Raw genomic sequence first — 126,556 nt, forward strand, 5'->3', positions numbered from 1 at the left:
CACAAGGTCCCCCCTGAGCCTCCTCTGCTCCAGGCTGAGCCCCTTTCCCAGCTCCCTCAGCCGCTCCTGGGGCTCCAGCCCCTTCCCAGCTCCCTTCCCTGCCCTGGACACGCTCCAGCCCCTCCAGGGCTCTCCTGCAGGAGCCAGAACTGGGCACAGCCCTCGAGGGGCCTCTCAGTGCCCAGCACAGAGGGACAATCCCTGCCCTGCTCCTGCTGGACACACAATTCCTGATCCAGCCCAGGTGCCAGTGGCCTCTTGCCCACCTGGGCACCCCTGGGCTCGTGTCCAGCCGCTGGCACAGCACCCCCAGGGCCTTTCCCAGCTTTCCAGCCCCTCTGCCCAGCCTGGAGCTCCATGGGGTTGGTGTGACCCAAGGGCAGGACCCAGGACTTGGCCTTGTTAAATCTGAAACTGTTGAATTTTCTCCCTTTCCCAAAAATGACTTAGGAAACAGCGAGGGAATTGGAAGAAAAAGATAAATTTAACCACAGCTGATACTTTTGGAAAGAACAAGAACCAACCTGAGATGATTTCTGCCCGACTGTGTGCCTGGGGATGGCTATCGTGGTCCTTCTGGGGCCTGGAAGTACAGGGCTATTCTCTTATCACTTTAAAGAGAAATGTGGAATAACTGAAGACTGTCAGACTGTTTTCCAAACACAAGCACTTATGAACTAAAAACCATAAAGGGAGAAGTTCTCCCTTACTGCCTTTATCTTTTATTTTCTCTTGCTTACATTTTTGATGTATTTTGCTTGGGTTTTTTTTTTGCAGCTGGACTTAAATCCATTAGTTCATGACAGAAATATATTCCCTGAAATATCTACAAATATTTTCACAGGACTTAGACATATGCAGCACATAGGAGATTGAGCCTGAAAAAAGCAGACTTGAATTTGCACATGTTCTGGCTGAGCAAATAGGGACTTTTTTCAAAGCCTGGTAATGCAGTGGATTTGAGGCTGTTCTTCTAAAGAGTTCACTTAAGTACATTTTCACTGCAAAATGTAATTGGACAACTTCAATGGCTGAGAAATAATGTTTGTCATGCTCAAAAATGCGTTATTTTTGCGGGGAAAAAGAAATAAATCCAAGCCCCTTCTTTCTCCAAGTGAACCGTGTACACAACATTCCTTGTGTTCAGCTACTGACCTAACCCGACCTCGTTTAATTTATGACTTTGGGTGCAGGGACACAGGCCTGTGATCATCTTGCTGCTCCTCAGGAGTCACAGTTACATTTGCAATTACACTCCACAAACCCCCGTGTACAGCTGGAGGCGCAGAATGTCATAAATTAGTGATGTGGTGTGATTTACACCTCCAGCTCGTGGATCTTCATGTTTAATTTAATTATTACTGCTGAAACAGCAGTTGTAAGTAAATGTTTGACTCGAGTACACAAAGGGACCTGCAGCTTTTACACGTGTTGCTGCTCGTAAAAGGTCAGTGGGGGAATTAAAGAGCAGAGAGAGCTGAGCCGAGAGCAGGAGCAGGACCTGGTGTGGGAGTGATGCTGCTGGGTCCTGACAGGGTGAGGAGGGAGTGGAGCAGCTCAGGGTGAGCGACTGTGGTGCACCTCAGCCCATTTTGGGGATGTCAGCCCCTTATCCTGAGGCCAAGCCCTGTGGGTGTGACTCTGGCAGGAGGTTTCCTGCTGGAAACTGAGCGATGCTGCTGTCAGCAACTTTGCTGAGCAAAGAGGAAGGGACTGGAAACTTTATCCTTTAAATATGTCAATCTTTACTGTATTCTTGAGATCTTTTAGTGCTCACCAGTTCCCTCAGCTTTTAGGAGATCTCATTTTGTGTACAAGTGCTGCAAAGGAAATGACCAAATAGAATCATGGAATCAGAGTGGCTGGGTTGAAAGAACCCTTTAAAAGTTGCCCAGTCCAACCCCCTCTGCCATGGGCAGCGACATTTTCAACTCAATCAGAACCCTGTCCAGCCTGGCCTTGAATTTTTCCAGGGATGGGGCATCCACCACCTCTCTGGGCAGCCTGTTGTGGTTTTCCTCACACTCACTGTAAAAAACTTCTCTCTCATATCTAGTCTAAACTGACCCTCCTTCAGTTTAAAGCCATTACCTCTTGTCCTATCACTACAAGGCCTTGTAAAAAATCCCTCTCCAGATCTCTCATAGCCCCTTCAGATAATGAAAAGGTGCAGTAAGGTCTCCCTGGAGATTTCTCTTCTCCGGTCTGAACAGCCCCAACTCTCTCAGCCTGAATATCAAAATAAAATTCACTGCTCCTCTACAGGAGAAAGCCAAAATACAGCAGTGATTCTGCTACACAAAGAGAAATTGAGTATCTGAAACCATCTCTGCCAGAGCCTTACGGTGTCTTACTGAAAAAGAGCAGCTTTCAGTCACAGACCTGGTATCACAAACAGTGCAGAGGAGACACTGATTTCAAAAAAAAAACCAAAAACCCTTGGCATTCCTACTTGGTGATCTTAACTGAATGCCCAAAGGGAGCAGCAAAATGTCAGTCACAAGGATGTATTTCATGAAAATGCAAAGGGGAAGCAGCTCTTCCAATATCACACCTACTCTTCTGGTGCCAATCTGCTCTCTCATCATGACAGTGCCACTCTGGATCATGCCTGTGGGTCACTTGGGGAATATTCATTAATATTCTATTTTCAGAGGTGTGAGTATGAATGTTTCTCATAACTGGCAGCCCTTGCAAAATCATCAGGAAAAAAAGAAAAGCTTGGGGGTGTGGGACAAGATGATCTTCAGAGATCCCTTCCAACCCTAACAATTCTGTGTGATTCTGTGTGAAAAGGGGTTTCATTCCATAGCCCCACAGTAAGTTTCCTGGGAAGTCCTGTGGGATTTGGAGCCCTGGACACAGTGTTTGTGTGTGCATACCTCTGACAAAGCTGCCCATTTGTTCATCTGATGTGTCCAGAGCTGGACTTACTGTGCTTGCCAGAGAGAGGTGTTGAGCACCAGTCTTAAAGGAGCTCTGGAGAGATTTGCACTTTGCCTGAACTCCTTGAAAAATCTAATTTTCCATGTAAGCCTCAGGAAGAATCTAAAAACCATGACCCTAAGCAATAATGAAAAATGTAATCATGATTATGAGCATAGAGAATGTTTCCATTTCCTTGGCACATTATCACGCATTGAAAAGTTCTTTAGAATAAACCAAAGGATAACCACAGCTATTAAAGCTGTTTGAACCAGAGACAAAGCATTTCTAAAGCTAAAGAAAATGTTGCCAGGGGAACTGATGTATTAAAGAGCACTAAAAATTTCCTTCTCAGATTTACACTCCCTCTGACAGCACCAAAGCTGCATCTTCTGTCACTCTGTGATAAACTTTCTTACTTCATCTTGCCTGAACTCTGTGATGAATGCCTTCATCTACCTTCCCTGGATGATGACATTTTCATTTTCCCAGCTACAAGTCACCAGTTTCAGTGCTGGAGAGGAGAAATGCACCTGGCAAAGGGTGGAATGGAACATGGAATGTGGTTCACAAGGAGTGCTGGCAGAGAAGGACTGGAGAACAACATTCCAGTTGTGCAGATTTACTCAGGCCAAATAAAAACTGCAAGGATATTCGTGCCAAAAAAAGAGTGTTTAATCCTGTGGCCTCCTGGGTGTGAAAGTCTGGAAGAAGATTATGTCCAAAGCTTTCTTCATTAAGGGTCCGCAGCAATTTTGCACAGAGCTATGGCTTAATTATAATCAGTGAGGAAAAAAGAAAGAAAAGAAAAAATCAGAAGAGTTAAATTGGTGTCACAAGGTTTTTGAGAATTTATCCAGGCCTAAATCCATAGTAGCATAATTTCATGAATCTTTACATCAAGGCAAAGATTACCTGACTTCTTTGGAAAGGGATAAAGCAGGATTCCTCAGATCAGTGGGAAGCATCCTGGTGGGATTGGTCTCAGCTACTCTTGCAGTCTAAACCAGGAAGTCCAGTCCAGCCCAGGCTTTCAGACTCCTCTGGAGTCAAAATAAGGAGGGAGACAATGGGGGAAAATGCATCTCAATGTTCACAATGGTAACATGAAAAGGAAATGGCCCAGCCCTGTTATTTCCAGAGCTTTTCCTCTAAGCTTCTGATTAAGGAAGAAATGTGGCTACATTAACAGATGAATTAAAAAGATTTTGAAAAACCTGTTAGAGACAGAGACGGGTCTGTGTGCCTCACTTAGACTTCTACAGCTAACACTAATAAAATCTGTTTTGAATGAGAAACATGACTTGCAGAGCACCAAATATTTTGGCAAACAGCAGAGAAAAGGAGTAAGAGCATAGAAAAAGGGGAAAAAAGCAGAGTTGGAAAAGTTATGGCTTAGCATCTCCTTGGGCTGAGTTGCTACTGGAGAGCAGCATGCTGTAGGCAGCAAGATAGAGACAGCTAATTCAGTCCCTAGGGCAGCTTTCCTCCTGCCTTTTCTAGGTGTTTCAACTCCCCTGCACTTCATGAGAGAAAAGAACATTTATTTCTTCAGTAGGGAGCCATTTCTCAAAATCCTTGTAATGGTCAAACCTCCTTTCAAGCCCATTTTCATGAAGAAATGAAGAAATGAAGAATTTTATTCCTGTTTCTAGCACTGACCTCAAATCAGCTTTAACCAGTAAGTGGCTGTTCTCTGCTGTTCTAGTGCTCACACCATCTGACCATATTTTCTTTGACTCAGCTAAGTAAGCCAAAATACAGCATGGAACTGTAGGGCCTGGTGATCTTACAGATGAAGGTGTCTAAATTTTCTAGGTGTGTTAATTTTCTATCACAGATTAACAGAATGGGTTGGGTTGGAAAAGACATTAAAGATCATCTGATTCCAACTCCTCTGACACGGGCAGGGACATCTTCCACTATCCCAGGTGGCTCCAAGCTCCATCCAGCCTGGCCTTGGACACTCCAGGGATCCAGGGGCAGCCCCAGCTGCTCTGGGCACCCTGTGCCAGGGCTTCCCCACCCTTCCAGGAAAGAATTTTTTCCTAATATCCAATCCAAACCAACTCTCTTTCAGTTTGAAACCATTCCCATCATGACAATTTGTCCCCCCAAAAAAGAAATCACACTTGTGGCCCCAATGGCAGTGACAGAAGGTTTCACCAAGCGAATCCCAGGAAGTCCATGTCCCTCAGAGCTCCTTGCGTGGGATTGCACAGCAAGCTGTGCAGACATATGTTCCAGCCTCACACACCCCAGAACAAAAAATGGGGGGGGTTGCTTAGGAGTTCACAGTGTACACACCATCCAGAAATGGGTTTGGAAGGGTTGGGGGGAAAAAAAGGGAGAAAATCATCCTACTCACCGGCAGAAAAAAAAGGAAAAATTGGAAAGAAGTGTCTAAGGGAACTGGAGTGGGAGGTAGGACTCTGCCTGGTGTGCAGGCTGGTGATTCACAAAGTGACCCAAATGCTTTTCCATTTAAATCAGGCTGGCAAACTTAGGACCTGGTCTTTTGAACATCATGAACAGGGGTAACCTTGTGTATGCACCTTGTTCTCAGAGGCTGGGGACTCGGACACTTCACCACACCTTATCCCACTGCATCCCAACCCAAGGTTTTACTCATCCCAACATTATGGTTCATTAGGAAAGCCAAAGGAAGGAACTAACAAAGGCAGTAATAAATAATTAATAAAATATCAACGCACATGCTGGTCTTTTCTAACACAAATGATTTTGTCCTCTCTACACTGAGGGGATGGGAATGAACCTCAGAGCAGCTTAAGCCTACCTGAAGAGCAATTAGAGAGATGACAGAGCCAATCTCTCCTCAGTAGTGCCAAATGATAGCTTTGTAAATGTTTTCAAAGCAGCTATTATCCTTTCCAAAGTGTGTCTGTGAAGAGTTATCTTGATTAATTCAAGCTGAAAATTCACTTTAACCTTCTGCTCTTTTCCTGCTTGGCCAACCAGAGATGGAACGTGCTCATTAGATGTTATTTATCCCTTTTCTTGCTCTAGCTTTATTCAGACACACCTGTATGGAAGGCATTTCAAGAATACTGTTATTTAAGTTGGTGGAACAAGAGTGTGAGATTTTTAGTCTTTAAAAAAGAAGGTGTTTGTAAAGTCAAGAAAATAGTAACAAAAAGCTATAACTGGTCAAAAAAACTCTGCCTGCAGGTTTCACAGCTATTTCTTTTAACAAGTCAGGGTGATATTTTTTTCTAATAAAGAAAAGCTTTTAAAATTTATTTTCAGAAATTTTTCACAATTCCCCAAACTGAATGATTCATTTCCCTTTGCTGAACTGAACCTTTCCAATTTGAGTCATTTTTGCACTAATTTCTACTTGCTACTGTTACTGTGCTTAGTAGGAAATACAGTGCAGAGAAGTTGTACATCCCTTTTTTACAATTTAAGCTTCCTGGCAGATGGACTCATCATAAAATCTCCTCATGAGTCACATCAGCTCACTGACCAACAATGGCATAAAATGCAGGATGCAGTTCTTGGAGGAAGACAAAGGCTGTCAGAACATCTCATGAGGCAGCAGGAAGCACACACAACCCCCTCAGTCTCCTGGGGCCATCAGGAGGAATTTCTTCACGGAAAGGGTGATTAAACACTGGAAAGCACTCCCAGGGAGGTGGAGTCACCATCCCAGAAGGTGTTCAAGGAAAGGCTGGACGTGGCACTCGGTGCTCTTGTCTGGTTGACAAGGTGATATTTGGTCAAAGGTTGGATTTGATGATCTCAGAGGTCTTTTCCAACCTAATTGATTCCGTGACTGTGATTCTCCCCAGTGACACCACAGCCTGATCCATCGCTGCCCTTGGCCTTGTGCCCTGGGTGGGCACCTTATTTTTACACACAGAAGATTTACCTGAAAAGTTTTACAAAACAAGTTTTACAAAGCCTGGTCTCCAGCCCTACCCTATCTCCTTCAGCTGCAAACTGGGCCCCCTGGAAGCTCCCAGCCCCTCATCCTGTCAAGGGTTGCTGATGGACCACGGCTGTGGGTGACAGTGACCACTGGCAAGGGCACAGCTGGCACAGGCACTTCTGCTCTCTGCCATGCTGCCTGATCCACTTTAGCAGCGGGATGTGCTCCAGGCACATCACACTCACCCCACCTGTGCCATTATAACAGGGGACATCCATTCCAGGCATCATCACACTCACCTGTGTCATTGTAATGGGGGATATCATTGCCAGGCAATGTTGCATTCACCTGTGTTATATAACAAAGGAAATTGGCACTATCACACTCATCTATGTTGTTATGACAGGGGGAATTGGGGCCAGGCAGCACTGCACTCATCTGTGTCACTTAACAGGGGACATCCATTCCAGGCACCACTGCACTCACCTGTGTCATTATAACAGGGAACATCATTGCCAGGCAATGTTGCACTCACCTGTGTTATATAACAGGGGGAAATTGGCAACATAACACTCACCTGTGTCAGTAAAATGGGGGAAATTGGTACAACTGATGCCTTTTCCTGGTCTTAAAATCAAGAGTCAAACACGGTTAGAAGGGGAAAAGGGATTTTACCTTGGTATTTATTTTAAGCATCCTTAGGTGCACACATCCAGGTCACGTGCATCGAGATGCACCCGGCTGAGTATATCTATGTCTCTCTTTGTCTCTCTTTGTTCCCCCCCAACATTGGGTATAACATTATAGGTTTTACTAATTAGTAGATCTATCAAAGATTCCCCAATGAGAGGCTCAAGTGAGCCCCCCTCCCCAAGGAACCTTCCCCTGGATGGTTCTATCTTGGTTTACAGAATGTGTTCTGGAGAGGACCTTGGGCTCTGGGGCACACTGATCCCTGGCTACGAAGCTTCTAAGATGTTGAGTCTCTCAGCTTGACAAACAAGTCCAAGAATGTAGGCAAAAAGCACTAGGAATACAGAAGTTGTAAAAAAGGTATAACAGGGGTATAAAAGGCAAAAAATCTTCATGGCATCACAATCACCCTCACCTGTGTCACTGTAACGGGGGCACGGGCACCATCTACCCACCCGTGTCATTATAACAGGGGGAAATTGACACCGTCGCGCTCCTCTGTGTCACTGTAAGAGGGGACACTCCTTCAGGCACCATCGCACTCCTCTGTGTCACTGTAAGAGGGGACACTCCTTCAGGCACCATCGCACTCCTCTGTCACTGTAAGAGGGGACGCTCCTTCAGGCACCATCGCACTCCTCTGTCACTGTAAGAGGGGACACTCCTTCAGGCACCATCGCGCTCCTCTGTGTCACTGTAAGAGGGGACGCTCCTTCAGGCACCATCGCACTCTGTCACTGTAAGAGGGGACGCTCCTTCAGGCACCATCGCACTCCTCTGTGTCACTGTAAGAGGGGACACTCCTTCAGGCACCATCGCACTCCTCTGTCACTGTAAGAGGGGACGCTCCTTCAGGCACCATCGCGCTCCTCTGTCACTGTAAGAGGGGACACTCCTTCAGGCACCATCGCACTCCTCTGTGTCACTGTAAGAGGGGATGCTCCTTCAGGCACCATCGCACTCCTCTGTGTCACTGTAACAGGGGACATTCCTTCAGGCACCATCGCACTCCTCTGTGTCACTGTAACAGGGGACATTCCTTCAGGCACCATCGCACTCCTCTGTGTCACTGTAACAGGGGACACTCCTTCAGGCACCATCGCACTCCTCTGTCACTGTAAGAGGGGACATTCCTTCAGGCACCATCGCACTCCTCTGTCACTGTAAGAGGGGACGCTCCTTCAGGCACCATCGCACTCCTCTGTCACTGTAACAGGGGACATTCCTTCAGGCACCATCGCACTCCTCTGTGTCACTGTAAGAGGGGACACTCCTTCAGGCACCATCGCACTCCTCTGTGTCACTGTAACAGGGGACATTCCTTCAGGCACCATCGCACTCCTCTGTGTCACTGTAAGAGGGGACACTCCTTCAGGCACCATCGCGCTCACCGGTGCTGCACACCGGCAGGCCCAGAGCCCTCTGCCGTCGCGGCCCTGCGGCCCTGCCGAGGATGAGGCGCGGGCATCGCGCAGCTGCCGGGCTGGGGCGGCCTGAAGCTCGCTCCGTGTGTCACCGGCCGTGCCTCACTTCCTCCCCGGGGCCCGGTTAAACATTGACGGGCGACGGGGCGGAGGGAGGAAAGGAGGGAGAGGCCATCCCTGCGTGTCACGGGACGGTGCCAGGCACGGCCTGCGGCGAGGGACAGCTCGGATCGGCCTCCCTGCTCTCAGGGACGGTGTCCCCAACACCTGAGGGACATTTCCTTGGGACAGCAGGTGAGGGCTGGCCCAGGATCCTCGCTTGGAACACCTCCAGCCTCCTGCGTGGGCAGTGAGCCGGACCTGTTGTCAGACAGAAAGCGGTGGGAGATCTCAGCACCAGGGATGTGAGCCAGGTAAACCCTCTGCAGCCTTTATTTGCTTCCCAGCAGACGGAGCTGGTGGCGGAAAGATAATTTAACCCTTGTCCCTGCTCCTGCCTCAGCAGGGAGCCTGGCCTGGGGTGGCAGGGGCGTTCTGTGCTCTATCTCTTATTCTGCTTCCTGGCATTTGGGGTCAGTGTCCTTTGTGGGGTGCCCAAAGCATCCAAGCCCCTCTCTGGATCCAGCTGCCATTCCTCTAGAGTGATATTATCCTTGTTACTATCCCCTACCTGTGTCGTGGATGAGGGAGGGAGCAGGCTCAGAGCAGCACTGGCAACATGAGTCACCCTGTGCACCTGCAGAGGAGGGTAAAAGCAGCCCCGAACAAACCCCAGGTATTTAATTCATCGTTGGCCAAAATATCCTGTTTCATCTGGGGATCGGATAGTATTTCCTTGCCCTTTAAAAGTCCATTTTGAAACAAAGTAAAATAAAATATTATAGATCCCTCCCTTTCCTGTCTTGCTCTACTTCACCCTAAGCTGTTTACTGATTTTTGTCCTGGGTTTGGCACAATATTCTAGCCAGTATTCTTCACCATACAAAACTTTGCCCAGCTCAGATTGCTTTGGTGCAGCTGGATTTGTAAGTGGAGGTGTGAAGGCTGCTGTGCTCTCTGGAAATCCTACTTGGTGTTACAGCTTCCTGGAAAAGGGACCCAGCCCTGTGTTTTGGATTTGTTTCCAGGTGTTGTACTCGGGCTGCTTCACTTCATAAGACAGATGATACCAGCTCATGTAATCCTGACTGGTTTATGCATATGCTGAGAGCTGTCACAGTGACAGAGCAAGGAGAAATCCCTCCAGGCTGTGCACAGTCACTCTCCCTCCCCACCCGCTTGCTGGGGACTCCTCCACACAAAAAACGTGGAGGTAAAAAACCCCCAAACCTTTCAAACTGCACTAGGAAAACCCAAACCAGCTTTTGAACGAGCAGGTGAAGAAATCATCCCGCAGGTTTGGCTTAAACCATTGATTAGTTGACAGGGCTGTCCTGTAGGTTCCCAAGGTAAACTGAGCGCTTGAAAAACAGGAAAATGTGGCCCAAGATGCTGGCTGAGCCTGCCAGATTCCGGGCAGGGAACGGAGCTCTGGCACAGCCTGGTGCTGCAGCTGAGCAGGAAACCCAGGGTGTCTCTGTGGTGACACTAATTTTTATGCACTGCACAGTGCCGCCACAAAGAACACCCCTGGAACCAAGAAACACTTTCCTGACAAGAAATATGGTCTGGCCACAAAACCCCATCTTCTGGCACGGGTCCCTTTCATAAAGGCAAGCTTCACTTGCCCAGATGAGGAGTTTGTAAACCAAGCGCAGTCAAAGCCTCTCCCACATATTTTGAGGGGGAGGAGAATGATATCCCACAGGTGAATCACAAACACTGAAAAAGCAGGAAATAAGGAAGTAAGGTGGTGTCTCACACCCAGTATATTATTTCTGACCACGGTGGAGAGCTGCTGGTGGTTTAATTTGGGGTATAGAAAACACTCTCACGTTCTGAGGAATAACTGTGGGGACCTTCTTTGCACTATCAGCCTTTCTGAGGGCTCAGTCGGGGGGGCTGGGAGGAGATTTTGATGTTTCTCAGCCTCACAAATGCAGCAGCTCAGAGGATTATTTTCCCAGTTGCTCACAAGTAACTTTAATGATGCAGCTGGAGCTGCCCTGGCCCTGTCAGTGCTGAAGCAGGAGTGTTGTAACAGCCAGGAGGGACTGAGGGATGTGAGATCTGCAGGAGTAATTTTCTCTGCTGAAGAAAGTTCCTCTGTGTCTTTTGAAACAGTTATTTGAGCAAAGATTCTGCTCTGCTTCCCAACCCTCCCTCATTCAGTCTTTTCCCCTTGTTGGCGATACAGGTCACACAAAGTCAGCCTTGTCACAGGACCCAAAGCAGCGGCTCATTCCTGAGTTTCTCGATAAGTTCTGTCCTTCAGCTTCTTCTCAAGCATGCAGTGACCACTGGTGGCTTCCTGTCTCAGGGACCAGGAGAGAATGCTCCAATGGAGAGCTTCCAGAAATCCATTTTACTTCCCCTAATCCTGACTGCCTCGCTGCCAGGTAGGACACGTTCATAACCTGTGACATGAGCCACTACGGACAAAATATGGGGACTAATTTTAATGTGGTGTAAATGGCCTTTGCTGATGAGTTCAGACTGAGCAGTGAGTCACAGAGTGGGATTATTTGAACTGTTGGAAAGGGGGATGTTTGCATTTCAAGCCTGAATGAGCTGATGATTAAAAGCGTGCTTCAGTGTGAAGGACTGAGCAGTGTGTGGGGTGGGGAGGAGATGGGGAGGCCGCCCTTTTTCACGTCCAGTTTCTCCCTCTCCTTGTTTTTCTCTTCCTCCTGTTTGGGACTGCTTTTGAGAGTGCATCTGTAGAGAACTCAATATCAGCAGCTGCTTTTTACTTCCAGAAGTAAGTGCAAATTATCACGTTGCCGGTTTACCACCAATGTGCACTCCACGTGCCTGAGTTTCAAAGTCAATTCAGATTAAAAGTGTCTTGGTGGCAAAGCTTTAGAGGAAAAGTGAATATTAAGTGACTAGGTGGGTAATGGAGATGAGGCTGATTTTTAATTTTAATTATAGTCTAGCTGGAATTTTAACAGGCTCTGACAGGAACGAGCTGCAGTGGGATGAGGGGAAAGGTATTGTCATGGATTAACAGTTAGTGAAAGGAAACACAATGCAGGAATAAACACTGAGTTTTCTGAGCTGTGCTGTTCCCAGTGGAGCTGCACAGGGATGTGTGGTATTCAACAACCTGGTGAAGAGGAGGGAGCTGTGAGGTGGCAGACTTTGCAAGTGGTGCAGAATTACTTAGGGCAGCCAAATCCAAAAAGAGACTTGGAAGATTTGCCAGAAAATGTCGTGATGCCAGATGAGTAAGTAATAAAGGCAGAGAAAGCATTCAATGCAAAGCATCTCTTAACTGCAGTGTCTAGCAGGGAAAAGAATAGATGTCTTGGAAAGAGAGAAAATTGCTGGAAAAGGGAGAAAATTTCACCATTTAATGTCTTCAGCAAGGCTGGTAAAATGAAATCTGGAATTATGTAAGTCCACAGAAAGGTTTTATCTTGGATATTGGCTGTCTTCTTAACCCTTCCACTACAGAAAGGACAGGTTAGGTTTGAGAAAGCTACAAAGTGTGACAGAGCTGATCAAAGGTAGAGAATCAAAGAATCATAGGAGGGTTTGCGTTGGAAATGACTTCAAAAATCTTCCAGTTCCAACCTTTCACTGGAACAGGTTCCTCGACGCTCCATCCAGCCTTGAACACTTCCAGGGATGGGGCATCCATGTGAGGCAAGGATGAGGAGGCTTCATTAGACTGGGATATTTTCCTGCTTGTGAAATAGAATAAATAGTAAAAATGTATTAAAATAATTAATTATATGGAAGTGAATGGTGAAATGATTATTCACAGTTTCTCATAACAAAAAGAATTCGTGGCAACCAGTAAAAGTATCTGGAGGTTTAAGGCGAGCCAAAGCCTGTTCTTTTCTCAGAGCTTGTAGTTAAATAGTAAAGCTCATGGTCACTGGGTGTGGGGGATCCCAAATTATAAGCAGGCTGAAAAAACCTGGAAACAAATATCATAAAGGGTAGATCCCTAGGTGCAGAAGGAATTATTGGCTCAGGAAGTCCCTGGATCTCTTCTTTTTGGGCTCTGGGAAGTTCTACCAGGGACCGCTGTCAAACAGTGAGTAAGAGAAGAGAGGAAGACTCGCCTGGGGGCTGTGGAGAGGTTTGTGTGCAGGTGGGAGGAAATCAGTGTTGCTGAGCATCAGGAGTCTGGTATTACTTGACAGAAACATCCTGTAAGCATTTAAAAAATCTTGTTAACATAAGCGAACAAGCCAGTCCCTCTCTGCAGGCTTTGACAAGCTCTAACCTACTTTGGTTTTCAAAAAGCTCAGCTGCAGGGCTGTTGGGTTTTGAAATAAACTTGAGCTGTTTATTTATTTATTGTTGTCTACTTAACAGTTCATAGCAGAGCTGTGGCTGGAGCAGTGGGCCACAGTGGTGGGGCAAGGAAGAGACTAAAGAAAAAGTGAAGAGAGAAAAGAATTTCAAAGAGACTGGAAGGAAAAAGATGTAGGAATTCAAACAGATCATAGAGGCAAGGGAGGAAGAGAGATATTAGATACAAAAACTGAAGGATGAAAAGCAGCGTTTGTGGAAGGGCAGTATGGGTATAGAGGGGGAGATTATTTTGAAATACGATAATGAGGCTGGAAAAAAAAAAGAGGAATCATTATGGCAAACGGATAAGCCCATCCTGTCCTTCTCTGTGCTGCATCCAAATAGGTCACTTACAAAAGAGGAAAGACAGAGCCAGCAGAGGACAGGAGGGAAGGAAGAGAAGGTAGCCACGTCTCAATGCCCTTGTTGTTGAAAACTCCGGCATGGGAGAGTGGTCCTTTGGAGTTAACTCAAGTGTGGAAGAAAAAACACTGTTGATGAAGGGCAAGGGCTGCTCTGTGGCAAATAAGCTTCCCTCAGTGCTGGCATCATCCTGCACAAGATGCATTTTCATTCCTTCACAACCTGCAGTGGTGTGACAGTGAATTCGCGTGGCAGAGGAGGGAAAACACCAGCTCATAAAGGAGTTGGTTTGTGCTCTGCATGCTGCTGGGAGGGACTGAGCATCTGGGACACCATAAGCATTTAATTTAAGCAAATTTTCACCTCTGGTGACTGCTCCATAGACATTAGTGATGTGCCTCAAAGAAGGTGTCCTCACTCTGTTCTTCAAAAGCCAAGGGGTGATCAGGGAGACAGCCAACATTTCCCTGCTGCAGGGATGGTGTTTGCCTGGGTGGGATGTCTCCCTGCTCGTGTGTGGGGAAGCAGATGTTAAAACAGCTGTTAAGAGCTGAACACGTAATTCCTGTAAAGTGCAATGAAAATCTAGCCCGAGGCCTTAATTTGCTTAAAAGCAACCATCTGCAAGGTATTTTTGAAGCAGGATGTAAATGAAACCAGTACTAACATTTTCTCCCCAGTGCATGAAGGAAGGTCCAGAAAAAGGACTTCCAGCACTGGCTTAAGGCATTGGTAGCTGAGTTTAGATCCCATTTCTGCCCTGAATGTCCTCTTTGACCTCACACAAGTGACTTTATCAGTGTTTGTGCATGGCTTGGACAATGGAACACGCTATTGGTTCAGGACTCCATGTGCAGGACAAACAATAAAAGCAAGAAGATAAAGAGGCAAAGGTGAACTCACCAAAACCATTCAGGCAACAGGTGGAGAAAGCTGATGAAACTCCTTTATTGGTTGTGCTGGGGCTGGGATCTAAATGGAGGCAAGGTTATGTGCCACTCCTTCTGCCTGCCAAAGGATCCCCAATGCAGGGCTCAGGGACCTGTTCCCTATGGGACAGCAATCAGGGAAAGACCATTTATTGCTCCAGCAGACATGGTTGGTGGAAGAAGATGTAGACCCTACCCTACCTAGGGACTGATAAAAGATAATTATCATAGATAACTAATGAACTCATACCTACCTGCCTGTACTGCCCTGAATGTCTGAAGAAAGCAAAAGCCACTCATTTTTAGAGCCAATGATCACTGATTATTCCTGTTTAGGGATAAATTTCAATGATTAATTAACAGCAAGCATTGTCCTGAAAGTTGCATCAGAGTCCTGGCAAACCACGGCTCCTTGAAAAAGTGAAGTGTTTGCACAGGCATGGAAATAAATTCCAAGTGCACAAAGAACAGTTTGCATGAAGAGGGGCAGAGTGGGTAAATTTTAATTGGAACAGAAATACGGTTTACTTAATCTTATCTGGCTTTAGTAATTATCAGAGTAGGTAAAGTTTGCTTTTCATTTAATGTTTTGTTGCTCACACACAGATATACTTTGCAGATTGAGGTGCATGGCAGAGGTAGCATAACCCAGGGAGGTGAAAAATTTTTGTGAAGATTTTTGTAAACATGAGAGGACTCAGAGTCAGCCATACAGAGAACCAGGGAGAGCGAGGTTTGTACAATCCTGCAAAACAAAGAAGTCTGTAAATGCTTGCAGCGGGTGGGAGGAAAGAGAAGAGCTATTTATATTAAAGAACAATTCCTGGCACAAACCTGGCTGGATATAGAGTGCCCAGGTTAAATGTGGGCTGGAACAGCAAAAGGGTCTGGACAATGGAGCAGTGAGATTCCAGACCCTATGTCCTGGGTGCAGTTCACTGAGGCACTGGTTGCAGTGTCATCGCTGAGACTGGGCTCTGGTTCCATTTCTACAACCATCAAACACCCCTGTTGTGTGAACAATACAGCATGTCCTTCCTTTCTCACATCAGCTGCTGACTGAAAGCAAAATATTCTTTTTCAGTAATTTATAGCTAATCCATTAATGAATAAACTACCTAAAAAACTTGGTGTGAATGAAACCTTTAAAAGTGACTTCATTGTCCTGAATACTCTTAGCAAGGGAGCGATGACCATTTCAGACTTCCTTTCTCTGGAACACAATTGAGCACTTATTCTCAGGCCAGATTTGCAGGCACAGGGTTTTAATTAGTCTGCTGTGGACTGTGGTGTCTAATTGCTGTCATCATGCAGAGTTCAGCTGGAAGCATTGGGGCAGTCCTGATGCTCTGTCCGCAGGAATGTTCCCCAGGAAGTCGTGACGAGCTCACTGGTGAGGCTGATCCTCCTGTCAGGACTGCTTGGTCTGCAGAGAGTGAAATGTCCATCCTTGGACTCAAAATATTCCTGGATGAGGCCCTGTGCAGTTGGTGGAGTTGGCAATGGGAGGCCCTGGGTCCAGGAGGAGGAAAAAAAACCAGAACGACTTTGTTAGGAGCTGTCAGCTCTGAAAAATATTAGCCAAAATTCACACTACCTTTCAAGGAATGAAAACTAACGAGTTACAGCACCTCTGGTTAACAGAAAGCCTGACAAAGGCTTTAGAAGAAATACATCACAATGTATGTGATGTATGATTGAGGAATAGGGGAAAGAGCACAGAAGGATAAATGATGGGGCTGTAAAAAATCAGTGGCAATCCAAGATATGGAAAAGGGACCAGTTACACACTCCTTTAATTATTTAAAGTCTAAGCAACTCCCGTATTTTCCTATTTAAAAGTGGAAATTTTTTCTGCCAGCAAAATGGTAGTCAGTGAATTACTGAAGAGAAACAGGTGATTTTGGAGTGGGAGAAGGAGAGATGAAATAATTAAAGGCATTTTTAAAGAAAAACCACTTGATCTAAGCAGGATCTGAAAGATGAGATTGCACATCTCCATCTCTGAACTGGTTAAGATGTTTTACACGACACAACCACCTCTGTTGGTGTTGTATATGTGTTTATGGACTGATTTTTGTTCCCTTGCAGGTCTGGGCTTTTGTTACTCCATCACAAAAGGCCCTGACAATGCCACAGTCCTGGCTGGCTCAGAGGCCCGGTTCAACTGCACGGTGTCTGCAGGGTGGAAAGTCCTCATCTGGCTGTCCAAGGGCAGCCCTGTCCTCACTGTCATCAACTCCCAGGGCTCTGTTGAAACCACTGACCGCTTCACCTCCCACAACTACACCACTGGCAGTGAGTTTACCTCAGAGCTGATCATCCACAACACCCAGCTGAGTGACTCTGGGAGGATTGAGTGCAGCATCCAGCAACCCAGCGAGAACAACTTTGCCTTTCTTTCTGTTCAAGGTGTGTATAGCCACCAACAAAAAGCTGTTTTATTGTGCTGCACTTAAAGGAATCCTCTGAGGAATTGCTCAAATTATCCCTGGGAAGGAATACATTCTCTCTTTTACCATGCTTTGCCTCCTCATCTTAGTTTTCCTGTCCAAGCAGATTTTAGAGTCACACTCAGAGTGCCAGTAACAAAGGTTATAACTGCCCCTGTTTTTTCCTGTTTCATCTCTTATTCCTTATCAGACTCCAGCCAGGTAAGCAGGATCTCACCACCAGGCACTACCCATTTGTCAAGGAGGTGCTTGGTGCAGTGATAACATCTCATCACCTACCTCATCTCTTATGACCTGAGCATATTTAAAACTTAGAGAGAAACACTGTTCTTTCATCATGTTCATATTTCATATTTCCTTCAGCTGGAAATATGTCAAGATGGCTAAAAAGTACAATTTCCTGCTTTTTATTGGAAAGGTACTGAAAGTTGAGACTTGTGCTTTAGACATATTGGGTAATGGGCCCATGCAGTTGAAATAACTGCACGCTTCCATCATGCATGTGGTATATCTGTGTTAATAATGGTTGTTTTCCACTCCATATCTCAAGGCATAGCTATTTCTGGGTAGCGAGATAAGATTTAAAGCTACCAGCAGGAAAGCAATGCCAAGAAACATTCTGAAGGAACAAAAACATCTTTTCCCTCCCACAGTTAATGGATCTTTACTCATCAAAAATAGCACCTTAACAGTAAAAGAGAACCAAACAATTGAGATTGTTTGCGAAGCCTTAGGATGGGCTCCGGCTCCAGACATTACCTGGATGACAAATGACTCTTTCCTTGATAAGTCGAGCTATGTTAACCAGCAAAGTCCAGGATCTAATGGCCTCCACAATGCCCTGAGCACCTTAACTCTGACTCCGACGGACACTGAGGTTTTGACTTGTTTAGCTGACATAGAAGCACTCCCCAGCCCTCAGAATGCAACTGTAACTCTTATTTTTGACAACTCTGCTGCGGGTAAGTGAATGTTTGTTGTACTTTTCCTGTACTGTACAACATGTACTCAGAGCTGTGCCTTTTGGTCCGGTTTGTTTTGTTTTAAAAAGTCTTTTATTTGCAAATGAAATCCTCTGGGGTGTGCACAGGTGGAATTCAGAGCCAGGAGTCACAGCCTGATGTATAGGTAGGGTTAAATGCACTGGTACCAGTCTAATGAACCATGAAGCCCAGTGGAGGACTGAGCAAGACAAATAAAGCCTCTGACAAATAATCTGCCTCTGACTCCTGGGGATTCCCTGCTAGGAAAACCAGCCTGTGCTCCTTGACCAAGAAAACACCTAAGGAATTTGGATCTTAAATATCCTTGATCAGACCATGCCTGCCATATTAACTTAATTTCGTACAAAGCCAAACCCTCATGTGAAATTGTTCTCCATAATATCCAATACCAGTTTTACCTTTTACCCTGACTTGGGAAAAAAACCCCTCAGTTCCTGCACACAGGAATAATTTCTGTACTAACAGATATGGAATTTTTTGGGCAGTGCATTAGGTTGCTTTTTACTGACTTTTACTTAAGGAAATTCAAAGTTGCTTCAATCCAAGCCTGGATTTCATGCAAATCTCTCCAGAGCAGTTAGCAAGGCCTTTGAGAACTCTAAATATTTTCACCAAGGTTGTAATCATGCTGACAGCTTCTCTTGATGAACTGATTCTCCTTCTGCAATGGGTGAACATGGCACAAACAAAACATCCTCACAGGGTATCAATGAGGGGTTTGGTAGACATTTTGACACATAAACAACTGAGAAGATTGAGTAGCTGTGCCCTTTGTTTTCAGTATGAATCATTATTAGCATGCCTTTTTCAGAACTGCTTGCTTGGAAATGCAGTTGGAAAAGGTCATTTTACCACTCCTAATATGGCCTTTTGTAGTCACATTGATCTTAATTACTGACTAAGCAAAATAGGACTATCCTGAGGAAATTAATAAATTCCCCTGCCTACTCATTTGTGGTGTTTCCATAGCTACTCACTGCAAATCAGAAGAGGAGAAAAACAGATGTCATGAAGCACTATTAGTGTATAATTAGTGATTGTATAGGACCATCATTCATTTCTCTTTGGAAATACCATTGTGCAGCAGCAGCAGGCACTCAAAATTTGGCAGGATAGCAGAATCTGAAGTCTTTAAATGATCAGAATGAAATAAAAGCATGGCATTCATGACAGAGGAAGGTATATAATGTATATATCACACTCAAAATCTCAGAGCTGTCCCCATTTTCATATACAGGCTCAGCCTCAGTTGGCTGTCGGGAAAGAACACAACCAGCTTCAAACATGGAAAAAAATCCTTCCCAAAACTACTGCAATGTCATTTTTCCCTTTCACTTAAAAGCTTGGGGAATCAGATTCCTCCTTGTTCCTCTCAAGCAACACAACAACTACCAAAAATCTGAGCCCTCTCGAAGCAGCCAGCTCCTGGTGAGGGAATGTCCGACCTTCCTGCACCTCTGGGTCAGTCTTTCCTTAAAAAGTGATGCATTTTTATGTCACTCGCTCTTCCTGCAGAGTTACCTCGCCCACAGTGGTATTTGGCTGAGTCTGAAATTTGGGAACTCCTGCAGAGTTATCCCAGGAGATGCACTCACAGAGCTGTGAGTGGGGAATGGGATCCATGGTGGAGTCCCTTAGCTGGGTCCAAGCTCTTTGGCTTTGGTGTTGAATTCCTGTGGCCTTTCACCTGCAGAAGATGAGGACGGAGAGTCTCCCACAAGCCTGGACTGCCTTTGCTTTTGAACTCGGCCAGAAAGCTCCAAAGTGTCCAAGAAGCCACATGCAGGTTTTTCCAGTCTCTCACTCCTCACTGGTCACCAGCACCTGCCAGGGAAAATCCCCTTTTCTGCAGACACTTTGTTAAAGCAAACGTTTAGACAACTTTGGGAGGAGCCAGAGGTCGGGATAGCAGCAGAGGATGGGCCCTGTGGAATGAGGAAGTGGCTCTGTCCACACTAAACACTTCATGTAACTTGGTTGGGATTTAGTGCCCCTCCTTTGCAGCCCTGCTTGTGTGTTCACCTGGCAGCTCCTCATCCACACCAGCTCCAGTTTCTTTCTGCATCCTCCAAAACTGCAGGCACTAAAAAGCTGAAGTGCTGGGAGATGTTTGTGTTGTACCCTGTCCTTCTGGCTTCAGCTCCATGAATCTCTTGGCACATAACCTGACCCTGACAGGGAGTGAAATACCTTGGTGTGGCAGCCAGCCTGCAGGAATGGGCCAGTGCAGGTGTGTTTAACTCCTCCCTTCTCACTAGGGTTAAGCTTTCTGCTCTAGCTATTTAGCTGTCTTTCATATTTTAGTCATCTTGAAATCCCTGTGGCATCTCAATGGAACAAAATACACTAAAATGTAGATACGTGTTGCAGTACTTCTAGATAGAAATACTAGGAACAAGTTTATCATCAGTTGATGCCAGCCTACAGGATTTTCTGCTTTTTTGGGTTACTGAGTGCTTTTTTTTCCCTAATAGAAGACATTCTAAACATGCTGATTGAGCATTAGGATTAGAGAAGACTGGAACAAATTCCTTAAGGATAATGACCTGAGCTTTGGAGCATGCAGATTCCTGGCAGAGGTTCAAGCTTTGTAGGAGGCTCTGGTACTGAATCTTTGCAGTCTGAAACCTCCAAACCCCAAACACACACCCAGGAAAATTTGTAGATAGAAAGGATTTAGTTTATTGCCTGCCATAGGTAAAGCTGGTTCCCACATCAGGGGAATTGCCCTGACCATGAGCAGCTCCCAGTCACCCTCCCTCCTGTTGTACCTTTCCCAGAGGCTGCCAGCCAAGTGTGGCCATGGAGTTGTTAATTGGGACCTCTAATGAGGAAAAGACATTCATGAGCCCATGGGACAGAGCTGTGCCAAATTTGGATGTGACTCACACCTGTAATTTGGGTTGGAAGACTGTTTCTAAACAACTGCCAAAAGTGTTTTGGGGCTGCTTTCCAAGGGGTAGCCAAAGTGGCAGTGCTTCTGGAATATTTGGTCAAACCAAGGGGCAGGATGACGTGGAAATCAGAACTGACATCTTCCTTGTACATCCAGCTGCCTGAGAAATATTGCCCATCCCTGGAAGTGCCAGGCTGGACAGGGTTTGGATCAACCTGGGATAGTGGGAGGTGTCCCTGCCCATGGCAGGGGCTGGAACTGAGTGATCTTTGAGGTCTCTTCCAACCCAAATCATTCCATGATTCTATAATTCTAAATGCAAGATATTTTTTAAATTCTGTGCACGTGGGAGCCCTGTTTGGTCATAGCAACCGATTTCAGTAAGACACTGAATCATCCTTAAATCCCCTCATTTAGCCCTGTAGACTACAGCAAAGATGAAGGAATAGGTTAAATGTGAGAATGCTGTAGAGAAGATGGGTCAGTAGCTCACAGTCAGCAAAACTCACAGGTTTTGCTCTTTGGGGCTCTTAAGTGGGGAACAGGTGTCCCCCCAAGCACATCCCAAAATCAAACACTTGTTGAAATCATTGAGAGAAATCCTAAGACAGAGTTGATTAGAAAATCATATTTCCAGGCTAGAGATCACCAAGTTTACTAATCACTTACAACTGTTGCTCTGGTTTGTGGGGAGAAATGGACATTTTTTCAGAGCAGTTCAGCTTATTGAAAGGGACAAATACACATTTGGTCAAATTAATTGTAGCCCAAAATACCTATTTTCTCTCCACTGACAAGAGCAGCCAGGCAAGACACTCAATATCTGCAGTATGGACACCTAAATTGAATCTTAACACCTCTCCCCAAGTGTCTCCAAAGGACTCTGGGAGGCCTGGCATAATTATAAAATAAAGTTAAGCTACAAGATTGCAACCCTGTGTTTTTCAAAGGAGAAGTAGCAGTGGGAAAAGTTACAACTGCAAGAAAGGATTTGAATTTGAGACTATTTTAAATTCTTGGGTGCCATCCATAAATACGGAGTCTGTCATTTGGAAAACACAGACTCCTTGTTAAATACTCACCAAGCACTTAATAGCATCTCACAGAAAACATAAATATTCTGGAAAGGGTGTTTTGAGGCTCTGATAGTCCAATGTTTCTCCATTTGATTTAACAGAAAATGATTACAGTGAAGACAACAGGAGCACCTGGGTTATTGTAGTTGCAGTTGTGCTTTCATTTCTTGGTATTGTCCTCCTGATCGTTATTATTGTGGTCGCTGTGCGCTGCTGCCTAAAGAGGAGAGGTGAGTGGACCTTCACAGTTGGTCTGTACATTAAAAATTATCTTTGATTAGATATAAATCTACTTGTGTCAGCTCTGGTGCTGTGCAAAGACCTGCAAGCAGAAGAGTGAACAGGCAGATCCTGCTCTTAACTGTGACCTGTTAAGATGCTTCTTAATTTCTCCATCCTGCTTCTCTCATAAATTGATTCCGGAGCAATCAGTGTCAGCCCTTCACATTAACCACCAGGAGATCATGTTTTTTGGGAGTACATTCACTTTTAAAGACATTTAAAGGCTCTTTATTAAAGAATATTTTCAGTGCTGTGTGTCTCATTCCAGTTTCCATGTAAGCTCCTCTGCAGGGCTGCCCAATTTTGTAAACGGGGTGGAGAGATGCTCCTGGGGTAGCTGGAACTCAGGGCATGCTCTTAGAGAACTTACAGAAGTTTTGTATTTCAGTTTCCTGCATTTTAAACACTTTTTTTGTTTTTTCTTTTTTCAGAATCTACTTACCAAAATGAAATTAGGTAAGTCAGATGATGTGGGAAAACTTTTTGTGTTCAGTGGACTTTTTGAGGCTGCTGCAGGGTGGCAAAAGGTTCGTGCCAGTGTCCTTGTCCTGGCATTCATCATCCCAGAACTCCCGGTGCTGCCGGGCTGTGTGAGCTTGTGGGGTCAGCAGAGGGATGGGGGACAGCATCCAGGGGAGGGGACTGGCCTTAGGGATGAAAGGCGAGCGCCAGAGCTCGCAGTAGCCTGCGAACTCTGATCCCGCAATGGTGAAAACCCCATCAAAACCCCATCAAAACCCCATCAAAACCCCAAAGCGCCGCCTCGCTGATGGATCCAGCGCAGAGGTGACAAACTGAGCAGACGCTCTGTTAAACCGGAAAGGCAGAGCGAATCTCTCGGAGTGTCCCGGGGAAGGCAGAGGAGGATGGCTGGCGACCGGAGCCCGCCGGGCGATTGCCGCCGCCGCCACAGGGTGTCACTGCCAGACCGGCAGCGCGGCTGGCTCTGGGAGCGGCGGAGCCCCGGAGCGGGGCAGGCAAATCCCACCGGCTCCCCGGCTCTTTAAGGCTGGAGAAACCGGTAAAAAGGGGGTTTAGAGTGCAGGTTTAGATTCGATATTAAGAAGAAATTCTTGACTGCGAGGCTGGTGAGGCACTGGCACAGGTTGCCCGGAGAGGTTGTGGACTGTCTGTCCAAGCCCCAGCCTGGACACTGAGGCTTGGAGCATCCTAGGGTAGTGGAAGGTGTCCCTGCCCACGGCAGGGGCTTGGAGCGAGGTGACCTTTAAGGTTTCTTCCAGCCCAAGCTATTATATAATTCTATAAAAAATAAATAAAGCTGCTCCGTTTATGGGTATCAGCACCTCATCCAGTGATTGTCGGATTTGTTTCAGTACAAAGCCATTGGACCATGATTGCACTGAGCTGGAAAACTTTAGAAATCAATAACTGGTGGCTCTTGGCATTAAGATCCTTTTTATCAGCACCTGTGTGGCTGTGACAGCCATGGCAGTGGGGTTATTTATATTATTATTTATACTTGGGCAGCATTGTAAATTCATCCTCTGCCTACGCTTGTGGGGCTTTTAACTCCCCGTCCCTTAATGAGTTTACAAAATGTTCCAGCCCGTTGCCTGGCACATCAGTAACTCCCAGTTTCATTAGCAGCCTCTTGTGGGGAAAGTTTGTGGAGGTCTGTTGACAGATTTCCATTTGTAGAGCACTTTATTGATAGGAAACAAAATAAGGAAATTAGATACCCTCTGTTTTCTCCCAAGGAAATGATGCTTATTATGCCATGCCATACATGTAAACTTCTGCATGATTTCTTACTTTGTGGGGCTAAAGTCATCATTTTGCCAAATGCAACTGTTTAAATAGGGCAGGACTAAATCAGCAGGGATTGCTTGGATTCTGACTTGGTTCAGAATCCTAAAAACTTTCTCAAAGATTAACCCTACTAAGGAAAAAACAGCTGAAATGCAGGGAAGGACCTGCCCAGCAGTGGGGTCTGGAACATTCAGGTCCATGTCCTTCCCAGACCCTGCCTTGCTGTTGTGGATCTGCAGTGCTTTCTTTCAGACAACCTGAATAGGTCGAGAATAGGGCATAACTTTACTTTCCCTCTATGTTTCTGCATCTGGTCTGGGCAGATAAAATTCTACCTTCATGGCAGAATGTGGGTTTTTAGCTCTCAGTACAATATAGTTACTATTTCTCCATTAACTTTAAACATGAGCTGTCTCACTGACTTTACAAACCTTGCTTGCACTTTAAGTTAAGAAAACTGGGATAAGGTCAGTCTCTGATGCTCAGTTTGGACTTGGAGACTCAGTGCTGACAGCTTTGCAAAGTTTTAGCATGTCTAAACAATGACCCTGAACTCACAAGGATTATGAAGAATCACAGATTTTGTAGGCTCAGTGTTTTTTTCTTTGGGGGGAACCTCCCTGCAGTAAAAAGAGCGATGCTTGTCCAGATTTTGGAAGCTGCATTGCTGTAGTAGCAAAGAAGTAGTGAGACCAAACATACACTGGTTTATTTCCCACCTTTATTTTTAACTTGGCTGGCTATCTTCCTATACCTCCCACACCTTTCTTTTTTTTGTAGCTGCTTTCTATTTGGCTATTCCACTGAGTTTGTTGGGATCTAAGGATCAGATAAAAGAGACTGCACAATGTCATGTAACATGTGGGGGTGGTAGCCCCAAACAATTGTTTTTGTCTTCTAGCAACCATGGCAGGTTTCTTAGTGGTATCTAACCTGTTTACCTCCTAAAAAAGCCCCATAGTTGATGGCTGGCTCACCAGATTTGTGTGTGCATTAGTAACGCCCCTCTGATGCTCTGTGGGCCTGCAAAGTGGTTCCTACTAAACATAAAAAAAGTAGAATTACAGAATCCCAGAATCCCTGAGGTTGGAAAAGCCCTCCCAGCCCAAGGAGGCCCAGCTGTGCCTGATGCCCACCTTGTCCCCAGCCCAGAGCACTGAGTGCCACCTCCAGCCCTTCCTGGGACACCTCCAGGGATGGGCACTCCAAACCTCCCTGGGCAGCCCCTGCCAAGGCCTGACCACCCTTTCCATGGGGAAATTCCTGCTGCTGTCCAACCTGAGCCTCCCCTGGCCCAGCCTGAGGCCGTTCCCTCTCCTCCTGTCCCTGTTCCCTGGCAGCAGAGCCCGACCCTCACTACAACGTTTGTACAAGGACACGCAGCATTTTCTACAAACATCACTAACACCCCTTCCCACTGAAAATTCCTGGTTTGCCACAGTCAATTGGTTCTTGCCACACCTCAAACCTAGGCAGAGGTAGACCTGGGACCTTCCTGGAGAGGGGCCCATGGTAGCAAGAGATCAAGAGTAGCATCTCTTCTAGCATCAGAGTTTTGGGTGAAAAAGCACCATTCTCTCCCTGTGCAGCTGTGAGGGCACCGCTCTGCAAATTCAGAGATGTGTAACTTTAACCAAGGAATTTCTCTCATGTGTAAAGTGAATTTCAGAGTGAAAGATGAACTCTGGAGTGTACAGACAAATCACTTGGGAGCTGGCTGGGGGGATGTGAGAGGACATGCTTTGTTTTTACAACTGAGCACCAAAATGATGAGCTGTCACAAGTGACCTGGCTGGTGTTCCATTATCGGGCCCCTAAATATCCTGCAATTCAGAATCAGAGATCAAAATTTATTTTCTACAAAACCTGTGATCTGGAAGAGACTCCTCACTCTTTGAAGGTTGCTTTATTTTTGTGCTTTCTGATACTGCAGCTGATGGAAACTTTCCAAACAGAATTCCATGGACAATACTTACATGGAACAGGATTTGTGCCAGCTAATTGCTTGGGAGGTCCAGATATGTTTTGCACCTATTATTTTGGGAAGTAAGACATGCACTTTTTTCTCTGTAGTCTGCTATGCAAGAGTTCTCCCATCATGGTGAACTTGTAATGACACCTTTATGTTTTCTAGAAAAGTTTCAGCTGAGAAGAAAAAAGATGGCGATGTGGAAAACGGGCAGAGGAGTGGCAGTGAAAATCTGGGATACATTCCAGAGGAATTGTGGAACACAGAACAAAGCCCAAGTGAGTCTAAGCTGGTGAATCACATGTTGTCAAATTGCTTCTCAACATGGGCCTTTTGGACAACAAGCAATTAAAATTATGAGGTTTCACAATATTTAGTGAAGGACTTGTGCTTGACCTGGACCTCTCCAAAACATTTTTGATTTTTTAGAGGAAGATCCCCCAAAAATATTGAAAAAACATCCAAGTTCCCTGCAATTGAATTTAGATTTAGTCCTGGGTTTGTTTTTTTAAATGTCTTTGTTTTTCCAATTGTCTTCTGGGGCCAGATGTAGGAGGACTGGATTTTCATACAAGCAGCAATTTAGGCAATATTTTGCAGTTGGTCTGTGAAAACAAAAGAAAATCACCACTACCAACAAAAAAAAGAAGCAACAAAAAAACCAAAACCCACCCAAAAAAAAACCCCCAAAAAACAACAAAAAAAGGAAAGAATAAAGGCAATTAGTGAACTATTATTTTACTGATAAATGACTAAGGCATTATAAATTCTTGTCCTTAAGCACAAAGACTCTTCAAAAGCAAATGTAAATCTCCACCAAATTGTTACTCCCCACTTGCATTTATACCCACATTATTCTCAAAACATTTAATCAAACACTTAATGACATCAAATTATTGTGCAGAGTCTATAATCCAGGCACACATACTTTCCTGTCTGACATACAAGTGGTGAAGAAATAAGCACAGGGGAAAGATTTCCAGAGTATGTGGCATTATAAAATGAAGGAGTTATAAAAAAATAAAAGGAAAATTAAGTGAACCTGGACAAATTGATTCTGCAGAGTCCTAGATTGGCTTGTTTCCTATTTGTTTGTGTTCTGGGTTAACCTTGGCTGGTCACCTCCCTTCTCTGCTGACCTGGGTGTCTCCAGGACTGTTTCCCTCATACTTTCTCACTCCTCTTTCCCAGGTCCTGCTGTGCTGGCTTTTTTACCTTTCCTTAAATACATTATGGCAGAGGAGCCACCACAGTCACAGCCCAGGCAGGACCCTCCTGGAGCCACCTGGAACTGCCTCTGTCTGAGAGGGGGGCAGCTTCTGGTGTCATCTCACAGAAGCCACCCCTGCAAACTCCCTCAATAAAAAAACCTGGCCATATTAGCCCAAAAAATTAGCCATGGTCTGGTTCACAATATTAAATCCTGTTTAGCCATTCCTGAATGCCTTGTGGTTCATGCCATGGTGGACACTGAATATCAGTAATCTTTTATATTCTTGTTGCAGGACTTGCCTCTCTTCCCCCAATGTTTTCAAAGTTTGCTGGCCCCGATGACAATTTGTACATCAGTTCTGTGCCAAAGGTAATGCTGAGATCTTGAATATCTTGACCTTTTTTGGTTTTTCACACAGTATGTATTGTGCTCTAGCCAAACATAGATTTTGGGTGGAAGTAGATAATTAGAAGTCAATTAGAGCTGTAATTAGGTAAGTGGAATGTCCCTTCAGCATTCTTGACTGTATTTTCCTTCAGACTGAAGGAGATGTGGATATAAGATGGAGGCATTGTGAAGGTTTGAGGTTCCTTTGCAAGGAAAATCTAGTGTAGAGAGAGTAAATAAATGTGCATTTTCTCTGGATCATTTTTTGACTGTATTTTCCAATATTGAAGAAGTTGCTTCAATCAGGAACTTTACATTGACCTTGAAACCTTTGGTATCTCAGCAGTAAGAGCTGGGAGGGAAAGCACACACCCAACACCTAGTGCCCCTTGAGCTTTGCCCCTTTTCCTTGTGGCTAAAATGTAAAAAGAAGAGCTCAGTGTTTATTCCTCCACTGGTTCCATTCTCAGTGGCCTCGTTCTGAAGGCTGGTGCTGCTCTCTCTTAGCTTCCAGCCCAAGAGGAATGTGAATCTTAATTTATGCCATATTTTTGTAAAACCCATTTAGCACCTCAGGAAGGTTTTTGCCAATATTCTCTTGAGAAAGTGGCAGTGATGTGGTACTGAGTTCACTCCTCAACACAGTGATAACTCATTTATTGCTGAAGAGCTGCTTCAACATGTACAGTGCAGAAATCTGTCTTGGGGATGACATTGCACATAAATCATAGCAGAGTGTGTCAACTTCTTTTGGCACACAATGAAATTTAGGGAGCACTCAATCAGCAATTAAAACAATGATCACATAATACCAGTAAAAAATAGCAGCAGTGACACTGATGCATTTGTGCCTGGTAGTTATGATGGTTGACATTAGTTACTTGTCAAACAAAATACAGTTCAAGCAAAGCTGAAAAGTCTGCACAAACCAGTGGGGGCTTCAGCGTGGATCTATAACCCCAAGACAGTGTTTGGAATGCTTGTGAACAGGATTGTGGGGCGCTGGCTGTGCTTCCATGCACAGGGCACGTGGCACATGCTGTCTGCTCCGACAATCAGGAGAGGTTGTGCTGGGCACCCTGGACACATTTCAGGGCAGGATATTGACTCCAGAAGGCATCTGCCTGTGGCACTTGGGGATGTGGTTTAGGGGTGATGATGGTGATGTTGGGGTGATGATGGGACTGGATGATCTTGAAGGTCTCTGCCAGCCTTGATGACTCTGGGATTCGGTGATTCTGGGATTTGGTGATTCTGGGATTCATTTGGCCATTTCCTGGTGACTGGGTGCTCATTGATGGTTCATGGGCACTGGTTGGGCACTGGGGTAGCATGAAGCTATTTAGTGACATCTGAAAGACATCAAATTTGGATGTTCTCAGGCAGCTCCATCCACTGTGAGAACAATAAAGTTTTGAGTGGGGACCATCAGGAGACTCTGCTGCCCTGATTCAAACTGAGACATGAAAGGTGCAGCCCTCCACATGAAACCCAGGGTTAGATGGCCTAGGAGTTCAAGTGGCCAGGGAAACACTGAATCCATCACAGGCACACAGCATAAAATTGAAATAATTATGTTTTTAAACCAGTTGTCCCTGGACAATATAAAAGCTCAGTTACAGTGGCTTCTACCTGCATCAATAGCTGCACACACATTCTTGGAAAATACAAAGAGAGAATCTAGAGGTAAAAATGATTTAGAACTATTCTCCCTATGTTAGAGTGTAGTGGTTTAGTTCACATTTCTCCTTAACTAAAAACCAAGCTATGCTAAACCACGACATGGAGGAATATTCAGCAATCTAAAAACGGCTTGGTGAAGACAAACTTCTGTTTGAACAGGGCTTCTCAGTGTATTGTGATGGCCACATCTTGTGTATGCAGGAACTGATCAAAGACTGCTGAAGGTTTACCTTAAATTGTGGATTTGCAGTCCATGATTTAATTTTATGGCAATATATTCAAACACAGTAAAAGATTTCCCAGACAAAAAGTGTTTTCCTTTTACATTCATAACCTTCCCTGTTAGCTGCATAATACAAGTTTTCTCACTAAAGGTGTTCCTGGATATATTCTAATAAAGTTTAATCACCACTGATGCCAATATATTGCCTAATAAGCATTGTAGTGCTCTCTCATTATATTTCTTGTCAAGTAGGAGAAATGAGATGTTAACTCCTTTAGATGTTTGCAGGTTAGTGCTGAATCAAACAATTTCCTCAGAAACCACCTGCCTTCCTGCCACTGCAGCTTCTAGGCCCAGGAAGTTGTGTTTCTCAGTTGGCTTTCCCTGCCTGAATATGGGCAACATTCCCAAAGACTTTTCATCTTTATTCTTCAGGACTTTATAGTGAGAAATAGGGGGTAAAAAAAAAACCCAGGAGGAAAAGAAGTTATCCTGAGAATTTTTTTCCATAGTGAAGGAGGGAGGTCAAGAAGGGGTAGACTCCAGAAAATTGCTTCTTTCTCCCTGGATAATCAGGAAATGTGAGCAAAAGTCCTTGCAGTGCTTTTTTAGAGGTCAAGAAGAAGGAAGGAAAATCCAAGTCCTCCCTGAAGTGCATCTACTGATAGAAAAACTGCAGATTGAAGACCTAAAACCTTATCTATTTCCGTGTCTCTGAGGGTAATGGCTTCAAATTTGATCCCTTCTGTCCCATTTATAAAAAAGTTACAAGTTTAAAGGATTTGGGAGATTGAGGGAGACTTCATATTGAGGGAGGCTTTGCTTCCTCAGGATTTGTTACCCATGGACCCAGCTGGGTACAAACCTGAAATCCCTGGTGTGTGTTGTTGTAAAGGGTGACAGCAGGAAAACACTGAGCTCAGCTTTTGGCCATTCAAACTCTTTGAATCAGAAACTAATGCAGAATGTCCACAGAAGATAAATGCTGCCCAGTAACTGCACTGATCAATTCACAACCTCAACAAAAGGTTTGGCAAAGAAGAAGGGAGGAAAATCAAAGGTGTGCACAAGACATTTAAAAAATGATAAGTAACGAAGTAAATTATTGAGCTGAGGGGAAAATTACCAGCTACTGGGAGATGAGGCCAGAAGCATCAGTCAGAGGTGCTGGAAGGTCTTCATTGTGATTATATTAACTGAGAAAAGGTCAATTGAGAGCAGAGGTGCAGGTTTCTGTTTAATTGCAAATGTGGTTCCTGTCAGAGATGGGAGAAGTGTGATCCTTGCTCCCAGTACTGGGGCTGAGCTGCCAGAAAAATGGGTTTTAGGGAGCAACATCCTACTCAGGGAACAGTTCCTCATTCCCTGACCCACAGTGCTCCTTCCAAAACCCAAGTGAGGGGGATCCCCTGCCCAAGATTTTGCAGATTTTGGGGCAGCCCTACAGACAGCTGTGCCTGAACAAGGGCCACAGGGCCAGTTCTGCCAGGTCCTGAGTGCCACCCACCTCCAAGGATCTCCGTTTTCCAAGCTCCCACAGAAGGAGCTCTAAGGACTCAGCAGCTTGCAGGATTGGACAATTTCCTAGACAAGCTTCATAATTAGCCCATTTAATATTCCATAAACATCTCTGATAATCAGGAGCCCATTCCATAAGAGGGTGTGAATGCTCATTTCCAATGGGCTGGATTCATCCCTTCTGTGACTCCAGCACAGCTCCAGGAAGCTTCCACAGCCTCACTCCTCCTTTCCAATCCAGGGTGAGTCATGGCTCCCTTAATGGGGAAGGATCTATTTTTCTTCTTAACTACTCCAAATGACACTCTATAAACTGGAAATATTATTTAGTTGTGGTTGTGGTTTTATACTGAGAAGGAAATGAATGATGAATTGCAGCTCCATTTATTGCCCCATATAGAACTGCTCCGACTCTGAGGGTTGTTGGAAAGAAAAATTAAGCAATCGAAATTGAATTAAAAGGTCAATAAATAGAAATATAAATCAATGAAAGCAAACAATTTTGCCCCTGCTGATGAAATGTGCTGCAGATATGTCATGTTATGATATCCATTGGTTAGCATATCTTGATTAAGAGAGCAATAAATATTGATGATACAGATAGAGAAAATGGCAGGTGCAGTTTGCAGGTTTTTTTCCAAATGTCTGTGGGAGAAGGGGAGGAGTGAAGGCATTTGGGTGGGATTAACCCATGAAGAAACAAGGGGGAATTTCCAGGCTGTATTGATGGGCAGGGAAATGTGGTGAGTGTCCAAAAAGTTGATGGGAGGGAACTGGTTTGCTACATAAAGTAATAGTGTATCCGAATTATTTTGAGGGTATCCAGAACTTACGGGGTGGGTGTTTTTCCTGTAAATGAAGTGAATTTGGAATGAAAATTAAAAACTAAGGGCAGGGGGGGAAATAACCTTCAGAACTAGAAAGCTGTGCCTCCCTGATTTTTTGTTCTGATTTTGTTAGCCTAGTGTGTGATGCACGCAGACACATTTGGGAGTACTCCTACCACATTAATGTCAGCAGTCTGTTCTAATGCAGTTAGACTTGACTTTCTTTTGGCTGGCTAATACCAAGCCTTCAGTTTATCACACGCTTCCACAGCATCAGTGTCTGAGGAGCTGCCATGTGTCAAGTCAGTGTTGAGATCAGAGTCCTGTTTCGTAGTGCCAGATGTGTGCTCATCATTCACATCACTGATATCACACGGGTTGCAGAACTGACTGAAACATGCTTGTAAGAGCAGAAATCCTTCTTTCATTGACTGAAGATCAGTATTCAAAGCACCACTGAAGGATTCAACCCTGAAACCAGCTGATACACACTCAGTTTACCTTCTGATTCATCCATGTGTTGCTAGCTCTCTTTTGGTCTGGCTGAAGAGCTGCAAGAGATGAAAAGATCTGTGCTGCATCTGTTTCCTCAACCAAACCAACAAACTCTGTGAAGCTTTTCCCAGTATAATAATCCTTTTATAGTAATCCCTGTGAAAAGGCACCCAGGGCAGGTGATAAATCAACAGGCAGGCTTTGAAGCGTGTGACTGTCAGATATCCCTGGTTAACTGGATGCCAAGCTGACAGTACAAAGAGAGGTAAAACTGCATCCTTCCTGATGGGGGGACCACCTCAGAAACTCGCCCCTATGATGTTGTGCTGGTGCAGCAAGCCACTGGAGATGGTTTCTTTTTCCCTTCAATCTGTAGGATGTAATGAATTATGAAGCCATTTTTCCTCACACTAGGACTGGCAGGACTAGCAGAGCACTGACTTAATCTAAAGAGGAAACAAGTTTGAAATTGAAACCAAGCAGGAGCTCCAGCAGATATATATATATAAAAATATATAAATATATATAAATACAAAATATATAAGTAGATATAAATACAAAATGGTTTTCGTGGTCCTGCTCCTCTGCATTATTATTTGTAATGTGTTGTATGAGATCTTCCATAGCATCACAAAATGAGTTTTAGGTCAGTGACCAGGAGCCAGCAGCCTCCATTTCAGTGAAGTGCAACCTCAGGAAGGCTCTGCTGCTTCAGAGAAAGCTTCCCAGAAAATGGGACAGCACACAGCATGAGTTGATTGAAATTCATGAAATTATTCATTAATTGATGCCAGAGCACAGTAAGCATGAAATAGAAGTAATTCTAAAGCAAATAACTATGAGAGATGCAGCAGGGCAAGGGTGAACCCTCATGGACATCATCCCCACTGTGGGAGCAAACTCTGCTCAGTTCCTGCTTTGGTGGTGAGGAGAAGTGCCATGACAGGACAGGGGTTGGATGGCTCATTCTTGAAAATGAGATTTTTAAAGAAAAAGAGGCCTGTTGGGGTTACCCTTTCACCAGTGCTCTCACAGGGCAGCCTGGATCCAGCTGGTGCTTGTCCTCTGGCTCCCTGCTGTTCAGAATCATGTGCAAACCTAAATCAGAGAATCTCAGAATGGTTTGGGGTGGAAGGGACCTCAAAGATCATCCAGTGCCAACCCCCTGCCATGGCAGGGACACCTTCCACTGTCCCAGGTTGCTCCAAGCCCCAATGTCCAGCCTGGCCTTGGGCACTGCCAGGGATCCAGGGGCAGCCCCAGCTGCTCTGGGCACCCTGTGCCAGGGCCTCATCATCCTCACAGTCAAAAATTTCATCCCAGTATCCCATCCAGCCCTGCCCTCTGGCAGTGTGAATCCACTCCTCCTGTCCCTCCAGCCCTTGGCAATTGTCTCTCTCCAGCTTTCCTGCAGCTCCTTCAGGCCCTGCAAGGCCACCCTGAGCTCACCCCAAAGCTTCTCCTCTCCAGGCTGAACAATCCCAGCTCTGGCAGCCTTTCCTCCCAGCAGAGCTGCTCCATCCCTCTGCTCATCCTGGAGCCTCCTCTGGCCTCTCTCCAGCAGCTCCACGTCCTCCCTGTGCTGGGCCCCAGGGCTGGGGCAGCTCTGCAGGTGGGCTCTCACCTGGGCACAGGGGCACCATCCCCTCCCTAAATTTCCTGTAGCATTGCCTCCAAATGGCCCCAAAACTGCCTCTTTCCTTTTCCAACACTGCTGGATTAACTTTGTGATTAATGTCTTTTTACCTTTAGCAAATCTGGTGCAATAGGGTATTTTTCTGCAGCAAGTTCTGGGAAATAATCTCACCTCAGTATTTCACTAAACATGGGATTCAAACCATGACCTATTTCAGGGAGTTTTAGAGACTGTGTGCTCTTGGGCCCCCTGTGAAACTTCCTGGTTACTCAGTATGCTACTGGTTCAGTATCCTTTATTCTCACAGACCACAATATCTGGGATTATTTGCTTTCCACAAACATAACATTTGCCTTTGACTTTTTTTCCCAGATTTTTTTTTCTATTCTATTTGTAAATTTGTTATTTTAGGGGGAGTGGTAGTAGAGAGCTCCCTGCTCAGCACCGAGCTCTTTGGGCTGAGATGCAAGAAGTTAAGTGCAGCAGAGGGATCTTAGAAAAGGTCCTTGAGCAGAGCCAGGCAATCCTGTTACTCCCCAAAGTACCTCTCCTCTCTGCAAAAATAAACAGTAAAGAAGGGTAAATTTAGAAAACAGCAGCATGTTCTAGCAACCAGAAGGGATGGGAGGGAGGAGAAAGAGAGTTGTGTTTAAAACAGAAGGCAGCTGTCTTGTGAAATGTTTCTAGGATAGTTAAATTTATCCCACAGTTTTCCTTGTGGTGCTGGGACTCATTAAATACCAGAGACATGTTGTCCACATTTGTTATCTAACATTTGCCTCCATGTGTTATTCAATAATGTATATGTACCAAATGCATTATTGAAGATGTTTAATACTGGAAGAATACCAGAGCAATACAGACTGTGCATGATTAATGCTCCAGAAACAAACCTCAGGAAGATTGCTCTGTAGTTAGAGAACCACGTTTGGCTTGATAAAAGATTTCACTGAGAAAAACAGTGGCATTTCCATTCATTTCCAAGGGCTTGAGACCAGGTGAGGAGTTGCAGAAGATGTTGCTACTGCATTTAAAAATCCAGAGTTTATGTTACTTGGATGCATTTGAGAGAGAATTTTTCCTTGTCTTTTCCTCTCCACTGATGTTTTGTAAAAGCACACAAGTAATTAGGACTGGAGATGCACTGCACTTGTTTCAGATGAGGAAAAGCTTTCCAAGACTGCTGAGCATTTGCCCTGCTCTGATCCCACCAGGGGCAGTTTGAGAACAGGCTGCAGTCAGTGGAAGTGGAATCCTGCCAGTCTTGGGAAGTTTAAAAAAAGCCTGCCTTGAATAAACACTGAGATGTTGAGAGTGATCTTCCAGCCACGGGAAATGCTGGTGTGCTGATTGCTGCGATTTCTAATGGATTTGGAAAGCAAGTGCTCAGATTTTTTACAGCTTAACAGGTATTTCCTTTAAGACAACCAGAGGAGAAACACCCAACATCACCTTTTGCTTAAAAGCACGCAGACTGCAGAGGCCACAAGAAGTTTTTAGGCAGCATAAGATCAGATCATGAATTCCCAGAGCTGCTAGCAGCGTGTTGCATGCGAAGCTTTTGTTTCATTCTGCTTCTCGTGCTTTCCTTCGTGCTTGGATTTTGAGTGGGTTGCTGATGATAGATTTCATTTTGCTGTAATGCTCTGGGGTGAGGGCTTGGCAGGTAACCTCCTGAGACCCGTTGTGGGACTGCTTTTCCAGGATCCCTTTTAGTTCTGTAACTGTTTCTGCTCTCCCCTAGGTGCGACCTCAAAGACGAACTGATTATCTGATCAGCCCAAAGAAAATCAGGAATGTGACACTCGTGTAGGATGTACTTCTCCAAGATAGAAAAGTTAAAACCAGTTCTCTCAGTTTAAGTTATAACTTATAAGTTATTTTTATTTTTTTTTTCCTCGTGCAATGAAATAAAATCGCAACCTTTATAATGCAGCGTGTGATATCTCAGCAAAATAATGGATGTGAATGACATAAATGAACAGCCTTAACTTCCAAGACAATGAGTTTGATGGGACTGTGGAAGAAGAATCCACATTTTGGGTCCCAAGGAAATCAGCAAAACTCCTGTCAGACAGGAATGTTATGTTACAGCAAGATCAAGGACTGGAAATGCAAGATATTTATTATTTCAGAAAAACTGGTGAATAATAATAATAATTATGGTTAATACAATATCTACGCTTTTTAATGTATTTTATGTACAGCTGATCATCTTGAGCTTTCAGATCAACATTTTTCCATTCCTATTCTGTAATAAAATCAAGGCAAGTTTTCCTGAGGGCTGCTTCAAAATTTCTAACAAAACTCTCTTTGGATCAGAAATGACATTTCTCCATTTCAATACATTATTTTATAAGAGCTATTTGCCTCAAATCTGATGTTCCATTTCAAAATAAAACCCAATCACCCATGTGCCAAAAAAAATCCTTTTTTAAAAAAATTGAAATTCAGAAATCTTAAGCTGAAAAATGTAGATTTGAAACTCTTGACTCTGAAGAGTTGCTTGAATGTTTTATGTCTCTGTTCTACTTGTGGGCCGAGTTGTGTCACAGCAGTGGTGGCTGCTGGAATTCAGTTTGAACAGTGTTTTTTCCTCAGGGATAGAGTTGATAACGACCATAGGAAATGCTTTAACAAAGCAGCTTCTCAGCAGAGCAGATCCAGCACATGAACCATATCTAAAATTAATGAAATATTTTGTCTGAAATTTTATATTTCATAATAAAAAAAGTTCAAGCTTATTTTTTTTTTCCTTTTACAAAAAGGCAAACTTCTTGCAGAAAAACAAGTTATTTTCAGTGTACTCTTCTTTCAACCCACTCAAAGAATTCTGAATTATTCAGTGTGTCTCGTGGTAATCTTTGGTATGAACCAATGCAGGTGCTCTTGAAAGAAGCTCCTGCTTAGAATCACTTCCAGTGACACTCTGTGCAACAAAACTGAGGAATTTGAAACCTGAACTCAGGAAGGGAAAGTTGTTTTGCACGTTTAGCATTTGGCACCTCCTTAAGTCGTGCCAGATTTTGCACTGCTGGTGGCATTTTCAGCCAGTCTGTCAGAACTGGCAGGGTCTGCCATGTGCTGTTTGTACACAAAGCTGTTTCGAGTTCTGACCATCTACAGCCTTTCTATCTTGTTTGCCTAAGGAGGAGCTTTGAAATGAATTTTGTAGTGTTATACAGACAAAAATATAAGCAATTTACATTGTGGCATATTGAAATTGTCCTTGAAAATATCCTTGTTTTGAATTAAACACTCATGGAGAAAAACATCTACCTCATTCTGATACAAGTATTCCTATTGCTGACATTGCCTTGTTACCCCTGTGGCTGAGTGCAACCTAAACACAAACAAAAATCCACTTCTTTAGAGGAATGTCCATTGCCTGGGAGAGGGAGGCCCAGGGTAACAGCAGCCTGTGACTTGAGGGGTAAAAACCACGGAGCTTTGGCTTTCTGTGCATGTGCATTGTTAACAAGGCCTCCTGGTTGTCAGAAAAATAAAACCTGTAAACTCTGTGGAGACAGAAAATGTTGATTCATTGGGATGTATTTTGCAAAGGGATCAAGCTGTACTCCTTTGTTTATCTCCAAGCCCTTGTTTCCAAGCTTAGCTTCGATACTATTTGGTGTCAGAGTAAAGCAGCCAACCTAGAAAAGAAAACCTTTTCTGCAGTTAATCTGTATCCTTCCACATTAATCAAACAAATTTCTGTGTTGATGCCATGGGCCAGAGGACACAAACTTGAGACCGTGTCAGTAACAAGGAGATTTCTGTGCTGGGGAGTCCCCACTAAGATTCCCAGGCTGTGCTGCCTGGTGCTCGAGGCTCTTCAGAGGATGCCAGCAGTGCTCCCAAAACTGGTTAGCAGGCTGTGGCTGGGCAAAAGCACTTCCTGGCACTCCTGATGAATGAACAATCTGAGAAGAGAAGGTTGGAGACCTCATAGCAGCCTTCCAGTATCTGAAGAGAGGCTACAGGGAATCTGGGAAGGGATGCTTCATCAGGAACTGTAATGAGAGGACAAGGGGAATGGCTTTAAACTGACAGAGAGTAGGGTTAGAAGGGATATTGGGAAGGAATTCTTGCCTGTGAGGATGGTGAGGCACTTGGAACTGGTTGCCCAGAGAAGCTGTGGCTGCCCCTGGATCCCTGGAAGTGTCCAAGGCCAAGTTGGACAGGGCTTGGAGCCACTTGGGATAGTGGAAGCCCATGGCAGGGACTGGAAGTGGATGATCTTTAAAGTCCCTTCAAACTCAAACTGTTTAAGGATTTTAAGTGAGGCTCAAACCTGGGAGCCACGTGGGAGCCCCTTCCCTGCTGACAGCTCCAAGCTGTCTCAGTCAGACATCCCAGGGACACCCCAGACAGGTCACCCTCCAGCTGTGCATCCTGCCTGGCAGCTGGAAAAGTGCTCCAAGGTGCCATTCTCACCTCAGGGACCACCAGCCAGCAGGAAAATGCCCGTGAACATCCCACAGCAGCAGGAGGAATTAACACCTCCCTGACTGCACCTCTCACCTACTCAAACAAAGATTTTTGCACTAACAGGTACCGACCACAGCCACGGAAACGTGCACATTACCCAGAGCCTGGAGCTCTTTTCCCTTCCTGCCAGCTACAAGAATGCATCCCACACAGCTGTGGAACACTCCTAACAGCGTTGGCATGAGGTTAAAAAATTCTCATCGTGTCCTTGGAATTTATGGTTGGGGGCATTTATTTCCTTCCAGATTTGTTTTCTTCGGGCATGTTGTACAGCCTGTATATCATCTCCAGTACTAGCTGTTACTTATGTTTGCAAATAGAGCTCCACAAATAACAATACATAAAATACAGAGACAATTTTCAGCTCACAGGGAATATAAAATATGCAGGCACATTCAGAAGGCACAGTAGACTAAAAATATTGAATTTCAGGCACTTTATGGAGACACCAATCTTTTGTACACATGCATATTGATTTATAATTATGACTTGAGGGACATTTCAGTAATCTAGAAGTATCCAGCTTTTTACAGCTCACAGACTGTGCACAGTTTGATAATATAAAACCCTTCCACGTTCCCTTACAAAATGTTCTAATTTGAATTCTGTGCTTGTATATGCAGGGAAAAAATGCATTGAAGATAAACAGTTTTTCATGCCACAGTAAGGTTTCCTAAACTTATCTCACCAGTTTTGTATTTCACAGAAAATTCAGGCTACCTTTAATACAAAGCCACTTAAAAATAACACTTGGCTCCATGTGGAGGTTTCTTGTTTCAACAAAATGCACCTCAGGTTTGTGTGGGCTGAGTGGAATCAACAGATGAACTCTTACTGAAGAGTACTCACAATATTGACTGAACAGTTGGTTTCTTACTGATCTGATTGAACAGAGCTTCTATTTGCAATATCTATTTGGTAGAATGTACGATGTGGGGTGCTGCTAACCTAAAATGCAGCATTTTTGAGGATTTGGGCCTCCCAGTGACAAAGATGGGAATAGCTCTTTGGTTGCAGGGCTCACCATCCCTTTCCTCAAAAGGATCCTGCATGAGGCAGGAAAGACACAGCTTGCTACCAAATTCCCCAGCAGAAGCTCATGGAAAACCAGAATATGGTCTCCTTAAAGTGTCAGGGATAACTCATCCTCTCAATCTCCACGCAAGCAGATCTTCCCCATCTAAAGTGAGGACATGGGGCCCACCCCAACTCTCCCTCTCTCTGAGTTTCTCTAAATCCCACACCCACATTCCCAACAATATCATGGAATTAATCCACTGGCCTCATGGTAACTGTGTAAGTAAAACTGAACAATCAGGATAGACCAAAGTGGGCTCATATTTTCAAGCTATAATAACCCCCAACAACCTCAGCTGCCAAGGGGAGAACACTGCTCCGCAAACACCTTTGGCATCTCAGTACTTTCATCCCAACAGCCTCCAAAAGCCCTCCTAAAGATGAGGCTGAGCATTGAAATTCATAAAGCCACTTGATCTGGAGGAGCATGCTCTCGGCAGATGTGACTTTTATGATTACTCTCCTCCCACTCACCACGATTGACTCTTGTTCCCCAGGCTATAAACTACCTGCCTCTTCCTCCCCCCAGGTGACAAGCAGCTTCATTTAACTTGAACTTTCTCTGTCTCTCATTTTCCGCCCTCTTCCCCGTCCTTTCTTCTCTGCAGCTCCCAAATTCATTTCCTTTAAACAAAGGCCTAATTGATACATACCTAATTAACATCTGAGCGTTTGTTCTCACCTTGTATTCAGCTCTGAAAATTGCTGCTTCTATTTCAGACCTGAATAAGGGCTTGCATACCTGAAAGTTTGCCTGATATTTCCAGCAATGCCTGTTGATCCAATAAAACACACACTGGTGGCTGTGTATTCCCATCATCCCATACACCAGGACTTCAGGAGGACGCTGTGCACACCTCAGCTGACTGTTCTGAACTGCTGGTGGGAAAAAAAAAGAGAAAGAAATGGAAGCCAAATCAGTTCTGCATTAATGTGTCTGCACCAAAACTCCTCAGCCAGCAGGAAAGTTCTCCATGTTGTTGGAAAGGTGGGATTTGACAGGAATGTTCATTACTGCAGTTTGTAGCTCTGTGTGAGAGTTCTGCCCTTCTGCCCTGAGGAATTCAGTTTTCTCTTACCCATTCCTCACCCTGCTCTCTCTTCTTTGGAAGGTGCAGGTTGCTGTCGACTCCTTCCCATTATCCTGGAAATTGTGGATTATTTATGCTAGATTAGCACAGATAGTTATTTAAATGATGCATCTTTGCAGGCTCAGAGGAATATTGCAATGGGCTACTCCTTTCCAGCTCAGAGAATCAATGCCTGGGAGTTCCCAGCATCATTTGGCATTAGCTCTGATAGCAGAGTTCATGTCACACAGATGTTATTTATATTGTTTATTTTCTCCTGTGCTATGATCACTCCCTCAAATGAGGCTTACACCAAGTGCTTTTTAAAAAAACCTCATGTTCCAGCGAAACGCTCTGCTTGGTTTTGTTTTGGGGGAGGAATGCCAAAATCTAGGGAAAACAATACTGGGAGGTTTTTATTAGAGAAGTCAACCAGATCCATCTCAGCCCTGCCACCCACTCATTAGCTTCCCATCAAAAGAGCCCAGGGACTGCTCCAACCTTGGATCAGCTCCTCTGTGCTATTGATTCCCTTAATCCCAGTGACCTTCCCATCAGATACTGATGCTGTGGGCTCAGGTCTTACTTGAGCTGTGTTTTCCTGCACCCTGGCTCTCTCCACTGCAAACAGCACCCGTTTCACACCTCCTGTGGAAGGATGAAGGAGACTCGTGGCTCAGCCCTGCTGCCCCGCAGCTGACACTCTTCCAGAAATGCTGCCAGGATGGATTTTCCTTTCCCAGCAGAGCAAGGATTCGCATGGGGCTACAATCTGCCAGATGCTGGGACTATTCCATGCCACAGGGTTTCATTTAGGTGTCACCCTACTGACAGACAGTGAATCCCCCTTGATGAACACTAATCCCTTTAGGTTTGCCTCTTGCATGTTGCAGCACCTATGCAGAAGCCTGATCTTCCTGACAACAGCTGATCCACGCTGGAATTGTGTTGGGGAAACAATCCCTGCTTGAAAATCAGCATTATGTTGTGGTATTTTTCAGTATAAAGCAGTTACACACATTCAAACCATGCAAAGCACTGGCACAGGGTGCCCAGAGCAGCTGGGGCTGCCCCTGGATCCCTGGCAGTGCCCAAGGCCAGGCTGGACATTGGGGCTTGGAGCAACCTGGGATAGTGGAAGGTGTCCCTGCCCATGGCAGGGGGTTGGGTTGGAACTGGTTGATCTTTAAGGTCCCTTTCAACCCAAACCATTCTGTGATCCTATGATTCTAAAACAGACACTCTTCTGTTAAAATGCCAGCAAATTTAGCAACATTTTTTGTGGAGTTCTTAATCTTGGAAATTTGCAAGTCTGTTCCTTGATACTCTAAAAACATCCTCATGAAGACTTAAGCTTGTCAGCCAAGCCCTCTGATGCTGCCTGAGCTCAGAAAACACTTTAAATTTGATCACTGCTTCCCCATCTCCATTTGCAAAATGAAAACGAAAAGGTAGCAAACAGGGAAGCAGTGCCTGTGCCGAGCCATCAAAATTCACTGGAGAGGCATCTGAGCTGGCAGAGGAACAGTTAGTTTCCCCTACTCCTTTTATCCATTGCCAGAGCACAGGACAAACACAGAGTGACTGGGATGGGGCTGCTGCTCACCAGGAGTGCTCACACTGCTGTGCTGGGTGGAGGGGAGCAAGGACTTGGGAGAAGAGCTGAAACTGCTGCACAGTTTAAAAGAAAATCAACCATTTCCCCCATAAGTTATATATGATGGTTACGTCATGGATTCTGTCATACTGCTTGCTACTAATATTAATTGTTGATTATTTACCCTTCTCTATGAGGGTGGGCAGGCCCTGGCACAGGGTGCCCAGAGCAGCTGAGGCTGCCCCTGGATCCCTGGCAGTGCCCAAGGCCAGGCTGGACATTGGGGCTTGGAGCAGCCTGGGACAGTGGAAGGTGTCCCTGCCCATGGCAGGGGGTGGAAAAATGTGATCTTTAAGGTCCCTTCCAAACTGTTCTATGATTCCATGATTACCTTTCCCTAGAGATCCTGAAAAGAATTGTGGCATTCTACATTTTGTTGTGAAACCAAATTTAAAGACATTTTATAACTTCGTATTAAATGACAAGTCAAAATCCTGTTCCCTTTGCTCATGCAAAACCTTTGCTGATCTCAGTGGGTTGAGTCTATTTTAACACTAAAATACCTCTCTTATGCAATAGGACCATCCAGAGTTACAAATAAATGTATTCTTTCCAAGGCTTTCATATTTTACTTTTTTCCATTACGTCTAAAGTTTAGCTGAATGTATTAAATGTGTTTACAAGAGGCAGGTACTAAAGAGGATGGAACACTGGGAAGTGCATGGGCTGGAAAGTACAAGGTAAGGGAGGAGGTGGCTGTGGTACATACACATATTTCCACTGCTCTGAGCTGATACCTGAGAGCTGAGGTCTTGGGGGACCTGATGAAATGACTTAGCTGCTGTAACTGCAATTTTGAGAGCATTCAGTGCAGCTTCTCAGGGCCCTGGGAATGCCAGCAGCCACTGGAGCCACCTTCCCTGTAATCGTCCTCTGCAGGGAATTCCGCCCTGCACGGGTTTGCTGCTGGTGTTTGAGGTGATGCTTCCCTCACCCTGCTGTGAGAGCAGCTGAGCTGTGAGACTGAGCAGTGAGAATCTTCAGCCAGGAACTCTGGTCAGTCCCTGGCAGGGAGCTTGGAGTCCTCCTGGGCTGCCTGGACCTTGCTCCTGCCTGTTCCTCTGGACCTGTGTGGTCACCTGGGCTTCTGGTGCCGGGCCTGGACCCCGTGTGCTGCTGCCAGACCCTTTGGGAAGAGCAGAGAAGCTCTATTTCCTGGCAAAGGGATTCCTCAGATTGTAAAACAGATTATTTTGGGGACAGATTTAAAAGTTGTTTTTACAGACAACACACACTAAGTGGTTAATGCACCTTCTGTAGCTTCCACTGGTTGCATGTTATGATGATTAGCCCCCATCCATTCTGGGACAGAGTTAGTTCCAGATTTAAGTGCAATCCTTCCACCAGGCAGTGAGGCACAGCATCACCCTCTACAACTCCCTGACAGGAGGTTGCAGCAAGGTGGGGCTTGGTCCCTTCTCCCAGGCAACAGGACAACAGGGAATGACCTCAGGTTGTGCCAGGGGAGGTTCAGGCTGGACATCAGGAAGAATTTCTTCATAGAAAGGGTGCTCAAGCATTGGAACGGGCTGCCCAAGAAAGGAAAATCACTGTCCCTGAAACGTGTTCTAGAAATGACTGGATGTGGCACTCAGTGCTGTGGTCTGGTTGAGATGATGGTGTTCAGTCAAAGGATGGACTCAGTCATCTTAGAGGCTTTGTCCAACCTAAATGATGCTCTGTGGGATTCTGTCTGTGGTCCTTGGTGTCCCTGCTACAGGGGCTCCTTTGGAAACAACCTCAGCATCACTCGCAGGGCACAGGAGGGAGCATCCTTTTCCCAGAGGGACAGGCTGGGCTTTTTTTTTGAGGGGGCAGAGCTCCCTTTGCCACGTAACAGTGGACCCCGTGGTCACACAGGGAAGAGGGGGGTGAGCTGTTTGTCTTCATCACTGTGTGTTTGCTGGGCCACCTGTGTGCATCAATGCAGAGATCACTCAGCCCTGTCACCCCACGCTGCTGCCCCTAAGCAGAGGCCCAAAGAAAATTGCTTCAGTGTTCAGAAACCTTTTCACTGCAACTCCTTTCCTGCTGCAACAAAGCCACTGCTGACCTATGCAGCACCACTGCCAATGATGTTTTATTTCCCTCTAGAGAAGTTTTCTTCCTCACCTTTCTTTGCAGATGCTTTTTTTCTCTCCCTCTGCCTTCAGTTTGTTGTTGACTCTCAGAGCTTTACTTGTTTAATCAGGACCCCAAATGCCTCAGAGTAGGTGCCTTGACTCCTCAGCTGGCTGTCAAGCTCTGTGAGCAGCCACATGGCACTGCCGAAGAAATAAGGAAGGAACTCTATATCCCTTTCCCTCACTGGCCAGGCTGCTGACAAAGTCTGCCCTGCATTGCAGATGCGATTCAATTATTTCAATGAACTCAATCAGAAATAATTAATGAAGACTTTCTAATGCATATTGGGAAGATCATCCACCAAAACAGGGAGCTTTTCTTTCTTTTGCTGTATTGCTACACTCAGCAGCTTACAGCTAATAAGTTACAAAGCCTTGGTTTCCTTGATTCCAACTGCTAATCCCTTTTGGTAGGGCAGAGGTGGATACAATTAATGTCAGACGATTATGAAGGCACTGATGGTGCTTTGAAATGGAAACTGTAAGAAGAGCCACAAGCTATGGTTACCCCCATTACAACACTTAAATCACTCCTTGGCTTGTGTTTGTTTATTTTGCCACCGAGCAGGATTTGCCAAGCAGCACCTGTGTCCTTTGTGCCCTTTTGTAGCTGCTTAATGATGAAAGTTCACCGTGGGCAAGTGAGTGACAGGGCACAGAATCTCTCATGTTCTGTGTGTTTTCCTTTCAGGGATGCACTGCCTTCAGCCACACTTGTAGGTCAGCAACCAAGGCAATTAAAAACGTCAGCTAAACAGCCTTTAATTGCAACAATTTCCATGGAAGTGCCAGGCTGTGGCTGGTTTTCCTGCCACAGGTGCAGGGTGCTGAGTGTTCAGTTCACACTGCCTGAGTTGATGCTATGCTGGAGACTCCATAGGTTAGACCTCACTGAACTCAGTTTGCTCCATTTGTTGTTTTCTGCTTCTCAGCCACAGTTGTCAAGTGAACAGATTTGCTGGCACAGGGTTGCTGCTTTTTTTTTCCTATCAGGGAGCAAGAGGGTTTTATGAAGGCCTAAAGTTCAATTAGCAAAAGGTCAACTGGCATAATTAACAGTTTAAGTAATAAATCTATTATCATGCTTTCAATTTCATTAGCCAATTAATGATTCCAGCCCCTGGGTTAGAAGTGGCATTTCAGTGTGCAGGGAATGGTGATTCTCAGAGAATCCCAGAATCCCAGAATGGTTTGGGTTGGAAGGGACCTTAAAGATCAACCAGTTCCAATCTCCTGCCATGGGCAGGGACACCTTCCACTGTCCCAGGTTGCTCCAAGCCCCATCCAACCTGGCCTTGGACACTTCCAGGGATCCAGGGGCAGCCCCAGCTGCTTTGGGCAGCCCTGCACCAGGACCTCCCCACTCTCACAGTAAGGATTTTTTCCCTACTATCCAATCTAAACCTGCTCTCTGTCAGTTTGAAGCCATTCCCTCTTGTCCTGTCACTCCAGGGCCTTGTAAATAATCTCTCTCCATCTTTCTTGTAAGCTCCCTTCAGGTCCTGGAACAGTACCATTTTAATTTACTTTAAGGCTAAGATAATTTATAACACAAAACCTCAAAAGGACACAGTGGTTACTTTGTTCTCCAGGCATCAGTCATGTCCTCCTTTAAATTAGAAATGTGTGTAACAGAACAGGGGGAATAAACATCTGCTATGGAAATGGACGTTTGTTGGGGTGTTTATGTACTTGCACATTTCTTTGTTTGACATTAATAGAAAGTAGCAAGAAACATTCTGGCAATACTCTTGGTCACAGTCCAGAACTCAGCAGCAGTGAGGGAGGAAGGAGAACACGGGCAGGGAGGGAAGGACACATTTCAGCAGCAGCAAGAAGCTGCCTCTCGTGCCAGCTCTGCTGTTATAGACCAAACCTCATTCATTTGAAACTGTTTTCTTGAAAGACACTACACTGGAGAAGACTGAGACCAGATACCGGCCTGTTCTGCCAACAGCTCTCCTGAGAGCCAAGTCACTCAGTTTTACACTAATCACGAGCCTTTTCCCACCAAGCACCACCCATTGCACAGGTTAGTGACAGCACTTGTCACTGCTTTTTCATCCTGCGTTTAAATGTGGCCTAAGCAGATAAGAAACAAACTGTTTACAGATGTGGCACTGAGAGTGTAATTAACCATCCTGCTTAATGAGGTATTAGTGAGGATGTGTATACAGTGGGCATTCACCTCCTTCTCAGTCTTTGCCCTGATCAGTGCTCATCAAATTGAGCTCTCCAGAACAAACAACAACAGAAAATCCCATTAGGAAGTAAAGCTTCAGATATCACTAAATATCCCGAGTCACTTGCACAGGCTACAGCAGGACTGGCAGAGTTTTCCTCCTGCACCAGGGTAAGACAGGTCCAGCACTGGGCAGCCCTTGTCCTGGCCCTGGATTCAAAGATTTTCTGCCTCCCAAAATGTTGGCCATACTTCAAAGGAACTCCATAGGCTGGTTCTCTAACCAAGGAACAGCTCCTGACCAGACGGCAGCAGGAACCCTGTGAGTGTGTGTTAGGGCTGCTGAAATCTCCTGCTAGAGTTTGGAACTACACTGAGTTCGCAAAGAAGCCCTCTTTACTCATCTGAAATTTGTATAAAAATGCAGTCCCGTACTGAATGCCACCTGGCAGCATAACAATGTGTTACTGACAAAATTAATACACACACAAACAAAAGCAATCCAGGCTGTAGGTCAGGGTCACCCTTTTATGTCACCCTTGCACATGGTGTCCAGGAATTTGTGTTAAACAGTTGAACTATGTTTTCTTACTAGCATTCAGCATTTAATTGTTGTTCCACTGAGCTGGGCAACCTGATGACCTCCAGAAATCCCTGTTTGACCTAATTTTTTCTTTGATTCTATGAACTGTTTTGAATTCCATTGAATTGCTTTGAAACGTGAAACAAGGCAGATACACGCTCAGAAAAATGGCAATGCACTCTGTAAAATAAGCCAGCAGGTTTTTGGTCTTTCCTGGGTAAGAGCTATGTTATTTAACACCTTTCCCTTCCTCAATATCAGGTGAACTCATCTGTGTACAGTTGCATAACATTAGTAAAGTTTCAGCTTCTGAAACTTTAAATACAAAGAGATGATAAACTAAATATTTAAGAGAACCTGGGATTAGATTCCTCTGAGCTTCACAAACTCCTTCGAGTAATTCATATAAATGAACCTACTTATTATTCACACAAATAAAATGCATGTAAAGAATGTAAATGCAAGACTACTCCTGGTTTTTACAGCTGAGACCAGAGCTAGTTTGTCCACTAGGCTCATAGCCAGTGCTGCATCACACTGCCAAGGCCACTGTAGGGCCTGAACTGCTTCTAATTGAGTCAAAATCATTTTATTTCAGATCATTTGAGAGAGCACTGACGAGACTTTGGTTCTGGCCAGATCCTGGTGTAAATGTTGGACTCCTTTGTGCTTCAGGGCACCTGAGGTGCACAGGGACAAACCAACTACCCAAGAATGCATTAAACCCAGCTGTGCTTTTTTCTTAGTCCCAGGTAACATGGTGCAGCTATTTTTAATTTCTGTGCAGCAGCAAGTGTTAAACAAGCTCCACGTGCATTTTAAAGAGGTAACATCAGTAGAAAAAAGCTGTAGAAGCAGCACAGTGCCAGACATGCAGCCTGGGAGGTTGGAGTCGGGGGATCCCACAGCTTGGCCTTGTTCTCACCTTCCTCCACTGCCATCCATAGAAGGCTTGCATCTGTTAGGAGAAAGGTTTCTGTGTCAGCCCTTAGGGGTGTATCCACAATGGCCAAAAAATAGCTTTGGGTTCTTTTGTTTCCCTCACCTGAGTGGAAAGTTAAAGGAGAGGGAGAGGGAGGGAGTGGGAGATGCTCTTGGCAGGGCATAAATCAGGATGGTCAGTTATGTCCTGAAATAACCTTAGGGGAAACTTTCCTTTCATGGTCTACAGAGAGATCCCTGAGAGCCCAGACCTTCCAAGCTCACTTTCTGATGGTGCTTTGGAAACACCACCATGGAAAACTCTGAATAAAATGGCACCACGGTGAACCAGGACAGAGAACCACTTCTCTTTTGTGAACATGAATCTATTTTAGAGTTATGCTGACCTTTGCAAGAACCTTCACTTAATAATACCTCAAATAAAGAGACTGGCTCAGAGAGAGCACTTTCTAGCAAGGATAGGTGGGCAAGTGCCTCAGAAAAGTCATCAACCATTGAACTGAAATGTCACCATAAGCCCATAGGAAATAGCTAAATGAGGTGTTATTATTGGTAACACAGACATTGTAGAAGAAAGATGAAGGAAAGGGAACTAAGCATTTATTTCTGTCAAAAGTGAGGGGTCATCCTTTTCCATCACTCAGCAGGGAGCTGCTGTCATTTCCACCTCCATTTTATCATTTTTAACATAAAAAATTACAAAGACTATCATTAAAAAAGATTCAGCCAAATTAGCTGCAGCTATTCATCATCTTAGGTCTTTGGATGCTGAACAGGATCATTTTTTTTTGTAGCATACTTTATGTCTCCTTTCCTTTCCATGCCTCACACTCCTCTCAGCAAACCAACCATTGCTAAAAGGAGAGATTTAACTCAGTGGGACAGAACAGGCAGTGCTAAAGTGCCTGGTTTTGGGTCTCTGACTATGCCCATTGCTAAATGGGTATTTCTACAAGGCAGCCCAATCTGGCTCAGTCTGTTGTTGCACTTCACAGCTCAGAAATTAAAAAGTGCTGAGCTCACCTTTCCCTTGACTGGCTCAATTTCTGAATGTTGAGTAAATATCTTTACCTTGCTAAGTGGAAGAGATTCCACTTTGTGAATAAACTGAATGTAGAAAATAAGCCTAGATATGGCCTCTTGGAGCATCAAGCCCATTTCATGCTTCCTACCTCCGGCCAACATCGTTTGTAACATTAATTCTAACTGGCTCCTTTCAAAAACCAGGTATGTAAGGGGAAAAAAGGCTCCAGCAGCTGAGGTTGAGAACTTCAAATTTCACTTATCAGTCCATAAATAGATTTTAAAGAAGGTATTTAGCAAGAGAGGCTTTTCCTATGTGTGACCTTCCTATGTGTGTGTCCTTACATCGATAAGGGTTTTCCCTCTCCAGCAAACTGCTCTGTTGTGATCCATGCCCTATCCCTGCCCATCCTGCACAGCAGAGACAATTTTGTGCCCTCTGAGAATGTGAGGACCTCCAATGTGCATTTGCATGAGGGGAGAGCAGAGATGAAGTGAGCTCACACTTGTTTCCTCCTTTGGCAGCCACTAACTATACATCACTTGACCTGGTGACTTTAGCTTCCTTTTACTGGAATATGTTATGGGTCATTAATGTCAACACAGCAATAAAAAGGTTTCTGGGGTAAGTGGAAAGAAGGGGTTTGGATGTCTCGACTCAATATTTTTTTCCTGTAAAATGTCTGGCAAAATTTGGGACTGCTATGACACAAAGATCAGAGGTGGTTTGGGGGACTCTGCTCTGTCTAAAAGATGAAAGGCAAATAGGAGAGAAGCTCTTCTGAACCTCAGCTTTTTGCTGTTACAGAAAATAGAAAAATAATAATCCAGTGGCTCCCCCAGCTGCAGCAGCACTGCTCAGTGCTGCTTGGTGGAAGGGGTCTCATTTTTGGCCAAACCAGCTCTCTGCAGCGGGGGTAGGAGAAAATGACGAGATCCCTGAGGTTCTCCCAGAGGTTGACACTGGCAGGGATGTTATCTCAGCCCTTTTGAAGCTGGGAGCCTTCTAAATCTATTATCTGAACAAGGATTTAGGGAAGAGGCTCCCTGTGAATTTGCCCTTAACCTCCCCAAACTCACTGAAGTAAGGGAACCAATATACTTTAAACTTCCTTATCTCTCCATGTCACAAGTTATAATTGTGGATCTTCTAAATCACATCAATTCCTTTGCCTGTACAGAGATTGAAAATTGTTAACTGGTAATTATTATGTCTTTTTACCTTCTAATTAAGAGGGGAACTGCCACGGGTAAGCACCAGGTAACATCTGAATGCTCCACATCTTCACATCCTCTGGTTTCTGCAGAGCTGAGCCTGTCAAGGAGTCAAACCCCAGAAGATTCTTGAAAGTTTACAGAGTTTGGCTTAAACTGAGGATGGCTTTCTTTACACCCAAGTTAAGGACACATCTCTGAATTAAATCCATCAAAACTCTTTGGCCAGACAGAAGAACTGACACATATATTTGGGTGATTGGTTTTCGGGCTGTATTTTTTTAGGATGGAAGATGACTCACACTGTGCAGTAAGTCATGTCTTGTAACTCTCCTGAGAAAAGACTCAAATTTTCAAATTATATTTGATATCTCTGTGACACCGACAGTGATCAGATTTTGTTGGAACCATTGACTCATTCCTCTTGCATGGGAAAAAAAGATTAGGTTGTAACAAAGGCGCTCAGGCCCAGATCTTTAAAGGTATTTTGTTGATTAACTACCCACAGCCATTAGCTTCTTAATTTAAAGGTAAGAAAGCATACTAATGAGAGTTCAGCTGTGGAAACTGTCTCTTTTGATTTTTTCTTGGGCAAATTAGCTGATATGTCTGAGATGACCAGTCATCCATCATCCAACATCTGAGGCTGTGCTTGTTAAATCTATTGCTGCCAAGGAACAAACCAAAGCCTATAATCACAGCATATTCTCATATGTGTTCCAGACCTTCTCCTATTTTCTACGATTCAAAGGCACACATCTTTCTGAAACAAAAGCTTTCCATTTGAAATCAACATCCTTGATTTCAGCTTCAACATGGACGTTTTTCTCTTGTAGAAAGTTTGTGTGAAATCATTCCTTCTCTTTAAAAATTCATGGAGTGTAAAACTAGCAAGAGGCAGAGGTTTCACTTCACTGTACCAATTTCAAGCGCTGGGAGACTTCAGTTTTTGCAGTCACAGTCAAAATTCAAATATATTCTACCAAACAGAGCAGTTCTGCTCTGATGGAATGTGGAATGCCGTTCAAGGCACAGCCGGATTTTCATTTTGATCTTTTTGGATTTGATTTGAATCAAATTTTGACTGAAAAATACAGCAGCCTAAGGAGTTATCCTCCCCTGCACTCCGTGGTACCTCCTGAAAGGAGTTTGGAGCCAGGTGGGGGTCAGGCTCTGCTCCCAGGTGACAAGTGACAGGATGAGAGGACATGGCCTTGAGCTGTGCCAGGGGAGGCTCAGGTTGGCCATCAGGAAGAATTTCTTCATGGAAAGGGTGGCAAGGTCTTGGAAAGGGCTGCCCAGGGAGGTTTGGAGTCCCCATCCCTGGAGGTGTCCCAGGAAGGGCTGGAGGTGGCACTCAGTGCCCTGGGCTGGGGACAAGGTGGGCACTGGGCACAGCTGGGACTCGATGGGCTGGGAGGGCTTTTCCAACCGCAAGGATTCTGTGATTCTGTCTCTTCTGGAGCAATTCTGCAGCTCATTGTGCTTCTGATCAAACCACTTCACTTTGCAGACACCTTCAGAGGTGGGGTCTAAAGCAGAGCAAGACTGTGCAGTTGTGTGTCAGTGTCACTGACAAAGATTGAGCACACCATCAGCTCTCTCCTTTCACAAACACAACACCAGAAGAGCACCTTTCCTGTGAGGAAAGATTGAGAAATTTGGGGTTGTTCATCCTGGAGAAGAGACTTTAGAGTCCCTTCCAGTGCCTAAAGGGGCTCCAAGAGAGCTGGAGAGGGATTTTTCACATGTAATGACAGGAGGAGGGGGAATGGTCTCAAGCTGGAGGAGGGCAGGTTTAGATTAGATATTCTGAAGAAATTCTTCCCTGTGAAGGTGATGAGACCCTGGCACAGGTTGCCCAAGAGGTTATGGACTCCCCGCCCCTGGAACTGAAAGCTCTATGGGTCTCTGAGTAACCTGATCTAGTGGAAGATTCCCTGCCCATGGCAGGGGTTTGGCACAAGATGATCTTTAAGGTCCCTTCCAACCCAAATCATTGCAGGACTTTAACACACGGTTCTCCAATTATGGATTGCTCAGTCTGGCAGAGAAGAGCCATCTTCAGTTCCCTTAAACAGGTGAAGCTCCTTGGAAGCCTGAGAGCCTTTCTGTTCCAACATCCAGCTCAGATTCTCTTCTCTCTGCTGAATCTTGCAGGTAAGTGGGAGTAAAAGGCAGTAAAATTGCAGTCATATGCCAGCAGACAAGATTGAACACACACTGAGTGCAGACTTGATGAATAAGAAGGTGGTATTTTAATAGTCAATTTTCAGAATATATGGCTCTTGAAAATAGATTGCTTAGAATATTTTCTCTACTTAGAAGTGCCACTACTTAGCTGTGCACTTAAGTAAAAGCAGAACTTTGGGACACCTTTAAGTTGAGGGATTGCCATGGGTTAGAAAGGCTGACAGAGAAAGGGGTACCTCAAAACTAAAATGTGATGCCATCAGACAGCATAAATGGCAGGGTATAAATAAAACAACTACTAGAGTTAACTTTATTGTAAGATCCTTTTGAAAAGCACAAGTTGCTGCTGCATTTCCAGAATTCAGGATTTGTCCATTTAAGATGGCTTAGACCCAGGATTTGGAGGTGTCTGTGTGTGTGCATTCAGGAGCTGTTGAGCAGGTCCCCACTGAGAGGCAGGAGAGGCACAGAGCATTTCAGCCCACAGTTCATATTTGGCTTGCTTTGGTTGGCTATGGAAATTTGCTGCAATGCTCCCTGGGAGGCAGGGAACAAGATTCAGAAGGAGAGAGAGAGAGAACAGATGCATCTCTGCAGGTCAAAGGCTTTCCCTGGGGAGAGGGGAGTTGTGCGCTCACTCAGGAACCTGTCTGAGGGCAGATAATGGATTTTATACTGTGACTGCATGCTACCAAATGTGCAAGCTGTCCTCAGAGCAGTCACAGCGTGGAGGGCACTGTCACCACCATCAGCATCGTTCCTCTAGAAGAGACACCAGGCTGGGAACTGTGTTTCCAAAGAGTGCCACCTCCCAGACACAGCTCAGCGTGCCCTCCAGGGTGCCTCTCTTGGAAACTGTGAACTCCTCCAAGCAGGTCAGGAAACAAGAATTTTGTATGTTCTCCTGCAGCATTTAGTGCAAAGAGCCTTCTTTGCTAACCTGCTTCTCCAGGGCACACAGCCTGAATTATCACCAGGAGATTTTCTGCTTGGATTTGACACCTTTATTTTGATGCTGAAGAGCGAGACCGATATGACTCCTCTCAGAGTCAAAGGGACCTGAAAAGATTTCCTCTCAGCGGTCTGTGTCTCTTCCCATGTGATTGGGAGCCCTTTGATCAGGAATACTCTGTTAATAATTCATGTGAGCATTGTGCCTTGTATCCATAAGCTGACAGACCCATGGCACTCCTGTCAGAATAGGAATAGTAATGCAATGCACCCGCAATTGCTCTTCACTGGAAAATGGTGTCACATGAAACACAGCTTCTTCAGGGGCTAAACTGCATCATCTTTATTTTGGGTCCTTGCAGGGGAGCTCCCGAAGCTGCCCATGCAATGAACTCTTACCATGTTTGTTGCCTGCTTGGGCCACTCACAACAAAAACGGGGACAAATTATGTCAATTTTTAAAAATTCCAGATGCTGGTAGAGGTCCTGGGAATAATGGTACAGTGAAAGAGGCAAAATTTCTCTTCAGTACCTCAAATTTACTGTTTTGTTTCCTAGGAGGGTAAATTTTCTTTTCTCCTCCTTTTCTGGCCGGCACACCTGTGGAAACCCTTATTATTTTTCACATCCCTTGCCAAACTCAGCTCCAATTCTGCCTCAGCTTTCCTGATCCCATCCCTACATATTTGGCCAGCATCCCCAAAATATTCCCAGGATACACATCCCTGGTTCCACTGCCTGTGGAGCCTCCTCACCCTCAGGTGAAGGAGCCCAGCTCCTCCTGCCTCTGCAGCTCAAAGAGAAAATGTGGTTTCTCATGAAATTTATTTCCCTGCCTCTATTAATACTGGCCCTGAAGACAGATGTTGGCGTAGAAAAGAGGCTGCTGCAAGGTAGTCCCTGGAAGTGGGAGGGCTTGTCAAGCTTCTTGGGCTCTCCAATATAATATTTTAACTTTTTTATTGATTTGAGAAAAATTTGAGGGAGTTAAGTGCATTCCCAAAGCTAATTGAACCTATATTTCTTCACAGATACGTGAGTCAGAGCATCTGAGTGCATATTGCCAAATATAGCAATTGTGCTCCATCAAAAGACGGATGCTGGAGCACAACAGCACACATCCCAAAGTTTTGCTTTAATTAACCATTCAGGGAAATGATCGAAAGGGCTGTTTTCCATGTATCTGTGGAAGAAATGCCATGTATTTTAACAGGAATGGCAGCAAGACTGATGAGACAGAGAGAAGAGCCAGGGGTGAGCAGAGCAGTGATTCTCTGCCTGGTTTATAGGATTGCAGAATGTTAAAGAGTTAGAAGGGATCTTAAAGACCATCCTGTCCCCCCACCCCTGCCACGGGACACCTTCCACCAGACCGGGCTGCTCAAGGCTCTGACCTGGCTTTGAACACTGCCAGGGCTGAGGCACCCTCAGCCTCCCCGGCCAACCTGTTCCAGTACCTCGCCATCCTCACAGTAAAAGAAAAAAACGTTCTCCATATCATTTATTCATCCCATCTGCCGCAATAATTCCCCATTCCCAGGCCGTCTCCAGCACACCTGGAGTTCGTGTCTCCACCCCTGCAAGGATGCCCGAAGCCGCCCCAAAGGGAAGCGCATGGTGCCGGGCATTCGGGGAAGTGCGGGGGGGTGGAGGAGGAGAAGGAGGCGGAAGAAGAAGATTAAAAGGAGGAAGACAAGGAGGAGGAGGAGGATGATGAGGAGGATGAGGAGGACGCGAGAAGCGCTCCCGGCCGTGAGGGCCATGAGGGCCGAGGGCCGCCAGGGGGCGCCGCGCGCTCTCGGGATGCGGGGAGCGCGGGGATTGGGTGGGGCCCGCGCGCGCGCGGCGCTGATTGGCTGGCGCGGGCCGGGCCGGGCGCGCGGCGCCGCTTCTTAACGCGCGTCGCGGGGCAGCGGGAGCGCTGAGCGCCGGTGGGGCCGCTGCCACTGTCACTGTCGCGACATGAGCGAGGTGAGCTGGGGCTGAGCGGGGCGGGGGCACCGGACACGGGGCAGCAGCAGCAGCAGCACCCTCGGAGGGTGAATGTCACCTTCGCCTCTCCGCGGGCGGCTGAGGAGGGAGCGGCGCATCCCGGGCTGGGGACGCGCGGAGGCTCCGGAGGTCCCGGGAGGGGGGGGTCTCAGCATCTCCTCTTAAACGCTGATAAACACATCCCCGGAGGTGTGTGTGTGCCTGCAGAGCATAAAGCAAGGTGGTATTTTTTCCCTTTGGAGGACTAGGCACGCCGCTGGAGAGTCTTAATTAAAAAAACCCAATAATTTCTTGTTCTAGCCAACGCTTTCCTATGCAGAAAAGAGGATTTAGTAAGTTGTGGGAAAGCTGCCTGCTAGAGCTCATGGAAAAAAACGCCGTGTTTGTGTTTGGGTGTTGATGTAAACTTTATAAGTAGTGTCCTGAGAAGGATTACAGTCGAGGGGAAAAAATGTAAATAGTGCCAAACATGTAAGGATCACTTGTACCCTTGTAAATAACTAAGCTGAAATTTTGCACTTGCGGGGTTTTTTGCTTGCCTTTTTTTTTTTTTTCTTTTCTCTCTTCTGGAAAAGTTCAAACTAGAATTTTTTTTAGTTAAAAGTACTGTTAGACAGAACGGCTCCTTGTTGGTGTAGACTGTCAAATGTTGGGAGGCTCAGCTGAGAGATCCCACGTTCTCTAGTGCAGCTCATTCTGTGGGAATCAGCTGAGGTACCTGTAACTACGCCTTACCCAGCACCTATTTTTGGAGGCTGTTTGTTATAAAACACCTGCTACTCCATTGACAAATGGGATTTTCCTTTTTTAGAAGCAAAATTGAGTGACACCGGATAAGTTGTGACTACTTGCTGTGCAGGTGTTACACTCAGCTGTGGTGTTCCACGAGGTGTAAACCCGAGATGAAGAGCAGGAGCAGCCTGGTCTGTGGTGTGGGGATTTTTGAGGAGCAGCTCACATTTTGGCTTTCAGGTCATGCCAAGTGGGGAGAGGAGAGGAAATCCTCATCACTGCTGCCTGCAGGGATCAGGCAGCCCAGGTGTGATGCACCAGGCTCTCTCTGACCTCTCCTCTGCTGGTGCCTGTATTTGTGTGAACACCTGCCTGGAGTTCGTGCAGTGTGGGTTTGGTTTTTTGTTGCTTTTGTTCCCAGCCACTGTGACTTTCCACCCAGGCTGGCTGAGGTGTGCTGTGAGATGGCAGCAGCACTATTCCACCTTGTAAATTTATCATTTGGGGAAAAATCTTATGGAGAGGAATAATGTTTGGGTGTTGCTGCTGTACCTACTATAACTACACGAGGTATTCTTGTCACAGCTTTGTGCTGGGTTCTATTTGCTCAGTAATTACTGTTCATAATTTGATTAGACTGATCGCCTTTTGGATTTAAAGAGACCCAGTGAACATAAAGATCATCCCTGCTACCAGCACAGCGGTTCATTATTCACAGTGCATTTATTTGTGCCTGACAGAGCTGTATTCCTGGCAAACTCCTGGAGCTGGGAGATGTTCCTCTGGCGCAGAGCTGTGTCCTGTGCCACTGAGCACTGCACTCGGTGTCTTCAGTGCTACTGCCATTCCCCTGACAAAACTGGGGAGTTTATCACTTACAGCTCCAGTGAAGTAAAGCCTCCGTGCTGTTCCCTGCTGTCGGCTCTTCCCCCAAAAGGCAGATGAAAGCAACTACACCACCCCAAACCACCTCACTTCAAAAGATTGTTGTTAAAAAATGAGGCAAAAAACCCTGAGCAGAAGGGAAGCTCTTAAATAACTGTTTGCTGTTGGGAGGGTCTTGGTGGTTTTTACTTGCAATGCTTTAATTGAAAGATATTTATATTTTTGGCTTAATCTGCTGAAAAAATCTGTGGACAGGGTGATTGAAAAGAGGCTCAATTTGAGCCATCAAAAGATTATCCCACATACGACAGTGTTGGGAGGGTGGGAAGGGTTTTTTTTGTTCGGTTACCATTTGCCTGGATTTGAGCAGCACTGGAAATGTGGTCACAGAAATCTCTGAGAAGAGCTTTCATCTCCCTGAGTTATTTACTGAGACTTTGCATGAATTCTCATTTTACTGCTTCAAGCAGAATTAATTTCTTCCCTGTTCATGGGCAGTGATAAGGGTGATTTATGAGTGTGAGAGTGGTGAGGCACTTCAACAGGTTGCCCAGAGAACCTGTGGCTGCCCCATCCCTGGAAGCGTTCAAGGAGAGGTTGGATGTGGCTCTGAGCAACCTGGAATGGTGGGAGGTGTCCCTGCCCATGGCAGGGGGTGGAACAAGATGATCTTCAAGGTCCCTTCTAACCCAAACCATTCTGTGTTTCTGTGATCACCAGTCTCTGGTAGAAAAAGCTGAAAAGGAAGCAGTCATTCATCGGACTGTAGTACCTTTCTATTTTCTAGCAGCTAGCTTATATTTTTTTCAGGAGGGATGAGGACCTTTTCTACAGAAGAACACTACACTCCTTTCTCTGCAATATTTGTCTGAAAATGTGTTTAATGAGTTCTGTCTGCTGGGCAGAAGCCTGGCCCCATAAGTAGTCAGTGGGAGTGTGAGGTGTAAGAGTTGACCTGATGACTTTGCAAATTGTGATTTGTGCTTCCTGCTGCCTGGTTTAGTGGCAGACAGGTCCCTTAGCTGTATGGGAACTCCTTGAGAATGTCAATGTACATTGAAATAGATTTTTAGCTCTGAAAGTCTGTCCTCAGATAACTGAGGAGCCTTTTCTTTAGGTCTGTAGGTGTTCTCTGTTGTTTTTAATGAGCCTGGAGAGGAGAGCCGTGCTGAAAAATCAGCTCCTGTCAATGAGCAGCCATGAGATGCAGCCTGTCTTCCATTAAAGATCTCCAGTCACACAGGATGAACTGGGGGAAGAGATCTTGGGTAATGAGCCCACAGAGCAATGCCAAATCTCTATTCAGAATCAGTAGTTGTACCAGTGAGCCTCTAGACTCACATCTGGCATAAACTCGATTCACCACAGGGAATCCTGTCATCTGATCAGCCATTTAACTATCCTGACATGTTGCAGATGATGTTAGGTCGTGGCATTCCCCTGCCATGAGGGTTCACAAGAAGCATTCAATCACACAGACATTTTTATGACGTTCACTCTTGCCTTCTGTGTGGAATGTTCCTGGATGTCATCAGGAATCAGGTCTGCGCTTGGGAAGGAGAGCACTGAAACAATATGGTCCTGCAGCCCTGGGTGCTGTTCCAGTGGCTCAGGGATGAGGAGTCTCTAGCAGAGATTGCCTTGGATGCATTTATTTCCTTTTGATTTTATAGGATCAGGGTGGTGTTGCTGGTGTAGGGGACAAGCTCAGCTTTAATAGGTGTTATTTAGGTGTCTGATTTTGGGGGAGCCATTTGGGAAATCTTTTTGATTGCCTGAGGCACCTGTGATTGACGAACTTGCATTGCAAGAGCCTCGTGCAATGTGAGTGAAGTGCAGCGCTGATTGCCAGGGTGCTGATGTGCCCCCCTTAAGTGGTGTGTGCTTTGAGCCAGCAGCTTTTTATGTTTGAGAATCAGCCTAATTACCAGACAGCAGCAAGAATATTCTGGCTTTCCTTTGGAAACAGGTGTCAAGTGATCAGGCACATGAAATTCAAAGAGCTGTTAGGGGTCTGACTTGCTTTGTTGGGAAGGTGAAGAGCTGGGGACTTATGTCTGCATAAATGCAGAGTTTTTGGTCAGGCTTTGAAAGCAAAGAACACCAAATCTTGCTTCTGTGAGCTACAACAAGCTGTTCCCTTTGCCTTAGGTTGGCTTTGGAATCCTGCAGCCACTGCTGTGCTGTGTCCACCTTCAAAGGGATCATGGAGAGTGTTTGTGTGTCCCATAACTGGGAGGTGCAGGGCATTCCTGGGGAGATGAGCTGTCCTGATGGGTCTGCTCATGCAGACAGCTCTGCTCTGCAGCCTGGGGAGCTGAATCTTTGCTTTTTTACTCAGACCACCCTCACTGGGAGGTGTCCAGGCAGCCAACTCAGCAAAGGTGGATGCTGACATGGGATAACTCTGGGGTCAAAGGTGCTCTCCTGAAAATGGAGCTTCCCCAGTGCTTGAGGTGTGTCTGTGAGACACCCATCACCAGGGCAGCCTTTGCTTTCCCAACAGGTGATACCCCATGGTGGTTTGGGCATGTCCCACAGCAGGCAGACTTCTAGAGGGTGTCCTTGTCCCTCAGGGTTGAGGGAGAACCTGGAACATGTCCCTATCCCTCTGGGCAGGTGTGTTCAGCAGGAGGACAGAGAATGTGTGAAATGTTAGGTGTAAGTGGAGGCTTTTGGCTGAAACTGTGGCTGCTTCAGGTAGTTAAATGATAAAACAGGGGTTCTTTCCTGGGTTGTTCTCCTGAATTCCCTTGAAACCATTCCATTGAAATGATATTTAGCATCTTGGAACCACATAAACACAAGTGAGGATTATACAACCGTAATCCTGATGGCACTAAATCAAAGAACTGGTGTTTCTAAGGGAAGAACACACCATATTTGTTTAGAGGAGCTCCTGTTCTCTGCTCTGGTGTTTCCAGTCCTGGGGGGTGTCTGAACCAGCCCCTCACCGTAGGGGGGACCTTCTGGTTGCATTTTTCAGATATTTCCATGACCCCAAGTGTTAATTATTTGCCTTGATGAGGTTCTACCCACAGTAGGCACAAAAACTGTGCAGCTCTAAAAACCACAGCGAGAACATGGCAGAGTGGAGGAGGAAATTCTGCAGCTGTTACAGGATGGGGGTGGGATCGATAAGCACATGAACATCAGTTTTTAATTTTAACTCACATCTATTTATTAGCTGAGTGGTAAATTGCAGCTCAAAAGAGGAGGAAGAAGAGAGAACAATAAGTTTTACATCTGTCACTTTGCCTACTCTTTCCATCAGTGTGGTTTCAGTGGGATCAAGCATCTTCTAAAATAGCACTTAGAAGTGATGTTGGAAATTGATCTTAATTTGATGACACTGGCAGAAGCTCGCGGGTTTTCTTCCCATGTATAGAATGCCAACATATTCAGGCAACACACTAAAAAAGGACATTTAGCTTTAACAGTATGCTTCAGATATCATGTTTCCTTGTAAAAGATGAACTTGCTCCAACCTTTGTGCTGCAGGACTTGACAATACAATATAATTTCAGGTTGCAAAGGAATATTAGTTTCTAGTCCAATATCTCTAAATTTGTAATGAATTGGCAGGCTTATAGGAGTTGTCATCCAGCAGTTATTACATTATCTAGATCATACTAATGATGAAATGTGGTGTAAAGTAGCAGTTAACTTCAGCAGGAACAGCAGTGGCATTTCTATCAAAGGTTTCTTTTTTTTTTTTTTTAATTTGAATAAAATATTTGATTTCCAAACTGCCATTTGCTATTGTCTGTCTCAGTTTTTTTGTAGGGAGAGCTTGAAAAATGTGTTTACATGTTTTGCCTCTTTAACTCTGCTGTGGAAGAGCTTGTAACAGAGTGGGCTTAACATGGGGTATGCAAATCCTGAGACACCCCCTTGGCTGAAGAGGATGGGAGAAAGCAGCAGGGGAAAGAAATACCTTCCTTCAGCCTCTTAGTTGCAACAGAGCCCTAAATTCCCTGAGCCATGTACCACATTCTCTGCAAGGCACGGGATCTTCTCATGAAGATGAAAAACATACATTCCCCCTCTTTCTAAAGAAAGATGTTCTGTTTCTTTAGTTGTTTGGATATTGGGTTTCTAAATAAATAAAAAAAGTATGGTAGATATCTGTAAACTAGGTCAAATCATAAATAATCCTTTTAAAACTTTGGTTTATTGAATTAAAACTGGAGGACAATCTTTTCTACAGAAAGAGGTAGAAGACAGACTATATGCATTTGTCTTATTAGGAAAATAAATGACAAGCAACTGCAAAGGAAATCAATTGTGAAACATTATAAATTACAGGATTTGGGCTGACAGTTTATCCCCACTCTCCATGTCTGCCTCCTCAGAGACCACACTAAGGCTACTTAGAGGTAAATTGGGCAAGTGTCACACAGACCGGGTCTTGGGCTGGTGCTGTCTCATCTCATCAATTCATAACGAGGGATAAAGCCTTATAGATGCACTAGCATGAAGTTTGGAGGGAGAAGCACAAGTTTAGTCAGAGACAAAATGAAAATTGTCTGCCTACATGACTTGAATATTAGTTTCAGCTGAACTGTCTTTCCTCTTAAAGAGAAAAGTATTGCTTTACAGACACTGAATGTTCTTGCATTATCACCTTAGTCTAGAGTGCATGAAATACGACCTTAACCAGTGGTGTAGCTGACACTGTGAGTGCTGTAACAGTAGACAGAATGATGTTAGGGAGCTCTTTTGTGAAAGATGAAAGTAAGAAACAAAAGGAGAAAGAAGAAAGGAAAAAAACCTGCAAAATCTGGTGTCCTTCTGTCTGACCTTGGAGACCTCAGAGATCCCTGGACTGAGACAAGGAGCTGGTGAGAAGGGTGGCACCAGGTAGGAGGGCATCATATCTTGGAAACACAGACTAACACTGCCAGGAAGTCTGCAGGTGTGTATTTAATGTCTTTAACATTTGAGTTTTAGTGTCCAAATGCCTGACAGAAAGGACTGAGCTGCTTTGTCACCAGCCTTAAGTGGTGTTCCTTGGCTGGCAGTTGTATTCTTCGTGGGTTGTGGGGCCACAGCTGCTGGATGGTGCCAGCAGACCTGGAAAGCTGCAGCAGCAGAACCAGAGAAACCTGAAGTGTGGTCAGGTTATGATGATTTAAACTTGGAAAGGGCGTGCAGGGCTGTGGGAGGTCATGTTGGATTGCTGCACAACAGGAATCTCCTGAAAGTAAAGGAGCGAGATCCTTGTGGGGATCCTGGCTGGCTGCACACCCTGGTGGGGATGTATCTGTAGGGATTTGGGGTACACTTGTTCTGGGAACGATGGAGCACTGGTCAGCAATGCCCAAGCTGTCACTTACTAGGGCTATCCTTGGAAATGGGACAAATCCCTGTCATGCTAAATCAGCTTGAGAAGAGTTCACAGGCTCTTCTGGAGTGAATCAGGGGGTGGAAGAGGTCTTAAAAGAAAAGTTGGGATGTGCACAGCTTCAAAATCCCTGGGTAGTGTTGGGAAGCAGACAGCACCCATTGCTAGTATCTGGGCATGATTTGCATCTCCATGTGTCCACTGTGGCCAACAAAATAAGCCTTGTTACCCAGCAGGTGCCATGATCTCAACAGCCTTTTCCTCAAAATGCAAGTGTGTAACTAAGCAGATGAAGCAAAACTTAATAGATCTGGGGACATACTTGATTTCTTGGGATTTTGATGTTATTAGACCTTTTCCTAGTGACACTCAGGACATGAAGGAAGACCAGTGATTTGTGAGAGTGGTTTTCACAGACATCATAGCATTTCCCCACGAAATGTTTGCCTCACCAGGCAGTAGGGTGAGGTTGGGTTGATCAGGTGAGTATCAGGCTGTAATGCCTAGAGAAATAGGAAAACAAGTTTTAAAAGGCTAAAGTCCAAGTTTAGGTGAGAGGTAAAGAGGCAGAAAAATAATCCTCATAAAAATCTCAAGTGTGTTCTTCATCTGAATTTTAGTGATTTTCATTGTCTAGCCTTAATATGTCAAGAAATTGGGTTCTTTTTTTCTCTTGGGAATTTTTCTTTCCCTTTTTTCCCTTGGAGGAAATAGGCTTCTCTTTGCAATAACCAGCACTAAATTATTCTTGTATTAAAATACTGAGTACTCTGCACGTTAACTCTTAAGCACGTAATTTTAACTCTAATGGAAATGCTCTGAAGAATGACTTTTATTTGAACTTTTTCTTGTGGTGTTCCATGAGGAAATCTGAATGACATGGAAATCTGTTTCTTGGAATTCCAAAAGAGTACTTATAAAATGTGAGGTCGAGAGACGCAGAAGATAAACTGCCAAAAATTAGAAGCATTAAGTTGATGGGAAGGAAGGAGGAGGAAGGATGGCTGGGTGGGCAGATGACATGGGGGGGGAAATGAGCCATGTGGCTTCATGGCTGCTTCACACATATCACTGCTCCAGTCAGAGCTGTCAGATCCACACCCCTGGAAGAGAGCAAACATATTGTTGGCTTGGCACGCTTCAGAGTGCATGTGCCAGCACACATGTGCTGCAGTTTAAGCAGGGCAGCCAAATGCCTAAGGCAGGCCAGCTTGATGCCAATTTTAATTTGCCAGTCAGACTTGGCTAGTTATCACTTCTTTCCTTCAGCATATTTTGCAAGCTACTGGAGAGCACTAACACCCAAACCAAGCTGAATGAACCTCTCAGGATAGATTACAGGAGATCCTCTCTTTCTCACAGGGCTTTTGTTCTGAGCACCACTTCCATTCCTTGTGTGGATCAAAAGCTTCGTGCGCTTCCATCCTGAAATTGGACTTAGGGGATGGATCTGCAGGTGTGGGAACATTGGTACCACAGGATCAACCTTAATATTATGAATTGGAGAGAACCCAAGCTGCAAATACCTGAATTCTAGTAACAGCTTTTGCAGTCACGCCATATCAGTCTTTAATAGATGTTTTTGTCTGACTGCAGTGTGTCAGGTAGCACAGCTGGATCTAAATCTGTTTTCTGCATGACACTTCTAAGGGAACTATTTTCTCTGTAATCACGGGATAAATAGGTGAGACTGTTACCAAATGCATGACTCTTCTTGTAGGAGCACCTAAGGTCCATTTTTAATGGCATTGCAGGATGTTTTGCCATGTTCATTTGTGAATAAGCTGGAAATGTTTAGATGGGTAATGTTTTTTCTTTTGCTCCATCTGCAAGGCACAAAGTGCAGAATGGAGCCTGGCTCATAATGTGAGGCTGAACACAGAGGTAATGGAAGAGGACTACTTGGAGAAACTTGAAAGTTTTCATTGAACATGAATTGGAAAACACAGTTCATAGAATCACAGAATGGTTTGGGGTGGAAAGTCATTAAAGATCTTCTTGTTCCACCCCCTGCCATGGGCAGGGACACCTTCCACTGTGCCAGGCTGCTCCAAGCCCCAATGTCCAGCCTGGCCTTGGACACTGCCAGGGATGGGGCAGCCCCAGCTGCTCTGGGCACCCTGTGCCAGGGCCTGCCCACCCTCCCAGGGAAGGATTTAGTCTTGGGACAGGTAGCCTGGTGTGTCTCTGCTGGGGCCAGGGAACCTGGCAACTCTTACAGCTTTTCTGTGAAAATTGCTTTCTTATCTTCCCTTCTGCTGTTAGCAATGAAATGGATCGCAGCAACAATTTCCCCGAGCAGCTGCAGGGTCCTGGGAGTTTCTGATTTGTGGAAATCCCGATTTTCTGTCCATCTCTTGGACAGAGGTAATGACCTGACTTGTCTTCTGCTTGCTACGTGTGAGCTTATTTGATTGCTGTCCCCGATTCCTGGTGATCAAGGTGACCTTGTGCCTCACCCTGCCCATTTTCCTTTCACTGTGGCAGGGCTGTTTTTAATCCCTTGGCTGTGGTTTTTCCTCCCAGTGCCAAGAGCTCTGCTCTGAACCACATCCCCCCCCCCAACAAAGCAGCTCCCCTAAAGCCCTCAGCGGGTCATTCCTGATCCAGACTGGAACAATGCAGGACAAATCCTCTGTTGAGCGATGCCCCGTGTCGAGGGCCGATTCTGGGTACCCCTGGCAGGGATGTGCCCGTGGCACGGAGCCAGGGATGCCAGGTTTGCATCGCCTGGCTGTGCAGCCCCTGGGCAAGGCTGTGCTGCCAAGGCTGTGGCACACTCGCAGTCCAGTGATTCCCTGCCGCTGGAATGACCCTGGAGAAGTTCATGTCATCCCTGCAGATAGATGGCTGTGGGGCTGCTCCGGGTCACTCCCTGCGACCAGACGGGCTGCCTGGGGTGGGTGGAGCAGCGGAGTAAGCGATGCAGAAACATCCCTGCCACTTGGTCTTGCTCTTGTCTTGAAAATGAAAGGCTTTGCCCGAGGCTGAAGGCAGAAAGTTCCTTTGCATGGTGGCTTGAAACTGCCATAATTAATATTTTTGGAAAATCCTGGCTTGCCCAGTTACTAGAGCAACTACCTAACTGACTGTGATAATACCTGTTTACCTCTGAAATATGTAGGGAAACAGCAGGGAAATAAGAACAGATTATTTTTAATTGCACAACTGGAAATAAAAACATGCCAACGCAAAAAAAAAAAACAACCACCAGAATTTTTGCAGTCTGGGAAGAAGCAGCCTGTTTTAATAATGATAGCCAATATGATCAGAGATGAAGCAATTTGTCAGCGCAGATTTTCGCTGTGAATAATCCAAGCTGTCCCTTGAAGACAACCTCTAACTCAATTATGGCTGGGTTTAGAGCTCAGCAAATTGCATTACCCAAAACTTCACAAGGGCTTGGAAGAATGAAATACAAAGTAAATTTTTTGCTACAACACCACCATCCATAATCTGTTATATTATGTATAGGCAGGGACCCTGTAACTGGCTTAGAACACTCTTCCTATTGGGGATGCTGATATTAAAGGATACCCAGGATATTGCCTGAATCCAAATGCTGTTTCCAGATCCCTAAGGTTCTCTTGCTCCTAATCCTGTGCCCTGCCTGTATTTCCCATACAGGGGACCAAGGTTTAGAATTTAGGTTGTCCTGGTACAACTGTTTGTGGATCAGAGACATCAACAAGACTGAAATGATCAACAGAAATAGTTGAAATAAGTATTTTTTTTTTTTTTTAGCTGTATCATTTCAATGATTGTTTTCAACACAGCTCTGCTGAAGGGTTATTTTTAACTTGAATAATTTTAGTGCTCCTATTTTCCGTGTGACCTTGCAAACAATTGTTTCCAAAGAAATGAGGCCTTGGGGATGGGAAGGTGTGGCTGCATTGGGCTCTAATGGGAAGTAGGAGTTTTTAAGGCAGGTTTCCTGCCCAAAAATGCCCTTTCTGGATCTGTAATGCCAGGTCTGGTGCTACCAATAGATAAGAAATAATAGGAGAAAAAAAAGGCTGAGTCCACCATAAGAACCACAGTTACTTTTTGTTTATGCCATCTAGCTTAATCAATTTTTATGTAATTGAATATTCTTCTTAGGTCACCTTGGAAATGGATAAAGAGGAAACCTCAGTGTCACTGGGATATGGGCTGGATCACCCATGTCCAAATGAGAATTGAGGTCATTTTTTGGCAAGTGGTGTGAGAAGGTTTTTTCTGTAGCTGATTTTACTCTCTTTGCCCTTTGCTAAACAAATCCCAACACGCAGTTTAGGGAAATTCCACCGTGCCACACTGAGGTTCCAGTTCCACTCTTAAAAGTAATTCTGCTGACTTGAAGACAATTACTTGTCCATGTCTGAGTTAGCCCTGTAAATAAACCATGCTGGATCAAATCTTCCATTTCCTGCAGGAAAAAAAAAGGGATTACTTCTTATGGCTGGCATGGTAATTAACAGGATTTGGGAAACACATTTTTGCAGCTGCTTTCAAAATTAACTTCAAAGATTCCATTAATCCCTGCCTCTGAAAAAAAAAAAAAAGTGATTACAATGTCTTTGGAGAAATAATGTTTTAATTCAAAATATGCTAATAACCTAAATATTAAGCAAGCTACTGTTTGTGCTAATTACGTTGATTACATTTGGTGTTGGTGTAAATATTCCGTTTAGAACATTATATGGAATCTGAATACAAAATCAGCAGGTTCTCACTGTGCTGATTTATAAATTACAGCCCAGCATCAGCAAAAGTGGGGCACAGCTAAAGTTCTTTTCTATGCTATTAGAATATTTAAAATCGGCACTGTAAGTAGGTTCCTGTATCCCAGACAGTGATTCCCTCAGTCCATTTTCATCAGATGCCTCCTGATTTATCCTGGGAGCTGCCTCCAGCCCTGGGGTCCCAGCACAGGGAGGACGTGGAGCTGCTGGAGAGAGGCCAGAGGAGGCTCCAGGATGAGCAGAGGGATGGAGCAGCTCTGCTGGGAGGAAAGGCTGCCAGAGCTGGGATTGTTCAGCCTGGAGAGGAGAAGCTTTGGGGTGAGCTCAGGGTGGCCTTGCAGGGCCTGAAGGAGCTGCAGGAAAGCTGGAGAGAGACAATTGCCAAGGGCTGGAGGGCCAGGAGCCAGGGAATGGCTTCCCAGTGCCAGAGGGCAGGGCTGGATGGGAGATTGGGCAGGAATTGTTCCCTGGCAGGGTGGGCAGGCCCTGGCACAGGGTGCCCAGAGCAGCTGGGGCTGCCCCTGGATCCCTGGCAGTGCCCAAGGCCAGGCTGGACATTGGGGCTGGGAGCAGCCTGGCACAGTGGAAGGTGTCCCTGCCCATGGCAGGGGGTGGAGCTGGGTTTAAGCTCCCTTCCAACCCAAGCCATTCCATGGTTCTAAGTATGCTCCGTGCTGAAGGGCCTCCTGCTGTCTGTGTGCGCTCAGAAATTCTGTTCTGAGGATTTACCTCAAGCCAGAAGTTCTGTCTGGAGAAAAGTGAACAAATCACATGTCTTAAACTGTAGCAAATGCCCTAAGCCTGTGAGCAACCCTTTGATTAAGGCACTCTGTGTGCATTTTGTGTAGACATGTACATAAAAATGTGTGTTTCACGTGGGCAGTGACCACACTGCAAACAACACCATTTGTAGTTATCAGAAACGTGTCAGTTTTGGACAGATAATTCTGTGGTTTCCAGGATGACAATGTGCATTCGTGTGCATGACCATGTGCCTTCAGTGACTAAAAAAGTCACAAAAACCCATTGTCCCTCTGTCAGCTTTTAGCCACTGCAGTTTGAGTCCCATTGGCTCATCTCAGCCCACCTGTGTAGTTCTAATTTATTAAAATAGCTATAGGAAAGCCTTAATAAAATTAGGGACAATCCGGAGCCAGTCAAGTAGAAAACTGTCTGACCCACGAGGATAATTACAGGAATTGTCGAAGTGCCAGGGATCATTTAGCTTTGACAGCCAGAATGGAAAGATGGATTCTGGTGCTCTTACTCTGGCAACATTGTGCTGCCCTGGCAATGCAGAACGGACAGAAAACTGGCTGTGGAAAACTCCCTCGGAGTAGAGGAGCATGCAGGGAGGAGGGGATACGTAGGTGAAGAAGTACAAGTTGATAAATAATTTTTGTTTCTGTCAGGTTGCTCAAGAAATGCAGTCTGCGATTTCTCACAAAGTAAGACAGCAGTAACAGACACGTTATCAGATTTATCCGTCATTCCGACAAACTCCTGGCTAGATCTTCTGTACCTGGTGCAATTCCCTTAAATGTGGCCTTTGAAGGACACTTTCATCTCATAAATATTCAGTACCATGTCTATAAAGATGTGGTGGAAGAGTGGAGGAACTTGTAAAGGAGGCACAAGTAGACGAGTGAGGAAGGTTTATTTGTGTCGTTTCTTGTGCAATTTTCATTCCTTTATCCAAGCTTCTGTCTGGGGTTCTTCAGCTCTGTCTGCAGATGTTCTTTAGGTGACTGATGTGAGAGAACCTGTACGTCACAAAGTTGGTTTGGGATTTGCCATCTGTCTGTGCTGCAGACCAGTTTGGAGAAGAAATAATTAGAAGGTAATGAGTGAAATGATAGAAGTTGTGGCTGGCTCTCCAGCAGTGCACTTTATCTCTCCCAGCTGTTCATTTCCATGCTTTCTGATATATAATTCCAAAAAATACAGTGGTGCTAAAATTCCAGTCCCATTACTTGGAGGCCCTTGCAGCTTCAGCAAACAAAAAGCTTTTTATCACAGCAACATTGCTTTTCCTGCCTTTAACTTTTTATTTTAAGCATTGTCATTTATTTTGTCCATTTTTTTAAACCAAATTATTACTGTGTTGTGGCTAAGAGAAATGTTTTTCACACATCAATGTATGAAATGCTGAGTGCCATAGTTTCAAGTCAGTACATGACGTCAGAAAGAGGTAGTGACACAGAAATCTCCAGTAAAGGAGAACTTAACCTAAATAATCCTATTGAAATCCCAAGTTCTGCAGAGTGGACCCACTCATCCCAGGTCATAGCTGCTTGGTTCTTGCCCCTGCTTAAATTCTGGATCTTCATTTAGATTCTGATGTATCTCCTGATCATTCTGCTGTGATTAGGAAGCTTTCCTTGCTCGGAAAACATCACAAGTCCCTAAGCAGATACTTTTCAGCGACATTTTTATTTGCAGAAAGATCATAAACTTCATAAATCTTTGAAATGTATTTTTTCAGTATTTTTTTTTCCACATTAAGGCTGAGACAGCTGAGTATTTTTTTAATTAAAGCAAAAGACTATAAAAAAATAAGGTCCTTATGAAATAGTTCTGTTGAATTCAATTTCTTAAAGGGAAATCTTTGTATGGAGAACGTGTGGCGGTGCAGAGGGAAGGCTTGCTTGGCACCATGCTGGCAGAGCCACAGCTTTTTTTGTGTTGCTTAGTACCAATGTGTGTTTCCTCCTGTCACATCTTAGCATAGCAAAACAAAGCTTAGAATATGCAAAAATTCCCTGCTGTCCTTTTTGCCAATACAGAACATCCTAATAACATTTCATATGTGTCACCCCTGTCAGTCTACGCTGACTTTTGCTGCTGCTCACTTTACAGAAACTTTCCACCTGTTTCTGTTCTTTTAATTCCGCTCTTGGATCTTTTTCTTCCCCATTCTTTTATGTAGAAACATATCCTGTTGAAAATCTGCAGCCACTGCTTTCCTGGGATACAGCTCTGTGTACCTTCTTGACCCTGCACTGAGGCAAAGCATCAGGATGATGTTATTATCTGTAAGAGCCCATTTTTCAGAACGTTCTGGCAGTTTCATGTCCCTGATCTTGGACTTTCTGTGGCTCACTATAAAACAAACAACCCTTCTGACCCCAAAAATTCTGTAATCAACACCTGGCTGCAATCCCTAACACTGAGGTGCTAATTAAAAGCGTAGCTGAAAAGGTCAGGCTATTTCAAGACACGAACAGAATGTAAGATTAAAGGCAAAAATTAGGCTTGGGGGTGCAACAGGGCCTAGAAGAATGAGTAGAAAAGCTGCTGCAGTAATTTAACATTCTTCTTGAAATGTCCTCCTGGCTGCAAGTTCACTTTTAACCTTAGTTTGCTCGCCTTGGGGACTAATTTAGTACAGATTTTCATACCACGTTAACTGGCCTCTGCGTATAGCTCTGAGAATTTAACAGGAAGGCAAACCTGTTCTGTTCTTACTGGGATTTTGAGCATATGGCAGAAGTCTTTTTTACTTCCTCTGCTGACAAATTGGGAGTCACTTTGATTTTCGGAGACATTTTTAATTATATGCCTTTGGTGTTTTGTAAAACCACTGAGTTAAAAATTAATATAGCCCGAAGTAGTCATAAACTCTGTTTCCTCCTACACAACATAGCAACAAAACTGTTTATCATGTTTTACTGTATAATCGTTATGGGTCTGCACTCATGTTCATTTTAGCTCTGATGTTTCTTTGATGCCTGGTGGAAAGTTTATTCAATGCTTCTGTCCTGGTGCTTGCCTTTATAAACGCTGTGGAATTTCAGAAGCAATCTCTGAATGAAGGGAGCTGGCTGCCAAGTTATAGGGAATGGGAATCTTCTCATGAGGAAAGGCTGAGGGAGCTGGGGCTCTTCAGCCTATCAGATCCCAGAAATTAATACTACTTTTCCTGTATTTCAGTGATGTTAATTTCATCTGTTTTATCTATGGACAATATCTGCTATACCAGCATTTCATCCATTGCTTCTTGAAAATACCCCCAGCAACTCCTCCTCGTGTTTAGTCCCCTTTTTCTCTGAACCACGTTAAAAAACTCAGCTTTGTTCTGCAACCTGCAGTAGCATCATGAAAGGTGATGAAAGAAGAAAGAAATTCCAGCTGCTAATAATCCCAACACCTTGAAAATGTTTTGAAAAGTAGGTCCACTGAATGTACTGAAATAAAAGACTAAAGGCTTTGCAGGAGGATGATCCCATTGTATCTGGCTTTTTTCTGAGTTTCAGTATCTTGTTGATGAGAAGCTGATTCTCACTTTCAAATCCATTGCAGTCACTTGGAAGACAGCACAGGACTTATAGATCAAAATACGTCTATAACTAAAGGAAAAACTCTCAGAAGCTGGTTTGGCAGACTTTCAGGTTTCGTCTGTTTAAGTCCAGTGGTCACCAATCAAAAAAATGGCTGCAGAATATTGCAACTGATTTCAGACTTAAAGAAAAATACCGTGACCTCATGAATAGAAAAACCTTCATTTACCAAACCCAAGTTTTTATTCTTTTTCTTTGACAACATTCTGCTCTCCCCGAGGGGAAATCTCGAGACACAAAATAAATGTGTGAATCCATATTCCAGCACTCCATCATAAGCAGACTGAACCTGACAGGTATAGCCTAGGGAGGAAAGAGAAGCTTTCATAAAGCCTAAGTATCATAGCCTGAAATGCTCAGGAAATAAGACAACTTGAAAAAGCATTTAAAAATATGCAGGGGAGGAAAAAGGAATATAGGTACCTTTTTATTGATAGAAAAAAATAAGGTATTTTGTAAATGAACACAATATAATCTTCTTTAAAGTGCTGTTTAGAATTGAAACATGGAAGTATTAACCAAACTTTAAATAAAGGCACAAAGCAAAACTGCTTGTTGGGTGGATTTTTTGATTTCTGGCTGTTGGTAACTTACGCTTTTGTCAAAGGTGTTTATTATCCCTTTAGAATCCCATTCTCTGTTATTGGCCAGGTTTCTCTCTTGGCTCTGAGGCTCCAGGGAGAAAAAAAATGTATTTTCATTTTCCATGTCAGAGCTAAGAGCACACATGAAGATTTTGTACTTACCTCATCATTAGCTCTATATACAAAAGAGACCTTGGAAATACCACTGCTTGGGAAGGCAAAAGACAGAAGCCAAAGCAGAGAAGGTTTTAACCAGAAATTTTAAAGAAATTCCTTCAGACAAGTGTATGGCTGTATGCATTTTCATAGGAGAGTCCACATGACTGTCCAGATGTTGGTAAAACCCATTTGGTTTGCAGTGCTCCTGTACCTGTTCACTTCCCTGGTGCTTGAGGATGTGCTGCCTCTGATGGCTGAGTGCAGCTGGATTTATTCTCCGAGTTTAGTACTCCCAGATTTTTATGTGGACAACCCTAGAGGACGATTTCTTCAGTTCTATTTCAGTAACACACAAGTATGAATAATTTTGCATAAGGAATGTAAATTTTGCCATAGGCTGAAGTACCTTAATCCTTGAGATGCTTTCTCTGGGGAATGCAGAATAATTTTCATAGAGTGACCATTCCTAAGCTGGAAAGTTCCCTACTATTGAGACCACTCCAGTACTCTGCCACTGTGACTATTTCGACTGCCCTGGTGTTCTGCCACCTGTTAGTTGGCGGAGTGATTTAAATCAGTTCTTTTTCATGGAAATTCAGGAGGCTATTCCTTGGACAGAGTAAAGTGGGAAGGTCCATCTTCTCTCATGGCCAAAGCAGAAAATGGATCTTCTAGTCAAAGTCAAGTCAGGATGGAGATTCTCCCTAGCCCTCCTTTTGTTGCTAATGTATTTCTAGGAACATTGTTATTGTGTCTTTTTTATGGCATTGGCCACATTTATTTCAGGCTGGGCTTTGACCCTTATAATTTTGTTCCTTCAAAACCTCATGACTTCCCTGTAGTCCTCCTGCGTCATGGAAGGGGAGGCACAGCAGGGAGCTGCAGAAATGAAATGCTGCATTGTAGCTCTCGTTCCCTTGCACTGCTGGGAGCCTGGTTACACACATATATATCACTCATTGCTATAATTACATCCAGGGGCACACGTAGTGATGCAGCTGGACCTAAATCAGAGCCTTTTATATTGGAAAAGAACTCCAGGATCACAGAGTCCAACCTTTAAATGGAACGAAACATTCCTGTTTCACTGGCAGTGTCTCAAAACAGCATTGCATGAGGGTGAATGGATTATCCAAGAGACTGAGGAGAAATCAGGCTGTAATTACCAGGAATTCCAAGGGGAAAATGCATGTTCCAGTGTGTTCTAACCTCTTGTTTTGTGTTTTTTTCTCCCTAACAGAGACAAGGAACCGGAGCTACAAATGGGAAAGACAAGACGTCTGGTGAGAATGGTAAGGGTTGACTTTATTTCTGGATGGAGAATACTGAGTAAAATGGAGCCAAAATACTTTTTACTCTAATGACAGATGTCTGTAGTGAAGGCTTTGGTGTCATAAATTACCTTTGTGATTGTGTTTGAGAAACTTGAAGGACTTCAGAGGGTTTGTTTTCTTTTTACTTGCATGTTTAAACCCTTTGCTAAAGTAGAGTCTCTCTTCTGAGTGTGTAAGTGGTAAACTTAAGGACTTCAAAGAAGTCAGAGCAGAGACAAATGAGACTAAAACAAGATTAGATATGTGTGAAAAGGACACCAAAAAACAAGGTGAGGTATTATGAGCTGCTCCATGAATGAGGAAGGTGAAGAGACAGAGAAGGATTTGCTCATAGAGTTTCTGCAGTGTGATTAATCCCACCTAATTTTAGGCCCAGAACTAAGATACCAAAGTTAGAATCCACTTGTTTAGAGCTCATTCTAGTGTTGCTGGAGAGAAGCTATGGATGGAGCAGCTCTCATGGAAGGACCAGATGGCAAAGAGGCTCTGAATTTCGTCATTGGAGTGAGGCTGGACTCATCTCCACTCCTCCAAGGGGTGACTCATGGGGCTTTTTCAGACCTTAATAAAGGGGCTGGCAGAAACCAATTTCAGACCTTCAAGTGGCACAAACAATTCTAATTAAAAAATGTTGATTTTTTTTTTTCCCCAGAAGAATGCAAAACTGAATTTTCAAGAAAACAGTAATTGTTTGGGGGTTTTTTAAGCTGAAATCTCATTTTATTTCCTATAGGGGCAGAAATGCTTTTCACACAAATGATAATTGATTAAAATCCAGTTACCATCAGAAACATTTTTCAAAGGAAAAGATTAAACAATTTTGATTTTTTTTTTAATTTACCCAGCTAAAATAGAGGGAGCATCAGAAAGAGGCTTGAACTATAAAATGTGCTCTCTGCTTCTGCTTGCTCATCCACTTCTAATTAAAAGAATGTGTTCTGTGTCCATCCCATCCCCTGAACAGCAGGAAGAATCCAAGTCCCTTCTCTGAAAAGCCATGGCTTTTCCAAATGGGTCATTTGAGCAGTTATTTTGGATGTGTGTTTTGGCCTTTTACGTTGGTCAGAGTAGAATTTTTGGGCCCTTTGAGGCAACACATCCTAGAGCATTAAGAGTGTTCTTTATGGATAGTTTTCCTATTACAGGGAGGTGACTTTCCCGTAAGGGCTGTTTGCATAATGTTTCAGTAAATGAAATCCGTAGATGATGCTCCCACTATGAGAAAACACAAATTGGAGTGGAAAAAAAAAAACAACCCAAATAAATATTTTGGCTTGTTATAGTGTCTTGAATTAGTGGGAACAAATGTACCCTGACAGCAAAGCAATTTGCATTTTCGAGTTAACAGGGAAGGAAAGCAAGCAAAATTATGTCAGCCATTCGGGCAGCATGGGGAGCATGTTTTTCTCTTTTCTGTTTGAGCACATTATGAACTCAGCTCATTTGCCTTGAATTTCTTTCCCAAATAAAAATTTCTTCCCAAATAAAATAGTCCTGTTGTCAAGTTTATCTTAGATTTACTGATCCTGCAGCCTTTTTAAAAGCGATTTTTTTTCTTTTTCTTAGTGGGGATTTTGAGTGAGCAAGGGCTGCATCATTAATTCAGAAATATATATGGTTCTAGTTGTGGCATAATTTTATGTGTAAAATAAACAGGCAGATGCACAGTTAATCTTGGGCAAAGAGATACCAATTATTTTTTGTAATGAAATTACAGCAGAAAAGCTGTCACCTACATAAAACACAGGAGTAGCAGGGGAGATGGAATAGAGTCCTCTGATCTCCCCAGCCTACATGCTTGCATAAAAATAAAGCAGAATCAGAACTTTGAACCTGAAGTTGAATGCTAAATCAAAGAGGCAGAAATATGTAACTCTTTGTCCTTATTAGCTCTGTGTGGTTAGAACCCAAGCAGTGATTTATTACTCTGAAAATTGGGGTGTGCTGTAAACCTACATACACAATATAAATCCTCTGTTCCATGTTTTTTTGGCCAGAAGTCTGCAATATGTCCATGTCTTAAATGTTATTAGCCTCTTCTTCAAGTGTTTGTTTCCCTGTCAAAAGGAAACTTTCCCTCTTGTTTCCCTCTTGTTGAAAAGGTGGGAGGGTGGAGAAACAAACAACTCTTTCATCTTATGAAAAGAAAGCAAAAGAAAGAAAAGTCATGCTCTGACAATGTTTGCAAAGGCAAACTGGTCTGGTTGCTGTCTTTGCTCTGTTTACAGATTAGGAAAAGCTGCTGAAAACTGGCCCAAACAACAAATAAAGATGCTTGGCTTTTCTCAGGGTTTGATTCACACAGAGAGACACTGTGGGCTTGAGCTTTGTTCGTGCATTGCAGTAGAAAATGAATTTTGGGCCTGCCTCTAGGTGAGGTTGAAACTGAAGAAAACAAAATAATGACCATGGCAATCAGCAGTCTCCCTCTTTGAAGACATCTATGGCCTTGCTGTCACCACGCAGCACTCAGGGAAATTCAGTCTCCGAGGATTCCTTTTATAGCAGGGATAGTTTGGGTAGACACGAATGCATTTTCTTGTTTGACCCTCCTTAGACAGGAACAGTCCATCCTTAATTTTATTTAGCTCCTACCCCAGAGCAGCAGTGGCAGCTCTTAGCAAACCTCCCATCAGCAGCAGGGGCTGTGCTGCTGCACACACAGGATGGATGAGGATGGAAGGGACCACAGGGGGACATCTGGTGCCACCTCCCTGCTCCCAGAGCACAGGATTGTGTCCAGATGGCTCTGGAATGTCCCCAGGGAGGAGACCCCAGAGCCTCTGTGGCCAATCTGCTCAGGGCTGGCCCTGCCCAGGGCAGCAGTTCTGCCTCCTGTGCAGGGCAATTGCCGGGCTCAGGCCCTGCCCGTGGCTCTGGTGCCGCTGCCGGGCCCCGGAGCAGAGCCCGGGCCCTGCCCTGAGCCCTCCCTGCAGCCAGGGACACCCAGGGCTGAGGGCCCCTCTCAGCTGGGGCTCCTCTCGAGGCTGAGCAGCCCCGGCTCCCTCAGCCTGTGCTGGGCACGGAGCTGCTCCAGGCCCTTCCTCAGCTGCGCAGCCTCCGCCGGCCCCGCTCCAGGAGCTCCCTGGCCCTGCTGGGCTGAGGAGCCAGAGCTGGGCACGGCACCCCAGAGGTGCCTCCGGGGCTGGGCACAGGGGCAGGATAACCCCTGACCTGCTGGGAATGCTCTTCCAATGCACCCCAGGATCTCATTGGCCTTCCTGTCCCCCAGGACACTCTGCTGGCTCAGGGACAGCTCATTGTCCCTCAGGACTCCCAGGTCCTTCTCCAGCGGGTCACCCCCAGCCTGTGCTGGTGCCTGGGGTTATTTATTCCCAGGTGCAGGAGCCTGTCTTTGCCCTTGTTGAATTTCAGACAGTTCTCTGCCCATCTCTCCAACCTACTGAGATCCCTCTGAAGGGCTGCACAGCCCTCAGGGGGATCAGCTGCTCCTCCAAGCTCTGTGTCATCATCAAACTTGCTGAGGAGGTTCTGCCCCTTCACCCAAGTTAAACAATCTGGGCCCAGTATTGAACCCATAACCTCACTGGGCCCTTGAAGGACCTCAGTCTGCCTGAAACCCAAGAGATATTTATTTGTGAAACTGCAAACTTAGCTTGTAAACCTGTTACATAAACGCTGTTCTCTGTGGAAGAAAATCCAAAGGGAAGACAGCACTACTATTCCCACACAGCTCAGCGTGGGATAAGAAGCTGTAATTTCCTTTATGCTTACCTGGTTTGATTAGTTGGGACAATCATATTTGCAGATGCAAATATGAAAACAGAATGTTCGCCCCTGGCTATTAGTGAATAAATGGTTCTTTGTGACCTTGGCAATGTCACAAAGTTCCTTTGTAGGTTAACACTTGTCCCTTCTTCTGTTTCACATTGCCCCGTGTTGTTTTATTCTTGTGCAATTTGCAAGCTGCTCTCATGCAATCTACTCTTCAATAGCCCAGCACAACTGCCAGGGAAACAATTGCATCAGAACCAATTATTTCTATCTTCAAATTTAGAATCACTCTTCTTCCTATTATTAGATCTCGCCCTTTCTTCTCAAAATACATAAAGCATGTGATTATTAATTGGTATTAATAATTTTTCTTGGAAGATGAGATTTATCATTCAGTAACATGAATATTTATAATAACAAAATAAGTGTTTTCATGGGATGAATTCTATGCCTTCCTGGCTCTGAGTGAAATGAAAATGAGTAGGTTTTGCATGAACTGAGATGTCATGGTGGATTAATCCAATCACAGCAAGATGGTCAGTGTATTTTCAGTTTCTTTTCATTCCCAAACACTTGTCAGTGTATGAGCTCTGCTTTGGGGCGTTCATAAAATTATACATGAATAAATATTCTGTGTTTCATCCTGTCCGTGGGACACCTCTTCATAAAGATGAACAAACAGTAGAGTTAATAAAGTTAATTCTTATATTTTGCATCTGAAATGGAGTCACTTCAGTCTGAATGCTTCTAGAAAACATTTAGGGTAATGGTAAATAATTGTAAAGCAATCCCGTGTGGGAGAATAGAGATCTCTCTCTAGTAAGCTTTCCTGGTAGAGGGGTAGGCATCTTGCAGTATTATCAACAGTCCATTCACCCACTTCCTCTGCTCAAGAAATATGGGAAATTCTGCTCACTGCACTCAGGAATAAAAAAAGAAATCTTGCCAGATCCGACAGAGTGAATAATAATCTTCATCGTTATTTATGTAGAGTGCTTAGCTTAATAGAGCTTCAGTTCCTGGCTAGAGGCCAGGATCTTTATTGTAGTATGGGCTAATATAAATATCTCTTTAAGAACTCAAAATTAATTTTCCACTAATATTCTCCAATGACTGCGTAAAAAATGTGCTGGTTTTGGGAACAGCCCTACAAATAAACTTACTGGTGGAAAAAACGATTTTGAGGAAGGGAGGGGAACACATGAGGGTAATTTGTATAAATATTCAAAGGGCCTCATGGAACATGGTTTGCTGTATCTTCCTGGGCCTGGAGGTCACATTTTTTATTCCAAGGAAAGGACAGAGCCTGAACTGCTGCATTGCAATGCTCATACATTTTCTTTCCCACAAAACATTGCTTGTGCAGCAAAAGATGAATCTTAAGTATTGCAAGCAACTGCTGAATCAATGTAAAAAAAACCACCCTAACCCTTTCAAACTGCTGCTCTCTGATATTTCACCCCCACAGCACTAATCAGAAGTTAGGATGGGGAGTACTGGATGAAAGTATAATACTGAGTTTTCCTGGGTGATAGGTTGAGAGTAGGCACAGAAATTAGCTTGCCTTGTTGTCTCTTTTCACTATGGTGAAAGTTCTCTCATCCCTTTTAAGTGGTGCTTCAAGGGGTATGATCTCCCAGTAATGCAGTCTCTCTTATTCTACTTTCAGCCTATATCCAAAGCCAAATTCTGTCCTATCTCATCCAGTCTAGCCAGTACTAGTGGGGATTTGGGAAGTGAAATGAGGATGATTTGTTGTACCTCATCCCACATCTCTTAAAATAAAAAGTCTGTGCCTCAGCAACATTCCCAGACAAGTCTGCAACCACCAAATACCATAACACCTTCACAGAGCCTAAATACAAAAGTGTCTGAACCCTCAGCATGGTTACATAAGTTGTGTTCGGTCATGTACAGATCACTCAGGCTCAGAGGAAGGTGTTAAAATCCTGTGAGAACTCAACACTCTGATCTGCAGCTGAGGGTGGATCAGATGAGGAGAAAAAGTCCCAAGTGAACAGTTCTAGATGAATCCCATCTCAAGACATGGCAAAGACACTGCAGGGAACTGCTGAGTTTCAGTTTAGGCACTTGCCTGGGGACAGCTGCACAGAAAGTTTGCCCAGAACCAAACCAAAGATATCTCAGGTCCTCTCCTGGCCTGGTTCTCTTCCTTTGCCCAGCCTGGTGTGTGGAATCAAGGAATGTGCCCATCCCTGCAGGCAGCCAGCAGGGCTCAGCTAAAGGCAGATTGAGCCTTTAATAACAAGGCTCTGGGATTGTTCACAGATCTTCCCTGGAGAGGATGCTGAAAGGAAGAAAAGGGAATTATACATGAACTTTATTTCCTCTCCTAGGTGAATTTCCATTTCTGGAGGCCAGGGATGAGCATGAGTCCTCTCCAGAGGGATACTGTGTGCTTCTTTATTTGGGGCAGTGATGGCAATGAAGGACTGTTCACAAACATTCTCTGATACACAATTTTTGGTGTTGATTCAGAAACAAAAACTTCTAAAGTGATGATTTTTATGTGTGTTTGAGATAACGTGGGCACCTTCTGCACTGAAACTTCACCTATACCCATGTGTGCCTGTCCATGTGCAGTGATCATCTGGTTTCATGGAGAGGAGCCTCTGGAGGAGTTTAATCAATGTATCTGAACTAAACTGAAGAAATACTTCTAAAAGAGTAGATATTGTTCTTATTTTTCTGTTACCTGACAAGTTGGCTTTGACACTGTGCATTACAGCTTCACCTCATCTGCTAATGAGGAGCTTTCGTTTTTTAAATGTTTAGGCAGAAGCATCTTAAAAAAAAAAGATTGTATTAAAAGTTTCATCAATTAACAGCTGTGCTCTTGTAGTCTGGCCTGTGTCTTGGCTCTGGAATTCCCCACAAGTTTTCATTTTGTGTATCATTTATAACCACTCTCGTGACTCCCAAATAAGTCCATCTTCCCACACAAAGAATACAGCACTATCCACATGAAGGATGTCTGTCTGTATGTTGCTATATAATGTTAATTATGCAGCTTTTTCTCACACATTTTGGGTTTCTTTTTTCTTTTTTTAATGCAGAAGTCCCACAAGGAAAAAAAATACAGAGCAGAACAGCACAAGTATAGAATAACAACTTAAGCTTTTTAAACCTGCTCATTAAAGACTTAAAAAATGGGAAATTATTTCAAAAGAGATTTATCTTTTTTTTTTTTTTTTCCCATAGAGGGAAAAGCTCCTATTAACTGGTACCTTTGACTTGGAGAATCTTCACACTTAATACTCCTGCCACCAATGAATCTGTCTAGGTACTTATATGGTCCTGACCACCATAGTAACTGAGTGTCTTCCAAGTATTTAAAAATAGAGATAACAATAACAATTCTTGCCCTGGTCCACCTCTTTCTTTCCAGCTTGCTAGGAGAACAACTTGATTAATTTATGGGACCTTTGTTTTGCACACAGTGCCTGCACACAGCTCGGGAAGCTTGTGTGCCTGCGTGGATGCGATGTTCTCAAACCGAGTGCATCCAAAAATCCGGCTGCATTTCTAAAAATGTGAGAGATGAACACATGTATAGGAGTTATATATATTTCTGTATGGTCCCTCACAGTCTGCTCCTTCACAGGAGGTAGAAGTCAGTAGAACTGCAGCATTCCTGCAGTGTTGAGATCAGGAGCAGCCCAAGGAAATCATCATGAGGTGTCTCAGCAAGTGGGCATTTGAGCACCTGAAAGGTAGTGGTAGCCCATCTCCCTTCTGAGAAACTGGCTGGAAAATCAGCCAAGATCATTACAGAAAAGAAAAAAAAAAAAGTCAGTGATTAGAAATGAAGAAAAAATCAAATTAAATGAAAGAAAATAAAGCTGTGATGATGCTGGTGGGTTTTGCCTTTTGGATGAGTCATAAATACGCTGGAGTTCCCATCAAGTGTTAATGAGGAAAGACAGAATTGAAATGATGCCTTTGACAAGTGCCATATTTCTTCTGGAAATCAGTCTGTAATTATCAGTGAGCTGCCTGACTGTGCACCAGGGAGAAGGAGCCTTCTTTCCATGACTGGCACATAACTGGCTGGCTGCCACAAATGTGCACTGCCTGGAAAATGGGCTCTCCGGGGAGAAGGAGCCTTTAGTTCTGCTTTGGTGCTGGTGGTGACCCAAAGGGAGGACACAGCTCAAGCCAGCCCCTCAATAACCCTATAAAGTTTCCTCTGAAATGAATCTGCCCCTGCATCATCAGGGATGGTTTGGGGTATGTCAGGATCAGAGTCAATGGGATATGGGAGATGGAATATTTACATTGGGAATCCATGGAGCTGGGCAAACTGGCACAACTTGGAGATTTCTTTCTCCTCGTTCCCCAACACTAACAACAGATGATTAAAAGGCTACAAGAGGTGCATGTAGCTGAGCAGCATGTTTTTTTAATTTAGTGGAAGTGAAAAATGAAAGAGGAACACATTCAATGCCCAACAGTGGTTACCAGGATTTACTGTTGTGGAAACATCACTTTTCTTTTTGACTGTACACACACGACTGTACACAGACCTGCTTTACTTCACACCACAGGCTTTTGTTTCCTTCTGACTTGGGTTTGTAAATGGAATGAAAATACTTTTCTACCTATGAGTTCCTCTGTTAGAAATTCAGTAAATGATTAATCATTCGTTTTTTTTCTGAAGGTTTTTAAGATTTTAATTTGTAGCACACAGCTGTCTTGCGGCACTTAGCTCGATGCTCCAAAATTAGCTTGTAATTTGGTGTTATCAGGCTCCCTTGTGTAAGCAGGCACCAGAATTTAGAACAGCAGGAGTGTTACAGACATGATGAAAATGTGCTCCTTTGCTGAACTGGTGGCCAGAACAAAAAGCAGTCAGGGCTGCAGGAAGGAATTAGATGCTGCATCAGGAACCAGCACAACACTTCACCTTCAGTCCCCGTGCTCAGAGATTATTTCAGGACCTTATGTAAAATGCTTAGGTTGCCTGTCCGAGGGAAGAGAGGGGTGTCTCAAAGTCAGCCCCACACGTGTCTTGGGTTCTCTGCCTCTCTCTCCAAGTTTGGGGTGAAATTCTTCATGTCTGGCTCTCTGGGTGCACATCTCTGTGAGAGACCTAAAGCTCTGTTTGTTCTCAACAGAGAAAAATGTATTTTTTTGTGACGTGGTGCTTATCAGAATGAGCTCCTCTGGAGAGCCTGGTGTTCATAGATCTTAATCTGATTTAGGCTTCTAATTTGCTTAGCTCTCTCAAGGCTGGGGAATTTGTGGGTAATACTAACATTAAAAATAACAAAAATTATATAATAAATAATAAATAATTCTTTGTCTATCTCTGGAGTTAAGTGGATGTTCAGCAGGGTATTTCAGAATGTCTGGTTTGGACCTGGACATTTAATTTCTCCTTAAATCTGTCTCAAGCAGCTCTAGCCTTACTCAGGTTTGACTTATCCTGACCACCTCATGCCAGCTCTCACAGCCATTTTCTCTGTGGAAATATGGATGTGAAAACATCCAAATATTTTCTGGCTTGAGGATTTTGTTAGCCAGGATACTGGATTTGATGGAAGCATTTGCTTTAGCCAAGCACTCTTAGTATTGGTTCATTTTTCCCCAGCCCACAGTGGGTTATGAATAGGAAAGACTGAGAAAAATACGTATTTTCCAAGGAGGAATTTCCAAGAACAGAAGAAAGTTGGATAGCACCGGATATGGAAAAGGCATTTTGAAAGTCATAGTGGAAAAAAAATAGGGCAGGGTGCTCCGGCAGCTCCTGGGAGATGATGTGGGTATTCCAGAGCTGGAAATCAGCTCTCAGCACTTCTCCAGGGTCTCACAGTGACATTATTTAATCACCGTTGATGAATGAGTTCTCTAACTGTATTTTGAGTATCTCATCTTTCATTCTAATTTATACCTAAAACCCCCTGAGACTGCTGGTTGACTCTAGGTGGAGAAAGCATTAATTATTCCTTAGGTTTTAGTGAAACACTGGCACTCCACAGTGGCCAATTTGCTACTCCTCTAAAAGCTGCCAATAAAAAAGGACATGTACAAATATATTCATTAGCTCAAACTAATTAAAACCCAGGCTAATAGCCAGGAACACAACACGTTATTGCAGGATTTTGGAATTCATTATGTGCCTGTGCTGATCCAACAGTAACTATCCCTGCAGCTCCTAATCTAAGTTAAAGATCTGTTTACTGACAGACACCTAAAATGTAGTTTACAGGGCCTACAGACACTGCAAAGTTTCTGACCCAGGTGTTTGACAGGAAACAAGGATTGGCCATGGAGATAATTCTGGGCAACAGGGATTAGCTGTGGAGAAAATTCTTGGCTACATCCTTTGTTGTGTAATAGAACCAAACAGAAGGATGGGAGAGGTGAGATTAATTAAGCTTGAAGATTTGTTTCTCCTTGTGGCCTTTGATTTCAGAGCTGAGTGAGTGTAGGTTATCAGGTGTGGTACCTTTGAGGGAAGATGTGGATACACCTGTGTATATTCCAAACCTCCAGTTGCATTTGGGGCCCATCCTGGGGAATGTTGGGAGCACATAAACCCCCATCCTGGCTTATCCAGGGTCATACAGCATAGGTGAGGATCTGATAACCTCCTTCTTTTCACCTTAAATAACCAGGGAACAGAGCCCACTGAGGGAAGGACATTGAGACAGAGCTGAGCTGGATCCAAGGCTGTTTGGTGTCCTGAAGCAGCCACCTCTGGGTCTAGCAGCCAGCAGAATAATTCCTAGCAGAAAACATGCATTGTGGTCTCACCTAATGATTGTATTCATCAAGCAGGCAGCTGTATTTGTCACTGGCAGAAATTTCTTGGTGACCTTTCCAGTGAATCTGTTCCCAACAAAACTCTGTGTCTCTGGTGAGATCTCTGTGTCTCTCGTGTGAGGTCTGCCTCCAGCAGACAAAGATGTGGAGAAACTGGGGGAAAAAGAATTCCTGGCTTATTTTAGCCAAGAAGGTAAGAAGACAAATGGAAGAAGTGTAGTTTTGGATCTTTTCTGTCAAAGGATGATGGATGCTGTCAGCAGAGGGCAAGACGTGGGCTTTGCCAGTCAATCATTCTCTCCATCAGCACCACTTGGTCTCGTCTCAGACAAACTTCTTTGGCTTAAATTCCTTCCTCTGTCAAATTAAAGAGAAAGAAATGGCTTTTCTAGACCCCAGTGGGAAGAAGTTTGGAGATTAATGATCCATAAACAGTAGTGTATATTCCTGTGTCATTTGCCCAGCGGGAGCAGGTGTGGGAGGTTTGGTGGACGTTGTCTGCTCCCACTGTTGGACCTCTTTGAAGCTTTTCCCTGTGCCAGAGAAAAGTGTCACAATTCTTGTTTAAATATTTATGGTTTTCACAGGAGGGACCACAGAAATAAAGAGCAAAAGACTTAAGTCATGGGATGGATGCCATCCTCTGGAGGTCCCTCAGCTCAGAACCATTCCAGTATGGAAGAACATCAAAAAGAAAATGTAATTTTTGGCAATTCCCCCCATTCCTCCCCATGCCATGGGCAAAGCTTGGGAACAAGAGAGTCTAGAAGCTGTTCTCAGATGCAGCAGAATTAGTGTAGCTATTTGGTCTCTATTCATCATCTTAAGAAGATTACTGCAGCTAACATTAGCATTTTTGCTATTACATGGTGGACTGGCTGAAGTCCAGACTGGGTTGGTATTAGAATACTTATTTCTTTCCTTTTACTGTTCTTTTTCTTCTTGCAGTAGAAGATGATGGACAAAAAAAAAAGCCAGTGAAGAAAGCTGCCTCAAGGGATACCAGTGCTTCTTTGTAGTTTCTCCCCACATATCTGTTTATGTGAGCTTGTAATTCCAGCTCAGTTTGGTTCTAAGTTTCAGGTTTAAATGAAATTAAATATAAGCACATCCACAACTGCCATTATTTTTGAGTGGGTACTATGTGAGACCACTAAGAAGTTACTGTTTTCTATAAATTTCTGTAACTATAAATAGATCCAAATGTACTTGAAACTTGGCATGGAAATGTTTTATAACTACCATAAATTTGACCCTTCGAGCTTCCCACAACTCTTTGGACATCACAGTGATTTTCTGTGGCTGTAAGTAGTTTTCTGCAGGACTCTGTAGTACTGTCATGCCTATTTGGGGCTGAATTTCTTGACTGGACTTGCAGAGTAGAAAAACCAACAATTAACCTGAGTTAGAGAGAAGCTGCTTCTCTTCTGCTGTGTGTTTGTGGGGTTTCTGGCCTGCCAGCAAAAGGCTGAGTTTACTTTTGTTTATTTCAGTGTAATTGCTGAGATAGGGAGTGATGCAGCCCAGAGCTGCCAGTCTCCTTTGCTGGTGTCAGAGATACCTTTTGTTGTTGTAAGTGATGCTGTCTGAATGCGACAAAACACTTGATAAGCTTGGCCAAGCATGCCAGAAAACAAAACAAAACAAAAAGCAATGTGGACTTTTCAGTCCAGGCAGTTCAAAAAACTGCAGGGTGTTCTGCCCCCACCAATGAGATGTTTCAGGAGAAAAACTGATCGATTTGGTTAAAAAAAAAGAAAGTTTGCTTTTTTGCTGGTCAGGAGAGGCTGCACAGGATTAAGGTAAGCACTAGAAAACACTCAGATCCTCGGTGCCCATTGGCAGAGCTCTTCTGGCATTGGTTTCTGCTGGTTTTTTCAAGGCCCACGACACATTCACTCATGATATTGAAGGTCTTAACCAGTCACTGGCTTGTATAAGTTGATATTTTACTGCCACCGTGACCCCTTGTCACAGGCAACAAGTGAATGTGTCCACAGGAGTGGTGCAGTGGGATGCTCCGGGGTGAATCCAAACTCCTGGTCCTTCCTACCAGGCAGGCCAGGCTTCCATGATGGATCAAGTTAGTTATTCCTTACTTTCTTCATAAAACTTGTGGTTTTCCTTTCATCTTTTCCACAATTAGGGTCTTCTCTGCCTCTGTTCCTGTCTCCCTCATTTCTTGTGTCTCACCTCTCATTCTTTCTCCTCTCCCCCGAGAATTTTGTGTCTCCTCAGCACAGCTGGGTCAAGTGCTGCTTCTCCCTCTAACTGCCTAATTTTCCCTCCTATTTTCCCAGGCAAATTTGCAGTCTGGGTCATTAGTAAAGAATATTCATTTGCCAAAAAGAAGGTTCCTGACTAATGCTCTAACTAGGGGTCATGGTGACCCTCAGCTGAACTTTTTCATTTTTCTCCAGTCTCACAAAACATTTCCAAGACTAGGTTTAAACAAGGGCCAGGTGAGGAGTCACCTGAAAGAAGAGAAACACAAGTAAGAGACAGAACAGTTTTTAAAGGAGCAGAATTAGAAACAAGAAGGCTTTTAGTTGTTCTCTTTCTGGGAAGGGAAGGGAAGGGAAGGGAAGGAAGGAAGGAAGGAAGGAAGGAAGGAAGGAAGGAAGGAAGGAAGGAAGGAAGGAAGGAAGGAAGGAAGGAAGGAAGGAAGGAAGGAAGGAAGGAAGGAAGGAAGGAAGGAAGGAAATAATTGGGTTTCCTGACAAAAGAGGAGGAAAAAAAATTGGTTCTGTTTACATGCAGATCTAAAATTTGAGCAGTAAAGATAATTAGGTGGGTTTTAGTGGAACAGGGACTGGGCTGTGCTGTGCCCTGTGCATTCTGCACATGCCAGCACTTTGGAGGCAGTGAGGGATGTGAGTCCCAACTTAGGTCCTTCCTTGCACCGACCCAGCTTGTGTTTCCTGAAGCAGAGGAAATGCATGAAAGGTTTAGTCCTTCTAGATGCTTGTAAGCTCATGTCCTTGTAATCCTCAGAAACAGGGTGAGGAAGAATGGGTCTCTCTAGATCAGAAAATACAGGCTGGAGAGATGATCTGAGGTTGGCCAGCTGCCTGTGTGAGCCCAGATGCTGTTTCTGATCAGCTTTATTGACAATCTGACATGTCTATAAATCCAGACAGACCTTAAAAGGTGCCTGTCAGGGTTTAAATTCACACAAGGGAAAATGTTTTCTAGAGAATTTTTAAATGAGTAGCAGAGATAAATGCGAGAGAAATCCTCATCATAGAGTGTGTAAAGGACTACTCAGATTAATTTTTGTCTGCCATGTAATCATTTTAAGTGACTCGACTTTTCAATTTTTTTCCTGTGCTTAAATCTTCAAGAAATCATTGGCAACTCTCAAAACACCAGCAGAATAACATTCACCCTCTGGTTTTGATCCCTTTTAACGATTTTCCAGCTATCCATAACTTTTATTTCATTTAGTTTACATTCCTTCACTGGTATTATATGCACTTACTTTGTTTATTGCAATCTGGACTGGTGGCAAGGCCGATTAACAGCTGCTGAACTCTGCTGGCTAAAAGCTCCCTTTTCAGTTGTACACAACCTTGCCAAAATCCAATGGCTTGGGCTGAAATTTGTTATTTTGATTGCTTGCCTCAAGCAGAATTATTTCGGAAGGGTTCAGCAAAGTCATTCTAGTAGTTTCCAAAAATGAGGCTTGAGCAAAATGTTAGCACATCAAGAAATTAAAAACAATTTCTGATGGCCTTTTGTCTGACTGCTTCGAGCCTTTGTCATTTTGAACAGAAATGTAAGATTTGTCATCTGGGATGTGACTTTTCTATTTGTTATAGAGGCCAAGTTATAAATGTTTTGAAGGACAAGCCTTACGTTTGTGTGAGTTCAGTGAAGCAGTTAATTATTTTTTTTTTCCATGAAAACGCAACATCACTGAGCCAAATAGTAAACACGAAAGCAGTTAAACCAACACTGTCTTTGAAAGGCTTAAGGAAATGATAGTTTTCCTTAATTGCTGCTACATTCAGCGATGCTTTGGCCAGGAGCTGAAGGGTCGTGCCTTTTCTGTGCTCCCAAAACATCACAATTGCTTAGGGAAAAAATGTGCCTCCTTCCTTGGAAGCAGAGGGTCCCAGAAGCTGGAGCAGGGAGGTCAAAGGATGGAATGACAAAGGAGTTCAGTAGGTCTCATCAGGAAGCTGGAACCACAGAGGATTAGGCAGGATTTGAAACTTATGGGATGGAAGCTGGGATGGGGAGGAAGGAATATGAGCAAGCATGTGAGAACTGGAGGAGAGCAGGAGTCAGCTGGTGTGGGAAGGGGCTGGGCTGGAATTTTGAGGTTAGGGAATGTCCTGGTGCAGTTTCGGGGAGCAGGAATAGCAGAATAAAGACACAGCATTGTTGAGGTCTGCTGGCAACCGTGGTGACCGCTCAGGCTGGCCCTGAGCTGGGACAGAGGAGATGGAACAGGAGTAGCACCACATCTGAAGGCATCAGAGTTTTCTGCTTGTTCCCTTCCCATCAGCTTTATGAATCCCACCCAAAAAATCTGCAAGTCATTCCCTTTCCTGCTGATTCAGGAACAGGACAGCAGCCTCCTGCCTCTGCCTGTTACTCCATTAAAACTGGTGTTGGATTTAACAGTTCCAGGCAGCCGTGCTGAGGAGCCATGTGGGTGTCCATATGTTGTATCGAAATACCTTTTTTTTTTGCTTTAAATCTAGGAAACACTGTACTCCTAAGACCATGAAAGTTTCTATATCAAAAATTAAAGTTGTCCACTCAGTGATTCAGTTAATTTTGCCTAATGGTATCAGTTTATTTTGTCATTTATTAACTTTCTCATGTTCAGCTTTGCAACCTGAATGTTCTTTTAAGATAGCTTTATGCATGCAATAAACTTACAGCTGAAGCAGGAGGGAAACCTTTATCCCCCAGCCTCGGTTAGATTTTCATGTCAATTAGTCTATCTGGCACTGGGTTTAACAACTTTCTAATTGCAATTGCAGCACTTAGCTAAATCAATGGCCACCCCTCTGGATAAAACTGATTTTAAATAGCCGTTGTTAAAAGGTACCAGGTGAAAACTTAGTGAGGTGAAAAGCAAGATAACATGAATAGGAACCCTCCTTTTCTTCTAGACAGCTCATATTAATAAAGCTTGCTTTTTGTTTTGTTTTGCCTTAACATGTTTTTACATTAAAAAAAAAAGAAAAAAATTGAACGTCCAGAGAACACTTTCTGAGCTTCCTTTAAGATGTTGCAGGATGGGAGGATTAAAAGGGGAAGGAGTCAGGGAATGCTGCAGGTGATAAAAGGGATTTGTTCCAGCTCTGAGGACTGGAAGGCATCGAGGCTGGAGGGCCAGTGGGGTACCTCACAGGCACCACTTGGCTGGCAGCTCGGAAATGCACCCGCTTCCAGCACGTACAACCTTCGTTGTGTCCTCAGCGTTCTGTGTGGGTTTGTTAAGTGCACCATCTGTCAGGATAATGAGACCATTTTCACTTCCCTGCTCCATAACCTCCTGATGTAGAGAAAGAGCTCAGAATATGGACCTGCTTTCTCCCTTCGAAGGGGCTTTATCGGAAAAGCATGCTTGCTTTTACCTACATAAAAAAAAAAAAAAATAATAAAAAGGTGTGTGGGTGTGATTAATCAATACACAGGCTATAAAAAGGTGGATACTCCTCCTTGCTACACACCTGAGAATAAGCCCACTGCAAGCCAGCCTTAATGATCTACACATTAGTCAGGTGCTTGTCAGATGCTTGTCAGAACTGCACTCTTAGGGGAGAACAACCCCTCCACCCTTTATCTGAAATAGCATCGAGTTCAAAAGAGGATGTTGCTGAGTCAGTGCCTAGGACCTAGAAGGTTTGGAATTTTATTTTCTTATGAGATGGGGGAAAGAGGAAAAAAAAAACGCAGAAGCAGGATTTGAAGTACTGTGTAGTGGCTTTGGAGCCCGACCTTGCTCATTATCTTTGCTGCTTTGGAAAGGCTTGGAAAATTATATTACCCTACAACCATCAGTCGTCACTCAATAAATACAGAGGCTACAGGCAGGGACAAGAAATCCCACTGAGCTTTGGTATTGACTTGTTAGAATTCCAGGCTTTAGCCTCCCAGTACAGTAACTGCCTCTAAGTAATGAACAAGCTGCTCAGAAGGACACCTTGCCCTTCTGGATTCATTCCCTCCTCTTTTATAGGATCTATTCACTGCCATGTTTTACTCCCTTATGCTAAACAGTAAATTGTCCTATGTGACAGTAAGGTCTTTTCTATTACTCTGGGAGAGGAAATCAGTGGGAGAGCAGAGCTGTGCTCCAGTTGTGCCTCAGAGCCAATAGTCCTGTCCACCTCAGCATCAGTTTCCACAGTAGGGGAGGGGAGAGAAAAAAAAAACGTGTCAAGGATGTGTGGTGGGGTTGTATTTCTTCCATTAAGGAATGATGAAGCAGTAACTTTTGTGTGTAATGGTGCTGTAAAATCTGAATTCTCTGTTGAGTGCACCACACTGGGGAACTGCACTAGGAGGTGGTCACTTTGTTTTTCTGAGCTCTGCATGCAGATTCCAGTCTCATGTCAGTGTTCCTTGGCTTGGATCAGCCACAAGAGTCATGGAAATACCTTTTAAAGGGTTCTTGTCTTCTACACATGGACACCCAGCACATCTGACTCACACATTTTATTCTTCCTGCATTCTCAGCCCTGTTTTGGCTGCCTTTGCCACATGCTGGGTGCAGCAAGGTTCCTCGGAGCACCTCCACTCTTCAGGATGGCAGCAGCTATCACCTGGCTCATTCTTAGCTAAACAGCAGAGCAGAGGTTTGGTGTTTGCAGTAGCTGGTGAATTCAATTACAGTTCTCACAGAAACTGTCATTTGGCTGCTTGTTCACATGAAGCATTTGATATTGCTTGTCTTGGTGTTAACTGTAATCCCTTATTAGAGGTGTATAAGGAATCTTATTGATGTGCACTTAAAGGCACACAGTGTACACAAAAATTCACTATCTTTGAATTAAATTGAAAGGAGAGCGAGAGGTGCTGATACAGTTTTTTTGTCTGTTCAGCTATATTTCTATAAAAAGAAAAATGTATGCACACTGTTCAGTCAGCTCCTGAGGGAACGTGAGAGGATCCAGATCAGCTGCACAACTGGCAGCTTCCCTGGCCATCTCAGCAGAGGGAACAAATGTTCATTTTGACCCTCTACTGAAGGTGAGCTGTTCTCTCCCTCTCCATCCTATGGGATCAGAGCACACAGATGGAGTTGTGTGAGAAGATGTGCCTACCTTTATTTTATTTTATTTTCTTCCTTCTTGGAGCAAACAAGATTTCTTAGCTGCTGCAGTTTCAGTGTAGTACCTTTCATAAGGGCTAAATAATTCATTTGATGAGAAAGAATTTCTCATGAAATAGCAGATAAGTGTGTTCATCTGAAATTCTACAATGTGTAGTTCAGGCACCACTCAGGCTCAGGCAGTGTAACTCACTTAAAGAACAATATCTACATCTGAACCAGTCCCTCTGAGCTGCCTTTATAACAGATAGAGAACTAAGCAGTATAGGAAGGGGATTCAAGGGTGAGATTTGTGTTGTCCACTAATGTTGGAATTGCACCCTTGGAGTCCTTGCTTTGCTCCATTGGTGTCTTTCTAAACACCTGCAAGTTTGGCTTCCTTTACAGCTGGACTTGATGATCTTAAAGATCTTTTCCAACCTAAATGATTCTATGATTCTAAGTTAGATTTAGACATTTTTTTTTTGCCTTAGGAATTGGCCAGAGCATTTTACCTAGAATCTGGTTTTGAAATATTTGGCTTAATGAGCTTCTGCAGAACACTAACATGGCTGAGTGGCTCTTGGGCAAGACAGCCTGGAACACACTGACAATACCCTCCAGCATATAATTCCTTCTCATCCTCTTTCAGAGCCGCATTGCCACTGGATCTTAATTTATCTTCCCAGTGCTGCTGTTTCAGTGTTATCCTACATTCTCCTGAGGAGCCCCTCCTCTCTTCCTAAGAAAGTTAAGCAAGCCAGCCTGCAGGGGAAATAAACACAGAATGTGGCTTTTTGCGTTCAGTGGAGACACGGTAAACTCAAATTAATGATTCTGTTCGGGTAACAGCCCAAGCAAAAGAAAGCAGTGGAATTTTCCTAGAACCAACCCTCCTGCAACAGGTTTTCTTTGCTTTACGGTGGAAAACTACAGCTGGGTGACTGCTTTCAGGAGTCAGAGATGTTAAAATTCCGTACCTTTTGTGAGAAAATTTCATTCTGTGGAACATTCAGTAAGACTTCTGATCAGACCAAATCTATCCAGCACTCTGGCTGAACTTGTGGATGCTGGAGCAGAAGTTACAAAGCCAAGTGATGCAGGAGCATGTGAGACCCACTGGCAGGCCAAGTTTCATGGTAAATTGATTTCCTTTAGAGTATCCTGGTCTTTGCTCAGGTGAACTACCTTGGAGCTGCTCCAGAAGTCTGCGTTTTATATCCGTCACATCTCTCGGGCTTTCCTGAAGGGATGAGTTTGGTGTTACGGAGGGGTGACAAACTGTCTTTTGCCAAACACTCTCTTGAAAGAATGTCTTAGAGCAGGTTTGTTCATCCCAGCCTGTTTTTATCCTGTGACAATTCTGTTCTGTCACTAAAGGACTCCACATACTTCCTTGGGCATTCTTAACCTCACAAGCTCCACTTCTACACAATAATTGCCCGGCTGCCTCCACAAACATTCCCAAACTGGCAGGTAGTGCAAGATGTTAAAAAAACATGGTACATGTACTAAAGCAGTGGCTTTTTTTGGGGTGTAATTGTGCTAAATTAACTATCCTATCACAGCACAGAGCAATGCCCACAGTTGTGCAAATAAAAGCTGCACTGTTTGGCCATTATTAATGTTGTTTGTTTCTTGCTCTTAATCTGTGCAGTAAAGTGAGTGCTTCGTACTGATAATATTTACAAGGCTTAGAAGATACTGAAATAGAATCGTAGAATGGCTTGGATTGGAAGGGTTCTTCAAGCTCATCTCATTCCAACCACCTCTTCCATAGGAAGGAAACATCCACTATGCCAGGCTGCTCCAAGCCCTGTCCAACCCGGCCTTGGACACTTCCAGGGATCCAGGGGCAGCCAGAGCTTCTCTGGGCACCCTGTGCCAGGGCCTCCCCACCCTCCCAGGGAGCAATTTTTTCCATAGTAACTCCTTTGCTTAAGAATGTGATATTGAATGGTAAAGTTCAGTTCCTGTACCTTACGCTCTGCACCTGTGAGTGTGGAATTTAGTCATTTGTAATTAAAACCTGTGATGGATTTTACAAGAGGAGAGTGTTTTCTCACTGTGACTTTCCAAGTGCTCATATAACAGTTTTTATTAAAATTACCCTGTAAACTTAAAATAGGCTCTCATTAGTTGCTAACAGATCTGCTGGTATCCAGTGACTCCAAGAAAATGCCCTTATTTTCCAGTTTGAAGATGAGCAGGGCAAAGTCTCTCTCTTTTTTGTGTGTGGAAAAAAACATCTTATGACTCCATATCACGGTGCTTTTGATTGACTCCTCTCCTTTTTGTGACTGACAGGCTTTGCTCTGTAACCCGTGCCACCTTCCCCAGCTCTTTTCACTTTGTCAGGCACGGATTTGATCCCCCTTTTCCTGCCACTCCTGTGAGGCATGTTGTGATCGCTGCCACTTCTCTGAGCTTCTTCCCCAGCTGCTCTTTAGGGGGGTGGTGGGGTGAGGGAGCATCCCTGGAAAGCAAAGCCAAGGGAGACAGTGCCACACTGGAAGGTAAAGTCCTCTGTTTCGTGTTTTCCTGGTGAGTGCTCTCAGGTACCGTCCGTCATCCCACAATTAACAGCGAGTTCCAACTCATTTTGAGGCAGTTCCCTTGCAGTCTGGAGCAGCAAAATGTTTGGAAGTGCTGGGGGCAGCATGTCTGTTGGAAAACAAAATGGGTTTAGAGTCTTTTATATGGTTTTGATGCAAAGTGGTGCAGCATGGCTTGAATCAAAAGGGCTAAACTCTCTTTCCCTCAACGCCCCAGGGGTCCCACGCTCTGCCACCACAGTCCCCCAGCAGAGTCTGTCTGGAACAATCCCAGCCATGCCTGTGGCTGCACCGACTCTCACGTATTTAGGGAAGCTGTGGATGATGCCTGAGCTGTGCTGGGGCCTTGGATAATGTGCTGGTGTCGAGGTAGCCCTGAGGAAGTTCTCCCGTTGTTATTTTAAACGTTATTGCTGAAGACACTTTTGCAAAGGTCAGAGCACTGAGGGGTGGTGGAGGGGAAAGAATTTATTGTTCTGCATTTGTAACCACATTAGGGCTCCCAGCTCGGGCTGGGAGTGCCTGGATGCTACCATAATAGGGAAATAAGTGATCATATATTAATCAAGCAGTCGAGAAGCGAGTCAGGAGGGCAGCTTGCTTCATGCATTGCTGAAATGCAGCTCCCTCCACAGCAAAGCTGGTTAAAGGCACAGTGTTTAACTGGGGAAATGAGAACTGGAAATGGCAGAGGAAATTAAAACCGCATCATAACAGTTCCCAATTAAAACTTGGCTGGGGCGTTGGGGATCATGGGCACCTGCAGAATGAGACTCCCATGACTCTGGGCTGAATTTGTGAGGAGGAGCTTGGCATCCTGACCTGGAGGAGAGGCTGGGCTAGGGCTGGGTGTGTTATCCCTGCTGGTGGGGCATCGTTCTGCAGGGACAGAGGGACCTGGCAGGAGCTGGACTCGATGGTCCTTGTGGGTCCCTTCCAACTCAGGACACTGAGATTCTGTGACAGTGCCAGCACTTGATCCCCAGCACCATTTCCTTTCAGCTCCCGGAGGCTCCCACTGAATTTGCCAGTTTAGCACTTCTCAGACGCAGCTTTAGCTGGTAAGAGATGAGATGATAGAGCTGAAATGGCCATTTTTATTTGCTAGGTTCCCAGTTAAACTCCAGACAGTTTGATCTCCAAGTGGCAGTGTGAATTAGGGCCTCTAGTTTCATTCCCAGAATACCTCCCATGAGTTATGTACCTACCTATGCATCAGTTACGTGTTTGTAAACCATTTTAAAAGGCTGGCAGTGATCCATTAATTATTTTGAAGATGAGGAATGATTGCTTAAATAATATTAGCATTTAAGGAAAAACAATATTTGTCTCTATATTAATTGTTGAGCAAAATCTATTCATCTGTAGTTGGCTACAGTCTACTGGAGAATGCAATTTCTGTAAACTGAATTTTATTGCTATTCCTTTCTGTTCCATTATGTTACCCCAATGTACATATTTTTTGTGCTACTTCGTTTATCTTGTGTCAGAAATAATATTCCTGTTCTCAAACATTATTACAACCAGGAAAAAAAAAAAAGATTAATCAGACATTTCAAAAGCCTCATGCTGAAATAACATTTTTAAAATTATAGAAGAACAACATTATTTCTACAGCAAAACTAATTTTTCGAGTTCGAGATAGCAACACCATATTCCAAAAGTAAAGGTCAATTTGAAAAATAAAAGATTCTGGTTGCCTAATAAGGTCATGTTCTTTATACCAAATTGTAATTTACAGTTGAATCAAATGATATTAATTATTCCTGGTTTGCTTTGAGTGATATTCTGGGACCAGTTGGTGTAGTTCAGATAAAAATAGCTGTTACATTTAGTCTTAGCATTAATGATAACCTTTATTTTTTTTCCACATGGAGCTTTTGAAGTCTCAGGAGACTGCTGAGTTCCAGGGGTTGCTTTTCTGTTTCAGAGATGCTTCCCATGTGGACTTTCCATTTCCCCAGCATCTTCTACCTTCAAATAACCGAAACAAAAATCCCTTGTGTAAAGCTGTAATTCCCCACCATCGAGTGCATCTCTCCTGACAGAACAGGGAGCCTTGGACTCTGGAAGGTGGCCCTGGAATGTCTGGGTTTATTTTGGAGTGACAAAACGAGAACAGCTGTAGGGATGGAGTCCTTGTAACAAAACGAGCATCTCACCCTGCAGCACTTCTAATGAGCAGGAAGGAAAATTATTGTTGTTCCTAATCTAATTAGAGAAAAATTTTGTGCTTATTAATGAAGAAGCTGAGTGTTGGTGGCTAAGAAGGCTGCTGGCACCTGGGCTGGATGAGGAATTGTGTGTCCAGCAGGAGCAGGGCAGGGATTGTCCCTCTGTGCTGGGCACTGAGAGGCCCCTCGAGGGCTGTGCCCAGTTCTGGCTCCTGCAGGAGAGCCCTGGAGGGGCTGGAGCGTGTCCAGGGCAGGGAAGGGAGCTGGGAAGGGGCTGGAGCCCCAGGAGCGGCTGAGGGAGCTGGGAAAGGGGCTCAGGCTGGAGCAAAGGAGGCTCAGGGGGGACCTTGTGGCTCTGCACAAGTCCCTGACAGGAGGGTGGTGGGGTTCTGCTGCCTCTAGCACAGGGAGGATGTGGAGCTGCTGGAGAGAGGCCAGAGGAGGCTCCAGGATGAGCAGAGGGATGGAGCAGCTCTGCTGGGAGGAAAGGCTGCCAGAGCTGGGATTGTTCAGCCTGGAGAGGAGAAGCTTTGGGGTGAGCTCAGGGTGGCCTTGCAGGGCCTGAAGGAGCTGGGAAGAGAGAGATTATTTACAAGTACAAGGGGTAATGGCTTCAAACTGATAGAGAGTAGGTTTAGGTTAGATATTAGAAGAAATTCTTTACTGTGAGCACAGTGAGACCCCAGCACAGGTTGCCCAGAGATTTGATGGATGCTCCTGGATCCCTGGAAGTGCCCAAGGCCGGGCTGGATGGGGCTTGGAGAAACCTGCTCTAGTGGAAGGTATCCCTGCCTGTGGCAGGGTGGAACTGGATGTCCTCTTCAGGCCTCTTCCAACCCAGGCCATTCTGTGATTCTATAACTCCCCTAGAAAACAAGTCTTTTACTTCCTCACCCTCAATTAGATACAGAGGAGAAGAATGGCCAACATCAACACTCAGGTTTTAAAACTATTGCTTGTGAGGAGTTAAGTGTGGCCTCCACACCTCTGAGCATCCATATGTTTTCTCGAGCTGGCTGGTTGCTCTGTGGACTCTGGTCAGATAAAATGACTCTTCCCATCACATAAAGATAATGCTCCACATGGATGTCAACATCCATGTGATTCCTGCCCAGTTTGGTCCTCTTTATTTCGGGGCTGTTCTGCCTCACTGGACAGGCTGGTGTAATAGCTTGGGATCCGAGCAGCAGCGTAAAGATTGTCACAGCTTGAAAAATCTTGGGAGCAGTGGGAGGTAATGATCCTGCCTGAGGCAAAATACTGCTTCTGGCCTGTTACAGGGCACTGTGATTCTGTCCCACACTCCATTTAACCTCTTTTCCCAAACGCTGCAGTTTAGCCCCTGAAAAATGCAGTATTTTTATAAGTGTATTCCATCTTCAGTCTGGTCCCATAATTCCTGTTCGATGTGAGCCAGGTGAGCAGGGGCAGAGGATGGCACCTGAGACAGGAAATGCCAGTTAGAGCCTTCAGCTCGTGCCATTTTTCATGCTGAATGGTTTTCCAGAATGTGGTGAGCAATTTCTGTTTCATCTGGAAGATGGGGAATTTCTGAGAATAAAGACTGAGTCCCCTTTTCCACCCTGCTAACCTTTTCGCTTCCCTGAGCAGTTTTGGGAAGGACTAGTCTGTTTAGGCTGTGTTCAAATGTCACAAAAGACTGCTTTAGACTTTTGGCCCATATGGAATAAGCAGTGTTTCCTTTTCCCAGCATTGTCACAATTCATTTTACTTTATAGTTGAAAAGTAAATGAAAGAAATAGCTGGAGGCACATTTGTGAATAATTATATTTGCACCACATTTCTTCAGTGTTTGATGGGTAGATTGGTGTGTAAGGTTTTATTGTTTTCCTTCAGCTTCATTATCCATCCAGTGTTTGCCATGGGTCACGAGGCGCTGTAGCAGATCATGGAGACAGCATTTTAATGCTGTTTCATCTGGAAAGGGAATACACAGATCTTTTTTCAGTTGCAACAGTGCATAATGATGGTAGACTTGGAAAGCAGCTCATTAGTTGCTGTTTCAGGCTCTCCTGCTGGGATGAGTGCTGCCTGTGGTGAGGGAAAACCCGCACCCTGCAAATTGTCTCCGACTTCAGCCCTGCAGTGTAATGGTGCTGGGGTCTGGGGTGTCCCTTGTCAGCCAGCAGCTGATGTTGTGCTCCAAGCTTTGTCCCACCACTGATCAGATTTGCCTCAGTTGGCGCCAGAGCCCGTCCATGTTAAACAGGTGATTTTGGAAACCTCATGGGATAATTGTGCTAGTTTGAAAACAAACCAGTGGGAGGCACCAAGTCAGAATAACAATTTAATGGAAATTAAAGGAAAGGCAAAGAAAGTAAAAGAAAACACTGACAGAGTCAAGATACAACCTGAGTCCCTATTAGGCAGGGTGGTGGTAGCAGTCTGGTGGAATGGTGGCTGCAATCCTCTGAAGTGGTGATCCTGTAGTAGAAGGGGTCTGCTCTTCCTCAGAAAGTCCAGCGGTGGCTGTGGGGCTCCTGTCCTCTGGGAATCCAGTGGAAAGAGTGTCTCTGGTGTTCAGAGTCCCAGATTATATCCACGATGGGATGCTTGGTTCCTCCCTCTGGGTGGAGCATCTCACAATGGGGTAATGAGTCATGAGGCCAAGTGTTGATTAGGCTCATTAACAGAAGATGGTCCGGAGGGAGTTATCTCTGGGTCATGGGCAGGACAATGATGGGCCATTAACAGCAAGATGGTCTGGGGGGAGGAGGCAAGGAAACACTGTCCCACCTGATTTCCACTGCTCATGAGGATGGTAATAGAATACACTTCAACCCAGGACAATAATGTAGCCTTTTGTTATGGCCTACAGCTGTTGGTGTGGGATTGTTCACCTCCTCTGTTGGCAGTGACCAGAACTCAGCAGGGACATGCACTCACTCCCCTGGTTTGTCAGGGTGTGTTCAGAAGAGTGGGAGTCCAGCAAAGTGTGAAGAAATCTTTCAAGAAAAGCCTTGAAATAGCTGAGTTTAGTGGGAAAGGTTAGGGGGGTTATTTATTATGGTGCTAATGAAACCAGATCCCTTCAGAAAGCAGAAAGTGCAGGCCAGGGCTTATCAACCATCTCTGAATCCTGTAAAATCACAAGAAGCTTGTGAGTTTAAGTCTACTGACAACAGTTTTGTTTTCCCTAGTTTCCTCATGTGGGTGGGTGTAGTGCAGGGATCCTCAGATATCCATGTGGAAGGAATCTTCATGTATTTTAAAAAGTGAAAATATCAACAAAAGGTTGTGTGTGACTGAGGATGGGGAGGGAATCCTGATCCACCTTTATTAGTACATAAAGGTAGCTTGGAAAAAGGTTATTTATTATCAGAATGGTTGGTCCCCACGAGCAGGAATGAAAACAGCAAGTCCAGGAGTAAAACCTGTGCTCTGGCCTGCTGAGAGCCAGAATTTGCTGGGTTTTCAGACCATTTCCGAGCTAATTATCCCTTGTGAAAGGAAAACCAGGAGTGGGAGACAGGGCATGAAAGAGGGACATTTCTGTGGGCTTGCTTTCAGCTCTCTGCAGAAATTGAATGATTTGAGGATTCAAATCCAACAGCCTGCATGCTAGAGATACTTGAACAACTACTGACAGGTAAAAGTTACTGCGGCATGGGTGGATATGGAGCAGGAAGGGTGCAAAAAGCCTTTTAGTCCTTTTATCAGTGCAGTGAGGTGATTTCTGCTCTGTGCAGGTCCTGAGCCCAGGCTGGCTTTTCATAGTAATTAATTGGTTAATTCTTAATCCATGGAATTGTAGAATGGTGTGGGTTGGAAGGGACCTTAAAGATCACCTGGTTTTGTCTCCCCTGTCACGAGGGAGTTGGAGCTCCTGCTCCTAACCAGTAAAATCATGTAGTTTGCAGGGTGTGATACTTTTTAAATCACTGGGCTGTTTTTAGGAGAGCTAAAATCAGGTAAAAACTAAAATCCTTCTCCCTTAGACAAAGCCCGAGCTGACACCCCACTGAATTTTCTCTCCAGATTGAAAATCCATCTGTTAAAGTATCTGTGTTGTGACAGGTATCAATAGAAAATGGTTTGGGGAGAACTCCAAGAAAATCCACTCCCAAAATTTGGGAAATACCCAATCTAGCTCTTTTCAGTTTAACATAGGACTTCAACTCTTTAAGCAAATACATCTATGCAATTATATATATATAAAAATATATATTCTCTATGTATTCAAATGTGGATAAAACATGTATAAAAAAAAGTGAAATATGGACATAGGGAGAAAGAAAATGATACAGGTATGTCTATTACATTATATATAGATACCACAGGTTTTGTTTTATAATTTATATTATGCATATATGTGTAATCATTATATTTATATTTCCATACCATCTGCTAATGATGAATTTCTTCATTATTCATATAAATGTCTTGGCCCTTTTGAGCACTTCTAATTTCTTAATTACAAGTCTAAGTCATGGCTGAAAACTTCTCATCCTACCATTTCTCAGTGGTGATAGGAAGATAGGAATATAGAAGGAGTTCACATGGAATTTTGGTTTTGATCTCTCAGCAAGAGTGGGTCAAAAAAAGTAAAAGAAAGTCAAACCTTAAGATAATTGTAAATTATTGTATTACAGTTGATTTTAAGGCAGTGATGATGCCATCAAGCAAAAATTTAAGTGACCTGGAAATTCTAGAGACAAATTACACTAAATGCTGCATTTTCTTAACATGAGATTGCTGAGTCACTGTTGCAAGTTAAGATAGTGCTAAAACTTGGCTGTAATAGGAAATGAGCTGTACAAGCCAGATTTCATCAAGAGGTACAAACCCAATTGTGTCTATTCATGCACCCATCTGGTTTTCCCAACTGGCATTTCCAAAGGAGAGTAATTAATACACTGAAAGGCTAAAATCAATGGATAGACTCCACTTTTACTGTTAGGTTGCCTTTAACCCATAAATACCAAATCAAAATCTATTCAGATTTCTCCTTGGCTGTGTCACTTCCAACCTTCACGTCCCTTTCCCCATGGAAAATCAACTACAATTGTATTTCTGTACTTAGGGTGGTTGTATTGCTTGAATAGTTACACAAACTGTGCAGATTCTTGGATTTAATGACATGATTCTGTGATTTAATGACATAAAGTTAATGGATTGATTGCCTTCCACAAAAATCTTTGTTTTGATAGCTTAGCTTTTCATTAGCTTGTATAATCAAACTTTTGGTGAGCTCTCAAGCTGTTCTTCTCACCCGGATTTTCTCTTTCTTCTTCCATTCATCTTTCTCCTTCAATGTTCTTCTAAGTAAAACAAAATATTAAGTGAACATTTCTCTTACGTTAGCACAGCTGCATTTATTTGATTGTAGTTAAAATCAAATCAATATGGAATATTGCAAAACCTTCCCTTTAAATATTTGCTCAGTTTAGAGTGGTCCATGGGAAATGAACACAAACATTAAGTTCTGAGTAAGAACAAGAAGCACAAGCAACAACTACTGCAAGACTCATGCTAAAGTCATGGAATGGCATCCCTGTTCTCTGCTGTGAAGGACAGAGACAATGGGGGTTAAGTTTCTTTTCATTTTAATAATACATGGAAAGTGTTGCCTTTATTTGCATGACCAGTACTTGGGGATGAGCATCCTGGTGGTATTAATGTCAAGAATTAAAAGCAAAGGGGTTCAAAATGGGTGAATTCCCCCAGCTGCTGCTAAGTAGAGCTCCCTGCAGACTCCTGGAGTGACGCTCACTGCAGGCCGGGACACAACAGTTACAGAAGTGAGTTTAACAAACAAGGTTATGGTGAAAAACTCGGTGCTGTGATGAGGTTAGTGGGGCAAATGTGTGTCCCCACTAACTCAGTCCAGGCAGTTTAGGGTTATCTTCGCAACAAGGGCAGGAATTTTCCCAGGCCTGCACTTTTAACTTGTAGGTGGGTGAAGGAAAATTCAGCAGAGTCAGCTGGGTTGTCCACGTGGAGGCTGAATGCAGCTGAAGGGAAAGCTGAGGCCTGGGAATAAAGGAAGGCAGAGAGCCAAGGATTGAGGATGAAAGACAACAGCAGGGCCTGGAGAGAAGTGAGGAAAGCAGTGCAGTGCTGGGGAGATTGGACATAAATGATTCAAAGAGGAAGAGCAATGTGTGTTGGAAGGGTTGAGGCAGGAAGCAAGTGAAAAGGATGGAAATTAGCCTTAGGAAGTATCTTAGGAAGTGTTCTTCCTCTCATGTTGGAGGTGTGTTAAGAACAGGGTCTTAATCCCTCTACTTTCAAATATTTTAAGCTGCCTTTTTTTTTAGAGGAAACACAGAATTGTTGAATCATTTAAGTTGGAGAAGTCCTTTAAGTTGGAGAAGTCCTTTAAGTTGGAAAAGTCCTTTAAGTTGGAAAAGTCCTTTAAGTTCTCCCTGCAGGGTGGCACAGAAGAGTCCTTCCATCCCTCAGCATTGGCTCCCTGGGCTGGGGGGCACTTGCCCAGATGCTGGATGAGTGCTGAGCAGCCTTTGGATGCCACTCCTTAGTGCCCAGCTCCCCACAGTCTGTCACAAACTCCATCACTGGGAGGGGTTTGATGAAACTTGTCCCAGGCTTTTTCCCTGAATCTGCTCCCCGTTGACATGGCTGTGTCTATGAAGGAGGAAGAAACAGAATTTTCCACCTGTGCTGTCCAGTGATTATCCCTGTCTGAAAAACCTGCTGATGTTTTTGTTCTGTTTCTTTTGAGCAGATGGGCAAAAGAAGGTTCAAGAGGAGTTTGACATAGACATGGACGCGCCAGAGACAGAGCGGGCGGCCGTGGCGATACAGTCCCAGTTCAGAAAATTCCAGAAGAAAAAAGCGGGGTCCCAGTCCTAGTAGCTACCTCACAGCGTAAAACAAAGTAATCCTGAGATGATTTATCAAGAATATCAGAAATAACACAAAGATGCATGTACAGAAATTATCAATATTTAAAACCCCATTGGCAGATAACAACCCATGAGCTTGTGTGCGACTTCATCCCAGATGTTTCACGCCCATTATCCTCTGTAACTCACCATTTTACTTGATGTTGTAATAAAAAGTTAGGGTGAAGTAATTAAAGTGTCTGCCTTCATCTGTCTTTCCATATTAATCCAGCAAGTGCAGCATTACAAATGAACCCAGCCCAGATGCCTGTTTCCCTCTCCATGTAAAGCTCGGAGTCATAACAGCACCGTATGTTGCAGGGATTTTTTGCTGAGGGATGAGATAAATGCATCTCAGCCCTGCTTCCCTCATTTGGAGAATTCCAGCTGCCAGCAAAATGTGAAAATCAAACTACTTTCTCGTAATGAGCTGAAAGTAAAAAAAAAAGAGAAAAAGTTGCAGACAGAAGCTGGCATGAGGGGTGTAGGAAGCAGGGAGCGATTTATTTTTGTCTTGCAAGAGTGTCAATAAAGTGGTTTGAGTGGGGAAATTGTGCCTGTCCTTCCTCTTTGCATGATAACATTCAGAGATCTTGGACCACATTGACTGTTATGGAAAGAAAATAATAAACCAGACACAAAACACCTTTGGAAGTTTGGGATTGATTTTTGTCTGTAAAAATAGAAACTGACCGTCTAAACTCTGTTTATGGATGCATTTTTTCAGTCCTCTACATAATCAGCAACTATTTCTGTGCCATCTGTCTATTTTCATATTATTTTCCATATTTGAGGAGTAAATACTAACAGGCTTCCTGTACCTATTTGCACTGTTCTGTATTCAACTGTGAGCCCCTTTATCACTGTGTTAGCCCAGCTTTGGATCAACAAAAAGCAGCTACAGCGATGTGTCCTGAATTGGGAAGTGAGTGGTGACAGCCTGCCTGCCTTTCCCTCCTTCGGGGGAAGAGATCCAGGTGTCGTTCCCAGTTCTGCCCAGGAGGATTCTTTCCTTCCTCTCCCACCTTCCTCAGGAGTGTTTGATCACCAGGGCAAGGGACAAGTGCATCGTTAGACACCTTAAAACAGAAAGCCATGAGCAGGGGGCAGGAATAGAGAGAAAGGAGGGATCTCGTGCCCTTCCCACGGGAGCCCACCAGAGCAGCAATGCTGGAGAGGTGCAGAGCTGTGGGATTACAAGGGAAAAGCCCTCATCCTTCTGCAGGTTAAGGCACTTGTGGTGCTGGGCATCATTTCCGTGGTGGTGCCAAGAGCTCTGTCCCTGTGCTGGTTACGGGCAGCCCTCAGGGATGCTGAGCAGGGGAAATCCTGTGAGCAGTGAAGAAAGCTTGTGCAAACCTGACTTGTGAGGTGCTTGAGGCTGGGTGGGAAGGGACAGGGCATTTTAGAACCTACTTTGAGAGTAAACATCTACATGCTGCCCAGACCCTGCCTGTGGCACCTCTGTCTGTGTCAGGTCCTGGCCCTAGGCATGACTTTCCCACTCGTCACCTGCAAACTCAGCATCATCCTCCAAGCTGCAGCTCAGTGCTTTCATTATTTTTTTTAAGCAGCACTGTTCCTCTGCATTTAAGAATTTCACAAATAAACCTCAAATAACAGCGCTGCTGTGCTCCAAGTGTGGTTTGTGGAGGCCCCAGTTCCCCCAATCGCCTTTCACAGCAACTGCTCACCATATAATAATAGCCTAAGCATAATAATCTAAAAATTGTCATGGCTTTGGGTTGTGTTGGTGCCATTTTGTTTAGATGAACATATATTTGTAATAAAAGACTGCATTTGTGTTCTGCATTATGTCATTTGAAACAGCATGAGCTCTGTAATGGCTACTTAATTGAATAAAAACTATGGGTAAGCACTAGGCTTTTATATTTGATCTGACATTCCTTGGACTTAAATTTCCTACACAACAGGAATAATCATATGGTTGGGATACAGAAAATGATTACATTATTGAAGCACAGCAGCAGGGGCTGTTAGTAAATGAATTGAGGCTCTTTCAGCAGCAGGGCTTCTCTTCAATGTAGAGTTCAGAGTGCATCTTACAGGCACAGCCCTAATGCACAGCGAAACATAATGAGGAAACAGTGATCTGGCATGAAATTTGGAATAATTGTGACTGCCTCTGTCAGACAATTTCCTTTTTATGTAAATGTGTTTGCACACAGATTCAGTTCGTGTTCCCAGGAGAGCTTTCTTGCTCCTGAGTCTTGCTCTTCACTCATCCTTTGCCCATATCCAAAGTGACAGCTGTTAATTTCTTGTCTTACCACTAACTCATGCTATCCCAAAGACCTTTCTGGGTTTCTCTGAGGTGAGGACAAAGAGTTTGATTTAACCTGGATGGATGCAAGAGAACAGTTAAATATTCCAGGTACAGTGTGGGTTTTTTAACTTCCAGACACTCACTGAGCTCTGCCTAACTGTGATTAACCAAGTAATGGAAAGGAAGATTTAAATTAGGGGGGTATCTGTCCTGGTAGCCCCAAAATTCCCATAGGTAACATGGAAGAATATTCAGAGCAGTAGATTTTGCAGGAAACAGGGTTATTGCTCCCACCACCAACACCCACACCCTCCCCAGACATATTCACACTGCTTCTGCTCCAAACTGTTGCCAGATTATCCCAAAAGAGAGTAACCTTCAGTTGAGTGATCAGAACAATTGCCTGAGCCTTTGAAATCCTTAGTTCACATCGATGCCTGGACCGTGAAATCACCTGTGGAAGTCAGCACAAGGGAGACCAATAGAAGGAACCAAAAGCCATCAAAAAGCACAGGAATGCCCACATGAGGAAAACAGCAAAGAATGTGGAGTCTGTCAAGTTAAACAGAAAAACAAGCCAAAGCCAAATCTGCAGGGAGAGTGAGGAAGTGGAGGTTTTACAGAAAGAAGAAATGAGCCTTGGATTAATGCCCAGAGCAGAGGCTCCCACAACTCAGGCAGAGTTTGGAGCAACCTGGCAAAATCACAGAATCATAGAATCAAGCCATGGAATGGGTTGGGTTGGAAGGGTTCTTAAAGCTCATCTCCTTTCAACCTCCTCTTCCATAGGAAGGGAACATCCACTGTCCCAGGCTGCTCCAAGCCCCAATGTCCAACCTGGCCTTGGGCACTGCCAGGGATCCAGGGGCAGCCCCAGCTGCTCTGGGCACCCTGTGCCAAGGCCTGCCCACCCTCCCAGGGAACAATTCCTGCCCAATATTCCATCTGAACTGACCCTCTTAGTAACAACAAATTAACACCAACAAATCACCAGGACTGCACGAGGGTCACCCATGGCTGGCAGAGGAGCTCAGATACACATCTGCCTTCTTCAAACCATTGCTCCCACTGGCCTCAATGCCAGAGGAAATAATTAACATATTTTAGAAATGTTACTTAGAAAGGGCTCTAGTAGTATTCAGAGATTTCCAAAGAGCAACTTCATTAAGGGTCTTGAAAGAGAAATGATGATATGATGTAACACAACCACAATACATCACTGCCAGCCACGTGGCAGCTGTGATTCACAAACCTGCTGCTGGTGAAGTAAGCAGGTGGGTGATGGTAACCCAGGGGCACCTGGATTTTCCAGAAGTTTTAACAGGACTGCCTTGAGTGCCTCTTGAAGGGCCTAAGGGGTGTGGGAACAAAGGGTCCCACAGAAAAACAAGTGAGGTGACAATTTGTTATACAGGCTCCCCAGGGAATGGGCACGGCCCCGAGGCTGCCAGAGCTCCAGGAGTGTTTGGACAACACTCAGGTACAGGGTGGGATTTTGGGATGTCTGTGCAGGGCCAGGAGCTGGACTTTGATGATCCCTGTGGGTCTCTTCCCACTCAGGATATTCCATGATTCTTTAATTCTTATTTTTCAATATTAGCTCCATACAAGTGTTCAAAGCCTGATGGGAAAAAAGCGGAGTGTACTATCAATATGATTAAATTAATATTTAGACATCTATCTCCTGGAAGCATTTAAATGCAAATATCCTTCTCAGTCTGAAAACAGCAGAAATCCCTTGTATTGGTTTCTATGATCAAGACAATCTTCAGAGTGGAAAGATGCAGGAACTTCCCCTCAAAAGAGAAGCTATGCCACTTCTAATCCATTAAAGTCTAGTCACGAATGGGTTATTTAGCTCAACTCTTAAATTGTGGCAGTGCTTTTTTTCTGCCTCTTTTTTTTTAATCCCTAAACTCTCCCTGACAGATGGTCTCCTGCCTTTTAGTATCTCTAGTGATGGTGAGGCTAAAACCTTCCTTGGCAGCTTGTTCCATGGCTGAACTTTTCTTAAAGCCATAAAGGTTGGTTTGTACTTAAAACCTAAATCCTCCCTCCTGCCCTTTAGATTAATTTGTTCCAGTCCAGCTATACCCAGTTTCCCTAATCTTATCTTGGAGGTCTCCTTTTCAACCCTTTTCATTATTTTTTGTTACTCTCCTTTGAACTCTGCCAATTTATCTGTGTGCCTGGAATGAAATGCAGCCAATCCAGATGAAATGTACCCAGTGCCAGGCACAGCAGCATAATTATCTCCACTATTTTACAAGTGATGAGCCCCTCACCACAAATTTACACGGCTTTTGGCATTTTTTGTTGCAGCATTATTTTGCTGGCTTGTAGTCAGAACATCATTTCCCATGAAAATGGAGCCTCTCTGTGATCTCTCTGGCTGGTCAGGATTTCACCTTTTTTTTTCTCCAAGGGACTACTCTGGCTGTAAAACACCTTTTTTAGTTTTACAGTCCCCTTGCACCTCTGCAGTACTGGGATGACACAGAAATCTGGGTAAATGTCTCTATCTGCAGCACTTTGTCCTTCAAATAAGGCAGGAATTGTGATAGTTTCAATTATTTTTTTTTTTTTGTGCTTTCCCATTTTCTGTTACTAAATAATTACAGTCAGGTGCAGAGGCTTCAATGATCTCTAAATCAACCTTTTTTGGAAACTCAGAAAAGGTTTCAATGACTTCCTATTTTATTCTGAAAAGTTAACTTGCCTTTACTGGTGATGACTAATTATTTGATAAGAAAAGTCTTCATATCCACAGCTAAAAATAGCTCTCGAAATAAGCCTGAGGACTCTTGTCCCTCCTCAGTGCGTTGTGATTTAATGATCTTTTCACAAAGGCCAAACTGATACTATTACTCACATTCAGTGGTAGTTTCCAGCATGAATATTCCTGTAGAAGTCTTCAGGACTAATGTGACAAAGGGAGGGGGTGTGAGCACATGATCTGTTGGCCTCATCAAGTACACAAAGTACAGTGACTTTCTGTGCTTGCTTTGCAGATCTTGGCAAAATTCTATCCCTGTATTCCTTGAACCATTGTAATTTCTTGTTGGGAGCCAAGCCTGCACTTAATAGAGTGAATTATTGGAAAAAAAAATATAACCAGCAGATGATGGTGATGATTAATAACAGAAACAATAATTACTACAGCAAGGGGAAAATTGACAGGTTTCCAGAAGCCTGGCATCACGAGAGCAGCTGGTGACAGGACAAGGGGGAATGGCTTCAAACTGAAAGACAGCAGGTTTAGATTGGATAGTAGGAAAAAATTCTTCCCTATGAGGGTGGGCAGGCCCTGGCACAGGGTGCCCAGAGCAGCTGGGGCTGCCCCTGGATCCCTGGCAGTGCCCAAGGCCAGGATGGACAGGGCTGGGAGCAGCCTGGGACAGCAGAAGGTGTCCCTGCCATGGCAGGGGTGGCACTGGATGAGCTTTAATGTCCCTTCCAACCCAAACCATTCCATGACTCTGTGATCTCTCCAAAACACGTTAAGATGGTTCAGATCATAAACACAAGCCACAGTGACACTTTCCTTTGTGTGCCATGGGCTGTCACCCTCCTCCTGCTGTGGCCAAACCCAGTTGTAGTGGCAGCAAATTGTCTCCCCTTGGCACCAGGGACATTTCTGGCCATGTCCCTGCTGTGCCATGCCCCTGCCAGGGGCTGGTGCCATCCCACTTTCCCACTTCTGCCCAGGGTGATGCCTTTTCCTGGTCTTAAAATCAAGAGTCAAACACGGTTAGAAGGGGAAAAGGGATTTTACCTTGGTATTTATTTTAAGGATCCTTAGGTGCACACATCCAGGTCATGTGCATCGAGATGCACCCCGCCGAGTCGATCTCCCAACATCGGGTATAACATTCTAGGTGTTACTAATTAGCAGATCTATCAAAGATTCCCCAATGAGAGGCTGCAATGAGCCCCCCTCCCCAAGGAACCTTCCCCTGGATGGTTCTATCTTGGTTTACAGAATGTGTTCTGGAGAGGACCTTGGGCTCTGGGGCACACTGGTCCCTGGCTACGAAGCTTCTAAGATGTTGAGTCTCTCAGCTTGACAAACAAGTCCAAGAATGTAGGCAAAAAGCACTAGGAATACAGAAGTTGTAAAAAGGTATAACAGGGGTATAAAAGAAAAGGAAAAAATCTTCATGGCATCAAGGGGATGGATGCAGTGTCTGGTCCCCACTTTAGGGTCACATGGAGATATACCAGTGCCCTTTGTAGGACTGTTCTGTTTGTGTCAAATCTCTCATTACCACCTATTTTGACAAAATTCAGACCAATCCTGCAAACCTTGAGGTGGAGCCTTCTTTCAGAGGCTGATGGGGGCACACACCTGCCTGCCTGGCTGAGCTACCAGAACAGGCAAATCTCATTGCCGAAACACCAGCAAAAAAGGCCAAAAATAGGCAGCAGCATTAGAGCTTTGAGCTGAGCAGGCACTGGGCTGTGGAGTCAACATCCTGCCCTAAAGCCCAGAGCAGCCCCAGCATCGGGTACCACTTGTCAGGGAAGAGCATGGAGTGAGCGGGGGGAGATGTCAGCAGAGCCTGGGAGCAGGGAAGGGGATTTCTGTAGTGGAAAGGGAAGGGTTTTAGAAAAGGTGAAGGGGACAGATGTAATAAGAGCGCTTTAAGGAGGAGGCAAAGGGTGTGGGCAGAGAACGCTGGCAGGAAGGGTGGGCGGAGCGGGAGGGGTGGCAGGGAAGAGAGGTGATTGCCTGATGCCGGGGAGCTGGAGCTCTTCGTTTCCCACTCGTTCTCGTGGTGATGGCATGAATTGCTTAGAGATTTCCCCTTCACTTATGTAAAACCAGGCAGCGTGGTGCTGTCTTCAGGGATACCTGGGCAGCAGTGCCAGCGCTGGGGCGCTGCAGCGAGCCCGAGTTACGCAAGGCTGTTGGCAGGCAGCTGAGGATCACAGCTGGGCCCTGTAAATTCTGGCAGAGTTAAAAATAAAAGTCTCACTGTTTGATCAGTCAGCCTATAGTTTGCCCTCTAGACTTCCCCCTGACATATGGTGCCTACTGGAGAGCACCCAAAACACCTCTTGCACCGAGGGCTTAAAAAGTGACTTGGGAGACATCATCTGTGGAGGAATTAAAAGCGTTTTGTTTGCAGGGGAAGCAATTTTATTCCACTGGAATTCCTGGGCCATCGATGTTCCTCTGTTCACAAAGGCCTTTTCTTTACAAAGGATAAGTCAAGCAATCAATTGTTTTTATCTGGTAAATGAAAATGAATAAAATGCAATTTGGATGTAGGTAAACAGAGAAGTCATTTTCCACTCTGCATTAGCTCACATCTCAGTGGATATTAGCCCTGGGTTTATTGAAAGACAGGTTATTGCCTGGGACATTGGGATTTTAGTGGAATGGAACACAAACTCCAGTTTATTGACATCTGCTGCATAGCAAAAAGATGGATGATTAGCTCCTCTATTTCTGCTCTTTTTCAGAACTGCTGTGTGGATGCCCACAAGGGGAAAGCATGGATTATGCATCATATTCTTCATACTTTTATACAGAAGAAGTTAATGGTCCTTTCATAGAACCACTTTCCATTAATATAAGTTTCCTTGGCATCAGAGAGCTACCTGCTTTTGCTCTGTTCTCACAGATGTACACGAGTTCGTGCCTGTCATCTGAATTAAAAGTCCATTATCTTGATTCTGTGCTGCACATTGAAACTGTAATCCTGCAAGCTTTGTAGGCAATAGTACTAATTTTCCATAGTATTTTTAGTTTAGAGCTGCCAAAGCTTCAAGGACTAGCAACAAAGCAAAAAGTAAAAGAATGAAGGAAATCCTGAAAGTATCCAGCGAGGAGGGAAATTCTCTCGATGACATTTTTTTTCTTGCCTGCACAGAAACAGATAATTCTCCTTTGAGAAAACAAACCCCAAAATGGTAAACATCCCTTTTTTGTCTGCACAGCATTTCCTTCGGTGCCAGTGCACAGTCAGAGCTCGGGCTCACATGCACAGCACCCTGGGTGCACCAGCACCAAACACTTTGTTCCTGCCCAGGAATTTGATTTTCCTCAGGTGCCACCTCACTGCAGGGCTGCAGCACGAGGAAGGGTGTGCTCCATAAAGGTGAGATACAAGTCTTGGAGCTGCTTCCCCAGAGTTATCACCTCAAAATTTATCACCCTGTGGCTGAGAGTTCACGGGAGCTCAGCTTCCCTGGCTGGGGAGTGCAGGGTGCTTCAAGCTGTGCCAGGGGAGGTTCAGGCTGGGAATCAGGAGGAATTTCCTCTGAAATTCAGGTCTTCCAACTGAAAGGATTGTTAAATACTGGAACAGGCTGTTCAGGGTGGCAGTGGAGTCCCCATCCCTGGAAGTGTTCAAGGATGTGGCACTCCGTGCTCTGGGCTGGTGACAAGGTGGGGATGGGTCACAAGGTGGACTCATTCTTGGGGATTTTTCCAACCTAGATGATTCTGGGATTCTGTGACTCTGCAGGCACAGGGGGGAAGCCCTTTGGCTGTTTTGGTGAGTTGTGCAGTGTTCCCACCCAGCCAGACCTGGGTGAAATTGTGATATATGATACAAAGCAGGCCACGCTCTGTGGGTCTGGAAGGCACTGCTTCATCCAAAAGGATAATTCATCAGAAAACCTTGAAGACATCCCCTGCTTGCCACTTCTGGAGTGTCCTTCTACCTCTCTGCCCTGGAAATAGCTGACAATAAGCAGGTGATGGATCTGGGACTTGCAAAACGCCACTGAAAAATGTTTTGCAGCTCAGGAATATAAATCCACATGGCCAGGGGAGGCTCATGTACAGTGAAAGTTTGGTTTCTCAGCTCTTCCAGTCTTTCAGGGCATGCCTTAGTTATCGTGGCATGAGCAGGCACGCACTTGGATTGCTTGTTCTTTGTCCTAGCAACCGAATTTCACTCTCAGTTTTCCTGCTGCTTCTCGCTAAGGCATTCCCAGCTGAATGGCTTTTCTCCTGATACACTACATAAGGCTCGACTGGGTTGCTGGAGTCAACATCAGTATTTTTAGACAATGGTCCACAGCCTCTGATGCAAATCAGCTTTAAAAGGTTACTTTTGTTTGTGTGCTTTAGGCTATTCTGTTCCCTCTTGTAACTCCCTTTTCCTGTGCTCTGTCAGCAGCGATATTCTTTAGGTGAGATGATTAGTCAAGGCCACTTAATTCCTTTTGCCTGTCTGTTCTCTGACATAAAACCTGTTGATTCCCACTGAAAAAATACATCTGATCTGTTGGCTGTTAGGAACCTTTGTATCTGTGAGCCTAGGAGTTAAGCATTGTTATAAAACCTACTTTCCAGTCTGATAGTTTCTTAAAAAAAAAACAAAAAACAAAAAACAAAAAAAACCCTCATTTTTTTCCCCCTTAAAATATCAGTCAAATTAAAACAAAAGCAAGACTTGCCAAGCTTATGTAAAGCTGGCTTGCACTTCAGACTGTATTTTTGTGCATTATTAGGTTTACTGAAGTCTCAGGGGATGAAATTTGCAAAAGCAAGTACCATTTAAAGTCATTGGCACTCGTGCACTTTAATCCCCTGGGTGCTTTTGCAAATCTTTCACAGACTGTGTAAATGTGCCATATTCAACTGCAGCAATTCCGTGATGGATGAGGCTTCTGCCAAGCAGGGAGATTTAGCAGAGCCTCTGTTCGTCGTGCATTTTGCTGTTATTAACAAGCTCTCACCTAAAGCAAAATAAATCTGACTTAATTTGCACCAGCTTCCAGTTATTAGCCATCCATTTGTAAATATAGCTGCAGTGACATCTGATTGTTTTTTGATCTGTCTGTTGCATCAGAAACACAGCCAAACAAATTCTGTCTGGTTACAGATCAGCATGTATTATCTGCTGTGCAGGAATTGCCTGCAAAGAGAGTTTGGAGGAACTCGGGAGGAACAGGACCTTTTCCTGGTGCTGAAATTCCCTTTTTTGGACAGCAGACCAAGCTGACCCACGCTTATTTAGGCCCTTCCTCAGGCTTTAATCTGGCTTCCAACCCTTGAAAGTGTCCAGCCTCTTTCTGCAGCAAAATCACCTCAGTTTGGTCCTGAGATAGAGAGGAGTTTTTCCCATTCCCAGATGGAGCTGATCCAATCCACTGCTCCTTCCTTATTTATAGAGAGCATCCACATTCACTGCAGCAGGGTTTATGTTAGAAATGCTCATGGGCTACCAGAGGCAAATAGTTAATAGACTGGAAAGTCACAGTTAATGGAGACTTGGAAGCACATCCAAGAAATCCCTCAAGGACAGGGGCCGGGTGCTGGAGGTGGGCTCCTTGCAAGGCAGTTCTCACCAGAGTTGGGAGAAAATGAGGAATTAGTAAATGACACTGAAGACATCACTTTTAATGAGGGTATGAGGCTGTATTATATAACCCAGGGTATTTATGCCTTCATGGCAATTTAGGGATTTTCATTCTGCAGTCAAAAAATTAGTTGGGAATCATAATTGAGAAATTGACAATTTTTACAGGATCTTTCTTCCTCTAACCTGAAAAGAAGGAAAAAGAGCTCATTGCTACAGCCTGGCACTGCCACAGCCTGATCACTGATTTTCTGATTAAGGCCAAATATTTCAGAAAAATCTGTTTCTCGCCTACATACAGTCAACCAAATTAATTGATCTGAGAGAGATTTCTTTCTAAACACCCTATTCAGCAGAATAACCGTGCTATTTTCTCACTTAGTGCAACATGAGAGCCTCTGCATTCAGCTGAAGTTTTAGAAAAGTGCACTGCACCTCTGCTACCTACCTTGGTAAGAGCTGCATTGCTAAAATAAGAAGCAAGGTGCAATCTCTGGGGTTAAAAGCTCTTTTCCTCTCTTTTTTTTTCCTGTTTGTGTATTGTTGGGTTTGGGTTTTTTTTTTAGTTTGTTTATTAGTTTCAAGAGTCATGTAGAAAGCACTGTTTCTCCTAGAAAAAAATGAGAACCCTCCTTTTAAAACTTTGTTGAGATGTGGATGGAAGTTGGCTTTGTTCTTCATTAACAAAACAATTGAAGTAGTTGGGAATTTTTTCTGGGCGCTGGGCAATGCCCTTTGTCTTTTGTCTTGGAACTGCGCACTTGGTAAAGTCAGAGTGAGGAGAAAAACAGGGGTAATACCTTTCCTTAGCTGTGGTATTTAACGTCAGACCTCGCAGGATTATCTAGTTAAGCTCATTAACTGAACTGTCAGTCAAAGCACAGGTTATTTTCAGCTCTTTTTTTCCGGACAATCAATCAATTAAAGATGATCCCAGCTCTGAGATATGACGTGAGTTTATGGCCAGTGCATCCAATTGTTGTGTTTAGCTCCAGATATTGCCCATGTGGGCACAAACACATGGACATGTTTAAAATTTTGGGAGATAAAAGCGTTTTGATTTGGTATTTTGATTCAGCCGAAGTTTTAGGGAAACTAAGAGAGCTTCTGCCTTTCTTGGATGCAAAATAGGGGATCTTTGGTGGAGTATGTTTCCCTTAGCATCCCAGGATGAGCTTTTATGCTGAATTTTCCTATGGCAGTGACATCTAAAAGTCAGTTACTAAAACTTAACTTTCTTGTCTAAGGTATTATGTAAGTTCAGCGTAGCTGTGATGTGTATTTGTATTTCATAATCATTTCTTGAAACTTCTTTGCATGTGTGAGCGAAGCCTAAGCCTTAAGGGATTTAATATTTAGCATATTTCTGCAATCTGGCAAGGTCATCTTTCTGCTGATATATTTGAGTTAGGAATTTACACAGCAAATGCCATAACTATTAAGTGTGAGAGAAAGCCAGAGTCCTGAAAAATTAGGATGTTTGAAAATAGAACCTGACCTTCTCTAATGCAGGATTCCTGACGCCCTCCCCACACCCTTTACTTAATATTTCAGTTCCCATCACACATGGTATGGACAAACATAAATCAATCAGGAGTTTTCCCCCATTTGCAGATGTCAACAGTTTTCAAAGTGACCTTTTTCCTTCCTTCAGAAACTCCTCGAAACAGGGAATAAAAATTTCCCTGCCAGAAATCAAAATGTGAATTCAGCTACTGGAGAACAAATGTGCGGCAGTGAGTTAAATAATTTTACAAATTTTTTTTTAGAGAAGTTTTACTCTTCTGAACTTTTCAGGTGAACTTTGTTGTAATTTAACCTTCAGTAATGTGCTGTCTCAAACTTCAGCACGTACAAGATGAGATTGTTCTAATTATAAGATTGTCATAGTTTTTACTATTAAAAAAGCTGCATTCGCCCATCTGCATCTTCACCATCTTTAAGAGGCTTAAGAGTTACAACTTAGCAAATACAAATTAATATTAAAGAGTCGCTTGCTGCATCTGCAGAACGTTTTCAGTTTCTTTGTGCTCTCCTGTGCAGAGCTGAGCACTCTGTGCCTCAAAGTTTCCCCTTCATCAAGGCTGACAGGAGCAATCTGCTGGCAGGAGGGAAGCGTGACAGAAACCTCCTGTCCTGTCTTCTTTAAAGTTGAACTGCTGTCTTAGAGAGAGCGTGGCTGCTGTTCCTGCAGTGCCTGAGCTAAACAAGCACTCAGCAATTCCCTTTTCCATTTGAAGGCTTTCCATTTGTTCCATCTCTCCAAAAGTGGACTTTAGTGCTCCCAGCTGTGCATCAGCACACGAGGCCCAACCAGGACAGCTCTATGGTGCCACGGTGTTTGTGTTTGCAAGCACTGCTGGCCATCCACTTCAGCCTTGGAAATATTTATGCAAACCTATCCCCCCTTTGAAATAATTGTACACCAAACTTTGGAAACATTTGGATATGCTTTAACTTGAGTCATTGGGGACCACACCAAACCAAGCTCCACTCTCTTCAGCAAGCCTTTGCTACCTTCCTCAGCTGATACACTGCTGGTAATGCAAGAAATGCACTTCTTATCAAGGTTTTTATTTTTTAAGGTGTGTAAAGTCTTGGGAAACAACCTTTTGTTGTTGTCTAATTAAAAGATGAGATCAAGCCTGGACAGCACCAGGCTGTGTTTTTGATGGTACAGCAATCATGTTGCCTGCTGTATTCCCACATTTCTAGGCAACAAAAGTGGGTTTTAAATTGTTCTTCTCCCAAGCTCTGCTGGATCCCTGCTGCTGGACTGCTCTGCAGGCTGCCTGGCAATCAGCCCCTCTGGTTCAGCACCACGCCAAGGAGCTGTCAATGGCTTCAGCTGGAGCTGTGCTAAATCTCAGGGCAGTTCTCTGCTCTGCCCTGCAAACCTGTCCACGTGCTCTCTGCAGGAACTGCAATGCCCTTTCTCCTTTCTGTTTGCCTCATTGATGGGCCATTACTGCTTTTAAAAGTTGTGCACCATAACTGTAGAAGTTACTTTTACAGTGCATGAAAGGATGTAGCTTGACCAGCTGACAGAAAATAAATAAATTCTAGCTTCAAAATGAGACCGTGGGTGTGCTGGCTGCTCTGCCATCCCTTGTGTGCTGGACTAACAAGTGGCTCCAGATGCTTTGCCACATACAGCGAGTATTTATTGCCCGAAAAAAAATTTATGGGATAAATTGATCATCAAACAGCAAGGCACAGTAAAATGCCAGAGCAATCCTAGCCTGGCCTGCCAGGATAAAGCTGGCAGGTGCTTGAGCAAACTGCAATCTTCTGGAACACGATTAAAATGTTTGCTCTTTGGAGTTGCAGTCCTCGTGGTGGCTGAAGGCGTATTTATATAAATTAATGAAATACTGTTGGCTCTTTGGTGGTAATATGTAAAATTTTTGTGATAACATCCTGGAATTTGTTCTCAAGCAATGACCTCATTTGGGGGAAACAGAGCAGCATGTGGTGGCCACCTCAGACACCCAGTAGGTGGAGAGAAACCTTTTACAAGGACATTTAGTGGCAGAAAAAGGGGAAATGGCTTTAGACTGAAAGAGGACAGGTTTAGATTGGATATTAGGAAGAAATTCTTTACTGTGAGGGTGGGGAGGCACAGGGTGCCCAGAGCAGCTGGGGCTGCCCCTGGATCCCTGGCAGTGCCCAAGGCCAGGCTGGACATTGGGGCTTGGAGCAGCCTGGCACAGTGGGAGGTGTCCCTGCCATGGCAGGGGTGGCACTGGATGGGCTTTGAGGTCCCTTCCATCCCAAACCATTCCATGATTTTAGGGGAGGTGGGGGAAGCTCTCGCCATCACTCTCTGGCCCATCCCAGGTCCCTGCCCCTCTCTGGCTGTTTTTCCCGTGCTCCATCAGCCCCAGGCTCATCAGCAGGGTATGGCAGAGGCCCCGGGAGCCATAAACTCACCACCCCTGTCCCCTGCTCCCTTCTGCCCAAGGATTTCTTGTCAGACAAGAAAATGGTTTCTTGTAAGAACCCATTTATCTGAAGTTAAATCTGGGGCAGGAAATCTGCTTCAACCATGGAAGAAAGCAGCTCTCCTTCTTTACCCCAGTCTGGGGCTCCAGTACGTGATTCCTGGGGAAGCACAGGGTATTTAAATAACTCCATTTCGAGCTTTTCCTTTGCTGCAGTACTTCTTTAGTCCCAATACTTGAAGCAATCCATGTTCCTCAGGGAGGAAGAAGAAAAAGAGGCAATTTGATATAAAATGACAGCAATTCCACACAGTTTGGACTTTCATAAAGGTGAGATTTTTCCTTTTCTCCTTCTCTCCTCATCTAACCCCCAACTCAGCTCAGCTTTTGGCACTGTTTTGTCCTGCCAGAAGAGCTCCTTCATCCCTTTTGTGCCTGCTTTTCACTGTGCCATTATCTGATACAGTCACGACATTAATTCCTGGGCAAAATCACGTTTCTCTCTATGGTGGGTAATTTCTAGAAAAACCTCTTTCTCTTGGTAGCAGGTATTTTTCTGCCACATATGTCCCTGCCTGTTTGAGACTCCAGGAAACCAGCCTGAGGCCGTGTTTAAAACCCTAATTCAGCTGTAATTTATATCTGCAGCTCCAGGTACTTAAAAGCAATTTTTGCTTCCATCAGCTGTGGAAGGAGTAGGATGATACAAGAAAACAGAGGTTTCTTCTGAATTTCACCAGAAATCCTGACAGAGGTTGTCTTGCTGTCCCTGCAGCCGGTGTTTCACACGAGCTCTCTGCTGAAGGACAACCAGAGGGAAAACCCTTAATTGCAATCCACTCTGGCTGCTTTCTGTCAGCAAACCTCCACCACTGCAGGCAGCAGCCAGGAGGGGGACCTGCTGCATCCCCAGCTGTTGAGCTGCTCCTTCCATCAGCTTATTAACAAGGTTGCTTTGACATCCATCCCCCATTTCGCCTTCCTTTGTTCTGCTTTGTGGAATCAGGGAATCATAGAATGGTTTGGGTTGGAAGGGAACTTAAAGATCATCTCATCCTAATGTCCCTCCCAGGGGCAGGGACATCTTCCACTAGACCAGAGTGCTGTCCAACCTGGCCTTGGACACTTCCAGTGTAGGGGCATCCATAGAATCTCTGGGCAACCTATTCCAGTGTTTCACCACGATCATAGGGAAGAATTTCTTCCCAATATCCCATCCAGCCCTGCCCTCTGGCACTGGGAAGCCATTCCCCCTTGTTCTGTCCCTCCATCCCTTGGAAATTGTCTCTCTCCATGTTTCTTGTCAACTCCTTCAGGCACTAAAAAGCCATAATTAGACTGCCCCAGAGCTTCTCCTCTCCAGGCTGAACAATCCCAGCTCTGGCAGCCTTTCCTCCCAGCAGAGCTGCTCCATCCCTCTGCTCATCCTGGAGCCTCCTCTGGCCTCTCTCCAGCAGCTCCACGTCCTCCCTGTGCTGGGTCCCAGGGCTGGGGCAGCTCTGCAGGTGGGCTCTCACCTGGGCACAGGGGCACAGGGGCACAATCTCCCCCCACCTCTGCCCACATTATGGGATCAGACCAGGCCATGGGGTTTCTGGGCTTCCAGGCTGGGCCATGTCCACCCTCTCATCCACCAGCACCTCCACGTCCTTCCTGGCTGGGCTGCTCTTGATTTTTCCATCCCCAGCCTGTGCCAATACCGGGTGTTGCCCCAATCCATGTGCAGCACCTTGCACCTGGCCTTGTTAAAACACATGGAATTCCCATGAACCCACTGATTTCCCACCTTCAACCCTCTCTGGGAGGGTAAAACACTCTCTGAGCATCCTGAAGGCTCTCAGGAGCCCTGTCAGGAGAGGTGAGTGATGGCAGGGCCTGATGAGAGGCGGCAATCAGCCCTCAGCCATCAGACACCCTTCTGTCCACATCAGCAGGAAACTTTTCACAGTTCGGGTTTGTTTATTGCCTGAGCTCGCTAAAGGCCACAAAATGCTAATGTTAACGCTACGAGCACATTACTGCCTCTTTAATTTATTTCAGCTAACTTCCATGGATGGCATTTGGATAAGCTAAACTGCCAGTTGAACTGAATTTGTTGTGCAGTTCGACGTAAAAACCGTGCTGGAAATAGATCTGTATTCAGAGGCATCTAATTAGGAAAGCATCATGACAGTCAATGCAAATGTTTTCCAAGGCACTGCATCTGTGCACCGTGCATCAGTTGTGCACTGAGACTGCAATATCCCTTTTCCAAGCAGTAAAAGCCAGCTAACGAGGAAAACACGCGCTTCCAGCCTGCCTCGGTGAAGGAAAGAGCAAACCTCCTTTTTAAGTGCCTCGGCAGCCCTGTGTAAATTTCCTCAGCAAAATCAGCAGGAAAATAAGGAGGAAATAGGAAGGAAAATTTGCAGGGTGTACCAGGAGTCTGTGCAATGTTTATTAGCTGAGAGCTGTGGTTTACACATGCCCAAAGCCTTTGGCTGCACACAAACACTGTTGGATATGCAAGGGTACAACCCAAATGTATCATTTTGGCAGGCTAAAACACTTTGAAGTGGTCTGAGGATGCTGACCTGGGCTCCCCTCTTCTTTTTTCTTGTTTTAACAACAGTTTTTGTATTACAGTACACATGGACATGTGAATATAAATACTCATATATGTACATACAGATTTATAAAGTCATGGAATGTCTGGGGTTGGAAAAGACCTTAAAGATCGTCTAGTTCCACCTTCCACTATCCCAGGTTGCTCCAAGCCCCATCCAACCTGGCCTAAGACACTTCCAGGGATCCAGGGGCAGCCACAAGTTTTTTGTGCCTTTTTTTCTTCCCACCCTCACAGGGAAGAATTTCTTCCCAATATCCCAATTAACCCCCCTCTCTGTCAGTTTGAAGCCATTCCCCCTTGTCCTGTCACTCCATCCCTTGTAAATAATCTCTCTCCATCTTTCTTGCATATTTCTTGGTGAGATTTTGTCAAGTTTTTCATTAAAGCATTTTAAAATACTTTGAAAGCATCATAAGTGCAGTAGAATGCTTTTCCCTGTGCTTCTGAAGTGTTATAAAAATCCTTAAGGATCTGTGCAAACTCTCTAAAAAAACCTCAATTTGCTTCTAGCATCTAAACCTGACTAAAAATAACCAGTCCATCAAACTCAAAAGAACACAGAATTTTATTCAAGTTCACCTAGGGACTTGATTATTCTGTTGAAAATGGCAAAAAACAGCAATTCTGAAAATCCAGGCAGAAAAACAGATTGATCTCCTAGGTGTGTTTAGTCTCACTCTTTCAAAACAACAGATACCTCTCCTTTTCTGTGAGTGAGTAAATAATTTCTGGCCCCTCACATCTATAGAAAACTGCTTTTCTCAAGGAATTTATTCAAAAAGTCACTGCAGCTCTATTTGTAGAACAAATGGGTCTTTAATGGTTTGCAGTCTCATTTGAATATTCATGTTAATGTGCATTTTTTTTCCATTTAGGAAATAATCATGTGGTAGCCAAGGACTCCCCATTATCTGCAAAATGCAGTTCTTTAGGAAACTAATTTACCCTGATTCTTGACAAGATTGAGGGAACTACAAGGATCATTAGGGAAATTAAAAGCACCATATGTCTTCTACCTGTCCGAGGTTTAGTGTGCACAGCATCCCATGTACAGCTGTGGGGCTTCCCAAGGGTCTTCCTGCCTCTAAATGTTAAAAATCCTGACTGGCCATCATGGTTTGGAAAGGAACAGATGAGAATGGAATCATGGAATGGTTTGGGTTGGAAGGGACCTTAAAGATGCTCTTGTTCAAACTCCCTGCCATGGGCAGGGACACCTTCCACTGTCCCAGGCTGCTCCCAGCCCCAATGTCCAGCCTGGCCTTGGGCACTGCCAGGGATCCAGGGGCAGCCCCAGCTGCTCTGGGCACCCTGTGCCAGGGCCTGCCCACCCTCCCAGGGAACAATTCCTGCCCAATCTCCCATCCAGCCCTGCCCTCTGGCACTGGGAAGCCATTCCCTGGCTCCTGCCCCTCCAGCCCTTGGCAATTGTCTCTCTCCAGCTTTCCTGCAGCTCCTTCAGGCCCTGCAAGGCCACCCTGAGCTCACCCCAAAGCTTCTCCTCTCCAGGCTGAACAATCCCAGCTCTGGCAGCCTTTCCTCCCAGCAGAGCTGCTCCATCCCTCTGCTCATCCTGGAGCCTCCTCTGGCCTCTCTCCAGCAGCTCCACGTCCTCCCTGTGCTGGGCCCCAGGGCTGGGGCAGCTCTGCAGGTGGGCTCTCACCTGGGCACAGGGGCACAGGGGCAGACCCCTCACCACAGATCCCATCACTTAGTGCTGTACAAAATGCTAATAAAATATGAGGAAAAATGAAGAAGAAAAGAGATGAAAATGGAGAATTTCAGCAGCTGTTCTCACTCAGCTGGTACAGAGCACCAGGATTTCTACAAATCCAGAGCCTTTTCCATGATTAGACGTACAGAGGTCAACAATTCACGTTAAAGACACAACAGTTTTCCACAGACATTTTTTGGACTGTCCTGCTGGTGATGCCTTTTCCTGGTCTTAAAATCAAGAGTCATACATGGTTAGAAGGGGAAAAGGGATTTTACCTTGGTATTTATTTTAAGGATCCTTAGGTGCACACGTCCAGGTCACATGCATCGAGATGCACCCGACTGAGTATATCCCAAAAGGTCTGGTATAACATTATAGGTTTTACTAATTAGCAGATCTATCAAAGATTCCCCAATGAGAGGCTCAAGTGAGCCCCCCTCCCCAAGGAGCCTTCCCCTGGATGGTTCTATCTTGGTTTACAGAATGTGTTCTGGAGAGGACCTTGGGCTCTGGGGCACACTGGTCCCTGGCTACGAAGCTTCTAAAATGTTGAGTCTCTCAGCTTGACAAACAAGTCCAAGAATGGAGGGAAAAAGCACTAGGAATACAGAAGTTGTGAAAAGGTGTAACAGGGGTATAAAAGAAAAGGCAAAAATCTTCATGGCATCACTGGGAATTAGAAGGAAACAAAAATTTGACAAATGTTTGTGGTAATAGTTTTTGACAGAGCCCTTTAAATCTTTAGTCAGATATGAACTTGGTATGGTTCTTTGCATATTTTACTTATTTCCTGGTAGTACCAGCAATGCAAAGCGTATTGGATCTGTCTTCAGGGACTGTGTATTTAAATTTTCTTTATTAAACAGTTCAGTTGGGTTTTTTTTCTCTCTAACCAATTGTTTCAGAGATAGTTATTATTTGCTGTCATGTATTAAAGCACAGAAGAAGGGAAGGAGAGAAAAGAGGAGCCCTAAAGCCTTTCTGCATCATTATCCATTTATTAAAGCACTTAGGACTGTAAGTTACCTGCACATTTTTATGTGAGATCCATTCCAAGAAGTTCTGGCCATCCTGAATTATCGGGAGCTTTGCCTTGGAGGCTGAACTTCACAGCCTGGGTTTTAGGCACACCCTGGTTTTGTGCAGTGATCTGGGACTCGTGGCTGCAAAACCCAGAAGTGAAGAGCGCTGCTGACAAAGCTAATAAGGCTGTGAGAAATTGAACTACACAGAGGAACAACTGGAGAAAGTAAAAATTCTGCTGGAAGAACTCAGAAGAATCAGAGCAGCATTTTAGCAGATCCTGTTGCAATAGGACAAGGGGCAATGGTTTCAAACTCAGGGCACATTTAGATTAGATAAAAGGAAGAAATTTTTTATGATGAGCAGGGTCAAACTGTGGAACAGAGAGGTGGTGAATGCCCCATCCCTGGAAACACTGAAGGTCAGGTTGGATGGGACTCAAAGCAACCTGGTCTAGTGGGAGGTGTCCCTGCCCATGGCAGGGGGTGGAACTGGATGATATTTATGGTCACTCCCAACCAAAACCATTCTGTGATTCCCTGAATTCTGCCATGCATGTTACTGCCCAGTCAGCTGTTAAGTCAGATGGTGAAATATGACTCATTAAAATACTGACCAGGGCAGCAGAGGGCAAAGGAGAGGGAGAATCTGATGTATGACACAAATATCAGAGAACACTTTTATCTACTGAGCCACTCAAAAATAAAATATTGCCATTTTTAAATTTTTGTTTGTTTGTTTGTTTGTTTGTTTGCCAGGAGCTCCAATTTAACTCTCTTCTTCCTCCAAAGAGCATTTTCCTCTGTGTTCTTTTGTCCAGCAGATCTTTTTGCTGACAAACTCACATTTTTGTCCTCTAATAGGACACTTAGGGAAGTCAATAAGATTCGGGAAACCACTTTGCCCTGTCTGTACCCCAGCCAAATCACAGTGATGTTAAATGAACTGCTGTTAATAATTCATTGCAGCAGAATCTGGTTTACTTTTAGCCAGCTCTTAGAGAAGGAAAAAGGCTTCAGTTTCTGAGCTTCATCTTGCAGAGCTGATGAATTTCTCCCAGGCTGTTCCCAGATGCTTTTCCAAACTGGACAAATCCCCCAGATTTTCTTCCCTTTTCTCTCTGACTCCCAGAGGACAATTCCTCCATGCCCTGTGCCTGCCAGCAGCCCTGATACAGGAGGTGACACATGGAAAGGCAATTACTTGTGTATCTTCCCATTATAAAAAAAACAGGGAAGGTTTTCACCGACTGATGGACAGATTTAATTAACCCTTCTCTCCTCAGTCACCGCAGAAATTGGCAGATTTCAGGCCCCAGACAGTCCCCAGGCAGAGGAGCTGTGCTGTGCATTGCAGCTTCTGGGATTGTGGGAGGACAAACAACCCAAACACAACCCCAGAAAGGTAAAAAAGAGAGGAAATGGGGGCTGTGTCAGGTCTGTGATGTGTCCAGGAGAAAGAAACAATTTGTGCTTAGCCCTGGGTAACCAGGATGGGTTCAGGCTATGAGATGAAACAAGGGCTGGGGGTGCAAATACAATTATTTTTAGCTTACCTAACATAAAAAAGGGAAGAAAGACAAATGTGGGGGTACATGAGCCCTGAAAATGACCTGAAAAAAACTCCTCTGCCTTGGAACCTCTCTGTTTTTCCAGCCTTTGGTCTAACAAAAGTTATTCCCCGTGCCCTTCACCTCAATTATGTTTATGTATAAAGCAATATATTACCTAATAGCTGTGTTTGACCCAAAGACTTGCTGTCTATATTGCAAGCACACATACATTTGAATGTGTGTGCATACACAGGTGCCTGAAACTTAAAAGAGTGTGTGTTGTACAGAGAAACAAAAATATTTTTGTTTCCCTAAAAAAAAAAAAAAGTAAAATAAAAGGAGGGGACTGGATTTATTCATAGTGTAAATCAATGAATTGTCCTCAGCTGGAAAAGAAGTGGTGTTCAGTTTTACCAGCTGGGGATTGGGCCTGTAGCCCAAGCTCCCATTTTACGGGTCACAGGGAAGGGAGGCAGGGATCTCTCTCTGCAGGAGCTGGTCAGGGAAAGCTTTCTTGCAGGAATTACAGCTTCTTTGGAGGCTAAATTTGGGACAGAACAGCTGTGAGCAGCCCCCTCCAAAGTGTCATGACAATTATTAAAGGTTTCATAAAACATGGAATAGCCTCATGGGATGTTCTCTCATGATCACAGGGGTTTAAAAGCTGTACCTAACACCCTGAGTTTTGTTTGCTCTTCTCTTTGTTGGGAGCTGGTTTTTGCCATTTGACAGATGCTCTCTGGGTTGTGAGGGGTCCAATTCAGCATCCCACAGCGCTCAGCATCCTGTAGCACTTCTGAGCAGCCCCAGGAGCACTGCCCAGCTCTCAGAGGAAGCCAAGAAGAGAAAACATGAGGACTTCAGAGAACAGTTATTCGAATCACACTTTGGCTCCAATTTCTCAGCTGCACCACCACCAGCAAGAAGACAGACGTGGAAATGTCACAGAGATGGTAACCTTTAAAATGTTTTTGCATTTGAAAAAAAATAAAAGCCCCAAAGCACGTGGCTGTAGCAGCCTGCAGCAGCATTTCCACGACTTCAGTGAGTTCCCCACCACAGCCATCAGCCCCTCTGCTCCTCTGTGTGCAGGGTGGCATCAGCCACTGCTCCTGGAGCATCCCCAGCAGGGACCAGCCAGTGCCACCAGCAGCAGGTTGGCACCACTGTTCCATCCACCATCCCTGGAGCTGAGTGCCCAGGAAAACCCAGCACAGCCCAGCCCAGCTCTGCCAGCCAGGGACATTTTAATGCTGGAAATCCATCATAAATACAGATTTGTCTCTGCAACTGGAAGGCATTTGGCTGCATGTGTCAAAGAAATTTCTGTCTTTGTCCTTTAAATTTTCTTCTAAGGGGATTGCTCAGCCGTTTGAAGAATTAAGTTATACCTGAAATCTTCTGATGTGACCAATTGTTGAAAATGCTGGGATGTTTTCTGTATATGTGAAAATGTTGTTTTGATAATGAAAAGTACTGGGATAAAAGTGTCCTGCAGTAAAAGCCTACTGAGTGTATCCTGAATATGTTCACAATATATTCTGGTTATGTTCATATACTGAATGTTCTGAATATATTCAGACAGCATAAAAAATTACCTCCATAAGGCAAATAATGTCTGTAGAAATCATGTAGTAAATACTATAGCAAAAAAAGAGGGATAAATAGCAACCTTTTCCTAGAACTACAGAAAATATTTCAATTTTATAAATAAGTCAGGCTTGCAAGTTGTTCCCCAGAGTAACATACTTTCTTGATGTTTTGTTGAGATTTTTTTTTTTTTTAACAAATGTATATATATGTATTGATATTTTCCAGCACTCTGGGGAATGTTGAGATGTAATTGGCATCCTTCACTGCTTTTTTAAAATTGACACTTCTTCAGACAGAATATATTAAGGTGTGGACCCAAGACTACCCTGCTGGTTGGAAACCTCAGCTATAAAAAAGTTATCTGAAAGTCATTAAAATGCCATCAATGATCTTTTCAGGCAAGGTCATTGCTTAGGAACCCATCAGAAACTTTCTGCACAC

At 44.4% G+C, this 126,556-nt stretch overlaps 2 protein-coding genes across 2 annotated transcripts; both read left to right on the plus strand.

Annotated features, from left to right (window-relative positions):
* Nucleotides 1–9,122: 9,122 nt before the first annotated feature.
* On the plus strand, nucleotides 9,123–36,812 carry IGSF5 (immunoglobulin superfamily member 5). The gene is made up of 9 exons (XM_069015653.1): nucleotides 9,123–9,347; nucleotides 11,231–11,432; nucleotides 16,728–17,048; nucleotides 17,743–18,051; nucleotides 22,167–22,295; nucleotides 22,779–22,803; nucleotides 26,252–26,364; nucleotides 27,592–27,668; nucleotides 35,813–36,812. Exons 2-9 carry the CDS (start codon nucleotides 11,375–11,377, stop codon nucleotides 35,879–35,881), a joined length of 1,101 nt encoding a protein of 366 aa, XP_068871754.1. The 5' UTR covers nucleotides 9,123–9,347; nucleotides 11,231–11,374; the 3' UTR covers nucleotides 35,882–36,812.
* An 18,628-nt stretch (nucleotides 36,813–55,440) lies between these two features.
* PCP4 (Purkinje cell protein 4) lies at nucleotides 55,441–103,715 on the plus strand. Its single transcript, XM_069028201.1, has 3 exons — nucleotides 55,441–55,546; nucleotides 73,579–73,630; nucleotides 102,911–103,715. The coding sequence occupies exons 1-3, from the start codon at nucleotides 55,538–55,540 to the stop codon at nucleotides 103,036–103,038; spliced, it is 189 nt and encodes a 62-aa protein (XP_068884302.1). The 5' UTR covers nucleotides 55,441–55,537; the 3' UTR covers nucleotides 103,039–103,715.
* Nucleotides 103,716–126,556: the final 22,841 nt, after the last annotated feature.

Source organism: Aphelocoma coerulescens, chromosome 1 (genome assembly GCF_041296385.1).
Source record: "Aphelocoma coerulescens isolate FSJ_1873_10779 chromosome 1, UR_Acoe_1.0, whole genome shotgun sequence".
NCBI lineage: Eukaryota > Metazoa > Chordata > Aves > Passeriformes > Corvidae > Aphelocoma > Aphelocoma coerulescens.

Coding starts and splice junctions, on each gene's coding strand:
- IGSF5 (XM_069015653.1), top strand. CDS start 11,375: ATGGAGAGCTTCCAGAAATCCATTTTACTTCCCCTAATCCTGACTGCC. Junction 22,804..26,251: donor ACTTACCAAAATGAAATTAG/GTAAGTCAGATG, acceptor TATGTTTTCTAG/AAAAGTTTCAGCTGAGAAGA. Junction 26,365..27,591: donor GAACACAGAACAAAGCCCAA/GTGAGTCTAAGC, acceptor TTCTTGTTGCAG/GACTTGCCTCTCTTCCCCCA.
- PCP4 (XM_069028201.1), top strand. Junction 73,631..102,910: donor CAAGACGTCTGGTGAGAATG/GTAAGGGTTGAC, acceptor TCTTTTGAGCAG/ATGGGCAAAAGAAGGTTCAA.